General features: G+C 44.1%; 1 pseudogene; it reads right to left on the bottom strand.

Annotated features, from left to right (window-relative positions):
• Nucleotides 1-105,508: 105,508 nt before the first annotated feature.
• LOC141130234 (5S ribosomal RNA) lies at nt 105,509-105,624 on the bottom strand (annotated as a pseudogene).
• Between the last annotated feature and the right edge of the window lie 38,555 nt (nt 105,625-144,179).

Genomic DNA, 144,179 nt, shown 5'->3' with positions numbered 1-144,179 from the left:
GTTCAACAGAGGCATGTAATTACAATTCTTGATCTAATATTTCACAGCAGGGCCCATTTCTGCACCCACCAAGAGCGAGTGAGGACTTACAGTGTTGCGGCACCACCACCACCAAAGGCCCAATTTTTCTGCCCTTGTTCAACAGGGGCATGTAATTACAATTCTTGATCTAATATTTCACAGCAGGGCCCTGTGAGGGCTTACAGTCTTGTGGCCACAACAACACCTAAGGCCCAAATTTCTGCTGAGCATATAGGGCAGGCCCCTACTTTCAAACATCTAACTTACAAACTGAAGGAGACAACAGGAAGTGAGATGAAATCTACCCCTAGGAAGGGAAATTCTCTCCTGTAAGAGTTAATATGGGAAAAACATTTCTCCTTTCCACTGATGCTTTCCAATCCTTGTTCCACAAAAAACCCCAAATTTTCAAAAAACATTTGTCATTGGGACAAAATGTGAGGTGAAATCTTCTGAAGAGGAAAGACAGCAAAACAAATGTCACAGGGGTGATAACCCTTCCCTATGTTTTCCAAAAAGCTTAAAAAAGATTTTTTGGCTGGAGCTAAACACGTTAAAAATGTACCCGTTAAAAATTACAAACAGATTCTACTTAACAACAAACCTACAGTCCCTGTCTTGTTTGCAACGCCTGTATACTGCTGTTCAGAGTATATAGGGCCTGGTGGCCCCACACCTTTCCTTATTTTAATTTGGGTGCGGGGTTCCCCTTAATATCCATACAAGACCCAAAGGGCCTGGTAATGGTCTGGGGGATACCCATGCCGTTTGTCTCACTGATTTTCATCCATATTGCCAGGACCCGACATTACATTAAACCCGCAAGCAGTTTTAAATGAGATTTTTTCCTTTAAAAATGACATTTTGTGCAGGGACTGTTCTAAACACGGGAAACACGCGCCACTTTACAGGCATACTATAGACACACCCCAGGTACGATATTTAAAGGAATATTTTTTTTTACTTTAAGCATCATTAAAATCACTGCTCTCGAAAAAACGGCCGTTTTTAAAAGTTTTTTTTTGCATCGATACATGTCCCCTGGGGTAGGACCCGGGTCCCCAAACCCTTTTTAGGACAATACCATGCAAATTAGCCTTTAAAATGAGCACTTTTGATTTCGAACGTTCGAGTCCCATAGACGTCAATGGGGTTCTAACGTTCGTGCGAATTTTCGGTCCGTTCGCAGGTTCTGGTGCAAACCGAACCGGGGGGTGTTCGGCTCATCCCTATTGGTAATCTAAAGGAGTTTGAAAATGATAATTTTATCTGCATGGCCGGTTTAAATCCCAGCTCCATAATTGACCACCTCCCCATCCAGCCTCTATCCCACTTGGAGGTCCGCAGACCATTTTTAATTGAAGAAAATATTATGCATACCAAGAGTCTCTGATTTAGTAACATCACAGGTCCTCCTCTTATGTCCTACTGGTAAGTTCTAAATTTGCACAGAGCAGAGCCACATAATGACACATGGCACCACTCTGCTGAATTCTCCTATTATCCCAGAGCAGCTAGATGACATATCTTCAGGGAAGGGAGAAATAAACTCATAATACCCTGAGCTAACAGGAATTGGATTGAATGCTGCTGATGGTTATTTAACAAAGAAGTGCCAAAGAAGGGGATAATATGTAGTAGCATCACACCCCAGTGGCGGCTGGTGTTTTTTTTTTGGGGGGGGGGTGGAGGAGGCAAACAATGCACCCACAGCCACCCCCCCACCCACGCAACCCACTACCCCCCCCCCTTTGTGGTCTCAAGACCCGTTTCTTGATTGGTCGGAAGGAGAATCCGTGTGACAATAGTGAATATACAGCCTACCTTTTTTTGAAGCTTATTAGAGCCTCAGGCTCTAATCTTGTGCTTTAAAAAAAAAAACCCATTGGAATCTGGCACCATGCACGTATATTTGGGGGCCGGAAGCATGCATAGGAGGCGGCGGTGCCCTTGGACGGGCTGCCACTGCATTACCCCCATAGAGGATGCAGATGACTGAGTTCCCCACTCCTGCACAGCCAGGCAACAAGCATTTTTTCCCACACTTTATCCAGATACAAGGAACAGTCTTTGAGCTTGTTTTTTTTTTTTTTTTGTATTAGGGGTAATAACTTGAATGGGGGTAAGAATTATGGAATGCTCAACTTGACTTGCACAAAACCAGGGGCAACTTCCTTCCTATGTGCACGCTTCAGAACTGTCCTCTTTCCGAGCACTGATAAATGAATTATGCAAAAGTCCCTTACAGAATAGGAACTCTCAGTCCCTTAATAGTAGCACAAAGTGTTGTAAACTGCATTCTGAAGTACATCCACCTCCCCTGTATACACTGATCCCAGTTCGGGAGGAAATGCCAGTCCACCTGGCTGCTTCTTCACCAGTCTATCTGGCTGTCTCTCCACCAGCCCATCCAACTGCTCCAGAGATCTCCCAGTGCAAGGTTAAAGAAGATTTAAGCACAACGCTATCCATCTTCCAGAGAGACCTACTATGTGTGGCAGTCTCTCCCCTTGTCAGTCTCTGTCGGTGCTGTAGTACTCACACTGTTCTCCTTGCCACTTGCTGTTGTCAGGATCCTCCTGAGCCAGCCGGAGCCCTGGCCCGAGGTAGAGGCAGAGCAATCAGGGGTTCTCCTCAAGGGCCACTGACACTCCCCTCAGCACTCCATATCCATCTTCCACTCTCTCCGCGGCTGGCTCAACCACTTTGCCAGGCTCACTGCCTGGGAATTGGCCAAGCTCCCCTGAGTATGCAGATCAATCTTCCTGGCTTCTGTCCACTAACCTCTAGAAGTTTCTCCAAACTTCCAGACCCAGGGAGAGGCAACAGAGACATACCTGCATGAGTCATCCAGCCTAAACTCAAGTAAACCCTGACCAAGATTCCATGACTCATGCTTAACCATGAGCCAGACTATGTTTTGCCTACTCTCACATTAGTAGCACACTAGAGGGTTCTACAAGTATGTCAGCCAGATCTGCCATTTTAACTGTATCTAGAAGGTTTTGTTTTAATTTTTCATAAACTAGAGTTTGGATTTAAAGGACCCCTTCACCTAGAGCTAATAACATTGTTGATGTTGAATCAGATGTTTAAATCCAGCAGATGGCAGATGCATTGGAATTGATTTACTAAACTCAAATACATTGGGATTGATTTACCTAAGTCAAGTAGACTGACAAAAGAATTTTCCTCAGCGCTCAGTGAATGAAGTGAATCTCTGCTGACTTCCACCATCCAATCACGGGCAAGCAAAAAATTTAGTTTTTCTAATTTCCACAAAGTGAATTTTCACCTAATTCACTAAGATCTGGGGAAAATTTCCTTGCAAAGTGTAGCTTACCTTAACTACTTACACTTGGGGCAGTATTCACCACATGAAGAATGCTCGTAAAGCAAGGCCTAGTGTTGTATGATTATGATACTTACAAAAGTTTTGTTACTGTGTCCAAAACTGTATATCGACAAAAATTACTGTATATTCCTGAAATTCTTTATCAAGAAACTTTCACAGGGATCAGTACAGGCTTAAATAAACAAGTGATACTGCACTCCTGCTGATCAAGCTGATGTTGACTATTGGGAATGCGAAAAAACTAGAATGTTGCAAAAGAGGTGTGCTTCCTAACCACTTTAATCCTAGCATGTTTCACTCTCTTCACTTCCAGGTCATTTTTCACTTTTGACAAATGAGAAAACTCAAATCTATACGCCCCTCTCGAGTTTTCACCACTGCGCTCAAATGCCAGGCAAAGGGGTGCTAACCCCCTACAGAAGAAAACGTCCTAATGAAATTACTATAAAGCTGCCACTTTAAAAGTAAAATAAACTGTACAAACCTTTCTATTGTTTCCAAGAGGCCCTAAGCTTTTTTGGTCCTTGTGAATCAATAAAAGTGGCGCTAAATGACAGTATCTATACTGTCTAGTGTAAACTAAAGTGATCTAGTGCTGTAGCAAAGAATGTATATAAATAAATCATGAGTAAAAAACAATCATACAAAATCTCATCGGTGTACAAAAAATCGTGACAATCTCCATAAAAGTGTACCATACACACAGCAATTTATATTGCAAAATGATATTGAACGCGAGATATAGGTAATTTAGTCCATAAAGATTCCACAGACAGGACACCGTGAAGGAAATGTGCAGTATCTGGAAACAGTCCACCAATTCACTCAGTGAATTGGTGGACTAAATTACCTATATCTCACGTTCAATATCATTTTGCAATATAAATTGCTGTGTGTATGGTACACTTTTATGGAGATTGTCACGATTTTTTGTACACCGATGAGATTTTGTATGATTGTTTTTTACTCATGATTTATTTATATACATTCTTTGCTACAGCACTAGATCACTTTAGTTTACACTAGACAGTATAGATACTGTCATTTAGCGCCACTTTTATTGATTCACAAGGACCAAAAAAGCTTAGGGCCTCTTGGAAACAATAGAAAGGTTTGTACATTTTTCACTTTTACTGACATTCCTCAGTCATACAACACTGCACCCAAATAAATTGTATATTCTTTTGATACAAAAAGAGCTTAGTCTTGGTGCTGTATAATGGCCACCTTTTTATTTTTCTACTGTATGAAGGAAAAAAGACCCCCCCCCCAAAAAAAAAAAAAAAAAAAAAACCCACAAAACTTATTGTTTTAAAACATAATTAAAATGCCAGGACAGTATGAACCCCTAAATTGAGCCCATTTTGGACAGTGGACACCCCAAGTTGATCTGACTTTTGCCACAATTACCATGCCGTTATTGAGGGAGGTTATAACATGGTCCTTGGTAATGGTTCACTATATACATTAAATGTACAGGACATACACAGAGGGATAAGTAGCTGAAGGGGTTAATGTACAGGTCATCTACACTGGTGGATGAAGGGGTTAACATACAGATGTGCAGGATTGGTATTGGACAATATTTTTTACTTTTCGCTATAATAAATATCCCCCAATTTAAAAAAAAAACAAAATAAATTTCTTCATCAGTTTAGGCTGATATGTATTCTTCTACATATTTTTGGTAAAAAAATCGCAATAAGCGTAATTTGACTAGTTTGTGCAAAAATTATAGCATCTACAAAACTATGGGAAAGATTTATTGCATTTTTATGACATTTCTATTATTTATTTATTACTAGTAATTGCGGTGATCTGCAATTTTTTTATCGGTATTGCGACAGACAGATCGGACACTTTTGACACATTTTTGGGACCATTGACATTTATACAGTGATCAGTGCTATAAAAATGCACTGATTACTGCGTAAATGTCACTGGCAGGGAAGGGGTTAACACTAGAGGGCAATCAAGGGGTTAAATGTGTGCTCCCTCAGTATGTTCTAACTGCGGGGGGGATAGGACTGACTAGGGGAGGAGACATATCGTTGTTCCTACTTAGTAGGAACAAACGACATGTCTCCTCTGCCTTGACAGAACAGGGGTTTGTGTTTTTATACGTGATCGTGACCGCTGGCCACGTGCATAGGGTACACAGCTGTGCAGCGGGTGCACGCGCCCTCTGGCGGCTCTTAAGAGAAACCCGTATGGAGCTTCACGCATGGGTGCCATTCTGCCCCCGTAAAAAGACTTGAGCCGGTCGGGAACCGGTTAACAAAGACTGTTCCATTTTTTTCCTACTGTTTTTGTTTTGTCTTGTAATATTTGTTTATTACCTATATAAGTTTGAGAAAATAGGTTCTGCGTTTAGGTATCTATGCCTGAGGCAAAAATGTATTGATGGTGCGAGAAACTGAAAATGTAAATCGATTCCAGCTACAGATAACGCTTGTCTCTGTGTTTTCTTCAATATGATATCAAAGGTTACTTGTAGTAGAAATTGTAGTTTCCTGAATCTAATATAGTGATTGGTTTGAATTTAAAGGATGCATGCACTTTGTGAACTTAAATTTTTTCCCCAGCACTTATGTAATAATTCATACTTCCCTGTAATCACACTTCTCTAAGATCTTCACTGTGGGACCTGTCTTGTGCTGCATAGCCTCTGACCCAAAATCTCTTGAATTTTACACAGCCTACCCGCGGATGAGTAAGTTCGACTCAAACATCTGGTGTTCCCCATTTGCCGAATTTAGAACATTATGGAGCATTCGCTGGAAATTTGCGCACCTGCGGAACGTCCCTTAATGAACTGCGAGACCGTCAATGCACAGCGAGATCACAGTGCAGTGACGGCTGCTGATTGGCCAAAGCATGCACCTGACCTGCATGCTTTGGCCAATCACAGCGCGCTCTGCTGTTAGAGCCATGATTGGCCAAAGGCAGGGTGCCTTTGGCCAATCATGGCTCAGGGGGCTGAGCCCATGCCCCACATTAAATAAAGCTGCTTACATAGCGGCCGTACATAGTGTAATGAATGAGAGCAGCAAAATGACATTTGTAAAGGGGAAAAAATGCCTTTTAAAACTGCTCGTGGCTGTAATGCATTGCTGGTACCCGGCAATATACATGAAAATCATTGAAAAAAAAAGGCGTGAGTCCCCCCCCCCCCCCCCAGTCCATTACCAGGCCCTTCAGGTCTGGTATTAATATTAAGGGGAACCCCATGCAAAAATTTAAAAAAATGCCATGGGGGTCCCCCCAAAATCCATACTAGACCCTTATCCGAGCACGCAACCTCGCAGGCTGCAGGAAAAGGGGGGGCGAGAGAGCGGCCCACCCCCCCTCCTGAACCGTACCAGGCCACATGCCCTCAACATGGGGAGGGTGCTTTGAGGTCCCCCCAAAACACCTTGTCCCCATGTTGATGGGGACAAGGGCCCCTTTGTACTTTGTACCCCTACCCATTCACCAAAAAAAGTGTCAAAAAAGTAAAAATGACAGGAGACAGTTTTGGACAAGTCCTTAATTAAAAAATAAAAAGTGTCCCGATGGGGCGCAAGTCCCACCACTGGCGCAACCAATTCAAAAGCCTGCCAAGAAGACCGGCACATAATGGAAGATGTACAGCCCGAGGAATATCAGAGCCAGAGCCACGGATCAGTGTGAGAGCGAGTCTCCTCCCTTGCTCCGCCTATATCATAGAGTTGGGAGGAACTTTCTCACACAAGCTCCTGAGCTGAGGAGGCGGCAGGTGAGTGCAGACCGTGAAGCCTGTCTGTACTACCCTAGAGCCTGTCTTCTATATATCCTAGCTTCTCTGTATACACTAGCCTGTATTCTATATACCCTACGCTCTCTGTATAAACTAGCCTGCATGTATACACTAGCCTCACTGTATGTTACAATCCGCATCTGGTGGCAGGTAACGTGACAAGCTGCATCTGGTGTAAGGTAACGTGACAAGCTCTCTGGGGACCCTGATGTAAGGGGGAAGCTCTCTGGAGACCCTGATGTAAGGGAAGGCTCTCTGGGGACCCTGATGTAAGGAGGAGGCTTTTTGGGGACCCTGATATAAGGATTATATATAATGTAAAATATATGGGCACTAGCCTGAGTTCTTTTGTAGACCTAGCAACGCCCCTGCCCACAGCTAAGAAAGTTGGTATTCTCTTTTCCTCTGATCGGGGAAGTAAGAGATTTGATTTATAATGAATGGAAAAAAGTGGACAGGAAGCCATCACTTTCCAAAAGATTTGCGAAGATGTACCCATTTAAAGAAAAAGAAATTCAGTTATTGGAAGCAGCCCCACTTGTAGACGCTGCAGTCATGAGGCTAGCCAGACATGTCACGTTACCAATGGATGATGCTGTATCCTTTAAGATGCTCCAGAGAGGAAGATAGATACAGAATTAAAAAGAATTTACACTTTTGCAGGAGGTTCCTTCAGACCTTCCCTGGAATTCACATTGGTTGCTAAAGCAATTGGATTGTGGGCCAAGAGTGCAGAGGCAGAACTACTGGCAGGTGCTGTAAATCCTGCAGTACCAAAAATCTTGAGTATAATTAAGCAAGCAGGCGAGTTTGTAGGCAGGGTGCCTTCGGCCAATTATGGTCCACATCCCACACTATGTAAGGCTGCTTACACAGCAGCTGTACATAGTGTAATGAATGAGAGCAGAAAAATGACATCTCTAAAGTAAAAAATGTCACTTAAAACTGCTTGCGGCTGTAATGTATTGTCGGATCCTGGCAATATACATAAAAATCATTGAAAAAAAATGGCATGGGTCCACCCCCAGTCCATTATCAGGCCCTTTGGGTCCGGTATGGATAATAAGGGGAACAAAAAAAAATGGTGTGGGGGTCCCCCAAAATCCATACCAGACCCTTATCCGAGCACACAATCTGGCAGGCCACAGTAAAAGGAGTGGCGAGAGCCTCCCCCTCCTGAACCGTACCAGGCCACATGCCCTCAACATGGGGAGGGTGCTTTGGGAGGCGTCCCCGCATTTGGAGCCTTTTCATGATGGCAGCTGTTATATACCTGAGGGCCCCCTCTGACATCAAGTGATGTCACATGACATCAGAAAGGGGCGTGGTCTCCCAGTTACATCACCAGGTGGCCCCGCCCTTGCCTATATAACACCTGGCAAAGAAAAAAGATGGCTGTCGCGGGGACGCCTCCCATGGAGGCGGAATTTTTGCGTTTTTTTTTTCTCAGGAACATCGGACGCTGTGATTGAAGATGAATGGACACCGCAGGACACTTTTTTATTTTTTTATTTTTTAATAAAGGACTTGTCCAAAACTGTCTCCTGTCATTTTTACTTTTTTGACACTTATTTTGGTTATGGTTAATGGGGGGGCGGAATTTGGGGGCTCCCTTGTTAAAGAGGGCTTCCAGATTTCGATAAGACCCCCGCCTGCAGATCCCCACAACCACTGCCCTCGTCCCTAGCAACATGTTTGAGGGCATGTGACCTTTTTCGGGGACAGCCCCTTGTCATTTTTTTTACATTTTGGCATAGGGTTCTCCTTAAAATCCAAACCAGGCCTGAAGGGCCTGGTATGGATTTTGGGAGAGATCCACATGCCATTTTTTTTTAAATTTTGAAGCTGGGTCTCCCTTAATACTCATACCGGACCCAAAGGGCCTGGTAATGGACTGGGAGGAGGGTAACTCACACTGTTTTTTTCAATGATTTTTATCTATATTGCCAGGATCCGACAATACATTACAGCCGCAAGCCGTTTTGAAACTACATTTTTTCCTTTAGAAATGTCATTTTGCTGTGGTACTGTTATGAACATGGGAAAGATACACTACTTTACAGGCAGACTAAGGGGACCCCCCAGGGATGATATTTAAAGGAATATTTCATTTTTATTGTTTCACACTAAGCATTATTAACCTCCCTGGCGGTATGATTATTTCGGATTTTAGGTGCTGAAAGCGGTACAATTATTTTGCATGGAAATTTGGCGTTTTATATTGTAGACCTGTAATTCCTAACAATAACACACTTAAATCTGTCCACCAAGAGTGTAGTAGATATCCCGGGTATGATGAAGTTTGAAACTCAAAAACATAAATTATAATAAATATAAATAATTAAAAAAATAATAATATAAATAATAATAAAATACATTTCCCCACGATTCACTATCGCTCAATTCTGCAAGTGTTCTAATTTAAATCTATCTAAATGTAAAGGGACACTTTTTGGTTGCTATGGACAATCTCAAGTTTTCAGGCAGAAAGAAAAGTTTATATAATATACAGTAAAACTGCATGTAGGGCATTGGACAAAGCACTGGGGACAAAAGGGATGTGAAATAATTTCAAACAGTACTGTAGTCTGTAAGATTACAGTACGTGTTATGATTTTTACATTTTATTGAATTTGCCGCCAGGCTCCGCCCCCGTGCATCGCAATGCTCGCAGGGAACGGAGCCTGGCACAGAGAGGCTTCGGAGGAGGACAGAGCCCGCAGACACAGTGGGGGACATCGCAGGATCCTGGGGACAAGCTAAGTAACACTGCACCAGGATCCTGCAATGAAATCCCGAGGCTCAGGGTTACCGCTAATGGTGCTGAAATTGAACCCCGAGCCACACTTGGGAAAACCGTCAGGGAGGCTACCCACTTCCATACGGGGCCTATTCTGGCACTCCTCTCTTACGTGTAAAAATCATAATTTTTTTGCTAGAAAATTACTCAGAACCCCTAAACATTATATATTTTTTTAGCAGACACCCTAGGGAATAAAATGGCAGTCGTTGCAACTTTTTATGTCGCACAGTATTTGCACAGCAATTTTCAAACGCTTTTTTTTAAATTTCCTGAATTAAAAAATAAGAAAACAGTAAAGTTAGCCAAATTTTTGTGTATAATGTGAAATATGATGTCACACCTAGTAAATTGATACCCAATATGTAACGCTTTAAAATTGCACACACTCATGGAATGGTGCCAAACTTCAATACTTAAAAATCTCCATAGGCGATGCTTTAAATTTTTTTACAGGTTACCAGTTTAGAGTTACAGAGTAGGTCTAGTGCTAGAATTTTTCTCTTGCTCTAACGCATGCGGCGATACCTCACATGTGTGGTTTGAACAATGTTTACATATGTGGGCGGGACTTGCACATGCGTTCGCTTCTGTGCGCAAGCACACGGGGACGGAGGCGCTTTAAATTTTTTTTTTGTTTATTTTATTTTTTCATGTTTACACTTTCTTTAAAAAAATACATTTTTGATCACTTTTATTCCTATTACAAGGAATGTAAAAATCCCTTGTAATAGGAATAGTGCGTGACAGGTCCTCTTTATGGAGAGATATGGGGTCTATAAGACCCCACATCTCTCCTTCAGGCTGGAAAGCATTAACTCAAAAGAAAAAAAATTTAATGATCCCATGCCTTCCAGCTACGATCGCGGCTTTGTTTACAACCGCTGCCTGGACGTCATAACGTCGCGCCCGGGCCCCTGACAGTCATAGAGATGACTGGTGATGATCTGGTCACCAGAAATCTCTATGCTCATTATCCGGCAGCAGCGGATTCTTTCTCCGGTTCCCCGATGGCATGGGAGAGCCCGGAGAAGCACCGGAGGGCGGCGGGAGGGGGGATGTCCCCTCCCGTCGTCTGTAAGAACGATCAAGCGGCGTAACTGCCGCTATCATCATTTTTACGGTGCACAGAATCACCGGCTCTAAAAGATGATACCTGAATGATGCCTGTAGCTGTAGCCATCTTTCAGATTCCCCACTGAAAATCAAAGACGTCATATGACGTCCTTTGGCTGGAAGTGGTTAAAATCACTGCTGCTCAAAAAACAGCCGTTTTAAAAACTTTTTTTTTGCATTGTCCCCTGGGGCAGTGCCCGGGTCCCCATACACCTTTTATGGCAATAACTTGCATATAAGCCTTTAAAATTATCACTTTTGATTTTTCACATTCACGTACCATAGACTTTAACAGTGTTCGCACAAATCCCTTGTGATTTGTGGTGTGCTACATCCCATTTGTATATGCTGTCATGCTTGTGTCAGGAAAACGGAAAAGTGTAAACTTACCTAACGGTAATTTTCCTTTCCTGATACATAAGCATGACAGCATACAAAACCCTCCCTTGGGGCTTTGCATTGAATATTGTTATATGTTACTGCAGCAAAATGGCACGGCTGGGTGAAACGACATTACCTTACGTCGGGTTGCCTTTTGGCCACTAAGGCCGAGCACGCTCCAGCAGCATGTGCCCAGAGCTGATGCGAGTGCCTGACAGGCGCGATCGCTTGTGACAGAGCGAGAACCGGGGACAGGGCAAGAAACTCCTGGTTCTTTCAGGGGAGTAGAGACAGATCGTGTGTTCATACTAAGTATGAACACCGATCTCTCTCTCTCCTCCTAGACAGTCCTATCCCCCCTACAGTTAGAAAACACCTAGGGAACACAGTTAACCCCTTCCCTGACAGTGACATTTATACAGTAAACAGTGCATTTTTATAGTACTGATTGCTGTATAATTGTCAATGGTCCCAAAAATGTGTCAAAAGTGTCCAATTTGTCCACCGCAATATCGCAGTCCCAATAAAAATTGCAGATTGCTGCCATTACTAGTAAAAAAAAAATAATAATAAAAATGCCCTATTTTGTGGACGCTATAACTTTTGTGCAAACCAATCAATATACGCTTATTGCGATTTTTATTACCAAAAATATACAGAAGAAGAAGAATACAGAGAAGAATACATATTGGTATAAACTGAGGAAAAAATTTGCTTTTTTAAAAAAAATTGGGGATATTTATTATAGCAAAAAGTACAAAATACTGTGTTTTTTTTCAAAATTATCGCTCTTTTTTTGTTTATAGCATAAAAAATAAAAACCGCAGAGATAATCAAATACCACCAAAAAAAAGCTCTATTATTGGGAAAAAAAGGGTGTCAAATTTGTCTGGGTACAATGTCGCACGACCGTGCAATTGTCAGTTAAATCGACGCAGTGCCGTATCGCAAAAAAGGGCTTGGTCATTGAGCAGCCAAATCTTCCGGGGCTGAAGTGGTTAATGAACAAATGATATTCCTAATCAGATCCGCTTCAAAAGGATAAGTCAGACCAATTAGAAAAAGATAGATTAGATTATCTGCAAGAAAGGGAGTTCAGCTAGAGGAAGCCAGTACAGAACCACCATTATCCAAACATACGCCATCCCCACAAGGAATTTGGAGGGAGTAGGGCTGTATGAGCATTCATCCCAGAAGGGGAACAACTGATAAAAGGTGTAAAACATGCACCAAGGGTTAATAATAAACCACCCAATGATTTACATCATCCTGTTAGGCCTATAAATAATGGTAGCTAGTCATGTAATAGACCCAACCATAAGGCCAAGATGCATCAAAAACCCCTAAACAGGATGATAAATAGTAGCCTGATCTGGCTACTAGAACAACTCCCAATGTAGGAACTGGGCTTCTGTCACATACCAACACTTCCCGCCCCTCCAACCCGAATGCCTCACCACCCAATGTAATATCTACATCTATTAGCTCACATCATAGTGAGGAGGATACTACTTTTTTTACTCCAGGAGGCTGTGGGTGCCGAGATGCCCACAGCCTCATACAGAATTGCCCAAGGCACAAATTGCCCAAAAAAAAGTACACGGGATGAGGAAGATACATAAAAAGAGGGAGGAGATAACACTTCCCCCCAACATTATAAAAATCTACAATCTCTCCAGTTCAGTGTTCAATGAAGCTGAGTTGGACCTACCTTCAAACCCGCTTCCACTTTTTACCCACATTGGGTTAAAGGCAATCACATCCCTACTTTTTTTGAGGCGGTTTTTGGGGAATTCAAAGATCTATGTACCAAATAGAATAGAATAAGAGATTGAGCCAAAGTTAATGCACTATATAGTCCTATAGAAAGTGTAAAAAGCAATAATGAAACCATCATCAGACAAACCGATAAAGGAGGAGGGTTAGTCATCCAGGATAGGGACACATATCAGGCAGAAGCCTTCAGGCTTTTGGGAGATTGGGAGACATATGAAACACTCTCTGGTGACCCAAGTGTACAATATCAGAAAGAACTTAAAACGTTATTGGATTCAGCCCTGGGATATGAAGTACTAAAAAAAAACAAATATTTTTTATATACAAATTATCCAGCTACACCGTACTTTTACCATATCCCCAAAATCCATAAGGATAAAACAAATGCCTCTGGAGGGCCAATTATATGGAGGTATGGAGAGCCTCACAAGCAATCTAGGCTGTTACATTGACTATTTCCTACAGATGTAGTCCAAAATCTCCCTTCTTAAGGACTCCGGCCATATGATGGATATACTTTCCAATTATACGTGGCAAAAACAGTATAGATGGCTTACATTAGATGTAACATCTTTATATACTTCCATCAAGCATGAGTTTGGGCTAGCAGCCATACAACATTTTCTATGTAAAGATCAATTGTTCCATCACCAAAAAATTTGGTTCCTGTATGACAGCATTGAATTTTCCTCAACCAATTTCTCATGTTTGGGCAAACATAGGCAAATACAGGGGACCGCTATGAGAGCCAGGTTCGCACCCAGTTATGCCAACTTATTTATGGGCTATTGGGAACATTTTAAAATCTGGTCACATAACCCATATGGTGTGAAACTGGTCCTATATGCGAGGTATATTGATGATATTCTCATAATTTGGAATGGCACGGATGAGCAGCTAGAAGGGTTTCTTCATCATTGTCAGAACAATCAGTATGGCATTTGTTTTACCCATGTCTTGGATAGTCATAGCCTTATCGTTTTGGATTTGGAGTTGAGGTCAACGCATGATGGTTCTATTCTTTCTAAGATGCATTTTAAGCCCAGTGCAGGCAATACTTACCTACATGCCAATACTAATCACCATCCGTGCTGGATTAAGAATGTGGCTTTTGGGCAATTCTGTAGGTTGAAACATATCTGCACACTGAAACAGGACTAAATTGAACAGGGAACTATCCTTAAAAGGAAGTTTAAAGATTAAGTGTGATTCTCATATAGAAGATGCATATATTAAATACCTGCTCCTATATGAGAATATAATTACCACCAAAAGAAACACCAACAGTAACACTGTAGATGATTCCCATAAGGAGAACTATACTCAAGACACCTAGTGACATCAAGGCTGGAGATGTGATGTGACGTGCTCTGCGTGGGGGAGGGGTCTGGTGGTGGGGCGGTGGAAGGTGGAGGGCTGAGGTCTGAATAATGGCAGCTTCAGTGAAGGCACGGGGTGAGAGCCCGGGGCCAGCTGCCTAAAATCTACACCCGAGGCGGCGGGGGAGTGAGCCAGCAGTCATCTCTACACAGCGCCAAAGCGCACATTGGATAGTGTGTGAGATGGGACGGACGGCTGTTGAAGAAGTCGCTCGCCGCCGCGGCGTCTCCTGTCTCCCACATCCATATCCCGCTGCAGCTCGGCTTCGTCTCTTTCCCTGGGGCCCCCCGCACTCCCCTCCGATCTTTTCCCTCAGTCAACGAGGATGACTCACTGTGAAGGGAGTAAGAAACATCGGCGTCCCAGTTGCCTGAGCATCGGCTCAGTAAAGATCAGCTGTTGAAGACTTCCATGACACAGATGAGGCACTGAGAGAGCTGCACGCTCCACCCCTCCCCATTGAATACTGGCAATCCAAAGAGGTCTGCAGGACTAAGGTATGTTTCTCTGCCCTTAGGGGATGAATGTATTGAGAAGGCTGCCACCTTTTATATTAAAGGGACTGTGATTGTGTTCTACCTGGGTAAAGCCAAAAACCTAAAGGTGTAGGAGCCTGGGATAAATAACGGAACTGTATTTTTTTTTGTTCACAAACCGTTCAATTAAGAGACCGGAGGGAGAGTGGATACATCAGTAGTCCGGTGGTGTGACATAAATCCTAAAATAAGAGGAGGAAGAGCGGTTCTAGAAGTTTAAAGGGTTCCAAGTCAATCCCACCTTTAATGTGTAGACAACCTGTCGGACAGAGTTTTGAATCTGAAGGGGGCTCTAGGGGCGAATTGGTGGCCGGAAATTTTATGTTGAACCTGTTTTTCAGCTGAGGGGAGTGGAGGAGGGCGCTCTCTCCTTAAGTGCAAAAGCTTGTTTAGTTTGGGAGCAGGGAACATGAGAGGACGCTCTCAAAAGCAAGCAGAGCCCAGCAAGCCCAGGGACAGTTTGAACTCTAGCACAATTTAAAAATATTTAAAAAGCCCAGGACCTGATAATAAACAACAAGAAGTTAAAGATAAGAAAAAGACTGCAGCTAAGAACAAGGGTGTGCAAGGGGGATTCCCAACTCAGAGGCCCAAGCTGAGGTAGAACCAGGCCCAAGCATGGAAGCTGACCCTACCGCAGAAGCCCTTCCAACCAAATATGAGATACAGGATATGTTCATCAGGCTGGAAAACTCAATTAAAGCAGAAATCCTTAACGTCAGGACAGACCTGGGACATCTCTTAAAGCGAGTAGAAGATGCAGAGAGGGTGGTGGAACAAAAACAAGTAAAAACCCTACAGGGGGACCATTATGAGTTGAAGTTCAGATTGGAGGAGCAGGAAAACCAAAATAGGCGGCAGAATTTAAGGATTAGATCTATACCAGAACAGAGAGGGGAAGACTTGTCTATAGTGATGAAAGAACTCTTCAACCCACTTCTAGGAAGGAACCCAGGGAGGGATCTTAAAATCGACAGAGTCCATAGGATAAGAAAGCCCCCTAATATCAGAGAAGATGTGCCCAGGGACATCATAGTAAAGTTCCATCAATTTGAGGACAAAGCAAAGATCTGGATGAATTTAAGAGGGGCACAACCACTGAAATTTCGTAATCAGGAGGTTCAAATATTTTCGGATTTGTCGGCAGGAACTCTGGCGAGAAGGCGCCAATTAAAAACGTTGCTGGACTTACTGAAGGGAGCCAATTTGAAATATAGTTGGGGTTTCCCGCTGTCAATAAGTGTGACAAAGGAAGGCAGACATTTAAAATGAAACATATGGGGGATCTGCAGGTCTTTTGTAGGAACTTAGAGATCTCAGTTCCAGTTATTCCAGATAGGGTTATGCCCTGGTAAAAGGGTTAAAGATCAAAGCCAATACAAGTAAAGGGGGAGTGTTTGGGGGGGCGGTTCGGGGGGTTTGGGCTGTTGGGGGGGGATGGGGGGAGTCGGGTAAATGGAGTAAACAGGGGGATAGAAATCGGCCCTCCAAGGTCCCATCCATATTTTAGGGAACGGGGCCACTACAGCTGTCCACAACCAGTGTCCCACCCCGGAGCACGAGGGGAAACAGGTCGGGAATATGTTATTCTCGACACTGCATCCCAACGGCCAAATAGTGGCCGGGGAAGGGAGGGTGAGGGGGGTGGGGGAGCGGTGGGGGGATGGGGGAGGGGAGGGAGCAGGGTTGGGAAGGGGGAGGTGGGGGAGTGACGGGGGGAGGTGCCCTTGTAGGGGTGGCGGGGGGTGACGGGGGGGAGGTGCCCCTTCAGATGTATAACAACTAGTAAGGCGGATGGCGGCCGGGATAGAGGTTAGGTGTGTGTCCTACAATGTGAAAGGGTTAAATTCACCAGGGAAGAGGCGGAAAATTCTGAATGAATTACAGGGGTATGATGCAGATGTGGTCCTCCTGCAGGAGACCCATCTGGTGCAGGAGGAAAACATCAAGTTGAATTCAAAGAATTTCCCAGCCTGGGTATACTGTGATTCACCAACTAAAAGGGTGAAGGGAGTGGCTATCGGGTTCTCGAAACGGATCAAATTTACACTGATTGAGAAGCGGGTGGATGAAGAAGGTCGGTTTTTGTTTGTAAAAATTATCTTAGGGGACAGGAAATATACATTGGCTAATGTTTACTGCCCCGATAAAGTATCTCTCCTGGACCCTTATGAGTTTGAATGCATTTAAGGAGGGGGAAACAATTTTGGCGGGTGACTTTAATTTTTGTTTGGACCCGGCCCTGGAAAGGTCCTCTGGGACACAGGGAAGGGGTCACTGGTGAGATTAGGGAGGAAGCTGCATGATAGTCAGCTTATCGATGTCTGGCGGGTGCAGCACCCCAAAGTGAGGGACTATTCCTTCTTTTCCCCGGTCCACGGGACCTATTCAAGGCTGGATTACCTGATGGTCGACCATAGCCTGCTGGAGTGTATAGTAGAGTCAAAGATTGAGGCTATGACTCTATCAGACCATGCACCAATTTTTATGACGGTAAAGTTTAGGGGTCTTTCAAGGGTCCCGTTCTCTTGGAGGTTCAATGAGGTTCTTCTCATGATAGATACAGTTGTTGAGAAAATACAGAGGGAAATCGATGAGTTTTTTACCCACAATGAGTCGAGCGAGACAACGGGGGCGGTTTTATGGGAGGCCTTCAAGGCATACATAAGGGGGGTCATAATATCTATAAGCTCAGGCGAGAAGAGAGAAAGGAGGTTAAAGAAAGAAAGTCTTGTTGCTAAAATTTACCAGTTAGAACAATTCCATAAAGCTTCGCTGGGAAGAGATGAGGCTACATTCAAAGAACTGACATTAAAAAGAGAAGACCTCAGGGAGCTATTAGAAGAAGAGTTGGCGAAAACTAGGAATATACAGTTAAAAAGGTTCCACATGAAAGGTATTAAGGTGGGGAAACAGCTGGCGTCAGTCATCAAGAAAAAAAAAGACGAGAACTATATAGAGAAGATCAAAAATAGTAAAGGTGAAATGAGGTATACCACAAAAGAGATAGGAGAGGAATTCAGACAGTTTTGTGCATCGTTTTATTCGGTCAACAAGGAGGGAAAAAACAGGGGAAACAAGGTAGAGAAGACGAAGGAGTTCTTAAAAGGGGCAGGACTTCCTACACTGCTGGAAGTCGATACATTAGAGCTAGAGCGCCAGATAGCGGAAGAGGAGATCTACCAGGCACTAAAGTCTTCCCCCCCGGGCAAAAGCCCGGGGTCAGACGGCTTCACAAACACTTTTTACAAGAACTTTGGCAGTACTCTGGTCCCGCGGCTGTGCCAAATTTGGAATGGTCTAGGGAAGCAAGGAGATCTGTGTAGAGATGCCCTGCTGGCAGCAGTAACACTCATCCCAAAGGAGGGGAGAGACCGGACTCTGTGCTCAAGCTATAGGCTGATCGCGCTTTTAAACGCGGACACTAAGTTATATGCAAAGGTGTTGGCAACTAGGCTTAGAGAGAAAATGTCCTTTCTGGTCCACCCAGACCAGGTGGGATTTGTCCCTGGGAGGGAGGGAAGGGACAATGGGGTGAGGTCTCTCCTAATAATGGAGTCATTTAGAACGAGCGGGGTCCCCTGTCTACTCCTGTCAATTGACGCCGAAAAAGCGTTTGACAGGGTAGACTGGGGATTCATGTTTCATACACCTGAAGTTATGGGAATAGGGCCCATGATGCTAAATTGGATAAAAATTCTATATAATCAACCCGCAGCATTTGTAAAGGTTAATAATACCCCTTCAGCACAATTTGTTATGAAAAACAGGATGAGGCAGGGTTGCCCTCTGTCGCCCCTATTGTTTGTCCTGGCCCTTGAACCCCTCCTAGCTATGATCAGGAAAAATCCTGATATAAGCGGCTGCATAGTAGAGGAGGAAGAACACAAATTAGCCGCTTTTGCGGACGATGTGCTTTTTTATGTTTCTAATCATAGAGTTACGATACCAAACTTGTTGACCACCCTGAGGAAATATAGTGAGCTCTCAAATTTTAAAATAAATATAGAAAAGTCAGAAGCCTTAAAAATAAATATCAAAAAACTGGAAGCGCATAGACTGGGTGAAGTGTTCCACTTTCCATGGAAAGACAGTCTAAAGTACCTGGGGGTTAATTTACTATGCGATAGGACGAAGCTGTATAAGCAGAATTCCGCTATTAAATGAAATAAAAAGGGAAATAAATAGAATTAAACATTGCCCGTATCATGGTTGGGGCGAATCAATCTGGTGAAAATGGTGCTCGCACCAAAGGTTCTATATAAGATGCAGATGCTCCCGATCCCTCTTCCAGAAAAATTTTTCAGAGTGTTATCCAGTCTTATAAATAAATATGTCTGGGATAATAAAAAAACAAGGATTGCTCTAAAGATACTGAGGAGGGAAAAAGTAAGTGGAGGGCTGGCCCTCTCAGATTTTAGGTTGTATTATAAAGCAGTGATTTTAGCACGGGCACTGGATTGCTCGCATAGTAGTGGCACTAAAAGATGGGTTAGTTTAGAAAATAGGATGAGTAACACACAATTAAATCACTTGATTTGGAACCCTCCACACTCCTGGGGGCTGGGAAAGGATACACATTACATTCCTCACCTCACATTTAAAATTTGGGAACAGTTACACACAAATAACAAATGGGATTACAATTCCCCTTTAATATTCTTAAAAGAGAACTCACTCTTCCCTCCGGGGATGGAGAAAGTGGAGGGTAATTAGATATTAGATAGAGAGGCACAAGTAAGGGGTATCATTAAACGAGGAAAAATAATCACTTTTCACGAAATAGCAGCACAAGAGGGGGTTTGGATTTTTAACGGGTGGAGATACGGCCAGCTAGCACACTTTATTGCTAGCCTCCCTGGACCTTTAAGGGAGGAAGCAGAGTATAAACCGATAGAGAAACTTTTTCGTAAAGAATTAAAGAAGGGAAAAAATTTCAGAAATGTATAAAATTTTGGTGAAAGAATTGGGGAAGGAAGTACCTTAGTTTATCAGGAAATGGGGAGAGGAACTGGGAGCTTATGGTGATAATGAGGAAGTAAGGCGCATTCTAGAGGCGACACATGGAACGGCAGTCGACACAAAAACCAGAGAGAGCAACTATAAGTGTCTGACTAGGTGGTATATGACCCCGGTCAGAGTTAGTACATTTTCACCGGATAGGTCCCCGAACTGCTGGAGAGGCTGTGCTTCCCCAGGAACTATGGGGCACTTGTGGTGGGAATGCCCAAAAATAAAAATCTACTGGCAAGAAGTGATCAAAATTATTAAGGAAATAACAGGCAAGAAGATCCCCCTTGACCCCTGGGACTGTTTGTTCCATAGGTCGGAAGGGGGAATGAGAGGGTATAAAACTTCAATAGTCCTGGTATTATTAAATTCAGCGAAAAATATAATTCCAAAGAAATGGCAGGAACAAGAAGCGCCCAGGATAGGAGAGTGGGTGGCTAGAGTTAATGAAATATATTTCCTGGAGCGAGCTGAGGTAGGAGAGCATTTTGGAAGGGACCAGAATACACAAGGGGGTAAATGGGATTTTTGGACCAAATTTAGAAAATCTGAGTGTTATATTGAAGTAATAACATTGTAGGACGAGACCTAGAACACTAGAAATCGCCAAAACTTAAAGAGATGAGAGGGAAGCTGCAGGGGCCGGGGAGGGTGGGGGGGGAGGGGAGAGATCAATCCGGGGGGGAGTATATAGGATACAAGCGTTAGAGGTTTTGGAACATTTTGTAGTAATATCATAATGTATTCCCCCTATTTGTATGGGGTTGGTTGTTTCCCTTTTTACTCTTTTTTTTTTTCTTATTGGATGTTTTGTAGGAAATTGTGGAAAATTAAATAAAGATTAAAATGTCAAAAAAAAAAAAAGGAGAACTATACTCAAGATAAGCACCAGATACAGCAACAGGGCCTGGCACATGCAGCAGATTCTACGGAAGAATTGGGATAGCCTTAAAAAGGATCCAGTCCTTGGGAATCTGTTTCCTGACAGGCCCAGTTTTATTTATAGAAAACCTCCCAACTTGAGGAGTCTAGTTGCCCTGAGCAGAGTATCCAAACCCAAAAAAAGCATCTAATAGTAGATCCAATGAATGGTCTTCCTTCTTTGACCAAAAGGGCAATTTCAGATGTGGGGTCAGAAATTGTGGTACATGCTGCTTTATGTGGCGTCGTAAACAAGAGGTTTTGGGAACTGATGGCAGGCCACATCTGATTAAACAGTTTATCAATTGTGGCACCCCATTTGTCATTTATGGATCCTGTGCCCATGTTGCCAGCGTTATGTTGGTCGAACCACGCGTCCACTTATGTTCCCCAATTCAGTGCAATATCCTAAAAGAGAGGGACAAGTACTCTGTCCCATGTCACTTTAAAGAAAAACATGGAGCAGACCCCACAGGCATGAGAGTATTTGGTATCAAAGCTATTTCTGATGAATTTGATAGAGGGAGGAAAAACCACATGCTCTGTAAACGAGAAAGTTTTTGGATATTTTTTTATTTTTTGTTTTTTGATACTTGGTAGCCTTGCCCCGAAAGTGTTAAATGAAGATCTGGAGGTACACAATTTGGTACACTGATGGGTGCTCTATGGGACCTTTAGTCGGTGCACCATTTGTGTGAGTCTCTTTTCTCCCCCCCCCTCTTTTCTCCCTTCCTCTCCCAATCTAGATCATGACAACTGTAGAACACTAACGTATGATGTCATGTCTGGCTTCTTGGAACTCACGATCACAATAACTCATCCACCAATCAATTTTTATTAATAAAATTAATTCATAGTTGCCTCTTCTTTTGATAGTTTTTACTGAAAAAGTTTTACATAGACCGTTTTATACATTTATAAAAAAAGTCCTTCATTATTATTATTTTTTTATATATCATAGATATATTTATATACATATAAATATATAGGATATAGCTAATTTTGACACCTCTAGTAGGTAGGTGGTTTTACTTCTGCAAAGCACCTGGCATATTGTGTCTGTTTACAATATGTTCCCATTTACATAGGACTGTTTTTTTTGTGTGTGTGTGTGTACACTTTGTATGTATTTTCCTTGTGTGTTCCGATGGGTTCATGCTCCAGATCTCCATGGGATGACTATGCACTACTGGTCAGTGTGTGTCGTCCCCTTGTGGCTCCTGGAGCTCTCTTACGCTCTCTTTCCCCCTTGCGTGTTGTCGCAGCGCAGGTCACTGGAGACTGGCTGCACATGCGCGCTGACACTGGAGGTTGGTGTGCGCATTCTGGGTGTCCCCATGGTGGTAAGCATCCGGATGCGCCATCTATTGGTGTCACTGTCCCGGTTTCTGGCTGCCCCCTATGCACCGCTGGATGTAATCCGCATCAGTGGAAATGACGTTTCCGGCCTCCCTAGTGGAATCGCCGGATATTACATTGCCTTGCATCACCGGAAGTGACATTTGCGGGTCACAGGCCGGTGCTCTGGCACGCACAGGTCGATATTCTTCCGGGCATTTGGCTGGCGTGCGTTCTAACGGCCTGATGCACTGATGGCAGGACCTACACACACCTCTGGTTCCCCCAGTCTCTCCATTTTGGGCTCCCATTGAAATCATTCATATTTGTGGCCCCATATATACCCCACAGCCATTTACATCTGGCCTCAACTGAGTGAGAGTGAGTACTCACATATCGATGCATGATGGTTGGTGCTTTTAGAGATCTAAAGCAATAAAAAACATATCTGTGTTTTTTTTTTAAACTGGCCCTATCTCATTGTAGATAATATGCTACAATCTTTTTTACTTCTTATATGTATGTACATCAGGACATATACATGTGTAAATATGAGGATAAATCGGCAATGTATGCAGATGATGTGTGGTGGCTTACATTCCTAATGGGGAATGAATTGTTTTTCTGTAATCAATTATTGACCCTCCCTTTTGAGGGAGGGGCTTGGATCACATGAACTAATCCACTTGACCACAGCCACTTTAAAAACCATCTACCTACAGTCCAAATCCAGGTCTGGGGAAGAGGGCCACCCTCAAAACGCATCAGTCTACTTTGGACCTTTTCGTCCCACCCAAGTCTACTGGCCAGCAGATCCTGCTGGATGAGGCCAGTCACGGACTTTGCATTATCTGCTTGATTTTATCACTCATTTTTGTGTACATTATTTTATTTTTAATAAATTTAAGTGTTGCAAAGGTAATGCGCAAGGCTGGTGGTGCCCTCTGTCCTTGTTTTCTTTTAGAGTTATTTTTGGGTTCTCCCTGACCTGCTGAGAGTGGCAGCACAGCCGATGCAGTGGCATGATTTGTGAAGATTCTCTTCTTCAATTTACCCTACGGTAATCTTTCGAGTGCAGGAGCATTTGTTTCTTTTTGCTCCTGTAATTGGGCAGGGGGCGGAGCATACCCATTTGTATATGCTGTCATGCTTATGTGTCAGGAAAGGAAACCTCAGGTAAGTATGCAATTTTCTGTTTTATTAATCAGGCAAATAATTCACCAGTGAATCTTTTGATATTCTGACAAACAGTGTGGCTAGAGTTCTACTTTTTGTAAAGCATTATAAACATTGCTACCTGCTCTTTGTGTTTTCACCTGCATAAGTTTGCATTGATCATGCAGTTTCATGGTGTCATGTATTGCCCTGTATGCACAGCCTACAGTAGAGTAAAATCTTCATTTTCCAGTGTCAGAAGTAATTGTTTGTGTTCAAATATGAGGTATGCTGCATGGCACTGCACATATTAATACATGAGCTCTGTCTGTACTCTAATGCCCTGCACACACGAGCGGAAATTCTGCCAGCAAAAGTCTGATGAGAGCTTTTGGTCCGAAAATGCGACGTGTGTATGCTCCATCGGACTTTTGCTGGAGGAATTACAGCCAGCAAATGATTGAGAGCATGTTCTCAATTTTTCGGTCGGAAAAAGTTCCGATTGGAAATTCCGATCGTCTGTACCAATTCCAACATGCAAAATTCCTACGCATGCTCGGAAACAATTCGAGGCATGCTCGAAAGTAGGGTTGTCCCGATACCACTTTTTTAGGACCGAGTACAAGTACCGATACTTTTTTTCAAGTACTCGCCGATACCGATTACTGATACTTTTTTTTTAATGTCACGTGACAGTTTTTTTTTTTTGCTATTTTTTTTTGGGGGGGGGGGGGTGAACGTTGTATGTGTGTGTGTTTTTTTATTTTGTTTTTTTACAATTTTTATTTTTTACAATAATATTTTTTTATTCTTTAAAAAAAAACAAAAAAAAAAAAAACAATAATCAGCCCTTTTGGGGGGCTTTGGTGAGATATCAGGGATCTTAACAGACCCCTGATATCTCCCCCTTGAGACAGAGAAAGAGACAGAGGATAGAGATTCCCCAGTCCCTTTCTCTGCAGCGTCAGCTGCACTGAGAATGAATGGAGAGAAGACATCTGCTCCTCTCCATTCATAAACTGACACATTGTAATCACAGGAGATTACAATGTTTCAGTTATGTGAATGGACAGAGTCAGCTGACTCTATCCATACACAAAGGAAGGAGGAGGGGGACGGAGGAACTGAGGGGGAGAGCGGAGGGGACAGATAAGGAGAGAGGAACGGAGGGGACAGATAAGGAGAGAGGAACTGAGGAGGAGAACGGAGGGGGACAGATAAGGAGAGAGGAATGCAGGGGACAGCGGAGAGGCACAGAGGAACGGAGGGGGCATGGAGGAGGATGCAGTGACAGTCAGCTGTGAGCGATCACCGCTGTATGTCACTAAAGCTGGTGAAAGCCGCTGGGGGAGAATCTTGTAACTCCCCCACGCACCGATCACAGCTGTCTTCTAGGTATCGGGGGAAGCATCGGGAGCATTTGCCCGAGTACAAGTACTTGGGCAAATGCTCGGTATCGGGACAACCCTACTCGGAAGCATTGAACTTAATTTTCACGGCTCGTCGTAGTGTTGTACGTCACCGCGTTCTTGACGGTCGAAAGTTCAGCAAACTTTTGTGTGACCGTGTGTATGCAATCCAAGCATGAGCGGAATTTTGTCGGAAAAACCATCCAAGGTTTTTCTGACGGAAATTCCGCTCGTGTGTACGTGGCATTAGAACTAATATTTCTGTGAAGAAACTATATATCCCTCAATCCCTGGGTCTTTCTGGCTAATGCTCTGCAGGTGGAAGGTAAACAGTAATTAGATCTGACACAAATACAAACAGGCAGAGCAATTAACAGGGAGCTCACCATGCAGTGTTTCATACCATTTGCACTTCAACAATTACAAGGGAAGGCCAACAAATAGCTCAGGGAATGTAATTGCAAGCTCTCACGAGCAGGGCCCTCATAACCCCTTGTATTGAACTTTTATTGTAAAACATTGCGCAAACTGTTGGCACTATATAATAATAATCATTTTACAACTACACTAATACAATAATATTGGTAGAACAATGAAAACATTTGAAAGTGTACAATGTCTTTAAAGCAATTTCTTTTAAATAAAATTGAATGGAAAATGGCTATAGCAACCATTTTGATTTAGAAGTTACTCTAGGCAGTTTCTTTTCTTGTTTGATATATGTACATGTTAGCTTTATGCTAATTATGAAACTGAAAACATCACAGTGACAGCAATATATCTAAATTCTGACTGCAGACTGTCTGCCCTCTGTCTAATCCTCTTCCACCACACGACTCTTAGACTTAACTGCTGGCTTACAATTATTGTAAAGGACTGCTCTTGGCATATGCCCAAACCACTGACAATGAATATTTACATAAAACGCCTTGCATAGAAGAAATCACAGAATAAATACCTCTGTGTATAACTGTGGACATCCTGAATAACAACTAGGCTATAGGCCCATTTATGAGAAGGAAATAGATAATTATATAAGTATATCACTTTACATATTTTAATTGAAATTTCCTTTAACTACCCTCTGGTTTCTCTTTGGCTGTAAAAGTTCCATTCCATGGATCATATTAAACAAAGCTCAATATGAAGCCATATTTCAATTGGCAAAGCCATTTATGCAGTGGAGTTGCCATGGTAATGTCGATGACATCAAAGTTTCCTTCACCATTCAGTGGATGATGTTGATACAGAGCAAAATTAAACTCTGCACATACAGATGCCTGGAGGTGACTAAAGTATTACCCACCCATGACAGAGAGTAACTTGTATGTCTTTTAACCCACACTAGAAGCATATGTTATCTGATATATTGTTTCAGGCAATAAATATTTTTATTTAATATTAAAATATTAGCTGTCATATTAGAGTGGAGTAGAATCTGTGTCTTCTTAAGCTGAAATCTATGGGTCCCTTCCCCAATTCTGAACTCAAGTGTATACCGTTCCTACAAGTTCCATATTCTAATAAAAAATTGAAGCAAATATGCCACTATTTTTTCTTTATTTGTATGTGTATCTGGGTTTTCCAAAAGAGTATCAGGATATAAGAGATACAATAACCCAATATAATAATTCAATTTTGTGCAATAAAATTGTATTGAAAGTAAACCTATCTTGTCTTCATTTTATGATTTGCAATTTTCAGTACATTATGAGCATGCAGTATACTGTACCAAGTGGGTTTCACCTGGAATAAACTGCATGGTGTGCTATACTCTACATAATTATTCTAAACAACTAGATAACATGGGCTGTGCCAAAAAACAGGAAAAGTTGAATATCTGCCCCAACAAATTCAACTGCGTTTTTTACTATGTGCATTATGTCATATTATGCCTATTTGTCATATTTCAGTGAGCAGTCTGACTCATTTAGGGTACTCGTCCTGGTAATCATCCATCACTAATATTGCATCACCTTCTATTATCTAGATCAGAGGTGCTCAACCCCTGTCCCACGACCTCAAAGGAGAGAAGTGCATACTCTGAGATAGTGGGTTGGCAAGCCCAGATTGTGATCAATGGGTTGCCAACCCGCTATTCCAGAGCATCAGAGTGTATCGAGCTGGCACCAGCAGCAGAGGAAGCAGGCGACCACAGAGGGAGCAGGAGCCACATAAGCCGTTATTTCCTTGGTAGCGCTGGCTTCTGTCCCAGGTGGAGTGATACCAAGTGCGCTTTGCCTGAGACCTTTTTAGCAGCCTGCAGAGAGTGATGCCAGCAGAAGCTGGAAGAGAAAAAGGTCAGTGCATTAAACAACACATACACTGCACTTTTTCAATGGGCATGTTAACACACAGAAAAGGGTTAACAACTATTAGGCTGCTGTCACACTGATCTCTGGGTGCAGCGCAGTGCCCCTGAGGCTTTTCTGCAGGTTAGCTGCACTGAGTCAAAGACTTCTATAATATCTTTTTAAAAGCACACAAAAACTCCTGAATGCAGTGTAATAGTGAGAGTCCCTGTCTCTGGGAAAAGGGGGTTAAAAAGGGACACAAAATATGCATATTTGTGGATTGCAGAGCTACAGAGCATAGGTTTGAAAAGGAGAGGAGTGGCAGCTTTCTCCGGATCTTGCCATTTCCGGATGGGGCTGTGTAGTTTGGAGATCCATCAAAATCTTGGGTGGGACGGGATCTCCAACCCTGTGTCCGGGTCCTGTGGATAGCCATCAGGGTGTGTGCCCAGGTGCACACAGCCCATATAATGAGGGACTGGTAAGAAAAGGGAGGTGGAGTGTGAGCAGCTTGTTGCTGCTGTTTGAAGACGAACCTGTGTTTGGAGAGTGGTCTGCCCTGTGGGAGACTGTAGCCCGTGTAAGAGTTGAGAGTTGAGAGTTGGGAAGACTACAGAAGCCAGTGAGTCCAGGGGGCTGGAAAGAATCAACTCTGTTGAGAGCAAGCAGAGGAACTGCTGACAAGAGAGAGCCAGGTGGCTTGGTATGCTTTCATTTATGAGTGCTTAATAAAGTTAAAACCCCTGCATGGGATTTCTGGATAGATTTTTGTTTTTTCCCTTTAAAAAAACGTGGGCTACCAGGGCCTTAACTATAAATGCCTGTCTGATATGGACTCACTGCACAAAATGCATCTTTCCACTTGAGCTAAAAACCCCAATATCACAGCAGATATAATAGAAGTCTATGGCAAAGTGCAGCTAACCCACAGGAATGTAAGCTACAGCACATTAGTGTGAAAGTAGCCTTATAGGGGGCTCTAAACAGTAAGGGCTCATTTGCATTTGTGGTTTGGGAGCGGAAAAACCCCATACTTACATACAGACATTTTTTACCACACACCCGCAACCACTGGTATAAAGTTGACCCCGCCTCATGCTACAAGGGGCCCGTGCGGCCTTCCTGTCACATTCTGTTTTACACTTGGACAGGAGGGGTGGTGGGGGTAACATATACAGGAACTGATCCTTTCCATTTCATTTTCCTTCTGCAACTGCTGAAATAAACATAGAGTCCTTGTGACCAGTAAACAAAGTCAGTGTTCACACTAGTGTCATCCACTCTTTCTTTTTTCCATTGTGCTTAAACAGTGGGTAAACATCCAACGTTGATTGGTCCCACAGAGAATGGTGATCTTGATTGTTTAAAATCCTCATTATGTTATTCAAAATAAAAAATTTGAAATTCTGAACCATTTTATTTCATTGTGGCCCACGACCGGTTAACAATCACTCGTTTAAACAGTTTACACCTTATACGAAGTTAAATTAATATTCAGAAAATTTGCAATAGTTGTATGCCAATCAGTATACAGTTTTGAGTCAACATTCAAGTCAATAACCACTGAGCGTGTGTGTGTCTGTTGGTGGACAAGACAATTGGATATACACCATATTACCAAAAGTATTGGGGCACATGAACTTTCCTTTCAAATTATTTTATTGGTTTTTGCAGAGAAATACAGAGTACAATTGAGAGATTGTACGTCGTGCAACGACGTAGAGTATAACTAGAAGTAAAACAACAAAAATTTGCAAACAGGCATTATACATAAAAGTCAGCAGTTTGTCAATGGTTTGAGCGCGCTCAGATGGTCATGGGTATCTTATTTCGCTGTATTATGGTTGCATTACTTTGCAGTTAGGGCCTCTTCTCCCCTCGCAACACCCCTCTTGGGATCTCTTTGTGTTGCAAGGGGAGAGCGGCTCCCACGTGAACTTTGTTAGGTACAGAGAGTTTCCAGTTGTGATAAGGTGTTAAATTTCTATAGTATTCGAGATGTAACTCGCATGCCTAAGATATGGTAAACAGATTGCTCGGTCAAGAAGGTCTAGGGTTGAGTTTTGGGAGTCTGGGTTTGGGGTGCAGCATTAGTCCAGTTAGTCCAGGGAGACCATTGTTTACTGGCTTGTGTGACTCGACCATTGCTGGTAGCCACTATCATTTCGTAGCTGAAGTGTAGTGATACCAGGTCAATGGTTTGTGTTATGTTTGGTGGTATATCTGACTTCCAGTTCCGTGTTATATTGAGTCTGGAAGCCAAGAGAATATGAGTTATTGTGTGTCTGAGAGGTCCAGGTATGTTTTCTATGGTTAAATTTAGAAGCGCCAATTCTGGTGAGGGTGGGATAGGGCACTTTGTAATGTTGGCTATCAGAGCAAACGTGTCTAACCAGAATTTTCGGATGAGGGGGCATGTCCAGAAAATATGAATCATGTCTCCTCTAGATGCTTTGCATCTCCAGCAAGTCATGGGAGTGTGGGAGTGGAAGGTAGCTAACTTTACTGGGGTTAAGTACCAGCGGAGCGAGATTTTTTGGGTGAGTTCCCAGAGTGATGAACATTGGGTTACTTTGTAAGTGGACTTGAGAGCCATTTGCCATTGTGCGTCAGAGAAGGTACTGCTAAGATCTTTTTCCCATTGGTAATGGGGGATCAACTTAGTAAAGGATCTTTTCCCTTGTAGCAGGGTGTAGAAGTAGGATATACCTTTGGGCCTTGGAGTGGGGTTTGTGAGGAATTGCCAGGATTTTTGAGGGATGCTGTAATGGAGACGAGGAAGTTTACTTAGGCAGTGATGTATACGAAGGAATGTAAATCTTTCCCCATCTGGCAGGTTGTATTCTGTTTGTAGGTGGGAGAAGGATTTAATTTGGTTTCCTTGTAGTAGGAGGTGTATCGAGTGTATTCCATTGATGGACCAGTTGGAGAGTCTGAGGTCAGGTGATAAATGATGTAGTGACTCTAGGGGAATATGGAGGTGTGTGTTGGAGGGGGTGCATTCTGAGAGGGCGAGCATTTTTTCCCAGGCGTAGACTGAGGCCTTCATTGTCGGGGAGATGGAGGGTGAGACATACGAGCCCAGAGGGATACTCATTAACCAGTTTTTTAGGTTTGGGCGTACTAGTGAGGAGTTTTCTATCTGGGCCCAATGAGATTGAGTTGTGGGTTGGAACCACTCTGGGAGTTGCGCGAGTATGGCCGCTAGGTAGTAGTCTCTGAAATCTATGGATCCTGTGCCTCCCGCTAGTCTGTGTTTAATTAATTTGGCGTGTGCGCATCTGGGCTTTTTCCCGTTCCAAATAAATTTGGTAAAGAGTGATTGGAGAGACTTAAAGAACGAGGTGGGAATGGGGATTAGTAGTGTTCGGAAGTAGTATAATATTTGAGGTAAACATGTCATCTTGAAGGCTGCCAGCCTCCCCGACCATGAGAGCTCGTGCTTTGTGATTTGTTGTGAATCAGTTGTGATTTTGTGAAGGAGTGGGAGAAAGTTAGATGAGTATAAATTCTTTGTCGTTTTCGGGAGTTGGATTCCCAGGTATGTGATTTCTTTGTCTGCCCATGTGAAGGAGTATTGTGCTTGGAGTAAGTTCTTAGTGGTGGCATCTATATTGATGTCTAGAATGGAGGATTTGGATGTGTTTAATTTATAGTACGATACTTTACTAAACCAGTTTAATGTGGATTGTACTTCTGCTAGTGATGTTGTGGGATTAGTGAGTATTAAGATAACATCGTCCGCGAAGAGACTAATTTTATGGGTGACGGGACCTATTTGTATTCCGGATATTGCAGTGTTGGATCTAATGTGTTGTGCTAGAGGTTCCATTAATAAATTGAAGATGAGTGGGGACAGGGGGCATCCTTGACGCGTTCCATTTGTGATTGGGAATGGTTTTGAAAGCATACCTTCCGTGAATACTTGGGCCGAAGGGGTGGTATACATAGCTAGTATGGCTCTAAGGATGTGATCTCTGAAACCAAATTTCTGAAGGACCAATTCTAGGTAGGTCCAGTGAACCCTGTCGAACGCCTTCTCTGCATCCAAGGACAAGAGCAGAGAAGGCGTTCCGGTGGATTCTGCGTGGTGGATCAGGTTGATCATTCTTCTGGTGGCATCTGGTGCCTGTCTTCCTTTGGTGAATCCTGTCTGGTCTCTATGAATGAGGGTGGGTATAATATCTAAAAGGCGTGTGGCGATTGTCTTGGCGTAAATTTTCAGGTCAAGGTTGAGTAAGGATATTGGTCTAAAGTTTTTGGGGGAGTCTGGGTCTTTCCCTGGTTTGGGAATCGTAACTATTAGTGCATTCAAGTAATCATTCGGAAAATTGGAAGAGGAGGCAGCGTTATTAAATAGCTCAGTAATGTGTGGGACTATCTGTGGGGAATACTGTTTGTAGTATTCGGCTGTTAGGCCGTCAGGACCTGGGGCTTTCCCATTAGGTAGGGAATCAATTGATGTCTGAACTTCCTGCTCTGTAAAGGGCTTATTTAAATTATCTAGTTGAGTGCCTGTTAAGGTGGGTAATTGAATAGATTGGAGAAAATGGTTGATCTCAGCTGATGTTGGTTGCGGTGTGCTAGCATCACGTTTTAAGTTGTAAAGGTCGTTATAGTAATCGCTGAAAGCGTTAGCTATTTCCTGAGGATTGGACTGGGGGATATTCGTGTGGGGGTGGATAATCTGAGAGATTTTAGACTTGAGTCTTCTGCCTCTGAGTTTCAAAGCTAGATTTTTACCTGCCTTGTTGGAGGTGGCGTAGGAAGTGGCTTTTAACTTACGCTGGAGGTATTCAAATGAGTGGAGGAGCAAGGTTTTCAGTTCTTGCCGTAGATTCAATAATTGGATGGTTTGTGGGGGTTGGGGGTTGGCTTTATGTTGTTGTTCTAGGGAGGTGATTTGGGTTGTTAGTTCATCTAAACGCTGCGTCCTCTTTTTTTTGTGAAGGGAGCTCATTTTAATTAACATACCTCTAATATAGGCCTTGTGGGCACTCCATACCACCCCATGGTCAGACACTGTGCCTTTGTTTATAGAAAAAAATTCAGTGAGAAGGTTGGAGATTTCTGTTGTGTATTTTTCATTTTGTAGTATAAAATTGTTTGCTCGCCACAGGAATGTGTTGCGTTGTGGAGTGGAATCTGAGATTGTAATAGATATTGGGGCGTGGTCTGACCATGTTGTGGCGTGGATTTCAGATTTGCATATATTCTGAAGGAGCCACTTGTCTGTGACAAATAGATCAATTCGCGAATACGAATTATGCACGTGAGAATAGTAGGTATAGTCCTTTTCTGAGCCGTGGTGACATCGCCATACATCAAATAGTTCCTGTGAGGACAAAAGATTTTTCAGTGGCGATATACGCCTCTTCGCCGGAGACGTAGTGTCCATGGCGACATCAGGAGCAATATTGAAATCCCCACATAGGATTAGGTGTCCTTTTTTTATCTGCTTGATTAGACGTAGAACCTTATGAAGGAATTTCTTTTGGTTGGAGTTCGGTGCATAAATGTTGGAAAGGGTATAAAAGACTTTGTTGATGGAGCATACTAAAATTAAGTAGCGACCTTCAGGATCAATTAGCATCTGGGATAGTTGGAAGTCCACTGTGTCTTTTATTGCTATCATGACGCCTTTGGATTTGGTGGAGTGACAGGCATGGAAGATATGTGGGAACTGACGATTGGTGCATAGTGGAGAGTCTGATTTTATCAGATGTGTCTCTTGAATACACAAGATGTCGCTCTGTAGAGCATTGGCAGATTTCCAAAGAGAGTGGCGTTTGGCTGGATGGTTCAGGCCTTTAGCATTAAGCGATAATATGTTTAGTGGCATGGTGTTGGGAGGTGTAGGTAGGTTGGTGAGGGAAGTCACTTACAGTTAGACGACCTGGTTTACTTGCCGGAGGAGCTTGGTAACTGTAGCAGTTGGTGGATGGTGGTCTGTCGCTGGAGCCGGTAGAGGGAGGATAATAGAGCTGCAGATAGAGCAAAATGTTAATGACAGTTAACGATACAGTGCCAATGAGCAAACCACTGAAAAGGTAACTTTGCAAAAAGTGAAAAAAGAGACGTAGAGGAGGTGTATCACACCGCTTCAACCTCTAAATGGGGGTTTAAACAGTTAGTAACGAGAGGAGCTGAGTGATCAGTGGAACAATTCGTCTAACTCCAGGGGATGTGCTGTACCGTAGTTAGGCCTATTACGGTATTAATTGTGAAGCCACCTCAGCTGGGGTGGTGATCCATGCGGCTGCGGGCCTGAGATGTGCCGGTGCGAGTTGGTGGGCTCTTGGGGGGTTCCAGAATTATTCCCCAGTTGTGGAGGAGGTGTAGGCCTTTGTGCAGGTCATGTATGACGTGGGATTGCCCATTTCTAGTGACCAGGATAGTTGCTGGATACCGCCATTTGTATGGTATTCTGTGATTTTGAAGCCCTTTGGTTATTGGGTTTAGGTTTCTTCTTTGTTGGAGAGTATATTTGGATAGATCCGGGAAAAATTGAATTCCCGTGTATGGAGCAGGCAGTGGTGACTTATTTTTGACCCCCAGCAGGAGTTTTTCTTTGATATGGAAGAAGTGGACCCTCATCAAGACATCTCTGGGGATGGAGGCAGCTAGGTGGGATGGCTTGGCTATTCTGTGTATTCTGTCGATGATTATGTCCCTGGGGGATGCTTCTGGGACTATGACATGCATCATTTCTTTCGCATAGCGAGGTAGATCTGCAGGTAGTATGGATTCAGGGACTCCGCGCAGTTTGATGTTGTTCCTGCGAGATCTGTCCTCTAAATCGGCCAGCTTGGCGCGCATCCATGTCTGTTCTTCTCTCAGATCAGCACATACATCCATGACCTCATTCACTTTGGAAGTGCAGTCACTCATATCATTTTCAATGCATGTCACTCTGTCATCCATTGAGTGTATGTCTGAGGAGATTTTTGCAAACAGTGAGGAGAGATCTGTCATAAGGGAGGTCTGCAGTGAGAGCAGCATGTCCTTTAATGTGGTATCCATAACAGGCTGGCCTGAGGTGGGGAAAGCTGCCATGGATGAGTGTAGGGCCTGGTTGTTGAGAAGGGAGTTGAAAGCCTGGGCCTCAATTTGTGGGATGGGCGGCCGCTGCGGCGGCGCATCGAGCCTCATTTTAGCCTTAGCAGGGCTATTCATGAGGGTGTCACCCTCCGGGGGGTGAGGGGGTAAGGCTGGGGGGTCTGATGTAGCCGGATCTGCCAGGAATTCGTCCGGCAGATCCGTGTATGAGTCCCGCGGCGCGGCATGGCCGGCGCCATCTTGGATATCACTGACCTGCTCCGCCGGCTTGTAGGAGAATTCAGTGAGTTTTTTTGGTTGATATTCCGGGTTTCTCTTCCTAGATGTGCTGGCCATGGTCTCTGGTGTCTTGGAGGCTAGGATGGCACTGGATGAGCTTCTCTGTGCGGCCTGAGTGGTTGCTATATCTCCCCTGTGAGACGAGCTGTGGTATCAGGCGTCCATCTACAGCTCCGGTCGGCCACGCCCCCCCTGGGGCACATGAACTTTAATGGCATCCGAGTCTTAGTCCACAGGGTTCAATGTTGTGTTGGCCCACCTTTTGAAGCTATAACATCTTCAACTCTTCTGGGAAGGCTGTCCACAAGGTTTAGGAGTGTGTCTATGGGAATGTTTGACCATTCTTCCAGAAGTGCGTCTGTGAGGTCAGGCACTGATGTGGACGAGAAGGCCTGGCTCATCTTCTAATTCGTCTCAAAGGTGTTCTATCTAGTTGAGGTCAGGACTCTGTGCAGGCCAGTCAAGTTCCTCCACCCCAAACTTGCTCATCCATGTCTTTATGGACCTTGCTTTGTGCACTGGTCCAAATCATTTGGTGGAGGGGGAATTATGGTGTGGGGTTGTTTTTCAGGGGTTGGACTTGGCCACTTAGTTCCAGTGAAGGGAACTCTTAAGGTGTCAGCATGCCAAGACATTTTGGACAATTTCATGCTCCCGACTCTGTTGGAACAGTTTGGGGACGGCCCCTTCCTGTTCCAACATGACTGCGCACCAGTGCACAAAGCAAGGTCCATAAAAGACATGGATGAGTGAGTTGGAGGTGGAGGAACTTGACTGGCCTGCTCAGAGTCCTGACCTCAACCCGATAGAACACCTTTGGGATGAATTAGTGCGGAGACTGCAAGCCAGGCTCTCTCTTCTACATCAGTGCCTGACCTCACAAATGCGCTTCACACACCCCACATCAAACTCATCTTTCGAGAATATATTCTGCCATCTCAGGAGCTGGGCTTTGACCTTTTCTTTCCACTCAGGTGATAGTGTGGTGTTTTGTGGGTAAAACCGTTCTATGGAGATTCCATCCTTCTCTCCCCTCCCCAAATCAGATGGCGAGACTGGGGTGGCTGGATTTACTTGTCCTAACAACATTCGGGCTCGCAGTTTCAACGTCGAGGCCATAACATTCAGATGCTGACAAGGATCTTCCCATGACTATGTTGCAGAGCCCTAATTGAGATGACTTCTGGGATTACCTCCACTCCCGTGTCCTCTCCCTGGCGGTCAGCTTCAAGGACAACAAAAGGGCCCGGTTGTTCCCAATTGAGCTTGACTGGAGATTGTAGACACACCACCTCTCCAGGGTGTAGCATCTTCTCACTTCTGTCCAATAACCAAATCTTCCCCATTCCTTCAGCTGGGGCTCTCTGTTCTTCGACTAGCTGCTGATATACTTGTCTCAGCATAGGGTGTATGCCTTTGGTTGGAGTGTCAGACTTCAATACAAGTGAGCAGTCTGCTGACAAGTTCATTGTTCGTTCCTATTATCAGAGAACTTTTGTTGGCTCCTGATGGGCGAGGGCATACAACGGCTAAGGTATCAAAGGTTTCTGTTGGTATGTGTGTGATGGAAAAATCTGGACAGCCGCACTCCGGATTGGAAAAGTGAAAAATAAAATCCTCTTTATTGAAAAAGTAATAACATGATTAAAATCCGTACATGGCTTTGTTGGGTAAGTGAGTAAGCGCTCTATGGGAGCGTGAAACGCGTTAGCGGTTATGCTGCATTATCCCAACAAAGCCATGTACGGATTTTAATCATGTTATTACTTTTTCAATAAAGAGGATTTTATTTTTCACTTTTCCAATCCGGAGTGCGGCTGTCCAGATTTTTCCATCACACACATACCATTGGAATAGCAATTGCCGGCACCTGGGGCTCTTACAATCATCCACACAGCGGAGGACGGGAAGCTTGAACCTGGTCACCTAGAGCGGTGGTAACTATCTTGTTCATCTCAAAGGTTTCTGTTGGTTTGGTCACAGAGGGGTCAAAAGTCAACTTGACTGGTAAGTATCCATCATATGGGAAATTTTGGGTTCCAATACCCCATATCTCCAGTTCCTCCAATTTCTGCAGGTGTGTTTGTGGTGCTGGTCGTAAAAGTCTCTATAGAGTAGGGTAACTTGCGCCCCCGTGTCCAGAAGGTCCTTTGTACAGATGACTTCTACTTGAATTGACAGAATGGGAGAAGGTCCCACTAGTTTGTCAGGGAATCTACCCGAAGTAGGGTCGTTAGTTTGTCCTGTCGTCTGTATTTGCGCCCCCTTCTTGATGGGCTTTGGGTTTTGCTGGTGTCTCTGTTGGGCTCCAGAGGGCTGGTATGCACAGACTCTCCACGACTGGGCACTTGAGGTTGATGAGAGTGGTATGTCTGGTTGTTCAGAAACAGCAGTGAGGGCCCTCTGCGACAGTTTAGGCTTCCGCTGTGGCTTCCCTGGGTCTTTGCCTTTTGAACTAACTGCTGTAGGTGGGCACCCATTTGGCTTCTTCACCAGGGCCCTCTGAGGTTTCCTACCAGCTTTTTGAAACCAGCTGACATGTTTTAGCGGACTTGTGCACTTGTGTCGGTAATGACCCACTCCTTATCAATAAAAACAGACTAGTTGACTCATAGGCTTCTGTGCAGAAATGACTGTAGGGTTAGAAGTCTGCTTGGGCTCTGAGACATTCTCGTTAGCTGGTGGGATGATCCTGGCTGCTAGCAGCATCATCATCTCCATCATTTGCAACACCTGGGATCTAAAGAGCTCCATCTCTGTGTCTTCGCTAGTTGCACTAATCACTCTGACCTCAGTGACAGATTCAGGTTTCTTATTTTTCTCTCCAACAGAGCTTCTTCTTCTCGCACCATCCGGATTAATTCAAGGTACTTCAAAATTCCACAATCTCTTCGAGTTTTTTTTTTTTTTTTCAAATTTAATTTTTATTAAACACCAAGAGAGGGCAAATTGCAATTATGACAATAATAAACTTACAATTAAGTGAAGCTATACTTAATAAACATCAAATCACATTAAACCAAAGTGTACAAAGTATGAATACCTTATCCATAGGTAAACATCCTGTTTAAAATTGCAATTAGCTTACTCAGTAGTATCATATACCATCATAGAGATTAAAGCATAGTTTCAAACCAAGGTAACAGGATCGCCCAAACTTCATTTCCATTTTTCTGAGATAATGGTAGAGAAAGAGAGAAAGGACAGAATTGAGTCGAAAAGACCAAAGTAGGGAGGGAAAGGGGGGGTATAGGTACAGGAACGGTGATGTCTCAGGGTAATTGGTGCAGTCAATTACATGTATTGAGCATTGCAGTGCTATATGTACAACCAGAATACTCAAATGTCACTCATAGTATAAATGTAATAAAGTCCCCTTTAAATGTGGAAATAGGCAGGTTGATAGAAAAAAGGTCTCCTCTGCGGTGGTCTAGGTGCTCATAACAGTTCATATAGTGCAATGCAATCCCTGATTCCACCACCAGTTAGCCAAACCGCTCACCTCAGCAAATGGACACCTGAGCTAACAGATGGGTCAAGAAGGCATTTACTACTCTCAGTGAACATAGATGGGAACTTGCATGGGCCGACAGTCACATGATAATAGGAGACCACACTCAGTAGTTCTCAGTTGGTGATCATATTCACATGTAATATAAAAATGAATATATAGTGCACACTGTGTGGCTAAAACAATCACATTTATTGAAAGTCAGGTTCTCACATAAAAAGCACTACAACCCTAGTGCTGGGATAAAGGTGTATATGACATCATAAGATAACATCAAATAGAAAAGGTGGCTGAAGTGATGTCCAAAGGAACTCCCGCACGCGTATCGTCCGAATCTGGACTTCCTCAGCGGCAATAGAGTCCCAGACATCACATCTACATATATATATATATATATATATATATATATATATATATATATATATATATATATATATATATAGTGAGCCCCATATCTCGTTTTCCTGTGTGATAAATCCTCCCACAGGCACCATCCAATCGGCTCAGGCCACGTCAAGGGAATTACTTCCTGCTGATGTTCATGGGTAACTATAGCAACCTGGGCGTCGTCTACAACACCACACCCAGTCACGTGACCCTGCGTTCAGGGAGATGATTCCCATTCACATTATAGAAGCTGTGACGGCCGTGACATCACCGACGTCAGGACGCCCGGTCATGTGACCTTGTATTCCTATTTCCAGCTTAACGCTGGAACATGAATAAAACAAATAGAATGTGGGACATGCAATTCCCCACATAATTTGTAAAAAACTGCATCACTGCAGCCACCCTATGGTAACACTACAAGTGTATAGTCATCAGTCTATTACATATATTCCCAGTATAAGTGAGTAAACTAAACATAAACTGTATAAAAATCATTAGGATTATAAAAGGGGAAATTGGTAATTAGCGATCCGAAATGAAACAATTTAAGTCAAATTCGACATTGAGCCCCATGGGTACCCCCACACGGGTCTCATAGACCCAAAAAGACTCTCAACAGCTCAATTGTCGAATATAATTCCCCCCCCTCCAATGAGGGGGTCACTTTCTCAACCCCCCCAAAATTTTAATTTTGCGGGGCTACGAGCATAGAACAAATGCTAAAATGCTTGGAAACATTATGTGTGACTAAACCTTTTTTAATATTTGTCACATGTCTCCAATTCTAATATGCAGAAGTCTAGAATTATTTTTGGTACAACAGACAGTTCTACCTCCAAACCAGAGGAGTAGCGATGGGGGCTCGGTTTGCTCCCAGTGTTGCCAACTTGTTTATGGCACACTGGGAGGAAGATGCCATCTTCAAAAATACACCCCCAGAACTTGTCTGTTACCAAAGATATATTGACGATATCATTATGATTTGGACAGGCGACAGGTCCAACCTTGATTTATTTATGCAGAACTTGGACAGGAACAATAGGAATATTGTCCTGTCCTGGAATGTAAGTAGCGAACAGATTGTCTTCCTTGATTTGGATATCTCTATGGAAGGTAGTCGGTTTAAGTTGATGAATCACTTCAAACCGACTTATCGCAATTCGTTCATACCTATAGGAAGTTGCCACCACATTCAGTGGTTGTGCAATATTCCGAAGGGACAATTTGTAATCATCAGGTGAAATTGTTCACATGAAAGCGACTATATTTCACAATCACAGGTTTTGTCGGCCCGCTTTTACAAAAGGGTATGACAAATCCAGTACTGATACAGATATCGAAAGTGCAGATGCACATTATTGTCCAATAGTTCTAAAGTTCAACATGATACATCTGGGAATATTAAAATGGTTCTGGATTTCAATGTTCAATACAAACAATTCGAAAGGATTGTTCGTAAACATTGGCCTATTCTCAAACAGGATAAGGTACTTGGCCCAGCTCTCTCTGAACTTCCCCAGGTTGTTTATAAGAAGGCTCCTTTTTTGAGAGATAAATTGGCCCCTGGGGTCATTGATCCACCAATCTTGTTTGAGAATAGGATATTCAATATATTTACAGGATTTTATGCCTGTGGGCATTGTCCCCCATGCAAACAGGCTAAGGGTAAAGTCAAAAAACGCAAAGAGTTTGTCGCCACAGCAACTAAAAAAGTTTATCAAATTAAGGATTTTATCACATGTTCTACTTCAGGGGTAGTATACATGATGGAGTGCGAATGTGGCCTCCAATATATAGGGAGAACATCTAGACTTCTGCATATTAGAATTGGAGACATGTGACAAATATTAAAAAAGGTTTAGTCACACATAATGCTTCCAAGCATTTTAGATTGTTCCATGCTCGTAGCCCCGCAAAATTAAAATTTTTGGGGGTTGAGAAAGTGACCCCTCATTGGAGGGGGGGGGGGATTATATTCGACAATTGAGCCGTTGAGAGTCTTTTTGGGTCTATGAGACCCGTGTGGGGGTACCCATGGGGCTCAATGTCGAATTTGACTTAAATTGTTTCATTTCGGATCGCTAATTACCAATTTCCCCTTTTGTGATCCTAATGATTTTTTATACAGTTTATGTTTAGTTTACTCACTTATATTGGGAATATATGTAATAGACTGATGACTATACACTTGTAGTGTTACCATAGGGTGGCTGCAGTGATGCCGTTTTTTACAAATTATGTGAGGAATTGCATGTCCCACATTTATTTGTTTTATTCATTTACTTTTATTTATTATTTTTTTATCTTTTTATTGTGATTTTACATTTTATGCATATATCCCTCTTTCCCTTGTGGCCAGTGTCTGCTCTGATCTGTATATTACCCCCCAGTCTATGGTTTGGCTGGTATGCTTCTGACTCAAGCTGTCTCAGGATCGGTAGTGTGCATTTGCCTCGACATCTGTTTTACAGAGCAGTCCGTGGGAGGGCGGTCTCCAGATATGCATAATAATTATGGCAACGGTCTCAAGCGGAGGCTTGGCCATGGGGGGGGTGGGGTTTCCCTCTGTTTGTGTTCCAGCGTTAAGCTGAAAATAGGAATACAAGGTCACATGACCGGGCGTCCCGACGTCGGTGATGTCACGACCGTCACAGCTTCTATAATGTGAATGGGAATCATCTCCCTGAACGCAGGGTCACGTGACTGGGCGTCGTGTTGTAGACGACGCCCAGGTTGCTATAGTTACCCATGAACATCAGCAGGAAGTAATTCCCTTGACCTTGTAGTGGCCTGAGCCGATTGGACTGTGCCTGTGGGAGGATTTATCACACAGGAAAACGAGATATGGGGCTCACTATATATGTATGTATATATATATATCTATATATGTGATGTCTGGGACTCTATTGCCGCTGAGAAAGTCCATATTCGGACGATACGCGTGCGGGAGTTCCTTTGGACATCACTGCAGCCACCTTTTCTATTTGATGTTATCTTATGATGTCATATACACCTTTATCCCAGCACTATGGTTGTAGTGCTTTTTATGTGAGTACCTGACTTTCAATAAATGTGATTGTTTTAGCCACACAGTGTGCACTATATATTCATTTTTATATTACATGTGAATATGATCACCAACTGAGAACTACTGAGTGTGGTCTCCTATTATCGTGTGACTGTCGGCCCATGCAAGTTCCCATCTATGTCCAATGAGAGTAGTAAATGCCTTCTTGACCCATCTGCTAGCTCAGGTGTCCATTTTCTGAGGTGAGCGGTTTGGCTAACTGGTGGTGGAATCACGGATTGCATTGCACTATATGGACTGTTATGAGCACCTAGACCACCGCAGAGGAGACCTTTTTTCTATCAACCTGCCCATTTCCACATTTAAAGGGGACTTTATTACATTTATACTATGAGTGACATTTGAGTCTTCTGGTTGTACATATAGCGCTGCACTGCTCATTTATTTTGTATACTTTAAGGTTTTATATGTTTGCCTTCAGTGTTCAGCTGCTTTTACTTTACAGTTAGTATTTAGTATTTGCGCTGACTGAATTTTCATTTTCAATTACATGTATTGATTGAAAGACATATGTTCCACAGAGGGCCTTCCCTTCTTCCGAAGGGGTGAATAGGTTCCATAGGTTCCAGGTCTTTATGTAGCTTTCACGTTTATCTTGTGCTGTGAAAATTAAATCCTCCATCCTGTTTATATCCTCCACTTTCCGCAGCCAAGTCGCAGTGGTTGGGGGATGTTGCTGTTTCCAGTAAAGAGGAATACAGGCCTTAGCTGTGTTTAGTAACTGTCGTAGAATTGACTTTTGTATCTTTTAGCAGGTATACTTGATACATGTAATAGAAAGAAAGCTGGGTCATAAGGTATCTGGTATTCTGTGAATTTCTGAGTGACAGTACGAACGGCCATCCAGAAATCCTTCAGCTCAGGGCAGGACCAAAAGATATGTAAGATTGTCCCTCTGTCACCCTGGCATCGCCATCAACAATCTGAGGTGTCAGGGTAGAGTGTGTGTAGTCCAGTGGGTGTAAGGTACCGTCTGGTCAGTATTTTGAAATTAGTTTCTTGTATCTTAGTGCATAGAGAAGATTTGAGGGATAATCTGATACTTTTTGTTTTTGTGTTGATGTGAAAGTGCATTGTAGATCCATCTCCCATTTCTTTAGGCAGGGTAGATGTGGTTGTGGTTGTTCTGTAGGCGTGCTCAACAGTGAATATGTTTTGGAGAGGACCTGAGGTAGAGGATCAGTCCCAGAACAGTATTCCTCAAAGGTAGTTAACTGTCGGGTGAAGCTCTGAGGGTTGGGGATAGAGTGTAGGGAGTGATGTAATTGCGCTGCACTCGAAAAAGTAAGTTTATAGGGGCCAGAGGCATTCATCAATTCCATGATGGAAGGCCATTTCCCCTCACTTACAAATTTAAAGGCGTGTATGCAGTTCGAGTCTCGTAAAGACCTGAATGCCGTAGGTTGAAGGCCTGGTGAGAATTGGGGGTGTTCCAAAATCGGGGATAATGGTGAGTTTTTTGTCATAAGAGAGGTTAGTAGAGAGGCTCGGAGACTTTGTAGAAGTGTGGTCCCTATTAGTGGATAAGACTTAAGCTCCTGCAGAAGTGAGTCACAACACCAAAGAGCGCTCCCTAGCGGTATGTTAGTTGAGATTTGCTCCAACTGAACCCAGAGTTTGGTTACATAGTGTCTCCGCCAATCTATCACCCTGCCTAGATGGATTGCTTGGTAGTACTTTTGAGCATCGGTAGTGCCACTACCCCATATTGTTTTGACAGAGTCAGCTGGGTGCGATGAAGGCGGGGTTTTTGTGAGCCCATACAAAATGGGCGAAAAGTGCCTGGACTTGCTTAAAATAAGAGGGAGGTATTCTGATAGGTAGTGCTTGAAAGAGGTACAAGAATTTTGGTAAGATACACATTTTTAGAAGCTTGCATCTACCAAACCAGGAGTGCAGTTCTTTGTGCCAGTTGTCTAAAGGGGTACAAGTTTTGGCTAGTAGTGGTGGAAAGTTGAGGTCGTATATACGGGAAAGGTCCCTGATCCATCTTGATGCTTTCAAGGGTGTTGTCTTGATGGTTTGCTAGCAGAACAGGAAATCCCGGACGAGCCCCCACATGCAGCACCACCCCCGAAGGAGCCGCTTGGTGATTTTTGGATTCTCTGTTCTACGCCTCAACTCCAAGAATGGCCTCAGCCCCTCTGGCACACCTAGTTAGTTATAAAATTTCTGCAAACACTTTCAAGAATGCAAGTGAAGAAAGTACCTAAATCCTGGCTGTGGATTGATATCAGAAACAGACCGACACAACTGGTAGTGATAAATGAGCTGAATATATTATCACGGTTTAAAGCATATAGAAAATTTACAACACGTTTAAACCTTGCTGCAAATAATTAATATATTAGAAAAGATAACCTTCATTGCTTAGCAACTGTAGGTATAAGAAAGGCAGTAATCTATATGCCCTTAACACAGGCACTGAGAGGGAGGAGAGAAGACTTGTCAACTTCTCAGCTCCTTCTGGGCCATAAACACCTTTTGAGAGGCAAACACACAATGAAAAAAAGGGTTACACAAGTACAGTAAGTACAGTTCTGTAATGTTGCAGGTCCTGAGGTGAAGAATACTAGTGTCTTCTGCTAGCAAACGGTGGGGGCCTCGTTTTAAGAGTAGGTTTAAACAAGCTTGCATGGAGCAGTAATCCTCTAGAATGTTCCGTAGTGATTTAAAAGGGCAAACTACTAGAGATGGCAGCTCCAAACAAGCATCCCGTGACACTAAAAAGGGAAATTGGTGAGTGTTGGTGAGTATTGGTGAGCACGGCGGCCCTGTGTAGTGTGTGTTCAGGCGTTGAAAGAGATAGACAGAGAGACAGTGTCATTTGATTTAAGTTAGATAGATTAGGCAGGACAGTCAGTGAGGTAGCTGCACTTACAGTGTATTGTGTATATATATGTATCCCAGGTGTTGTATATATATATATATATATATATATATATATATATATATATATATACACTGTATTCAGTTTAGCTAGATCCGTTCCTGTTCTCTTTCTACTGACAGGCAGGCTTGTCTTGTTACAGTATTTACAGCTACCTGAAGAAAATTGCTGGTGTTCTTTTGATCCTATTAGTACCACAGTCAGGCAGCTAGACTATTTACAGTTAGTGTAGTGCGTCCTCCTCACAGTGTTCAGTTAAAGCTACAAGTTAGTTTAGTGTGACCTCTGCACAGTGTTCAGCTAAAACTACAAGCTAGTGTAGTGCGTCCTCCTCACAGTGTTCAGCTAAAACTACAAGTTAGTGTAGTGCGAGCTCTGCACAGTGTTTAGCTAAAGCTACCTGTAGAAGGTTGGTGGTGTTTTCCTGATCCTATCACTACTGCAGGCAGCTAAATAAGCTACAAGTTAGTGTAGTGCGTCCTCCTCACAGTGTTCACCTAAAACTACAAGTTAATGTAGTGCACAGTGTTCAGCTAAAGCTACAAGTTAGGGTAGTGCGTCCTCCTCACAGTGTTCAGCTAAAGCTACAAGTTAGTGTAGTGCGTCATCTGAACAGTGTTCAGCTAAAACTACAAGTTAGTGTAGTGCGACCTCTGCACGGTGTTCAGCTAAAGCTAAAAGTTAGTGTAGTGCGGCCTCTGAACAGTGTTAAGCTAAAGCTACAAGTTAGTGTAGTGCGTCCTCCTCACAGTGTTCAGCTAAAACTACAAGTTAGTGTAGTGCGACCTCTGCACAGTGTTCAGCTAAAGCTACCTGTAGAAGGTTGGTGGTGTTTTCCTGATCCTATCACTACAGCAGGCAGCTAAATAAGCTACAAGTTCGTTTTTTGCGAGCTCTGCACAGTGTTCAGCTAAAGCTACCTGTAGAAGGTTGGTGGTGTTTTCCTGATCCTATCACTACCGCAGGCAGCTAAATAAGCTACAAGTTCGTTTTTTGCGAGCTCTGCACAGTGTTCAGCTAAAGCTACCTGTAGAAGGTTGGTAGTGTTCTCACACTACAGGCAGGCAGTTGATTTTGCTAGCTGCAATATATATATATATATATATATATATATATATATATATATATATATATCCCAGCTTAGTGCAGCTACAGGCCATTAGTATGTCTGGAAGGCCAACAAGGAGAGGCAGACAGTCACAAGCCAATAAAAGAGGGCAAGCAGGCTCTGTGTCTAGAGGCAACAGTACTGGTCGTGGAGACGGTGCATCCTCATCAGCACGTGGCCGTGGGACACGCTTGGCCTTTTTTTCGGCAGCTGGCCATGTTGAGCCGCAACATGCGGAAGACTTGGTCGAGTGGATGACCAAGCCGTCCTCATCCTCTTCATCCTCTCTCACCCATGCTCAGGGTACTTTGTCTGGCAAAGCAGCTGCCAACGTGGCCTCTTCCCTCGGCTCAATGGCATCAGTGACTCCTTCCCTAGCCCCACCATGTCCTCCTGAGGAGTCCCTCAAACTGTTTGACCACAGTGTTGGGTACATGCTCCAGGAGGATGCCCAGCGTTTAGAAGGCTCTGATGATGATACTGAGCTAGATGAAGGCAGTAACGTGAGCATGGACAGAGGGGGTGCCCAAGAAGGACAGCAATCTGACAGTCATGCTCCCCCTGCTGCAGCATACTTCCAGGTTTGCTCCAGTGATGAGGAGGGAGGGGGTGATGAGGTCACTGACTCAACGTGGGTGCCTGATAGGAGAGAGGAGGAGGCACATCACCAATGAGACAGGATGCCCTCCAGGGGCCAGCCTAAGGGCAGCACACTGACTGCATCACACCCCAAAGCTCCGCATGTGCAGGACGCTGCTGTCTCTGTGCATTATTCCAAAAGTTCTTTGGTGTGGGCCTTTTTTGAGACGAGTGCATCAGATCGCACCGCTGCTATTTGCAACATATGTCTCAAGGGTATCTTGCGTGGCCAAAACATCTCCCGCTTGGGCACCACATGCTTGACCAGACATATGTTGACCTGCCATGCAGTTCATTGGCAAGCGTATCTAAAAGACCCACACCAAAGAACAAAGAGGACCTCTCCTTGCTCCTCATCAGCTGAGATCTCCAACGCCACTATACCTTCAGTCCTCTCTGAGACCTGCACTGAGAGGAATGAAGGTGTAGAATTAGGTGTGTCACAGCCAAGTACTTTTGGGCAATCTGCTTTGGATACACCGACGCCAGATTGTACCAGGCAAATTTCCCTGCCCCAGCTGCTGCACCGCCGAAAGAAGTTCGCTCCCAGCCATCCACATGCCCAGCGGTTGAATGCTAGCTTGGTAAAAATTGCTAGCACTTCAACTGCTGCCTTTTCAGTTGGTAAAATCTGCCCCCTTCCGTGAGTTTGTGGAATGTGCGGTTCCTCAGTGGCAGGTACCCAAACGCCACTTTTTCTCACGGAAGGCGATTCCGGCTCTCTACCGGCATGTGGAAGGCAATGTCCATGCCTCGCTGGACAGGGCGGTCAGCGGTAAGGTGCATATTACCGCTGACTCATGGTCCAGCAGGCATGGACAGGGACGTTACCTAAGTTTCACCGTGCATTGGGTGACTCTGCTGGCAGCTGGGAAGGATGCAGGACAAGGTGCAGTAGTGTTGGAGGTTGTTCCGCCACCACGCCTCCAAAATGCCACTACTAATGATTGTGACACACCTCTCTCCTCCACCCCCTCCTCTTCTTCTTCCTCCATGGCCTCTTCCTGTGCTTTGTCCTCGGAACCAGCGGTGCTCCGTAGCCGTTCAAGGGGCTACACAAGTATGCAGGCCAAAAGATGCCATGCGGTGCTTGAGCTGGTGTGCTTGGGGGACAGGAGCCACACTGGGGCAGAGGTTCTGTCAGCTCTGCAGGGGCAGGTTCAGAGGTGGTTGATGCCACGCCAACTTAAGGCAGGAATGGTGGTTTGCGACAATGGCACCAACCTCCTCTCTGCCCTCCGACAAGGACAAATGACCCATGTGCCTTGTTTGGCTCACGTCCTTATCTTGGTGGTGCAGCGGTTCTTGGGCTTACAGGATGTCCTGAGGCAGGCCAGGAAAGTCTGTGTGCATTTCCGCCGGTCATATAATGCCAGTGCTCGGCTGGCAGACCTCCAAAAGGAGTTTAACCTGCCCAAGAACCGCCTAATCTGTGACATGCCCACCAGGTGGAACTCAACATTGGCCATGCAGCAGCGGCTGCACGCGCAGCAGAGGGCCATCAATGAGTACCTGTGCGACTATGGCACTAGGACAGGGTCAGGGGAGCTTGTTTTTTTTCCACACGCCAGTGGGCCATGATCAGGGATGCATGCACTGTCCTGTCACAATTTGAGGAGGCCACGAGGATGGTGAGCAGTGACAGTGCATGCATCAGTGACAATGTCCCCCTTGGCCACCTGTTGGAGCACATGCTGCATGGAATAATGGACAGGGCACTTGAGGCAGAACAGAGGCAGGAAGAGGAGGACTTCCTTAGCTTTCAAGGCCCCCTTTATCCAGACAGTGTTCCTGCATGCCCGCCGATCACACAGGAAGAGGATGAGGAGGAGGAGGAGGTGGAGGATTATGTCAGTATGGAGGTGGAGCCTGGCACTCAGCATCAGCAGCAGTCTTTAAGGGATCAGTCTCAAGAAGCACATGGACTTGTACGTGGCTGGGAGGAGGTGGCTGCGGACCATGTCGTCCTTAGTGACCCAGAAGACTCCGGACCGAATGCCTCAGCAAACCTACGCTGCATGCCCTCCCTGATTCTGCAAAGCCTGCATAAGGATCCTCGTATTCGTGGTATCAAGCAGAAGGACCAATACTGGCTGGCAACCCTCCTTGGTCCACGTTACAAGGGTAAGGTTGCGGACCTTATCTTGCCGTCGCAGAGGGAGCAGAGGATGAAACATCTTTGGGAGGCCTTGCAGAAAGGTCTGTGCAATGCGTTCCCAGAGACTGGGAGGTTACAAAGTCCTGTTTCTGGACAACATGTTGCTGAGGCTCGGTCAGTCAAAGAAGGAGCGGTGGATAAGGTGGCCTTCTGACTGATGCGTTTTTTTAGTCCACAGCCCCAAGGTATGATCGGTTCCAGCAACCATCGCCAGCGTCTGTTTTACATGGTACAGGAATACCTAGGGGCAAGATCTGACTTGGACACCTTTCCCACTGAAAATCCTCTGGGTTACTGGGTCTTGAGGATGGATCACTGGCCAGAGCTTGCACAGTATGCAATTGAGCTACTGGCCTGTCCTGCATCCAGCGTTCTTTCGGAACGCACATTCAGTGCTGCTGGAGGCTTTGTAACCGATCACAGGGTGCGTCTGTCCACCGACTCGGTCGATCGACTGACCTTCATAAAAATGAATCAGTCTTGGATCACCACCAGCTACCAAGCACCTGATGCTGATGTAACCGAATAATTTTTTTTTAAATCTCAGATCCCTTCAAAGACTGCCTATGCTGATGCTGAGTGACTATCTTGAGTAATTATCCTCTTCCTCCTCAATGATCACGCTAATAGCTTGTAAGAACATTTTTGGTTCTGGGCACCGCCACCAGTGCCTAAGGCCCAATTTTTCAGCCCCTGTTTAACAGGGGCGTGTAATTACAATTTTTGATGCAATACTTTGCAGCAGGGCTTGTTCCTGCGTTCCAACTAGAGGATCTGTGAGGGGTTGCAGTGTTGTGGCACCAGCACCAGTGCCTAAGGCCCAATTTTTCAGCCCCTGTTCAACAGGGGCATGTAATTACAATTCTTGATCTAATATTTCACAGCAGGGCCCTGTGAGGGCTTACAGTGTTGTGGCCACAACAACACCTAAGGCCCAAATTTCTGCTGAGTATATAGGGCAGGCCCCTACTTTCAAACATCCAACTTACAAACAACTCCTACTTGCAAACAGAAGGAGACAACAGGAAGTGAGATGAAATCTACCCTTAGGAAGGGAAATTCTCCCCTGTAAAAGTTAATATGGGAAAAACATTTCCCCTTTCCACTGATGCTTTATCACCAATCCTTGTTTCAAAAAAAACCCAAATTTTCAAAAAACATTTGTCATTGGGACAAAAAGTGAGGTGAAATCTTTTGAAGAGGAGCACAGACAGCAAAACAAATGTCACAGGGGTGATAACCCTTCCCTATGTTTTCCAAAAAGCTTAAAATAGATTTTTTGGCTGGAGCTAAACACGTTAAAAATGTACCAGTTCAAAATTACAAACAGATTCTACTTAACAACAAACCTACAGTCCCTGTCTTGTTTGCACAGCCTGTATACTGCTGTTCAGAGTACAGAGCCTGTATACTGCTGTTTCCTTTTTTAATTTGGGTGCGGGGTTCCCCTTAATACCCATATAAGACCCAAAGGGCCTGGTAATGGACTGGGGGGTACCCATGCAGTTTGTCTCCCTGATTTTCATCCATATTGCCAGGACACGACATTACATTAAAGCCGCAAGCAGTTTCAAATTACTTTTTTTCCTTTAAAAATGACATTTTGTTCAGGGACTGTTCTAAGCACGGGAAACATGCGCCACTTTACAGGCATACTATAGACACCCCCCATGTACGATATTTAAAGGAATATTTCACTTTTTTTTTTTTACTTTAAACGCTTCAGCCCCGGAAGATTTTACCCCCTTCCTGACCAGAACGTTTTTTGCAATTCGGCACTGCGACGCTTTAACTGACAATTGCACAATCATGCGGCGTGGCTCCCAAACAAAATTGACGTCCTTTTTTTCCCACAAATAGAGATTTTTATTTTTTGCGCTATAAACAAAATAAGAGCGTCAATTTTGAAAATTTTTTACATTTTGCTATAATAAATATCCCCCAAAAATATATAAAAAACATTTTTTTTCCTCAGTTTAGGCCGATCGTATTCTTCTACATATTTTTGGTAAAAAAAAAAAATCGCAATAAGCCTTTATTGATTGGTTTGCGCAAAAGTTATAGTGTTTACTAAATAGGGGATAGTTTTATAGCATTTTTATTAATAATTTTTTGTTTTACTAGTAATGGTGGCAATCAGCGATTTTTATTGTGACTGCGACGTTATGGCGGACATGTCGGACATTTTTGACACATTTTTGGGACCATTGTCATTTATACAGCGATCAGTGCGATTAAAAATGCACTGATTACTGTGTAAATGACACTGGCAGTGAAGGGGTTAACCACTAGGGGGCGGGGAGGGGTTAAGTGTGTCCTAGGGAAGTGATTTCTAACTGTAGGGGGATGGGCTAGCAGTGTCATTACTCTGATCACAGCTCCCGATGACAGGGAGCTGTGATCAGTGACACTTGTCACTAGGCAGAACGGGGAGATGCTGTTTACATCAGCATCTCCCCATTCGTCCTCTCCGGCGGCGCACGCAATGGCACGGCGGGGAATTCAAATGGATGTACAGGTACACCCAATTGCCCAGCTGTGCCATTCTGCCGACGTACATCGGCGTGCACCGGTCGGGAACCGGTTAAGCATCATTAAAATCACTGCTCCCGAAAAAACGGACGTTTTTAAAAGTTTTTTTTTGCATTGATACATGTCCCCTGGGGCAGGACCCGGGTCCCCAAACCCTTTTTAGGACAATACCATGCAAATTAGCCTTTAAAATGAGCACTTTTGATTTTGAACGTTCGAGTCCCATAGACGTCAATGGGGTTCTAACGTTCGTGCGAATTTTCAGTCCGTTCGCAGGTTCTGGTGCGAACCGAATCGGGGGGTGTTCGGCTCATCCCTACCCACCACCAAACTGGTCATGCTGAACAATGTTACAGGCAGCATAATGTTCTCCATGGCTTCTTCAGACCCTTTCACGTGTGTCACATGTGCTCAGGGTGAACCTGCTCTCATCTTTGAAACGCACAAGGCGCCTGTGGAGGACCTGCCAATTCTGGTGTTCAATTGCGAAATGCCAATTGAGCTCCACGGTGCAGTGAGCACAGGGCCCACTAAAGGATGTCGGGCCCTCAGGCCACCCTTATGAAGTCTGTTTCTGTTTGGTCAGAGACATTCACACCAGTGGCCCACTGGAGGTCATTTTGTAGGGCTCTGGCAGTGCTCATCCTGTTCTTCCTTGCACAAAAGGAGCAGATACCAGTCCTGCTGATGGGTTAAGGACTTTATACGTCCCTGTCCAGCACTCCTAGAGTAACTGCCTGTGTCCTGGAATATCCTCCATGCTCTTGAGACCTGTAAAACCATTCCTGTTTTGGAGGTCGTCTCATTGTTGCCTTCCTTATATAGTGCACATGTTGTTAATTTCCTTAACACCAAAAGCAGCTGAAACTGATTAACAACCCCCTCTGCTACTTAACTGACCAGATCAATATACCAGGAGTTTAATTGACTTGATGCTATACTCTGATTAAAAAGTGTTTCTTTAATTCTTTTGAGCAGTGTATAAATATGACTGTTTTTTCCCCCACATTTTTAAAGAATTTAAACTGTTCTCACTGAGCAGTAGAAATGAGAAGATATTTTAAAAATCACTGCCAATCCTGCAATTAAATAAGTGGTTTGCCACTTTTACAAGGTTAAATATTTCTAAAAAACTACGAGAACCCCCTGTCGGGGCTTTAAAGCAGCCAATAAGATGCAGTATGGATAATTGAAAAAATTGATTTTATCAGTACAAAAAATATAAATAACGTATTATAAAATTGCTAAATGAATTCTGACTGTTTGAGTCAGGACATGAACTGGATATAGCATAAAATTGTAGCGAACTATGCCTGTGATCAGAAACAATGCAAAATACAATGTATTATAGGGAAACCACAGTTTCCTCAAATGTTGAATCCTTAAAATTGATAACAACAGACAATGCCTGTGAATAGGAGCAATATACAATACAGTATATGTAGGACAACGAAAGTTGTATGTATAAATGCTGACGCGTTTCGACCCTTGCTGGGTCTTCTTCAGAGGATGGTTGTCCACTGTGAAAAAGTCAACATATATCAAACATAACATCAGATTTAACAATAACAAGCCTATACATATACCATGCAACATATCTGCATAGGTTATATAATTACCTATCACAGGGTTCCTGGCGATTTGGAGTGTTTAAGGTAATGCGATTCCTCCTATGTTCCCTTGTTTCCCCCGTGTCAGGCCAACTCCCCAGGGAACGGGGGGTGGGCCAAATATGTCTTGCGAGGGATCACGCCTGTATGCCCCCCATACAGGAGGGGGAGAGAGAGAGAAAGGGACAGCGGACGGCCTGAACTGCACCCAAATGAGTTCACGTTAGTACTAAAAACAAGGTGAAAGACGAGGGGTCAGTTAGTTCTTCCACATAGCTGGTTAGTGGACAACCATCCTCTGAAGAAGACCCAGCAAGGGTCGAAACGCGTCAGCATTTATACATACAACTTTCATTGTCCTACATATACTGTATTGTATATTGCTCCTATTCACAGGCATTGTTGTTATCAATTTTAAGGATTCAACATTTGAGGAAACTGTGGTTGCCCTATAATACATTGTATTTTGCATTGTTTCTGATCACAGGCATAGTTCGCTACAATTTTATGCTATATCCAGTTCATGTCCTGACTCAAACAGTCAGAATTCATTTAGCAATTTTATAATACGTTATTTATATTTTTTGCACTAATAAAATCAATTTTTTCAATTATCCATACTGCATCTTATTGGCTGCTTTAAAGCCCCGACAGGGGGTTCTCGTAGTTTTTTATCCATTTTATGGGGTGTGCAGCCCATTTGTCTACACTCATGTGAGTGTCTTTCGTTGCAGGTTAAATATTTCTTTTTTTCATGGAAAAGCAGAGAATGATGATCCCTGCTGTGTTCCCACACGCATTTTACCTATTTACCTGAGCATACATCTAGAAATGTGTTCAGTTATAAATATAACTGAGGAAAAGAGCAGCATCTAGTTTTCCATTGTACATTGGCAACATCAGTATCTTGGACTGGACAGAAAGGCTGGCAAAGATAAAGAATAGAAAGAGTTAGAAATATACAAATATAAAAATCTTTCTTTTCTTTACAGCACCACAGGATGGCATGAACTTCCAACATCCGTATCTTACTAGAACACCCAACAATGAAGAAAAATAAAATAAATATTATTACTTTCTGTCCAATGATGATATCATTCAGTGAAAACAAACAAAAAGAAACATGCCATAACCAAAAAGCATTGAGGATGTTTGGCGCTTTATGTGTATGACTGTCCACATCTGGAAAAAAACAAAAGGCAAAGGCATGCAGATGCAAATGGCACTGTATAAATATTTATAGTAGATATAAATCCTAACTGGAAAACATTTATGCTAGCCATACACTATACGAAAAATCGTTCAAACCCATTTTCGAAAAAAGCGAACATTCAGCCGTGAGAGCAAATGATAGTGCCATCATGTAATGACCGATAAATCATTCAATGGACATAAATGAATCAGTTTTTTGTTCATTTTTTCACATGTACCCAGTGTAAACAGTTTGGACGGGAACCAAACTTTTCCTTCGTTTTTTTCGTCTCAAAAACATCCCAACCGATTACCGAGTTGTGCACAATAACTGGCCGAAAAACGAACTAAATGATCGACTTTCGGACAATTTTTCGTATAGTGTATGGCCAGCATAAGTTTTCTAAAGCACTGTGGACCATAAACAATTGTCATTTGTTTCATAAAATACAGTATTCATGATTTTTTTCATCTTAGTGTTGCTGATCTCATCCAGGCCATTTCTGTTTACATGCACTTGCAAGACAGTTGTCACCCCCAACACGACTTGCCTAAAAAAAGGCCTGCACAATAGAATCACCAGCCACTCTTCTTTGAAAGCTGTAGATTTAAAAATATTGGAAACAATTTTTAAAATTAACAATAATAAAGCTTGTATTAGAGTTTAGCAATTGTTTATAGATCTCCTTTAAGGGCCTTTGCAGCTGTAAATAGCCATTAGCAGTCAATATAATTAAGAAATAGAAATTAATAATGTGATAATAATGAAAGTGAAAATGATGGGCTAATACATTTCTTGCACTCCTACATTTGCCACACGTTCAGGCAGCCAAAAACACCAAAGACAATGGTCCACATTGTACATTGTCATAAACAAAATTCCATAAAACAGTATATTTGTGTAATATTTGGTAAAACCCAGTGGTTTATACCAGTAGATAAAGGATATCAGCAATAATTGGATTTTTGTATTTATTGTAATATCCATTTCTTGGAGTTCATTGAAGGACACAGTATTTCAGAAACTGCTGAGTTATATTACTACCTACAGGAGGATTTGCACACTGGCAAACAAAAGACAGTGACTAGCCCTTTAAAACCCCTCCTACACCTAGCATGTGTTTGTGCAAAAACAGTACCGGGAATATGATCATATACACTGGGGGGGACCTGTGTCCTTCAATAGTTCCAGGCAAGTAAAAATAATAGAATCCATTTTATTTTGCATTCATTGAAGGACACAGGAATGCAGAGAATGTTGGGACATCCTACAGCAGTCCAATTAAAGGGTGTGCAACAGCAACAAAACACCAACAAGTCCACAAATAAACAACATAACTGGGGATTGCCTGCAGCTCCAAGAGTCACCTGAAAGGCCTTATGTCCAAAGCTGGCAGCAGAGGCCTGAACATCTACTTGGCAAAACTTGGACAAAATATGAATTCTAAAAGGAAGCAGTTGCAAGGCACAGCATTGACTACATCCAAAAAATGGAGGCAGATTTCCTTCTGAAAAACAAGAGCCATACAGAGTAATAAAAGAAGGATGTTTTGGTTAAAGAAAGAAGTTCTGGGCCTCTATACAACCTTGCCCTAATGTGAGATCAAAAGGGGTTTTTTTTCAGGATAAGACCACCAGCCCCACAGAGGTGCAGAAAAAAATCATATTTAAATCCCATGGGAAAAATTGGGGAGTGTTACAGGGGAGCCACATGAGAGACACCCTGTAGAAAAAAGTTTAATCAAAGAATGGGAAGCTAGCATTCTGTGGAACAAGACTGCAAGTACTGATATCTGATCCTTGACTGTACTCAAGGCCAAATGCAGATCCAGGCCAACTTGCAGAAAGGCCAAGATTGGTAGATGGTAGACTTTGTGAGTAGTATAATTCCTAGTCTTCAGGTTGGAAGACATAAACAGAGAAGGAAGATGAGTGTGGAATTCTAGATTGTAGCCTTGGAAGCCAAATCCAACCCCCATTCATCTAAAATGTCTGCAGTCTAAATGTCCACAAAAGCAAACAGATGTTTTCAAAGTGGTGGTGCCCCACTAGAAAAAGTTTACTGAGAGTATGGGGAAACACAGAGTGCCAGACTGGGGCTCGAATTTGGAGGTCAAGGCCTGGGAACAATGAAAAGGACTCTTTTTGGCCATTTCTTACAGGACATAAGACATGAGACCTCTAAAAACCTGCAATAATTTAGGGCTGCAGGCATGAGCTCAAGACACTCTATAAGCAAGGGATCAGATTGAATAGTACCAGTTCCCTTTTAATGGCCTTAGACAAAATAAGTGTTTGGCAAGGCTATTGTCATGGTCGGGGCAGGTTACAAAGCATGGCATGCCAGGAAAGAAATGGTTTTGGAAAGGGTATTCAATCACATATCTTTGGGGATTTAAACACAGGTATACCTTCCACAAAGAAAGTCAAAGGTTTGTTAAGAAGGGATACTGCCAGATCCACACAGGGGGGAGTCTACTTTTTAACAAAGTTCTCTTCACACATCTCCTATACTGGCACAGAGTTGCCAACCATATAGGAGAAGTGAACAGCTTGTCAGGGTCCCTCCAGTCTCTATAGAGCATGACTGTAAACAGTAGGTGCAGCAGAAAATTTCTATTGGTCTTAAGGACCCTAAAGGAACTTAGGCTGGGGACAGAACTGGTAGAAGTTGCAGGATGATCCTTCAGATTCATAGTGATACGAAAGGCCTAATATGAGCTCAGACAGTCTCTTCAAGTTTGGGAGTAATGACAGTGGCCTGTGACTCCTCAGGTGTAGCATCATCCATTAAGCATCAGAGTCTCGGCAGCTGAAGGCTCAGAGGCCACAAATGGCATGAGCAGATTAGATAAGGATTCTGCTAGGGAAGTCATGGAAGCGTGCTTATGGCCTCTGCAGTAAGAGTCAGCAATCAAAGTTGCAATTTGGCCTATAAAATCCTGCATGACTGTAGTGAAATCCTCCAGCGATAGAGCTGAGAAGGGGGCCACAAATGATGATGCTATAAATGCTAGAGAGGATGGCATAGACTAAAGCAGAGGGCAATAATACAGGCTGTCAGTGTATAGCCCCTAAATAGTTGCACTGCAGAAAGTACCACAACTGTTATTGGATCGTGAGATTATGGCATCCAGTACAGCAGGAATTTTCCCCATGTGTCTAGGATCTGATATATTGCACGGTAAGACAATGAAGAGGTATGGACTCCAGAGAGAGAGATATAATTTTGCCCCTGTACAAATCATTAGAAAGACCTCATCTGGAATATGCAATTCAGTTTTGGGCACCAGTTCTCAAAAAGGATATCGGGGAACTGGAAAAAGCTCAGAGAAATGCAACCAATTTGTTAAGAGGCATGGGGGGGCTCAGCTATGAGGAAAGATTAGAGGAACTGAATTTATTCACTCTTGAGAAGAGGAGATTAAGGGGGGATATGATCACCATGTATAAATATATAAGGGGTGCATATAGTGAACTTGGTGTTGAGTTATTCACTTTACAGTCAACACTGAGGACAAGGGGGCACTCTTTATGTCTAGAGAAAAAGATATTTAATCTCCAAATACAATAAAGTTTCTTCACAGTAATGCCCCGTACACACGGTCTGATTTAACGATGGAAAATGTTCGATGGGAGCTTGTTGTTGGAAATTCCAACCGTGTGTAGGCTCCATTGGACATTTTCCATCGGAATTTCCATCACACAAAATTTGAGATCTGGATCTCAAATTTTCTGACAACAAAATCCATTCTCGTAAATTCCAATCGTGTGTACACAATTCCGACGCACAAAGTTCCCACGCATGCTCTCAATCAAGTACGAGACGGAAACACTAGTTCTGGTAAAACTAGCGTTTGTAATGGAGATAGCACATTCGTCACGCTGAAAATTTTAAAGTCTTTTAATACAGTGCATTCTCTTCTTCTTTATAATGCTAGAATAATGAAGTTGTTTTGCTGCTGATATTCACACAGGAGTTCTGACAAACTGATTTCTTAAGTATTTTTCGTGATCTCAAGAAAAATTTTTGTTTTTTTAATCCAGGTCTCCTATTTTTATTTTGTTTTTTTATAGTGATCTCCATAATTTTTTCTTTCGTTTTGTGTCAAGTTATCACAACACCATTATTATCTTGTATTTTTTAACCTCAAAGAGGTTGGTGTTGGTGTCCCTTGTTAATTTGACATTGTATTTTTGAAATGTACCTGCCTACTCACAAACTGTCCTTTTTGAAGTAAAAGACATAGGCAAGTATTTGTGAAAAATAAAAAGCCATTTATTCTGGATCATAACAAAATAAAGAGGAAGGCAACGCTGGAGAAACTGGTGAAATTTGCGAAGCTTTTGTACCTTAGGGCAGACATCAATTATTTTACAGTCAAAATTGGTGGCCTTATAATAGTGAGTACAATCCGGTCCAGGACTACAAGAGATCAGGAACAGCAGCAGATGACATATCTGTCCCCAGGCTGTGGTCTTACAACAGCCTGCATCTTTTGTCAGACCGGACTGAACCCAGGCCATCACTTTCTTGTCTTCCTTCCACGCGTGCTTCCAGGCTGTGGCTCTCGTGTTGTAGTTGTGGTAGGAAGTGGAGGAGGTGGAAGACCATGGTTGAACTCACAAACGTGGCTTTGGCTTGTGAGTTCGCCCCTCAACCCCTTATTTAGGGCTTGTAAACTAACTTCCTCACATAAGAGTCGTTGGCCCTTCTCCATTTCCTGCATTTTGCAGGCTGCCATGTAGGCATAGTCCTCTTGAATATTGGGGGGGTTCTGAGGGCCACAGTAGCCTTCCGAAATAGGCCAAGTGCTGCCTCCTCCAGGTTACTCCTCTTCCTGGGCCTTTTTTTTTGGAAGGCGGAGGGGAGGGACCTGGGATTCGGGCAGGCTACTGGGCCCGGCCACCTCCTGGCTGCCACTTACCCCCGCCACCTCCTGGCTGCCACTTTCCACAGCTTCCTCCTGGCTGAGATTTTCCTGTGTCTGAAAAAGGGACATAGTTTTAGTTTTTGGTTCATCAATCACACACAATTTTCAGCTCATGACTGTTGAATGTTAATAAATAGAAAAGACTATCATTCTGACCCCAGTATTTTTCATTCTTGTCCCAATCATTTGTGGCCACTACTGTCTACTGATATGTAAAACACTTTGTAAAGTCAGAAATTACTGATCAATAATAACATCTAGTTAACATCATTAATTATTTGACAAGAAATATGTTGAACATGCTATACCTGGCTCAAGCTGGGCTCCTCCACATCTTCCTGGCTGGAAGGCCCAGGTTGGACGTCAGAAGCCACAGCTGAGGTGGAAGGAAGCCTTGAAGGAAGACTGGAGTGTGCTGGCCTGGGTTCAGTCTGGCTTTCCAGTAAATGCAGTCTATCATAGTTCCACAGCCTGGGTACATAAAGGTCATCTGCTGCAGTTCCTAATCTCTTGGAATCCTGGACCTTCTTGTGCTCCCTATTATAAGTGCTCCTCATGCCACCAATTAGGGCCTTCAAATAGGGGATGTCTGCCGTGGGGATCACCGGCTTCACAAATGCCAGCAATTGATCCAGTGCTGCCTTCCTCTTTGATTGTTAGAAAAGGGGTGGTTTACCTGCCACAGACAGGGCGGCTCCCTGTACATATCAATGAATATGGGGATAAAGTCTTGATCATTTAATAGATCCATTTTCTCTGCAAGACACAAGACAAACCCTAATGTCAGGCTAAACTTTAATCTTGTCCCAATATAGGCCTCAATCTTTAGGCAGTATAGGCCACTGATGCACCAAGTTAAAATTGTAACTTCGTTCAAACGATTGGCGCTTCCGATACACCTTCCTCCTCTCACAGATCGTACTATATACACTGCGCACGTGTGAAACTCCGCCCACCCCTGATGTTCTTTCTAGTCTATTGCCCGCCCCTTCTCTTTAGGCGCAGTGGGAGAGCACATGGCGGAGAAAGAGCAAGTGCATGCAGAGGAGAGCAGCAACGATGAAAGCCCGGAGCCACGAACGTCCCGATCCCGGAGGAGATTTAAGGCCTCAAATATGTCCTTTATAGAGATGGTGGACATCTTGAAGAGGGCCGACTATGATGGGAAGCATGGACCTTACCCAAACCCAAATGTGAGAAAGGCCAAGATGATGACTAAAGTTATGAAAAGTTTGCACAGGAATTTTGGGGTAGGACGATCCAAGGATCAATTGAGGAAATGCTAGTCAGACCTGAAATTGAGGGAGCACGATCAGTACAGAAAGATCAAGACAGTTCTTCAAAAAAGTAAGTAGTTGTTGTGTATTCCTATTATTATTATTATTATTATTATTTACATGCTGCTCCATGTGCTTTTCTTTACTGTTGTACAGTTTAAAATGGCACCTTTCAGGATCGTGGGCAAAGTAATCATTCATAGTAAACATTGCTTGTTTGCCCACTAATATGATGTTTTTGGCAGATACAGGTTAACTACATTTGTTCAGGCCTATTTGTATTAAAAGAAGTTTAGTACATTGTTATCTTGATGGGTTTGTACTAGAATGAAATGCAAACTTGATTCAGTGAAAGGAGAGGACACTCAGCAGCTGTTTACACATCTGGACGCAGAAGCACTAGTGTGGGACACCAGAACAAACTTTTTAGGGTGTCCCACACAGGTGCTCCAGTGGATACTAGGGGTGTCTCTATGTGTGAAAATTGTACAAAAAATGTAAGTATTCCAGCTTTAGAAAGGGAAAAAAAAAATGTCTTTAGCTTGGAACTCTGCCAAAAAAGACAATTGTACGACACTTCCAAGCAATGTTTCATATTACTATTTCTAGCCTCAAATATCTGTGTGCTAAGTATATCTTTTTTTTTATTCACATAGGGAAGAAAATGCTCAGGACATCTGAGGACAGCAGGGACCCCCCACCTCTGAAAGAAAAGCAAATCCTCACAACACAACCAGAAGATGTGGAAGAAGGAGAGGTTTATGAAGTGAGCAAAATAGTGACCACAACAGATGAGCGCCTGAGACCACAGCTTCAGGTAATAGATGTATGCCTGCATATTTATAATACATGGTGTGTTTTTTAATTTTAGGTGATGTGGATGTTGTGGAAGAAGATTCGCATTTCACAAGTGCAAGTGCACACGTCCTCATCGGGGAGATCATGGTGTGCAATCGTGATTTACAAAAGATCAAGGAAAACATCAATGATATTGAAAAAAGACTCAAAAACATCATTGATGTTTTAGCACGATTCTAAAAAAACACCTAAAGTCTTCATTTTTTTGCTATTTTTCTCCAATTTTTTAAGTATCTTGAAAGCCAAATTTTGAAGATGCACACAGTGTGTCAACATGTGCTATCTGCCATCACGGGATATCAATGTACGCGTTTGGTGGGTGAAACCCCTTCCTCGCAACTAAAGTAGATGAGAGGAAGGGGTTGCACCCCCGAAACACGTCCATTGATCCTCATGTTGACATTAGGCATTGGATCAGGAGGGAAATCCCCATTTTGACTCTCAATTTGTGTGCATCTTCAAAATTTGGCTTTCACTCAGGTGACATCACCCCCATCTGATGAAGACAGGATCAACACAGTTTGGACATACTAATGTCTGATCTTGCCTTCATTTTTTCAAAGTTGAACTTTGTAAGTTCCTGAGTTGGGTATTGTTTAATGCCCATTTAAACATGCCTATTTAACACAAAAAGGCTATTTGTACTGTCTATACCAAAAATGTTATTCCTAAAATATGTTGGTTTGTTCAAAAACCCTTTTCTAACACATATGTGAATGTGCACAGAGTAAAAATTTTAAGACTCAACAATGTGTGGCTTCTTCTTTCAATGCTCAATAGCAGTTTTTGGAGTAAGTTTTTGTTTACAGTGACAATGGGGGTTATTTCCTAAAGGCAAATTCACTTTGCACTACAAGTGCACTTTCAAGTGCACTTGTAGTGCAAAGTGGATTTTCCTTTATTAAATAACTCCCACAGTGCTTTATAATTTGCCACTATCATGCCATTTTCCTGACTCTGCAAAATTCATTCATGGTGCTGAAAATTATGTATATTTTTAACTGTAATGCATTACATACATTAACAACAAAAACAAGTTGTGTGTGTGTGTAGCAGACTCACAACACAATAACAGTTTGCTGAAGAAGAGATTGTCACCACATATATCAAATAAATTACGTTTGCACTATTGAAGAAAAAAAAAGCCCATTGGAGAACCTAGGAGACAGCTAAAAGAAACACAAGCAGTAAATCAAAGGAAATATTATTTCAGTTTAAATAAAAAAACGTATTTTTAAAATGTTTATTAAACATTTTCTGGCATATCAATGGCCCCCCTACCCGCAAAGTACTCCATATATTTTATGCGTACCTCGCGTGCGCTTTGGGGGGCAAGCACTGAAAAACAGATACAAACCCACAAGCACAAACTGAAGCGCAGTAACGATCGGAAAAGCATGAGGCTGGAAATGCACGAATCGTCTCTCACCAAACTTCTAACACGAGATTAGAAGAAGGAGCCCAAAGGGTGGCGCACTTGGTATTGAACTTCCCTTTCGTAGTATCGTTGTACGTGTTGTACGTCTCCACGTTCTTGACGTTCGGAATTTGCAACAAGATTTGTGTGACCGTGTGTATGCAAGACAAGTTTGATCCAACATCCATCAGAAAAAAACATGGATTTTGTTGTCGGAATGTCCGATCATGTGTACGGGGCATACGAGCTGTGAAAATGTGGAATAGACTCCCTCCAGAGGTGGTTCTGGCCAGCTCAGTAGATTGCTTCAAGAAAGGCCTGGATTCTTTCCTAAATGTACATAATATACAGTAACTGGGTACTAACATTTATAGGTAAAGTTGATCCAGGGAAAATCCGATTGCCTCTCTGGGATCAGGAAGGAATTTTTTCCCCTGCTGTAGCAAATTGGACCTGGCTTTCCTGGGTTTTTTTTTCGCCTTCCTCTGGATCAACTGTGGGTATATGGGATTGTATGATATTTTTTATTTTATTATGGTTTTTTTTTTATGGTTGAACTAGATGGACTTGTCTCTTTTTTCAACCTGAGTAACTATATACAGACAAGCTCAAGCAGCTTGTACAGGAAATTTGATCAAAGGATGAAGGCAAACTAGATTGAGGAAAATATAGCTAGTAAAAAGGTTAGACTTTTCGAAGTAGAGCAGAAAAAAAGATGCCCATCCTCCTGAACACTAGCAAAAAACTAAGATAGTAGGAGGGGTTATACTGGGCTAGCCACAATTTTTTGTTTGCCAGTGTTTAAATACTCCTGTAGCTGGCAGTATTACTCTTTTTGGTAGTAAAATTACAAGAAACTTATAGACATTGTTTATCACTTCGTGATTTATTGCCAAAATCGACAATCTGTTGCCATAGAAGAGCATGAGTGACAGTGAAGCTGAAACGATGGAAGACTGGTACAGAGGACGATTAGAGGGCATGCAGAAAAGCATGGGAAGTCTAACCCAGACAGTAAGGATAACTTGCCACAAATTTGTGTTAGTGTAGAATTGCAAGTCTTGTTAACTTGCTGCACATTTTTACTGGCAAGTTGTACACTTGCAAAGCACTTGAAGCACAATTTCTAGATGACACTTTTCCAATTTGTAGCAAATTTGCGTGGCAAGTTTCTAGCAAGAGCAAAGTAGCTGTGGTCAGTCTACAGCAGAGGTAGGCAACCTTTGAGATATGGAGCTCTACCTGGACAACACTGAAGAGATCAAAGATCACCGGGGTGCAGCCGCCCTACCTTTTTTTAAAGAAATTTCCTAGCAAGCCCCCCAATTAAAGGGCAAAGACGGCATGAAGAAAACCTAGAAAAATCGACTAAAATTAATGTCACTTTAAAAATATAAACTTAGCCTACCTTTAATAGATAGCTGCAGTGAGAAACTCACCATTCACTTTCATTCATTTTTTTCATGCCTGGGGAGTTTCATCTCCACAAATCTGATGGCAGAGTTCATCATGAAAACATCTGGTACTGCAGGCTGATTTTCTTGACTAGTTTTAGGCCTGGCTATCTGCTCTGATTTCTAGCCAGTGTAAGTAGTAGGTCGAGCAGCATACAGAGGTCAGTAGGATGCATGGCAGTGTACAGGGGTCAATAGTATGTAGAGCAGTGTACAGAGGTCAGTAGTATGTAGGGCAGCATACAGAGGCCAGTAGTATGTAGGGCAGCAGAGGCCAGTAGTATGTGAGGCAGCGTACAGAGGTCAGTAATAGGTAGGGCAGCGTATAGAGGTCAGTAGGATGTAGGGCAGCGTATAGAGGTCAGTAGGATGTAGGGCATGGTACAGAAGTCAGTAGGATGTAGGGCAGTGTACAGAAGTCAGTAGTAGGTAGGGTGGTGTACAGAGGTCAGTAGTAGGTAGAACAATGTACAGAAGTCAGTAGAAGGTAGGACAGCATACAGAGGTCAGTAGTATGTAGGGCGGTGTACAGAGGTCAGTAGTATGTAAGGCGGTGTACAGAGGTCAGTAGTAGGTAGAGCAATGTACAGAGATCAGTGGTAGGTAGTACTGGGGTCAGCAGGACAAGGTATAGGGGGGTCAGGAGGGCAAGGTATAGGGGGTCAGGGGGGCACGGTGCAGGAGAGCACAGTACTGGAAGGTCAGGAGGGTACAGTACAGTGGGATCAGGACAGCTTGGCATGGTGCTGGGGCATTGGAAGGGCTGGAGTGTCAGGAGGGCATCAGGGGGCTGGGTGTCAGGAGGGCATCAAGGGGCTGGGTGTCAGGAGGGCCTCAGGGGGCTCGGCGTCAGGTGCATGCGCACAGAGCACAGGAGAAGACAGGGCGGCGACACTGGGACGTGTTTGCAAGCTACCTGTCAACTGTCAGCGATCAACAGGTTGCCGACCTCCAGTCTACAGCAAGAGCTCTACAAGTCACAGTGACCCCTGTGGTGGGATGACTATTGCACAACATAACTGAACCAGAACTTGCAGCAGACTTGCAATGGGGACTTGCTGCAATTGTGCAACAAACTTGTGAAGCCTGACAAGTCTAGCAATAGTTTAGCAATTCATTTTCAAACTTGTAGCTCAAGTGCTTGCTATCTGGGAAGGTACACCATAAAATTAAAATGGCAAATTGTTTTCGAGCAAACCAAACAAAGGTTGTGGCTATCAGCACTGAATAAACTGTCATGATCCAGGAGTCCTATTTTACATGTATTGTTCTTTAATCTATACAGATTGCTTAGTCGTGGACTTGGCAATCTTTGGGTGCATGAACATATTGACAAACATACCTGCCTGATCTTCCTTGTTCCAATATATGGGTACAGTTTTCTTTAATACACTGCACCTCAATGCATCAGTACATCACATTTGCAAAGTTGCTGGGATTTCCAATAAGAAAGCCTAGCACTTCCAGCAAGATTAATGGCAGCCTCTATATACCTGACTAAACCAGATGGTCATACTTGTCCACAGCCTATTGCATTAGGGTGTGCAGCCCAAAGTTTAAACACACATGCCTTTCTCTGCAGCCTCAGCTGCACGGGACATTGAATGAATGGGAAGTGTTCTGTGCTGAGCGGCTTCCTGTTCATTCACAAGCTGAAGCATAGTAAACACAGTTTGCTATGCTTCTGTTATGCATGAACACAGTGAGTGAGTTCACTGTGTTCATTTAGAAAAGGAAGGTGCTGGTAAATTACATATTTACTAGCCTCTTCCCCCACTCCCCATCCTGAAACATCCCCTGCAGCAGCTGGGGGGAAGAGGAGAGGAAGGAAGCCAGCATCACTGTGTGGCAGGGGGACAACACGGAGGAAGCCCAGGAAGTAGGGGAATCAGCACCGCGTGTAGTGATTAGGGTGTGCCCTGGCACACCCTCTGCGCACTCCTATGCGGATGGTCTTTGTCCTGCTAGGAAAGGGAGAGAGGGGACAGTATCCCTCCTCTGAGTTAGTCTGAGTTAGACTTTTGTTACCACATCTCTCTTACTATATAGCTCTTTTTCATGGCATAGCTTTAAAAAAAAAAAAAAAAAAAAAAAAAAAAGGTTGTGAAATGTGGTGCTCCAACTTGGAGGTTTTAAACTGTGCGCTGCAAGTTGTAAATATGAAATAATAATATCATTTAATATTTACCTGATTAAAAATAAAAAATAATTAAAAAATTTGATTATGCTTTTGATCATTTGTAATATATACATGAAAATAACACATTTAAATATAAACACTGGGTCTACATTTTTTCCATACCTAAAATGAAAAAAATGTACATTGTATCGACATCCTAAAACTCTATAAAAACTTGAAGTTACAAGCACTTTTTAGATTCAGTTGACTCTCTGTAAACTTCTTTTTTTTACAATAACAGTAAGCAAAGGGGTTATACAAAGTAACTTCTGCCTTAGAGGAAGGTAAGATCCAAACAGATGTTAAACCATCTGTTCACGAACATTTTTGCGTACACGCATTCCTACATTTTTCTTTTTTTATCTAACCCCATACACAGGTAACTCCAACCTCTATTTCTCCTCATTTCTGCATGGTTCAGCTCTCTATAGCTCTAGTTATATAGCAATTGACCTTTAGTTGAATTAATGATGCTTTCAGCAGCTGTCTACAGTTCAGTGTTATAGGACCAAAATCTCTTAATTTAAACCTGATAATGTAAGTATGAGCTACAGAACTAAAAAGGCTTTGACCGTACATTGCAAGAGAAACCTGGTTTATGTATACCAACTCATTCCCTCTTAGCTAACACTCAAGTAGTAACAGAAGCCTATAAGTAGTAACAGAGGCCTAGACAGAGGCCTATGTAGCCCCAGTTCAAGGCCTTTCCTGAAATATAGCTGCATGGGCCATGCTGTCACTGCAGGTACGCATACTACAGTAGTTCATATGTAGTCACTGCTGCGGCTGTTCTCATCACCTGGGCTACCAGTAGGGTTGCCACCTGTCCGGTTTTTGAATGGTGTGTACGGGCTTACATCTGCCCCAGACCCGGACACATCATTCACACTGGAGTGCACCAAGAGTGACATGATGTCTCCCCCCCTTCCTGATGGCAGCCTGGTTCAGCAGAGTGTCAATGAATCAAAGCTCCTCCCTCCTCCTCCGCTCTGTATACACGGAGAGGAGAGGAGAGGAGAGGAGAGGAGAGGAGAGGAGAGGAGAGGAGAGGAGAGGAGAGGAGAGGAGAGGAGAGGAGAGGAGAGGAGAGGGAGGAGGGACGCCCTGATCGAGGTCTGTACTAAGTTTTTATTATGCTCCGTAGATGGAGGAGGGAAGGGGAGAGAGTGGCTGGGAAAAAGGACAACTTTAAAAATATGTGAAGTGATCAAGGGGTTAGGAGGATATGTGCTGGGGGGGCTTTGGCAGGGGGGAAGACATGCTAGAAGAGGTGTGGGTTGGATTTGAAATCTGACAACCTCTCCTAGCACTATCTCACTTCCTTCCCAAAACACCCTCCAGCACATATCTAACCACCGTAGCACATATCCAACCCCCGCAGCACATATTCAACCCTCACAGAACATATGCAACCCCCCCAGCACATATCCTTGTGAGCTCTAGCCTTCTCCCCTCCCAAAGCGTCCCCCCAGCACACATCCAGCCCCCCCGTAAGCACTAGCCCTCTCCCCTCAGCACATATCTAACACCCCCCACCCCCTGCTAGCACTAGCCCTCTTCCCAGGACATATCTGACCCCTGCATTTTGTACATTAAATATTTCTGACCCCTGCATTCCGTGCATAGAACTCAAAATTCAGCCATGCACACTATGCGCCACATTACTACTCTCTTTCAGGCCACCAAAAGTGTCCCAGGTCTTTTACAATCTTATAGTGTATACCCCACCCCCCAAAAAAAATGCCACCGCTAAAGTGTTCTGGTTTGGCTTGAAGAAAAGGTGGCAACCCTAGCTACCAGTGAGGAGAGACAGAACACTTGCCATTTGCAGGATGTATGCATCCACATAAAAGCTGGAAAAGCCTCGCCCATCACCTGGGTAAATCAGAGGAAGGGGAAACTGAGCTGCTGTGCATCCTGGGACAATAAGAACCTGCTGAGAGGAATTTAGACTTGTGGGGGATGTATTGCTCAACTCCCCCAGCACATATCTATCTACCCCCCAGCACACATCTAACCCCCGCAGCACATATCCAACCCCCCTGTAAGCACTAGCCCTCCCCCCCCAAAGACTCCCCTCAGCATATATCTAACTCCTCCACCCCCCTGCTAGCACTAGCCCACTCCCCAGGACCTATCTGACCCCTGCATTTTGTACATTAAATATTTCTGACCCCTGCATTCCGTGCATAGCACTCAAAAATTAAGCCATTCGCACTATTTGCCACGGTGCTCTATGCGCCACATTACTACTCTCTTTCAGGCCACCAAAAGTGTTCCGGGGCTTTTACAATCATATAAGCGTATACCCCCCCCCCCAAAAAAAAAAAAAAAAAGTCACCACTAAAGTGTTTGGGTTTGGCTTGAAGAAAAGGTGGCAACCCTAGCTACCAGTGAGGAGAGTCAGAACCCTTGCCATTTGCAGGATGTATGCATCCACATAAAAGCTGGAAAAGCCTCGCCCATCATCTGGGTAAATCAGAGGAGCTGCTGTGCATCCTGGGATAATAAGAACCTGCTGGTAGGAACTGAGACTTGTGGGGGATGTATTCCTCAGACAGACTATTTGACAGCCTGTTTGTCAGATTGGCAATGGGGCTACAGATCTCAGCATGGCCGGGGCTCCGTGGAGAGGAAAAGGAAGGTCTGTTCCTGGGCTTAAAGGGAGATGTAGTGAGGACATTGTGGAAGCCAGACTGTGCAGCAGGCTGTTAGCAAAATGTTTGACACTGCATCAGGGACGCAGAGAAGCAGAGTATCGAACATCTCCTGACACATGAGAACACCACTTTCGCCGACTGATGCCACTGCCTAATCATTGGGAAGAATGCCACTGTTGCTGACTGGTGTTGCCGCCTGATCATTGGGGAGAATGCCACTGGTGCTGCCACCTGATTGATGGCGAGAGCATCACTGCCGTTAACTTCACTGAGCTTCCAACAGAGAATGGAAGGAGACAATTTATCAACCAAGGAGTTGGTGAGAGGCTGCTATCCAAACCCTATCAATCCTTCAGCAATGTCAACATTATTGTTTTTTTGCAGTAAACCGATGGTCTATTAAAGAGGAACAGTACTTTTTGTCTGAGAAAAACAGTGCAGAAGCCTATACCCAGGTTTGGATGAATATTATTTGAGTGCTCCAATGCCGGATGTGGGCCCCAAAGTACTGGCCAGTAGGAAAAGAGTGTGACAGAGACCAAACTATTATCTTAGCATTGCCCTTAGATAGGACCTCCCTAAGAATCAGGTTTAGGGGTCACGCTCTGATCCTATTTTGGTGCTCTTTTACTTATCTGTTCGAGGGGTTTTTGCAGTTTCTATTTCTTGGGTTATTGTATTATTATACATATCAGGAATTTCAAAACTATGACCCTCCAGCTGTTGCGGAACTACACGTCCTAAGAGGCATTGTAAAACTCTGACATTCACAGACATGACTAAGCATGATGGGAATTGTAGTTCCTGAACAACTGGAGGGCCAAAGTTTGGAGACGCCTAATATATATCATCACTATTCATTAGAACACGACTTACACTCCATCGCTTTCAGAGTGGTTCACACATCTCCAAAAAAATCGTGGATATGGCAAACGATTCCCCATCCAAATTCACAGCCACTTGGGCCAACTGGTTTTACTATTGCACCACTGAGCAATACAAAAGTCAGATCAACCCCCAGGTCTAACCAGCAAATGGGCGAGCGATCTATTTGCCCCATGCGCAACATTCATCTAAAAAGGAAGGTAGATCTGAACAACCCCTCTCCCCCCCACCAGAGAGCTCTCATGACAGACTACACATCTTCCCTCTCTACCTTCAACATGTCCTCCACCCCTCATCTTCTCCTTCCTATTACATTGATATCTATTAACCTAAAGGGTCACCTTCATCCCTTACAGATTTAACCCTAGTTAGGAGGGTTTCATTGGCCATTGTATAAAACTTCCTATTTCCTTTTTTTTCCCTCAATCAACCCTCCTAACCCAACCAAATGCATTTTATGCTTATTCCAGAATACCCTTTCCTCCCCCCCTTGGACCCCCCCTTTTTTTCCCTCTCTTCTATCTTTGAAATACTCTCTTTATTACTTACTGGTTTGGGTTTAACCAATTATTTGAAGTTCATTATCATTTGCTTGATACGTGCAGCCTTCTTTGATGCTGGGCACTGATAGCCCCTAGACAGGCTAACTGTTTGTACTTGTTACATTTATACAACTGTTTGTTGCAGCACATTGATTGTATAACAATATATTTGACATATTTTACTTTTTGTACTGTATGTTTGAAAATTCTATTCTCAATATATCTTGTTTGGGAAAAAAAATCCCCTCTTCACTCTAGGTGTGTCGGAGAGTGTTGTGCTGCTTACAGAGTCGTTGGCTATGGGAGCAGGGGACCCGAGAAAACAGCAGCTCTTGGGGTAAGCACTACACCTAGAAGTAGTAACAGAGGCCTTGCAGGTTGTGTCTCAGAACAAATTTGCCTACTGATCTAAAACTGTTAAAATCAGTTAACAAATGCAGAATTAAATATATGTAAAACAAAATTCCCCTTGCCCTTATGATGAAAATGTGAATGAATATGCAGACCTCATATACTGACAGAGAGAACATGCAACTGGTGCAATAGAGGCCGCCCGCTTGGACTTCATATGCAAAAAAGAGTATAAAGGTATATAAAAAAGGCAACCATGTGCCACTTTTATTGAAATACAAAAAGATAAGTTTTACCATCAGAAAACAATCATTTGTTAAAATTTATGCAAAGTACACCAATTGAATTCATTGTACATAGATAGACATATATATCAAACCCAAGGCTAATAATCAAGGCACTGCCAAAATCAAGCTGAGGTCAGTCCATGGAGATTTGTAGCATACATCCCAATATGTTTTGGAAATTTTTATTGGTACATATTTTCCTTCATCAGGGAAGATTTACTTTGGGTGACTTTATCTTTATCTGCAACATAAATATGATACATAATATATGTGCAGTAATACATAGAAGCAATATAGAAGCATATAGTCCACGTTGGCTGGAAGAGCTCAAAAAGACCAGCAGACATGCAGCTGCGCAATCTAGAGCCAGCCAATGCTTCACACACACAAGAGACTCCCTGGTATATGACCAGCAAAGGACTTGATCTGAAAAACCATGGGTAGATAAAACAGGAAAATTTTGTTACAGATCTCAGATATTGATATTATATCTTCTCATGGCCCTGGCCTGCCAGTGGCTAAGCAGTGTTTGCAAATAGCAGCAAACCATCCTCCTCATCCCTGTGTGCCATCCCTTGGCACAAATTCAGCCACACAGCTTGACTGATACCCAGCAAGAGATAAATACCTGAGGTGGACATTCTCTGCTATGCATATGTGAAAGGAGTTAAGTATTGAGGAGATACATCATTGTACGTTTATCCTAGGTGATTGTGGGCTGGCCAGAAATAAGTATAACTATCTGCATCTGAGGTATGAAAATTCATCTACACTTCTCATCAAGAGTGAAAAGGTGAGGTTTTTTTTCCTGGTATATTGTACTTTAAGGCTAAGTTCGCAAAGCAATGTAGAGCTGCCTAAAAGATTTACTGCTCTGGCTTCTGTTTCCAGCTGCGGTAGGAGACAGTTCAGTGCACGATTCAGCGCATCACACAGCTCCCTTTTTTTGTACAAACTTTATTTGAAGTGTACAAAATGTATGGTGTGCTGTGATACAAGATAAGATTTTAGTGCAGCCCTAGGCTGTGTTGCAGTGTAAGGCTACTTTCACACTGAGGTGCTTTACAGGGGTTTTATCGCTAAAAACAGCACCTGCAAATCGCCTTTTCTGTCACTCCAGTGTGAAAGCCCGAGTGGTTTCACACTGGAACAGTGCGCTTGAGGGACATTAAAAAAAGTCCTGCAAGCAGCATCTTTGGGGCACTTTAGGAGCGGTGCATACACCACTCCTAAAGCGCCCCTGCCCATTGAAATCAATGGACAGCGTCGCCGAAGCGCCTGCAAAGTGCTTCAGCAGCGGAGATTTGTGGGCACTATTAACCCCTTCATTGGCTGCTAGTGGGGGTTAAAAGCACCCCGCTAGTGGCCAAAAAGTGCCGCTAAAAATAGCGGCGCTCTCACCGCCCCAGTGTGAAAGTGCCCTAAATGGAACACATGGAGACAATTGTTTTCTGTGGTGGATATTTACTAAACCTGGTGCACACAGAATCTAGTGCAGCTGAGCATAGTCGCCATTCAGCTTCCAGGTTTTATTGTCAAAGCTTAATTGAACAAGCTGAAGTTAGAAGCTGGTTGGTACTATGGACAGCTGCACCAGATTCTGAGTGCACCAGTTTTAGTAAATGTACCTTTCTGTGTCCTTGCAGTGACAGAAGCTTTACAATACAGTAAAATGTCTGTGTGAATCAGCGCTCAAGCCTAAGCATGCAAAGTAGACATGACTCCTCTCCTTATGTAAATTATGGGGGAGCTTATGTACAAGGATTCTAGTGTGGAAATTGTGCAAATACTTGTACAGAATCATACCTCCCAACTTTTTAAGATGGGAATGAGGGACACCTATCAGGAAAAGTATGCAGGAGCAGGAATAGGACACCCCCCCCCCCTTAAAGGAGAATTGTACAAAAAAAAAACAAGATTGGTTAAACCCACAAGTGCTTTTTTTACCACTACTATTCCTTTATATTGGCTTTTGGTATTTACAAATGCAGCAATTTAGAAATCAGATGAAAGGTTTAGCTTCGGAAAACACTTTTTGATAGCTAAAAAGTGCATTTTATATACAGCTATATAGATCAGACCAAAATGGGGGACAATTGAGGAGCAATGAGGGACATTATTCCAAATCAGGAACAGTCTCTCAAAATCAGGGACAGTTGGGAGCTAGTAGCATGTAGAATGCTGCAGTGCTTTCTATTAAAGCTGAACTCCACCTACGACCCTAATTGCACAGTTACATTGGACCAGCTTAGACCATTGTAAGTAAGCATATCTGATACCTGAAGGACCACTGTGAAGCTGGAAATCACTGTAGTAGTTGGCACTGTTACAGAGATCATCCACTATCTTCCAGGTCCTGTGCCGAGTGTCTGCAAGGGGATCTCTTGCTTAGCACCACTGCCGATCACAAAACTCTTGTATTAATACAGGTTTCCTTTAAACCTGGAAAAATAAGAGAAATTCTAAGACTGCCATTCATGACCTTCTTCTGAAAATGCTAGATGCTTGGCTGTCTGTCTTCAACACTTTGAGAAGTGGAAGAAGCATGCATATCAAGAAAGAAATCCTGACCTGTATACTAGCATTAGGTATGTTGTTTAGAAAGTACCAAAGCCATTGGATCAGCACAGTAGCTAGTTTATTGGCATTTTCAGAGCTCAAATAATACACTGCAGTTCCAAAAGCAGCAATCCTATCAATGACTCCAATGCTGTCCTGGTGACAACAGTTTAGCCCGGGTTCACACTATAACGGGCTGCTGATCACACAGGAGCGCTGTGCATCCCTGTTCCCCGTTTCAGGGCCGATTCTATGCCTGAATTCGGCCATGAAACGGAGCCAAAGACGCACAGCGTTTGTGTGCAGTGCTCTCTGCAGCCGCCCCGGAGATATGTGAACCGGCTCCATAGGGAGCCAGTCACATTCTCCTGCTATGCGAATTAGATGCGAAGAAATGCACATCTAATTCGCATAGGTGTGAACCCGTGCTTAAAGTGGAACTAAACCCCCCTATCCTTTACAGCCAAATAAGTGGCCATCTTAGCCTCTGTTGGATCTGCAGCTGCCATGGTGCTGCACATGTGATCAGCTATGACACCAGCCTTATGATTGCTTAATAGTTTAGTTGATAGTCAATATAAGCACTCGTGAAACTGAGACTGTTATCTTTCATGGTGTGTCTTGAATGCATCGGTTTTAGGAAACCGGTAAATTTGTGGGTTTGGTTCTGCTTTATTCAGAAAGTTAGTGAGAGGAACTCTCCAACAGCACAAAAAGCAAATAGGTTTTTTTTTTTTTTATGTCAGTAAGCCCAGGTTCACACTGCCAGCGATTTCAGCATGACTTGCATGTGACTTCTTTAACAGAAGTCAATGCAAGTCATACCAAAGTTGGACCAAAAGTAGTGCAGGAACCTTTTTCTAAGTCGGAGCAGCTCAAGTCGCACCGATTAGAACAGTTCCATTTCACAGAATGGGGTCCAACTTCCGATGCTACAAGTGCTCCAAAGACAGAGCGATTGTTGCATCAGTGTGAACTGGGCCTGAAGTAAACTGCTAAAATTGCTGTCAGCTTTGTACTGTTGTTTCTGTTGCAGACTTTCCGCTTTTCTTTTTAAACAGCCTGACCAGCACTACCAGCCCATAGTAAATATAGTAAGATGTTTGGCCATTTCAGGCAGCACATAAATCCAAAATAAATAAAATAGCAAGCACTCAGTAATATAATAAAAACAGGGGTGTTCGTAGCATATATTTGCAAATCTATGTGTAAGCCACAGTGCGCCATGAAGGTCCCTCTGCACAGCATTATTCCTAGCTCTGGTTTAACAAAGCACACATCCTCAGACACACACCAATATATAGATTAAAGGCAGGTGTACCTGAAGATAACCAATTCCTTCTTAAAGATGCAGACACACACCAGAAGTACAGCAGAAGGCAGTCCCAGCAATCAATAAAAGATTTATGTATATGTGTATAAGAGCCCAAATACACAAAACCATTCTGCACTCAATCACACAAGCTCCTGCCATGTTCAATAGTAAGAAAAAAGTTCATCTGTAACTCTGGTTAGGTAAAACGGATCCTGCAACTCTGGGTAAATAATATGGATTTGTATCTCCCAGCAAATAAATGACTAGCTTAAAGCAAGGTATATGTTTCCAGGACATTTGCCAGCCAGTCTGCAAGCAAATTAAACACTGTGTCTGAGTGTCTGGGGAATGGGTGGCATGAATGTTTTGGTGCTACTGGTAAAAGTCACAGCCAAAATAATTAACATGCACTATCCTGCCTGGCACTACCACTCATAGTAACTATAAAATTATTAACCATTGACGATCGGCATGTTAAAGCTGCGTTTACACCAGTGCCATTTCAAATGTGACCTCAATCACACAGAATCACATGACAATGGAAATTACATTTATTTTTAATGGTGCCCATTCACATAAATGCAACATGCCTGCAATGCGATTTTGAAAAGGTCCCCACACTACTTTGGTGTGTCTGCAATATGATTTTGGCCCATAGACTTTAATGGAGTAGCAACAAAAATGCATATACATGCAGGCAGGGATGAATCAATGGTTGCTAAGGAGCTGGCACCTGCTGGCATCCTAACAACCAGTGACTTATCCCTGCTGTCATGGGGGGGATTCCTGCTGACAGCAGAATGTAAACATAAGAGCTGAGAAAAAACATTTAAAAAAAAAAAAAAAACAGCGTGCTGGTTCCCCCACTCCGCCAATCCATTCTAGGCCCTTCAGGTCTGGTATAGTTTTTGGAAGGGACCTTGCGGCAAACATTTTAAAAAAATTGGGTGAGGTCCCCCCAAAATTCATACTAGACCCTTAAACAAACATGAAGCCTGGCAGGCCAGGAAAGGAGGGGAAGAGCGTACTCCCCCCACCCCATGCCATACCAGGCAACATGCCCTCAACATGGGGGGTTATTTGGGGGGGGCTAACCCCCATCAAAGCAACTTATGCCCATGTTGATGAGGTCAAGGGTCTGTTCCCCACCACCCTGGCCTGTGGTAGTGGGGGTGCGGGGATGACTCATCGGATTCTGGAAGTCCTCTTTAACAAGCTGGCCCCCAGATCCATTCCCCATGTGAATTACCAAAATGTCAAATGTAAATAAAAATGCAAGACAGTTTTTGACAAGTGGCCCCAACTCCTTATGATGTCATTGACCAAATATGGACAATGGCGTCACTGGGTGACCCCATCCCATTGTTTTTGTAGGTGGCAGGGGGAAGCATTAGCAAGTGCAGCTAGGTGGCATTTTTTATTTTTTTTTTTGTGCGGGTTGGTGGCTGTCATTCATTGTAATTGACGTGAACCTATATCGCTGGACGATATGATTGACTATGGATGTACATCAGGTGACTTTTTTTTAATAAAGGACTTGTCAAAAACTGCTGTGTATAATATTTAGTCTTTGTAAAAGCACAGTGTCTACAAACTATTGTATATCTCAAATTTATAAACCCTGATTTTCTGACTGCCTATCCCATTTTGTGAGGCCCTAGAGTTTTACTCAAAAAATTCTGTGCTGAAACCACGAAAAAATAAATATAATTCCCCTTTACTGACATATACACTAAAACCACCACTGCATAAAAATAAAAAATATAAATAACCCCTCAAAAAATATTATATGATATTCAATAATCTTCAAATAAGTATAATCGCACTTACGTGAAACATATTAAATATGCAAACACTAGTGTCAAGCAGTGCAAAATGAATACATAGATCTACAATGATTTAACATACAAAACCTCATACCACAATAAAAATGCTAAAGAATGTGCAATAATCAACTTCCCTTGAATCATGTGCAGCATGTGATAATCAAGTCCACCACAATACCAAGTGCAATAAATCTACTCATCAGTGACATGAAAGAATCTAGCTCCTTTGTGTTGTTCAAATGATCTCTTCATGAACCACAACAATCAGCAATTCACTCACCCTATAAGGGTACGTTCATACTGAACGCGGGTTTGAAATCATGCAAGATCAGCTGAGCTTGCATGATTTCAAACCTGCATTTCAGTGTGAGTTCGAGGGCAATTTAAAGACATCTGTGCAGGTTCATGCACAGATGTCTATTGAATTTGCCCCCGAAGTCACCAAAAATGGTGTGGAAACTACTTTTGGAAATTGGTGCGGCGCCTCAAAGCCGGCGTTGCACCTATTGGGACAGTGCCATTGCCGGCAATAGGCTGTGATTTGACATGTCAAATCGTGCCAATGTGAACGGGGGCAAAGGGCTCTTTCATGCAGGCATTGAAAATAGGTGGTTGGGTCGTGTTTTTAATGCTTTCCGAACACCCATCAATGCCACTCAAAATTGTTACAATAGGGAGCAGATGGAGGGTTTCACACTGCAGCTTTAGCATTGTCACACTGCAGCTTTAGCATAGTCAAAAATAACATTGCCTACAGAGTTTGTCAGGCATTGACGCTTTGCAACTGCCTCCATTCACTTCTATTGAAAAGCACTACAACCATACCTTAAATGCACTGTAAACGCGCCTACTGTGCGTGTACAGTGCAATTGCAGTGCGGTTCCCACCTTAGCCTTGTAAAAAAAAAAACCACACAGGGCGTTTGAGAAGTGTTGCTTGACACAACATGATTGCCTGTACAACACATCCTAAATCAGTGATGGCGAACCTTGGCACCCCAGGTGTTTTGGAACTACATTTCCCATGATGCTCATGCACTCTTCATTGTAGTGGAGAAACATGGGAAATGTAGTTCCAAAACATCTGGGGTGCCAAGGTTCGCCATCACTGTTCTAAATGCTCATTAACGCTATGTTAACCACTTAAGCCCCTGGACCTTTTGGCTGCCTAAAGAACAGAGGACTTTTTACAATTTGGCACTGCGCTGCTTTAACTAGTAATTGCGCGGTCATGCAATGTTGTACCCAAACAAAATTTGTGTCCTTTTTTCCTACAAATAGAGCTTTCTTTTGATGGTATTTTGATGGTGATTTTTATTTTTTGTGATATAAAGGGAAAAAGACAGAAAATTTTGAAAAAAATTATATTTTTCTACAATAAACTCAATTTTAGTCTTACATTTAGGCCAAAATGTATTCAGCCACATGTCTTTGGTAAAAAAAAATGTCAACAAGTGTATTTATTTATTGGTTTGCGCAAAAGTTATAGCGTCTACAAACTAATGTACATTTTCTGGAATTTACACAGCTTTTAGTTTATGACTGCCTATCTCATTTCTTGAGGTGCTAAAATGGCAGGGCAGTACACCCCCCCCCCCCCAATGACCCCATTTTGGAAAGTAGATACCCCAAGGAAATTGCTGAGAAGCATGTTGAGCCCATTGAATATTTAATTTTTTTGTCCCAAGTGATTGAATAATGACAAAAAAAAAAATTTTTTACAAAAAGTTGTCACTAAATGATATATTGCTCAAACATGCCATGGGCATATGTGGAATTACACCCCAAAATACATTCTGCTGCCTCTCCTGAGTATGGGGATGCCACATGTGTGGGACTTTTTGGGAGCCTAGCCACGTATGGAGCCCCGAAAACCAAGCACCACCTTCAGGATTTCTAAGGGCGTAAATTTTTGATTACACTCCTCACTACCTATCACAGTTTTGAAGGCCATAAAATGCCAAGATGGCACAAACCCCCCCCCCCAAATGACCCCATTTTGGAAAGTAGACACCCCAAGCTATTTGCTGAGAGGCATGTTGAATCCATGGAATATTTTATATTTTGCCACAAGTTGTGGGAAAATGACAAACTTTTTTTTTTGCACAAAGTTGTCACTAAATGATATATTGCTCACACATGCCATGGGCATATGTGGAATTACACCCCAAAATACATTCTGCTGCTTCTCCTGAGTATGGGGGTACCACATGTGTGGGACTTTTTGGGAGCCTAGCTGCATACGGGGCCCCAAAAACCAATCACCGCCTTCAGGATTTCTAAGGGCGTAAATATGGTACGCTCAAGATGACGTCCCATAGACGAATCGCGTAGAGCGGGACTATACAGCGTCATTGCATCACTTCCGGTTTCGAGCCGTGAAGCGCAGATCGCTCCAGTTTCCTGTTTTTAAATACTGTTTTCGCTTTTAATGATTTTTAATAAATGTAAGTACCCATCAGTATTATTAATAAATGTTTGTATATTTGTACGGTAACACACTATGGAGTCTCTTTCCTCTCTACATGTGGGCAACATCTAAGAGGTTAACAGTGAGGAGACCACTTACATCACAGACAAGGAGGCACTTGAAGAACACAGGACAGGAAGTTTCCGCCCACTCCACAGGCTGCACAGTGGCTCATACTGTGAAGGTGAAATACCTCCTTGTGGGGTGAATAATAGCGGTGAGTGCGTTTCTTATGGGGCACTGTTTTCCAAGAAGCACAGAACAATTTGAAGGAGCACATTGTCACTTTATTGGACTTTTTTATACACCAGGGTTTAAGGACAGTATATGCATATTTCTGAACCCAGTTTCACAGCAACAATATACACCAGTCATATATGTTGGATTTTTTTGCACAGAAATGTCACTTTGAATTGCAGGTTTTGCACAGGATTGTGTTTTCGTTTGAACATAACAATATGCATTATATATAAGCGGTTTACACAGTAGGATTTTTTTGTGGATTTTTGTAAATATACAAATATTTATTTTCTGCACTTTTATTGTCACTTTTTGCACTAAATGCACCCGTGACACACACCCCTCAAGTATTTAGAGGTTGTAGGCCACCTCTTAATAATAGCAGCGCCATACCTATCCCCTCTTTTTCACATATAATGCCCAAATGTTTGATGAAATAAAAAAGATGATCTTAGGCCGAGTACATGGATACCAAACACGACATGTTTTAAAATTGCACACAAACATGCAGTGGCGACAAACTACATACATTTTTAAAAGCCTTTACAGGTTACCAATTTAGGTTTACAGAGGAGGTCTACTGCTAAAATTACTGCCCTTGATCAGACCTTCATGGTGATACCTCACATGCATGGTGCAATTGCTGTTTACATTTGACGCCAGACTGAGCTTGTGTTCACCTTTGCGTGAGAGCAGGGGGGGACAGGGTGCTTTATTTTTTTGCTTTTTTATCTTATTTTTAAACTGTTCCTTTCATTTTTTTTTAATAATTTTTATTGTTATCTCAGGGAATGTAAATATCCCCTATGATAGCAATAGGTAGTGACAGGTACTCTTTTTTGAAAAAATTGGGGTCTATTAGACCCTAGATTTTGCCTCTGCCCTCAAAGCATCTGACCACACCAAGATCGGCGTGATAAAATGCTTTCCCAATTTCCCAATGGCGCTGTTTACATCCGGCAAAATCTAAGTCATGAAATGCTCGTAGCTTCTGGTTTCTTAGGCCATAGAGATGATTGGAACCATTCTGATCAGCTCTATGATCAGCTGGCGGGAGCACTGTCTGCATTCTCAGGTTCCATGTTGGGACAGGAGAGCCAGAGAAAACCATGGAAGATGGTGGGAGGGGGGGACATTCCCTCCCACTGCTTGTAAAAGCAGTGTAGAGGTTAATTAGCTGCTAGTATTGCTTCTACATGAAAGCCGACCGCTGGCTGAAAGAATGATACCAAGATGATACCTAAACCCGCAGGCATCATTCTGGTATAACCACTCAAAGTCCAGCAACATACCAGTACATTGCTGGTCCTTGTTGGGCTGAACAAAAAAAAGAGATTGATCGGTGGGTATGCCCACCATTAGAATACCTCCCTTAATCCACCCACTTCTAATGATGGGCATACATGCACCATTTTCTTTTTAACTGTGGTGGTGAAATCGCCTCCTACAGCGCTGGAGTCACGGCTTTATGTATCGTGGGAGCAAACACTGTTGCTGTCAAGATAAATAAATCAGTGCTGCAGCTGAATGGCCTAAAAAATATAGGCCGAAGCATGGGGGCATTCGCCCCAAAAGTTAGGAGCAAATCGCTCCTCCATCCCTGCTGCCCCCATGCTTCGGCATATATGGTCTTTTTTTTTAACTGTGGTGGTGAAATCACCTCCTACAGCGCTGGAGTCAAGGCTTTATGTATCATGGGAACAAATGCTGTTGCTGTCAAGATAAATAAATCCGCGTTGCAACTGAATGGCGTACCTGCTAAGCAAATGATGGTTAACAATAAAACAAAGTAACATTACAGTATAGCAGTTAGACATACCATACCTGCAAAGCAAATACAAATAAAACATAGTAAAAAATAAAACATTTTTTAACGCAATCTGTGCCTAAAATATATATATATATGCCGAAGCATGGGGGCATCCGGCCGCAAAAGTTAGAAGCAAATCGCTCCTCCACCCCTGCTGTCCCCATGCTTCGGCATATATGCTTTTTTTTTTAACTGTGGTGGTGAAATCACCTCCTACAGCACTGGAGTCACAGCTTTATGTATCGTGGGAGCAAATGCTGTTGCTGTCAAGATAAATAAATCCGTGCTGCAGCTGAATGGCGTACCTGAAAACAAAAAATTGGTTAACAATAAAACACAGTAAAGTATAAAAAAATTACATATCTGAAAAGCAAACATGATAAAACATAATAACAATAAAACATTGCAGAATAGAATACAGTAAAAAAGAGCAGAACAATAGAGAGAGAATAGAGAGAAAGAGAACAATAAAACGACAACTATTTTTGTTTTTTTTATTTTATTTTTTTTGTGTTTTTTTGTTTTTACACTTTTTTTTGTAACTGTAATGCCCTGTACACACGGTCGGATTTTCCGACAGAAAATGTGTGATAGGACCTTGTTGTCGGAAATTCTGACCATGTGTAGGCTCCATCACACATTTTCCATCGGATTTTCCGACACACAAAGTTTGAGAGCAGGATATAAAATTTTCCGACAACAAAATCCGTTGTCGGAAATTCCGATCGTGTGTACACAAATCCGACAGACAAAGTGCCACGCATGCTCAGAATAAATAAAGAGATGAAAGCTATTGGCCACTGCCTCGTTTATAGTCCCAACCTACGTGTTTTACGTCACCGCGTTTAGAACGATCGGATTTTCCAACAACTTTGTGTGACCGTGTGTATGCAAGACAAGTTTGAGTCAACATTCGTCGGAAAAAATCCTAGGATTTCGTTGTCGGAATGTCCGAACAAAGTCCGACCGTGTGTACAGGGCATAACTGTTCCAGGTTCGGGTCTCTCAAAATGCGATGGCATCTTGGGAGACCCTGTGAAAGTGTGTCCTAGTCTGTGCAGTGCTGTACCCTATGCTAATACTCAACTAGTGTATGGTAGCGTTCAAAACATTCACCAATGCAAAGACCAGGATTATCAGGACAGGAGGGACAATAATAGCGGGTGCCACGCCTATATCCGCGCTTGCTGCAGACACGACATCTACTTTGGGGGGCTCGTTGGGTAGGGGTACTCGGGAGGACATACAGAAAATGCTTCTCATGCAGCCGTCTTACTTCATTTGGATTGGGAAGGTGAGGTGGAGCACCGTCTGGAAACAGAAGGGCTCTGACGATCTCTTCCTGGAATTTAAGGAAGGATCCAGTCCGTCCTGAAGCTCTAGCACATGAGCGTTCAGCAAAGCCAGTTGAAATAAATAAACAGACACTTTTTTGTACCAGCATCTGGCCTTACGGGCAATTAGGTACAGCGCCAACAACTGGTCTTTGAGGTCCACCCCTCCCATATTTTGGTTATATTCGTGGACACAGAGGGGTTTCTCCACAACACCAGTCGTCGTAGGAATTTGGACCGTCGTGTCTGCATAAAGGGAGGTGAGAACGAAAACATTCTTATTATCCCTTCACTTCACAGCGAGCAAATGATTACACTTGAAGCAGGCTCTCTCCCCCAGCCTAATACGGGAACCTACAAGCCGCTGGGGAAAGCCCCGGCGATTAGGTCGCACGGTGTCACATGCTCCAATATGATAATCAAACAAGTGACTAAAAAGTGGCACGCTCGTGTAATAATTGTCCACATACAAATGGTACCCCTTTCCGAATAAGGGTGACACCAAGTCGGCGGCTCTACATGACTATCTTTTCCCTCATAAACCATAAAACTACATGTATAGCCTGTGTCCCTGTCACAGAGCTTATACATCCTGACCCCGTATCTGGCACGCTTGCTGGGAAGATACTGTTTGAAAGACAAGCAGCCAGAAAACTTAATCAGGGACTCATCAATGCAGACAACTTGATGGGGAGTAAACAAGTCTGCAAAACGTTGGTTGAAGTGGTTTACGAGGGACCAAATTTTGTAGGGCCGATCGTATCCAGTGGGACCACGAGGAGAACAGAGTTCATTGTTGTTGAAATGCATGAACTGCTCGTATCGTGCCCTGGTCATGGAGGCAGAGAACACGGGCATATGGTAAATCGGGTCAGTGGCCCAATATGACCGCAGAGTACTAATTTTAACTATGCCCATGTCGAGGGATAGGCCCAGAAAGGTCTTAAATTCGGAAACCGTAATTGGTTTCCAATCTCTGGCAAGGGAGGACTGGGGATTAGCGGCGATGTATTGACCAGCATACAAATTACTTTGGTCCACAATAGATCTATAGAGATCTTCGGTGAAAAACAGCGACTAAAAATCAAGTGACTTAAAATCAACTGTTTCCACCTGAATGCTGGGTTGGCCAGTGAATGGGGAAAGTACGGGTGCTGCAGAAGTGGTGGGTTCCCAATTCGGATTGGCGAATGCAGCAGGAAGGGCACTGGTTTGACTATGACCAGGGTGTACTAGGCCGCTGGTGCTTGCCAGTTCACCAGAAGGAGGAGCGGCATTAGTACTTCTTTGCTCCATACGAGAGCCCTGCGGTTCTTGCATCTCAACAGCAGAAGAAGATCGGGGTCTGGTACGCCTTGGCAGGGACCACAACTCCGTCGTCAGAGCTATCTGTCATGGAGCAGCTGTCGTCTACAGGATTGTATTCTGTGCCTGAATCTGACAGATGAGTGACTTCCTCTTCACTATCTGTCATGCTCAGAAATGTGTAGGCCTCTTCACTAGTGTACCTTCGATTTGCCATTTTGGGCTCTAAATTTACTGGTACACTAGTGAGACTCACAGGTAAAAAAGCTCCTGACTGTTAGCGACCGATTCAAACGCTAACAAAAAAACTGTTAGCGATCGCAGGGATCAGGCCTGGTTCTGCGTACGCTGCAGTTATGTGTGTTGTGTTTTGTAAGTGACAGTGATTGATTGATACTGGACTTGGGTGGGCTGGGCAGAGGGGCAAAACGCAGGTGCTAGCAGGTATCTGGGCTGATCCCGCTAACAATGCGTTTTTGGGAACCCTAAACTGCTGGGGACGCTAGTATAGATCTGATCAGATCAGATATTGATCCGTTCAGATACTATACCACTAAGGGAGGTGTATGCTGCTTGCGTGGGTGTTAGCGGTACTGGCACTAATCTGACACTGCCTGGGGTGAAGCAGACCCTAACTGACCCTAAAACCTAACTGGTATCACCCACCCAGCCATCAGGGGTTAAACCTTTATTGGGTAGTAAACGGCGGGTATAAAAAACAAACTAACTAATCAGCGTCATCCCTAACACTTATACAGTGATCACTGGTGAAAGGGTTAACTAGGGGGCAATCAGGGGGTTAAAACCTTTATTAGGTAGTATATGGGGGTACCTGACGCTATAAAAAGCTCACAGTGAACCTAAATACTTACCCGGCTAACTAGCGTCACCTGTGACACTAATATGGCGATCAGAAAAAAGATTGCTTAGTGACACTGGCGACTTAGAACGAAAGGGTTATCTGGGGGGTGATCAAGGGTTTAAACCTTTATTGGGGGGGTTAGGGGGGTACCCTAGACCTAAAGGGGCCTACCACTAACTGCCCTAACACTTATAACAGTCACAAATTACACCAATGCAGTAAACAGTAAAAAAATAAAAACTGCTATTGGTGTCACTGTGACAGGGGGTGATCAGGGGAGGGTTTTATGTGCCTATGTGTGCTAGTGTAGTGTCAGTGTAGTGTTGGTGCAGACTCACAGTAGATGTCTTCTCTCCTCGGAAGCCGGAACGAAAAGGCTCCACGAGGAGAGATGACATCACTTCCCCTGTTTCTGTTTACATTACAGAAGCAGAGGAAGCTTCTCATTTGCCAGGAGCAATCATGAGGGAGAGGCCATGAATCAGTGGCCTCCCCCTCAGGATGGATCGCTCCTGGAACGATGCCAACCTCCTCGGGCACCGGGGGGGGCGCGATCCCACCCCCTGCCCGTGGGAGGGGAGTAACGTACCTATACGTTACTCTGCCTGCCCGTGCCATTCTGCCGCAGTATAGCTGCGTGAGGTGGTCGGCAAGTGGTCATTGCACTTTTAGCCTGCTTTAAAATTGAATGCAAGTGTAAAAGAGCTATATGTTTGATCTCTGAGGCCGGGTTCACACTGCTACGACATGACAGTCGTACGACTGTGGATCCCACTTGGTCCTGCGACTTGATGTCCAACATGCGTCCAACTTCAATGAACAGGGATCTGATGCCTGATGAAGGAGCATGTATGCTCCAAATGCGCGCACCTCCCACTCCACCCTGACCCAGAAGTGACGTCAGCGGCCAGTTCAGTGTGTACCCGAGTGTCCAGGAATCACTGGGAGCCACCAGCACTGCCGAAACCAATGGCTTTACACACCTACACCGCAACACATCCCCCCAAAGAGCGAATGAACTGTTCCTCTACCACAAGCGTTATTACACCTGCAACAGTTGCCTAATTTATGTTTGTCAATAAACGGGTTACATTACTGCACTTAGATGGGGCTGCTCTCTTCCTTTGTTTTTATGCACTTGCAGAGTTTCTTATAGCTCTTCCTAGAGCCAGCAACCGTCAAGTAGCAGATTTTTTTATCACCAGAGATTTTTTCCACCATTGATGGACTTTATTGCTATCTTTGGCCAAGCTCTTGAGTATGCCCTTTTCATCCAGTGTTCTGAGTGCCAATATTTTGTGTTCCTTTATGAAGGAGTACCAGAGCAGACTCTTCATCAGCCGGGGACTGTGAAATGTTGGGAAAGCTTCAGGAGAGAACTCATCCAAGATGTACAGCGAGTAGGCAAGTGACAATCCACATCTGGTGGCAGGCGACGGTGGCAAGTGGCAATGCACATCTGGTGGCAGGTGACGGTGGCAAGTGACAATCCACATCTGGTGGCAGGTGACACTGGCAAGTGACAATCCACATCTGGTGGCAGACGATGTGGCAAGTGACAATCTGGTGGCAGGCGACGGTGGCAAGTGACAATCCACATTTGGTGGCAGGCGATGATGGCAAGTGACAATCTACATCTGGTGGCAGGCGATATGGCAAGTGACAATCTGGTGGTAGGCGACAGTGGCAAGTGACAATCTGCATCTTGTGGCAGGCGACGTGGCAAGTGCCAATCTACACATCTGGTGGCAGGAGATGTGGCAAATGACAAGCTATATCTGAAGGCAGGCAACGTGGCAAGTGGCACACTGCATCTGGTGGCAGGCAAGTGACATGCTCAGGGCTCCCACTGATTCTGCTTTATGGTGAGTTGAACTATTTTATTTTATATTAAAATATAATAATAGAAATAATGCGCTTCACTCATCCTGACACCATATAAACCATGGTGTTATGATGATTGAAGTGCTAACAACAGCCCACCAGCCATTTCCCCGACAAATTGCCTGCGAAAAACGCATAAACCCCTCCCCCCAGGCCTTGGCACAATTTTCTTCCACAATAGCCGATCCCCGGTGCCAAAAAGGATGGTGACCACTGCTTTACAGCACTGACCTTCTTAAAGTTCTATGTGTCACTACCTCATCTAGATTTTTCATGTATGAAGAAAGTTCATATATGATATACAGGTAAATGCTACATTATATATATATTTCTTGTAAAAGTTTTGCAGTTTGTCTCATCCAATCCGCCCCTTTCTGAAGATTATTAATGAATGCAACTGTATTTTAGGTTTTGCCTTCCTTTCTTTCATCCGGTTTTATTCCACAATGGTCTTTTTTTTTCTGATCTCAACATATACTGTACCATCTATGTTTATTAATTCTGTCGTGTACTATCTCTACCCTAATCCTGTTTATATCATACATGTTCTCAGTTTTATTTCTTCCATTCCCACTACTGCATTATTACAATAGATATGTATCATTTTGTTTTTAACATACACTGCATTTTCTAATATCACATATGCCTATACGCTAGCTACTACCTACAGACCTTCCGAATAAGCTCCACTATATGATACAAAATGCTCTGCTTCTGAAAATCTCCCAACATTTCTCATTAAAATCACTTGGACGTAGTCATTGAACGTTTGGAAAGGTTTTGCTTAAATGTCAAAGCAATTTAAACCAAGTCAGAATGGTAGAAAGAGGTAGGGATTTTGTACTCTATGAAGTGGCTTATTTTAGAGGGAAGGTTCCATATAAATTGCTTGTCATCGTATATATACTCTAAATTACCACATTTTGAGAAACATTACATAAACACATAACAGCATTATTCATCGTAGGTTTAATTTAACAGAACCCTTCTTGTTTCCTTTGAATTTGTACCTTCAGTTCACTAATGTTGTAATCGCATTCCATAAATTCTCTACCTTTTTCAGTCTACTCTGCAGGTATCTTTGTATGTTTCCATACTAACATTATGCAGAGTATTTTACTGTATTTGTAATTTAAACTGAAATATTTTAAGTTTATGGAACAAAAATACAGTGCAATAACAGTTACATATTCTGAGGCAAACTTGTAAAATAGAATAATTTAAAAAAAAAAGAAAGATCACAACCTGATGCCCGCTTAACAAACGTTATGTGTACTTTACTTTACTTTCAATTTGTTTTATCACTTTGAACACATATGCCCCGTACACACGATCGGACATTGATCAGACATTCCGACAACAAAATCCATGGATTTTTTCTGACGGATGTTGGCTCAAACTTGTTTTGTCTACACACGGTCGCACAAAGTTGTCGGAATTTTCGAACACCAAGAACGCGGTCACGTACGACGAGACTATAAAAGGGCAGTTCAGAACCAAGCGCGGCACCCTTTGAGCTCCTTTTGTTAATCTCGTGTTAGTAAAAGTTTGGTGAGAGACGATTCGCTCTTTTTCAGACTCGTGGTTTTCAGATCGTTTGTGCTTGTGGGTTTGTATCTGCTCTTCAGTGCGTGCAGCGAGTTACCCTTGACTTTGTCATTGTGTTCTTGTTCGTTCGTTACTGATTTTCAGGTCGCTCTTTACAGGCCTTGCTGTTCTTCAGTGTGTTCTGTTACTTCGTTCTGAGCAGCCGACCGTTTTCTAGCCATGTTGCGTGTACGTACTCCTCGTAGAGTTTGTGCTGTGCGGGGGTTTAGTGTTGGGGTTCTTACTTTGATACAAGCCCAGTCCATGAACAGGGTGGGGAGGAGTTCATGGACCAAGAATTGGTTGCTCCAGCGTGACCAGTTCTGTCACATGCCACATGCCTGTCACATGATCCGTGAGAATAATCCTGATGATTTCAGTAACTCTCTCAGGATGACGGACCCCGTATTTCACCGTTTGTTGGCTTTGCTGACCCCCTATATCAGCAGGCAGGATACCTGCATGAGGCAAGCCATCACTCCAGAGCAGAGGCTAGTCGCCACCCTGCGGTACTTGGCGACGGGGAGAAGCCTGCAGGACCTTAAGTTCTCAACAGGCATCTCCCCCCAGGCTCTGGGGATCATTATTCCAGAGACCTGTTCTGCCATCATTCAGGTCCTGCAGAAGGAGTATATTAAGGTAAGATTTTTATCCTTTAACATCACATTTTATTGTGTATATAATGTCTGATAATATAATGTATTTCTTTCCTCATTCCCTAATTACCATGATTGTAATATGCTGTGAATGCCCCCTTTGTCCTCATGCATGCTGTAATTTTTTCATATTTTTTTTTTTTGTCCTTCAAAAATATTTGCCTTCACTTACCTCCCTAGCATGCTCTCCTGGCCCTATATTCACCTAGTGTAGTCACTTAACAATGTATTTTGTCAGCTCCATATTAGTGCTTTACCCTAAATACCCCCTAAAATGTTTAACCACTTGAGCCCCGGACCATTATGCTGCCTAAGGACCAGAGGTATTTTTCCAATTTGGCACTGTGTCGCTTTAACTGCTAATTGCGCGGTCATGCAATGCTGTACCCAAACAAAATTTGCGTCCTTTTCTTCCCACAAATAGAGCTTTCTTTTGATGGTATTTGATCATCTCTGCGGTTTTTATTTTTTGCGCTATAAACGGAAAAAGACCGAAAATTTTGAAAAAAATGATATTTTCTACTTTTTGTTATAAAAAAAATCCAATAAACTCAATTTTAGTCATACATTTAGGTCAAAATGTATTCGGCCACATGTCTTTGGTAAAAACAAATGTCAATAAGCGTATATTTATTGGTTTGCGCAAAAGTTATAGCGTCTACAAACTAGGGTACATTTTCTGGAATTTACACAGCTTTTAGTTTATGACTGCCTATGTCATTTCTTGAGGTGCTAAAATGGCAGGGCAGTACAAACCCCCCCCAAATGACCCCATTTTGGAAAGTAGACACCCCAAGGAAATTGCTGAGAGGCATGTTGAACCCATTGAATATTTATTTTTTTTGTCCCAAGTGATTGAATAATGACAATGACAGGGGTGCTTTTTTTTTTTTTTTTTTGCTTTTTTATCTTATCTTTAAACTGTTCCTTTCATTTTTTTTTTTTTTTTTTTTTTTAATCATTTTTATTGTTATCCCGGGGAATGCAAATATCCCCTATGATAGCAATAGGTAGTGACAGGTACTTTTTTTTGAAAAAATTGGGGTCTATTAGACCCTAGATCTCTCCTCTGCCCTCAAAGCATCTGACCACACCAAGATCGGTGTGATAAAATGCTTTCCCAATTTCCCAATGGCGCTGTTTACATCCAGCGAAATCTAAGTCATGAAATGCTCGTAGCTTCCGGTTTCTTAGGCCATAGAGATGTTTGGAGCCACTCTAGTCTCTGATCAGCTCTATGGTCAGCTGGCTGAATCACCGGCTGCATTCTCAGGTTCCCTGTTGAGACAGGAGAGCCAGAGAAATACACGGAAGACGGTGGGGGGGGGCATTCCCTCCCACAGCTTGTAAAAGCAGTCTAGAGGCTAATTAGCTGCTAGGATTGCTTTTACATGAAAGCCGATCGCTGGCTGAAAAGAATGATACCAAGATGATACCTAAACCTGCAGGCAACATTCTGGTATAACCACTCAAAGTCGTGAATGGTGTACCTGAAGACAAAAAAATGGTTAACAATAAAACACAGTAAGCAGTAAAGTATAAAAAATTGCATACCTGAAAAGCAAACATGATAAAACATAATAACAATAAAACATTGCAGAATAGAATACAGTAAAAAAGAGCAGAACAATAGAGAGAGAGAATAGAGAGAGAGAGAGAGAGAGAACAATAAAACGACAACTATTTTTTTTTTATTTTATATATATTTTTTTTTTTTTTACACTTTTTTTGTAACTAACTTTTATAACTGTAACCGGTTCCAGGTTCGGGTCTCTCAAAATGCGATGGCATCTTGGGAGACCCTGTGAAAGTGCACCTAGTCTGTGCAATGCTGTACCCTACGCTAATACTCAACTAATGAATGGTAGCGTTCAAAACATTCACCAATGCAAAGACCAGGATTGTCAGGACAGGAGGGACAATAATAGTGGGTGTCACGCCTATATCCGTGCTTGCTGCAGACACGACATCTTTTTTGGGGGGGTTCGTTGGGTAGGGGTACTCGGGAGGACATAAAGAAAATGCCTCTCATGCAGCTGACTGCATTTGGTTGGGGATGTGAATGGGGGAAGTACGGGTGCTGCAGAAGCGGTGGGTTCCCAATTAGGATTGGCGAATGCAGCAGGAAGGGCACTATGGGCACGACGGGCCTGTGTTTGTCTTTTTGGTGGCAGCGGGACACTACTTGTACTTGCCACCTCACCAGCTTGAACTGAACTTATGGGACTCGCCACGTCACCAAGTGTTACTGCAGTGCTGGTTTGACTACGACCGGGGTGTACTAGGCCGCTGGTGCTTGCCAGTTCACCAAAACCCTACCAAAAAAACTGTTAGCGATCGCAGGGATCAGGCCAGATTGATCGATACTGCACTTGGGTGGACTGGGCTGGGCCGGGCGAGGGGCAAAACGCAGGTGCTAGCAGGTATCTGGGCTGATCCCGCTAACACTGCGTTTTTGGGAACCCTAAACTGCTGGGGACGCTTGTATAGATCTGATCGGATCAGATATTGATCCGTTCAGATACTATACCACTAAGGGAGGTGTACGATGCGTGCGTGGGTGTTAGCGGTACTGGCGCTAACCTGACGCTGCCTGGGGCTGGTGCTTGCCAGTTCACCAAAATGCTACCAAAAAACTGTTAGCGATCGCAGGGATCAGGCCTGACTCTGCGAACGCTGCAGTTATGTGTTTAGTGTTTTGTAAGTGACAGTGATCGATCGATACTGCACTTGGGTGGGCTGGGCCGGGCGGAGGGGCAAAACGCAGGTGCTAGCAGGTATCTGGGCTGATCCCGCTAACACTGCGTTTTTGGGAATCCTAAACTGCTGGGGACGCTAGTATAGATCTGATCGGATCAGATATTGATCCGTTCAGATACTATACCACTAAGGGAGGCCTATGCTGCGTGCGTGTTAGCGGTACTGGCGCTAATCTGATGCTGCCTGGGGCGACGCATATCACCGCCAGGCGATCAGGGGGCTAAACCTTTATTCGGTAATAAACGGCGGGTGCCCTGACACTATAAAAAATGAACTAACCAGCGTCACCCGTAACACTTATACGGTGATCAGTGGTGAAAGGGTTAACTAGGGGGCAATCAAGGGGTTAAAACCCTTATTAGGTAGTATATGGGGGTCCCTGTCGCTATAAAATGCTGACGGCGAACCTAAATATTTACCTCCCTAACTAGCGTCACCAGTGACACTAATACAGCGATCAGAAAAATGATCGCTTAGCGACACTGGTGACGGGGGGTGATCAAGGGGTTAAAACTTTATTAGCGGGGGTTAGGGGGGTACCCTAGACCTAAAGGGTTCTAACCCTAACTGTCCTAACACAGTAACTGTCACAAACTGACACCAATGCAGTAATCAGAAAAAAAAAAAAACTGCTTGGTGTCAGTTTGTGACAGGGGGGATGATTGGGGGGTGATCGGGGGGGCGATCGGGGGGGGATCGGGGGTGTTTTGTGTGCCTGGCATGTTCTACTGTGTGTGTAGTGTTTGTGCACTCACAGTGATGTCTTCTCTCCTCGGCGCCGGAACGGAAAATACTGAGCCGAGGAGAGATGACATCATTTCCTTTGCTGCTGTTTAGCATACAGCAGCAAAGGAATGTTCCCATTGGCCGGCGGCGATTGCGAGGGGGGGACCACGAACGGATGGCCTTCCCCTCACCTCCGATCGCTGGGGGACAAAAGAGAACCGCCTCGGGCACCGGGGGGGTCCGATCATACCCCCCACACGCGGAAGGCAAATCACGTATATGTACGTGATTTTGCCTGCCCGTGCCGCCTTACCGACGTACATCGGTGTGAGGTGGTCCTTAAGTGGTTAAAATTGTGATTTGTGCTTTAAATTCAGGCAGAGTGCCAGAGTTTTTTTTTTTTTAGGTCCCAAAATCATTTGGAATCCTCCCTCCCCCCAACTGCTAACTCAGCTGATACCAATCCTCTATCTGTTGACTTTGCCAAACCCATACACACTATTATACCCACCTCTTTTGTGGTCAGATTTATGGATGAATTCCCCAATGCATGTAGTGCAAGTGCCTGCCTGAATACTTTCAAATGGTACTTTTTTAAGTTTCTGTATCCTATTATTATCTTGATAGGTAATAGCAGAATGTAAAAATGTGCTAAAATGTGTACAGTGTGTCTTTATCTCTTTGTATTATGACACTTCTTACCTGTCCAGTGGGCTGCCAATAGTGTAAGTAAGGAGGGGCTGGCCAAAGTAATACACATTATTTAGGCATTAATCTCTCAATGAAGTGAAGAGGGTTACCTGTCCAAAACATCTCCCCCCCCCATAAAATTGATAAAATGGCCCATGGGGGGGGGGGGAATCTGATAGGTGGACCTTATACCTTTGTCTTTAAATACTCCCTAAAATAAATGTAATACTGATGTTGGCCAAGAATGTTTGTGTCTAATCTGCTTTCCATATTTATGTGCAAAATGAATAATTTTTATTTCTTATTTGACTCCAGTTTCCTTCCAACCCACAGGAATGGCAGACTGTGGCCTTCCACTTTGCCCAGCGGTGGGACTTTCCTAACTGCAGAGGGGCAATAGATGGGAAACACGTCCACATCGTCCCACCACCCAACTCGGGGTCATACTATTACAACTACAAGGGGTTCAATAGTATTGTAAGTAGCCGACACCACCGCCCACACGGAGTTCTACAGGCATCTCCAGAATGGCAGCTTGGACTTGCCACCTCCAGAAGACAATGCGGAAGGACTCCCATTCGTCTTCGTTGCAGATGAAGCGTTTGTGCTGGGGGACCATCTTATGCAGCCATTCCCTATGAGGACCCTCACCCCGGACCAGAGGATTTTTAATTACCGGCTGGCCAGAAGAGTGGTGGAGAACACGTTTGGAATAATGGTCAGCCGGTTCTGCCTATTTCTTACACCCATACACATGGCGGAGTATAAACTTAATCACATCATACTGGCTTGCCGTGTTCTCCGCAACTTTTTAAGGAGAAATTCTGTAAACTATGCTGGCTCAGTTGGGCCTGAAGCCGGAGTTATTAATCTTCATGAACCAACCCTGACGGCGCTTGAAGCTGGCCGTCCTGGCTTGCCCCCCTGAGTGCCTGTGAGGTCCATCTAAGATACATGGAATACTTTGCGGGTGGGGGGCATCAATATGCCAGACAATGTCTGAGACATTTTTTAAATAAAAAAAAAATTTTAACTACTAAAATATTTGCTGACATTTACTGCTTGTGTTTTAGCTGACCCTGACTGAAATTTGGGGAGTCCTGAAAATGGCATGATTGTGTAACATTAGAAAGCACTGTTGGGTGTTATTTACTAAAGGCAAAGACACTTTGCACTACAAGTGCACTTGAGACTGCACTGAAACTGCACTTGTAGTGCAAATTGGATTTGCCCTTAGTAAATAACCCCCATTGTCACAGAAAACAATTTTACCACACCAAAAGTTTAGGAGCATTGAAAGAAGAAGCCACACATTGTTGATTATCAATCTTTTTAATACAAGCACAATCACATGTGCATTTATAAAAGGTTTTTAAAAGAAACCAACATGTTTGTTGTATAACAATTTTTTTGGTCACATTAATAAAAGTAGAAAAGGTAAAACAGGCATGTTTAAAACCAACAAGAAATACACAAATCTGGAACTTACAAAGTTCAACTTTGTTAGAAATTGAAGGCAATATCAGACATGAGTATTTATAAACTGTGTTTGATATTGCTTTCAGATGGGGTGAAGTCACCCCTGGAAAAGCCAAATTTTGAAGATGCACACAAATTGCCGAATGTCAACATGTGCTAGCTGCCATCAAGGGGGATCAAGGGACGTGTTTTGGGGGTGCAACCCCTACCTCTCAGCTACTTTATTATTGAGGAAGGGGTTGCACCCCCAAAATGCCTACATTGATCTCCCGTGATGGCAGATAGCACATGTTGACACACTGTGTGCATCTTCAAAATTTGGCTTTTCGAGAATATGTCAAAAAATTAGAAAAATATTTTCGGTTAAAAAAGCACAACTAAGTAAGGGATTTTGAGGGGTTTTAAACTCTCCCTAAAACACCAATGATGTTCTTCATTTTGTTTTGAATATCATTGATGTTTTGCTTGATGTTTTCCAAGTCCCTATTACACCCCATGATCTCCCCGATCAGGATCTGGGCACTTTCACTGGTGAAATTACCTTGATCCACAACATCACGATCACCTAAAAATATAGAAAAAAACCCACCATGTATTATAAATATGCCGGCATCCATCTCTTACCTGAGCCTGTGGTCGCAGACACTCACCTGTTGTGACTGTTTCGATTACCTCTCCTTCCTCCTCCTCCTGTTGGCTTTGGGGGATTTCCATTTCCTCATGAGGTGGGGGGTCTGTTGTGTCCTCCGAGTCTTTTCTCCCCTATATAAAAAAAAAAATAAGTATACTTAGCACACAGATATTTGATGGCAGAAATAGTAATATGAAACATTGCTTGGAAGTGGGGTACAATTGTCTGTTTTGGCAGAGCTCCAAGATGAAGAAATATTTATTAACTTTGTAAAGCTTGAATACTTGCCTGTTTTGTACAAGCTTCACAGATGGAGTCACCACTATAGTATCCACTGGAACACCTGTGTGGGCCCCTAAAAAAGAGTGTTCTTGTATCCCACACTAGTGCCCCTGTGTCCAGATGTTTAAACAGCTGCTGAGTGTCCTTTCCTTACACAGAATCTAGTTTGCATTTCATTCTAGTTCCAAACCCATCTAGACACCAAAATTTATTTAACAGAAGTATGCCTGAAAAAATGTATTGAACTGCATCTGGACAAAACATGGTGTTTTATTGGCCGAACGAACAATGTTTCCTACAAACGAATAATGTGTCCATGAGCATGAAAGTTGACATTTTAAACTACAACAGTAAAGAAAAGCACATGGAGCAGCACGAACGTAATAAAAATAAAGAATAGGAACACAAGACAACAACTTACTTTTTTGCAGCACTCTCCTGATCCTTCTATACTGATCGTGCTCCCTTAATTTGAGGTCCGACCATCTTGGATTGCCGTGCCCCAAAATTCTTCTGCAGACTCTTCACAACTTTCGCCATGATCTTGGCCTTTCTGACATTGGGGTTGGGGTAAGGTCCATACTTCCCGTCATAGTCAGCCCTCTTCAGGATGTCCAACATCTCCCCAAAGGACATATTTGAGGCCTTAAATCATCTCCTCTGGGATCGGGGCGTTTCTGGCTTTCCTCCTCCTCCTCGTTGCTTTAATTAGCGCGCACCTGCTCTGTTTCCACCATGTGCTCTTCCCCCACTGCGCCGAACGAGAAGGGGCGGGGAATAGACTAGAAAGAACGTCAGGGGCGGGCGGAGTTTCACGCATGCGCAGTGTATATAAAGCGTAACACACGTGCGCAGTACGTATGATCTGTGAGCGGAGGAAAGAGTATTGGAAGCGCCGATCGTGATAATGAAGGTAACAATTAAACTTGGGCCTATACTGCTTAGAAATTGAGTCCTATATTGGGACAAGATTAAGAGACTTTAGCCTGACATTAGGGTTTGTCTTGTGTTGTGTCTTGCAGAGAAATGGATATATTGAAGGATCAGGACTTTATCCCCATATTTATTGATATGTACAGGGAGCTGCCCTGTCTGTGGCAGGTAAACCACCCCGATTATAAGAACCAAACAAAGTGGAAGGCAGCGCTGGATAATTTGCTGCAATTTATGAAGCCGTGATCCCCGCGGCAGACATCACCTATTTGAAGATCCTAATTGGTGGCATGAGGAGCACTTACCTAAGGGAGCACAAGAAGGTCCAGGATTCCGTGAGATCAGGAGCCTCAGATGACATTTATGTCCCCAGGCTGTAGTACTATGACAGACTGCAATTTCTGGCAGGTCAGACTGAACCCAGGCCAGCACTCTCCATGTGTATAGGGATCGTCTGCGCTGTCCCAGAATCATGCCTTGTTTCGCTTGCTATTGATAGCTGATGTGGCTGTCCGTGATCTGGCCGCACTGCTGGTTCCCAGCACTCCAAGAAGGCTGAGACGGAGATCAGCGATGCACCATACACATAGATGTCACTTCCGGGTACAGGGTCAGTGGGAGATGCACGGGTTCAGAGCATGCATGCTCATTCCTCAGGCTCTGCTGAATGCCATCTTTGAATTGGGTTTATATAAGCCACATTAGCAAGAATACCGAGTGGCTAACAAAGCGGGTAACCATGGGAACATATAGACACAGGAGCACAGTACGATACCAAGAACTAAAAGCAATACTATTATACAATTAAACATAAATAAAAATAAAACTAATAATAAAATTGATGGATTAATAGATTGATAGATTAATAAGCTACAATACTTACAACCAACAACCAGTAAAGTCCTTGATATAAAATTATAAATCTATAAAAAAAGTTAAAACGGTTTTAGAAATTTTTTTTTTAGAAATGCTATAATACATGTATATTGATTTATACACTCAAGAAGGGACACCCATATATGACCAAAATACATAATTAATACAATGAAATAATTAGAACGGATTGAGAGATTGTGTTATTGTGATGAAAAATATATATATATTGTTTGTTTCTAAAAATATTAATAGTTATTGCAAAAATGTATACTTTGTTGCTAATTAATAAAGATTATGAATAATATATGATTAATCAATAAAAATAAATATAATTTTTATTAAAGGTGTATATATTATTTATTTGTTTATAGAGAGATTGTGATTATGAATTCAACAATAGTGTCAATAGTGTAGAAGGGTGTGAGGGGGAAGAAACTGTAGTGGCCCAAAATGTAGAACAAATAAAATTATAAAAATATTGATTTCAATGCCTTCATTAAGGCCCCCAGGTGATAAGCTGTCTAAAGTATAGATCCAGTAGTTTTCTCTCTCGCATAACTGTTTATAACGTTCAGCTTTGGGGAAATGATTGGGGATGACCTCTATAACCCAAACACCTAACCCTGAAGATGACTGCTTGTGAAACTCCTTGAAATGCCTCGGGACACTATGTTTGTCGAAACCCTTTTCGACAAAATGCTCACCAAACCTTTTATGAAGGGTACGTATAGTGTGACCTACATACAGCAGGCTGCATGGACAGGTCAAACAGTACACTACGTACTCTGATGAACGTGTAAAGGTGTCCGGTATGGTGTACTGCTTTCCTTTAAATGTAAAATCTTTTTGCCTATGTGTCACGTGCTTACATGTGAGACATAGCGTTTTTTTACATTGATACATCCCCTTAATATTGAAAAATGTTAGGGGGAGCACTAGCAATGGGACGTGGTGGTTTTATTTTACTCGGAGCTATTTGGGCTTTAATATTTTTTGCTCTTCTATATGTGACTAGAGGTCAGTCAGTTAGTGTGGATTTTAGATGAGGATCCTCACTCAATATAGACCAGTGTTTTGAGAGGATCCTTTCCATCTTCCTAAATTGGGTATGGAACTGTGTGACAAACCGCACTGGTTGTGAACTGTCCTCTGTTTTAGCCTTTCTATCACTCCTTACATCTGTGTGGAGATAATGTTGAAAGGCATCTTCAACAATATCATCAGGATAGCCTTTTTCCCAAAATTTGGTCTTGAGTAGCTGGCCATGAATGTTTTACTCCTGTGTACGGGTACAGTTATGTTTAAGACGGCAGAACTGACTCCTCGGGATGTTATTCACCCAACGCGGGTGGTGACAACTCTTGTACTGCAAGTAATGCCTTGTACACATGATCAGACATCGATCGGACATTCAGACAACAAAATGCATCAGATTTTTTCCAACGGATGTTGGCTCAAACTTGTCTTACATACACACGGTCGCACAAAGTTGTCAGAAAATCCGATTGCTCTGAACGCGGTGACGTAAAACACGTATGTCGGGACTATAAATGGGGCAGTAGCCAATAGCTTTTGTCTCTTAATTTATTCTGAGCATGCGGGGCACTTTGTGCGTCTGATTTGTGTACACACGATCGGAATTTAAATGTACGGATTTTGTTGTCAGAAAATTTTATATCCCGCTCTCAAACTTTATGTGTCGGAAATTCCGACAGAAAAAGTCCGATGGAGCCCACACACGATCGGAATTTCCGACAACGCAATCCGATCTCACTTTTTTCGTCAGGAAATCCGACCGCGTGTACAGGGCATAAGAGTTGCCTGAGGTGGGTTTGGTGTAGTTCTGTGCACAAATGATATTATCATGATGGAACAGTTCCAGGTCCAAAAACGCAAGCTTGTTATCATCAGATACTGAAGTAAATGACAAACCCATGGTGTTGGTATTGCAATGTTGTAAGAATGCAGGGATAGAGGATAATGGAACCATCACAAATGATGACCACGTCATTGATGTAATGTCCACAAAGCACTAGGTGGGAGGCATAAGGGTTGTTCTGACAGATATGTAGATGTTCCCAATAACCCATGGTGAGATTCACATAGCTGGGGGCAAAATTTGCCCCATAGCTGTGCCCCCATAGCTGATCCAAAATAGTTGTGTGTGACACAATATTTCAAGATTTCTGAAAGGAAATGTGTCTTGCGGGGATTGAGTTATGGGTCCTCATTGAGGTAGTATTGTATAGCCTGTAACCCAACATTATGCGAAATAGAGGTGTAGAGGGAAACTACATCTAACGAGAGCCAGCGATAGGAGGGCTCCCAACTGTATTGTTGTAACATATTTATTAGTTGGATACTATCCCTAATGTAGGAGGGAAGAATATGTACTATGGGCTGCAGGAAGTGATCAATGTATATAGAAAAATATAACGCTTTCCATAGCCGCAACAATAGGTCCTCCAGGCGGGTTGACTTGTTCCTTTTTAGGGAGGAGATAAAAATAAGGCCTTTTATAAAAATCACGTTTGAGGAATGCTACTTTTGATGTGGTGATGAGACCCTCAGCTGCAGCCCTATTGATCAGGTTGTGGGCTTCCTTTGAAAAAATAGGTAATGGGTCATTAGTGAGTTTGCGATATGTGGAGCTGTCTGAAAGGAACCTTCGGGATTTTAACTGATATTCTAATCAGGAAATAATCACTTGTTTGTGAGTGCTTCATTAATAATTTTAATCCATTAAACGTCATATTGCTACACTTAGAAGACGCTGCTTTTTGTTTTATTTTATGTTCCAGAGTACCTTCTAGCTGTAATAGCTGGCAGCCTTCTTAAGACAGTATATTCAATATCCTCACATGGACACTTTGTTTATGGACTTGATCTATTGCCCTTTCCAGTAATCCCATCCCCACCTCTGTCTATATTGCATAGCTTTATCCAGAGTGCGCCAAATGAACCCATTGTTTGGCTGTTTACATCTACACATGAGGAGAAACACTGCTGTGCATGTCCCGTGATATGAGATATGTACATTATGCAAGTTACGGGTCTGCACTGAAGGAGGGGTCTGCACTGAAAAAGGGGTGTCTGCGCTGAAGGATGGTCTGCACTAAGAGGGGGTCTGTACTGAAGGGGGGTCTGCAATGAAGAAGGGACCTGTACTGAAGGAGGGGTCTGTACTGAAGGGGGGTCTGCACTGAAGGGGAGGGGGCCTGTGCTGAGGGAGGAGGGTATCTATACTGAGGTAGGGGGTCTGTACTGATGAGAGGGGTCTGTACTGAGGGAGGGGGTGTCTATACTGAGGTAGGGGGTTCTGTACTGATGAAAGGGGTCTGTACTGAGGGAGGTGGGTCTATACTGATGAGAGGGGTCTGTACTGAGGGAGGGGGGTCTATACTGATGAGAGGGGTCTGTACTGAGGAAGGGGGGTCTATACTGAGGGAAAGGGGTCTATACTAAGGAAGGGAGGTCTATACTGACAGAGAGGGGTCTATACTGATGGAGAGGCGTATGTACTGAGGGGGGTTATACTACATGAGGGGGGTCTGTACTTTGTGGGGGGTCTATACTTAGTGGAGGGGGATCTGTACTGAGGGGGGACTATAGTTGGTGGGGGGGACACCATGTTTTTCAGCATCGGGTGACACCAAACCTAGTGACGCCACTGGAAATAGAGGGTCGTTTCCATGAGCAAGCAATTGTAAGCTCAGTAGCCAATAGCATAAAGAAGATCAGTCTTTAGGTTGAGCAGGGGAACTTTATGTATAATTTAACCCAACCTTCTTAACCCCTTCGCACCGATGTAACACATACATATATGAGGCCCCACTGGACTGGGCTTTTTTCATATATGCATATCTTGCTTTGTGCTGGGAGCATGCCGCACAGTGCATTCCCAGCACACAAAAAAGCTATCAAACAGAATATGTTCAAACTGGGACTGCAAGCCACCTTTTCTAGTATTGTTTTTACTAAAGCTGAACTCCAGGTACATACAGTATAAAGAACACAAATAAAAGCAGCACTGCACACATTATTACATCATAAACGTATGCATCAGTGTAAGTATTTATTTATGACCTGTTATCAGCCTCTTGCAATCCACTGCTGCAATGCACTGCTGGCTTGGAATTAATAATTTATTCCACATACCTCATCATATAGTTGTAAATGATCTTTAACTTATGAATCTCAGATGGTCAGCGCCCTCCTATTCCTTCTGTGTTGAACTGTGTTGTAATTGTACTGTCTCCCTTTATATATATATATATATATATATATATATATATATATATATATATATATATATATTTTGGCGCTAAATAAATTCTGTATTATAATAATAATAAAAAAAATTGTTAGAGAGTGGAAAGAGTTAGATGCTTGGTCAGGTTTAGATTGCTGTCTGTGTCCCTATTGGGGAAATGACTCCTTGCCAATCATCTTCCAGGTTTTACTGTCAAAGGTTGATTGAACAAGCTGAAGTTAGCAGGTGATTGGTTATTATGCGCAGCTGCACCAGATTCTGTGTGGTCCAGTTTTAGTAACACCCCCCCCCCCCCCCCCATCTGTACTTTTCAGATAAAACACAACCAGACAGCACAAGTACATCTAAAATAAGCAGCCAGAATCTCCTGCGATGTCCTCTGGCAGCAGATTATACTAGTTGTTAAAGACACTCTCCAGCAGCAAAGATGCTTTAAACAGGCAGCTAACTTCATACTCTACTGCTTCTGGATATACCCTCCAGCAGGGCAGTGTATAACCTTTCTGGCTCCTGAGACACAGGCTCACTCTTAAGCCAGCCATACATGGATTTAAATTTGGCTGGTTTAGCAGGGACTGGCCGAATGTTGATCAATGGATGGGCAGATTGGTTGTAGACAAGATGATCTATCAATCACATTGTGTACAAGCAGCCTCTTGGAAAAAATTTCTCCCGATAAGCTATAGCCGGAGGTTCTGATCAGTATATTCTGACAGCAGGGAAGTCCCTCCACTGGCAGAATAGAATAGCTTAGCAGGAGGGATTCCTCCATCCACATCGAGTGCCTACATCAAATGACTCATCTATGGCTAGTCTTATTTTCACCTTCTCCCAGGCAGTAGGCTTGGGAGGCAGAAACCTCCAACACAGCCTCTATTCCTGGCAGTAGACCAGGAGCCAAATATTTATATCCTTCCCAGCATGCACCACTAGCAATAAAACTTCTAGCGATTGGCCAAGGAGATAAATATTCATAACCCAGTACTAATATATCTTCTTGCTCTAATGCCAGGGATCGTAGGCGTGTGCACAGGGTGTGCCGGTCATGCCTGGGCACACCCTAATACAGGGGTCAGCAACCCGTCAGTCACGGAAAGGTGACAGGTAGACCACGATCCTTCCTTGCAGACCCCCGGAACCGTGGACAGGAGGAGAGGTAAGGGCGACATTTACTGGACCTGATCTGAATTAAAATAAGAAACTACTGACACTGCCCACTGCCCTAATGAAACCAATCTCTGCCCTACTGATACTGTCCGCTGCCCTGACACCGTTCACTGCTCTATTGACTGACACCATCCACTGTTCTACTGACACTAACCTCTGCCCTACTGACACATCCACTGCTCTACTGACTGACACCATCCACTATCCTACTGACAAGGTCCACTGGTCTACTGACTGACTCCATCCACTGTAATACTGACAAGGTCCACTGCTCTACTGACTGACACCATCCACTGTCCTACTGACAATGTCCACCGCTCTACTGACTGATACCATCCACTGCCCTACTGTCACTGTCCTCTGCTCTATTGACTGACACTCTCTAGTTTTAAGGTAGACTAAATTTTTATTTTTACAATGAGATTTGTTTTATTATCTGTTTATAAGAGAAGTGTGGAAGCACTTCTCTTTCATTTAGAAACTGCAGGCAGGGAGATAATGTGCCAGTGGGCAAATTAGAAAGATCTCCTCTTTGACAAGTAGAGTTCCGCAAGGCTTTACAACCAATTAGGACACCCAGCAGAAGGTCACGTGACCAAGTGACTAGATACCTAATTGGTTGGAAAGCCAGTATTTCTGCAAAGAGAGGTAAGAAAATGATGATGGAGTGTGAATCCCAGATCCTTTACCTATATTTGCCCTTCCAAGTTGTTCCAACATGTATATAAATTCATGCAGATGCAGTGCAGGTATTGTCACTGCAATAACTGACCTTTTTTACTTGCCTAGCCTTTAGATTGTCACAAACGGGGTTTATTCACTAAACCGGCGATTATGGACAATTGTCCATGTATTTGCAAAAAATTGATCAATTGTGAAAAAAAATGCTCCAGTTGATGTATTTTTCCTGCTGGGCTGTTTTCATAATGTTCTACTTAGTGAATAAAGTCAAACTATAAAAATAAGTTGCAAAAAAAAAAAAAAAAAAGAAAAGAAAAAATACTCAGCAATCAGTATCAGTAAAGTGGCATCAGGTTCTGAAATGTTCAGCATGGGGGTGGGGGAAAATCAGTAAAAAAAATAGGATTTTTATAACCGCTTACCTGTAAAATCCTTTTCTTTTGAAGTACATCATGGAACACAGAGCCATAGTAATTACTATGTGGGTTATAGTCCACCTTCAGGTGCTGGACATTGGCACACCCTAAACAGCAAGTTGCCTCCCCTATATAACCCATACCAGTAGCATCTAATTTTTGTAGCAAAGCAATACATGTGTATACTAGAAAGAGGGGCGGGACCTCTATGTCCCATGATGTACTTCAAAAGAAAAGAATTTTACAGGTAAGCTGCTATAAAAATCCTATTTTCTTTAATTGTACATCACGGGACACAGAGCCATAGTAATCACTATGTGGGATTTGTCCCAGAGCAATGCCAACTGAGGGGAGGGAGACACAACAAAAGTAGGGCACCATGAGATCAGAGGACTTATACTGCTGCCTGCAGTACACTGCGCCCAAAGGCGACATCCTCATGTCTTTTTACATCCACCTGATAGAATCTGGTAAATGTATGGATTGAAGACCAAGTTACGACCTTGCAGATTTGAGCCATGGAGGCTTGGTGATGCACTGCCCACGAAGCACTAACAGCCCTAGAGGAGTGCGTTTTGATTTGAGAGGGTGGAAACTACCTCTTTAAATAATAAGCTAGAACGATTACTTGTCGAGTCCATTTAGCATAGTAGATTTCCATGCTGCCTGTCCTCTTTTAGGACCTTCAGGCAATCCGAACAAAACATCTGTTTTTCCGAATCTGAGCAGTCGTCTTTAAGTAGACTGCTCTCACCCAATCAAGAGAATTTAGTGATTTTTCTTCCATAGAACAGGGTTCTGGAAAAAATTGAAAAAAATATCCTGGTTTAGATAAAAACCTGATACTACCTTTGGTAAAAAGTTAGGATGAGGACGCAATACTACCTTATCCTTGTGAACAATAATAATATGGCTCTTTACAAGAAAAAGCAGCCAATTCTGATACCCTTCTTGCAGCAGATGTGGTTACCAGAAAAAATAGTTTCCTTGTCAAAAAAGGACCAACGGAATATGTCGTATCGGTCCAAAAAAGGGCTGTTTTGTAAAGCCGCCAAAACTAAATTCAAGTCCCAAGGGTTCAGGGGTGACCTAACCGGGGATTAAGCCGTGTTACCCGCTGAATAAAGTTACGAACCAAAGAAAGCGAAGCAAGTGGCCGTTGAAATAATACCGATAAGGCCTAGACCTGTCCTTAGAAGCACTCAAGGCCAGCTTTATTTCTCACCCAATCTGCAGAAAGTCAAGGATTCTACCTTTGACCTATTTCCTGGGGTGCAACCCCTGGTTTCACACCAGGAGACATATGCTTCCCAGACTCCATAATATATAATTATGGAGGCCGGCTCCCTTGCATTAACCAAGCTGGAAACCACTGAACCTGACAGCCCACGTTTCTTCAGAGTGTGGGTCTCAATAGCCAAACCGTTAAATTTAGAGTTTGTAAAGTAGGATGGAATACTGGACCTTGCGAAAGAAGGTCTGGCCGTGGCGGTAGGGTCCATGGGTCTCCTACTGTCATCTTTACGATCCCTGCATACCAAGATTTCCTGGGCCCCGCTGGGGGCCACAAGAATCACTGACTTCCCTTCCTGCTTGATCCTGCAGAGAAGTCGTGGACGCAGGCAGAATAGGAGGGAATGCATAAATCAGTGAGAACCGATTCCACAGGAATAGCAAGGCATCTGTTCCGCATTCTAGCGGATCTTTTGTTTTTGACACAAAGTTGTCGATTTCTTTGTTGAACCTGGACGTAAACAGATTTATGTCTGGGATCCCCCCTTCTTTGACATATTGACAGGAAGATATCGAGGTGAAGGAACCATTCTCCTGGGAACAACTGCTGGCGACTCAAGTAATCCGCCTGCCCCGATAGGCAAAGTACATTGTTTTCTGCCCAAGATAGGCTATGATTCACCTTTCTCTGGGCCACACAATTTCTTGTTCCCCCTTGGTGATTAATATAAGCCATTGCTGTGGCATAGACGGATTGAATCCTGGCAGGACAATACCATAAACTGAACATTCAGGCCCTCAGAACCAAGTGCTCAGCCTGAATTTCTAGAATGATAATGGGCAAGGCCATTTCTGATCTGGGCCACTTCTGTGGTGACTGAAGGAAGGATTTTCTCCTTTGCAGATTTTTGGATATTAACCATAAACTGAGGTGTTGGCGTACCCAGCCTACAGCACGTGGTATTTCCAGGTGGTCAATCCGGGTACTAACCAGGCCCGACCCTGCTTAGCCTCCAAGATCATATGAGATCGGGTGCTTTCAGGGTGATGTGGCCGTAAGCTTTGGAGTCAGACACATTGGGAATCTAAAGCTTGAACCCTTTGTTCCAAGCCGATAGGATACTGTTTTGCAGCAGTCTCGAATAAAACTGAGCATAAAGAATGGCCTCGAATGAAGCCACCATCTTTCCCAACAACCTCATGCAAAGTTGAATAGAAGAATTCATCTTGCTTCAACCACATAAATCAGTTCCTTTATGGCGCTGATCTTTGCCTGGAGCAAGAATATCCCTTTTCTGGATGTATCTGTGGTCAGACCCAAGTATTTTAGCCTTTTTCATGGATTTAGAGAAGATTTCTCCTAGGTTGAGAATCCAACCTAGATATTCCAGGTAGTTGAATGTGGTGACCATACTTTGGTCTAAGCGAGCTACCGACTGGACTATCAAGAACAGATAGTCCAGGTAAACCATAACCCATTATACCTTGGGCCCTTATTCTGACTAGAAGAGGGTCAGAACCTTTGTAAATACTCAAGGTGCAGTAGCTAGACCAGAAAGCAGAGCTACACACTGAAAATGAAGATTTTCCACCTTGAAAAGTAGATATTACTAGTGAGCAATGAAAGAGCGAGGCATATGGAGGTATACATATTTGACGTCGATTGATGCCAGAAGTTCTCCTCCTTGTAGGATGGAAATAACTGATTGGATTGACTCCATGCGAAAAAAGAGTGGTTATACTCAGGAATTAAATTTAAACTTTTCAGATCCAGAATGTCCATTTGGATTAAACCAAACCCCAACCTCTGCTCTTACATGGGGGCCACCATGATCACTTTTTGCCAAAAGATGGTCCAATGCTTGAGACTAGGGATGAGCTTCATGTTCGAGTCGAACCCATGTTCGACTCAAACATTGTCTGTTTGTCCAGTTTGCCGAATTGCAAATGGCATGGGCCGTTCGCGCCAAATTTGTGTGGCGCGTCACGGCCCATAATTCACTGCGACATCGCAGTGCATTGCTAGCTGATGATTGGCCAAGCATGCAGTATGACCCGCATGCTTGGCCAATCACAGTGCTGTCTGTAGAGAGAGCTGTAACTGGCCAAAGCCAGGGTGGCTTTGGCCAATTATGGCTCAGGGGGTTTAGTACATGCCCTGCACTATATAAGGCCGCCTTCACGGCGGCCCTGTGTAGTGTGTTCCGGCGTTGAGAGACAGAGACAGAGAGACAGTGTCATTTGATTTAAGTTAGATAGATTAGGCAGGACAGTCAGTCAGTTAGCTGCACTTACAGTGTATTGTGTATATATATATGCATCCCAGGTGTTGTGTGTGTGTGTGTGTGTATATATATATATATATATATATATATATATATATATATATATATATATATACACTGTATTCAGTTTAGCTAGATCCGTTCCTGTTATTATCTTCCTACTGACAGGCAGGCTTGTGTTGTTACAGTATTTACAGCTACCTGAAGAAAATTGCTGGTGATCTTCTGATCCTATTAGTACCACAGTCAGGCAGCTAGACTATTTACAGTTAGTTTAGTGTGACCTCTGCACAGTGTTCAGCTAAAGCTACACGTTAGTGTAGTGCGACCTCTGCACAGTGTTCAGCTAAAGCTACAAGTTAGTGTAGTGCGTCCTCTGAACAGTGTTCAGCTAAAGCTACAAGTTCGTGTAGTGCACAGTGTTCAGCTAAAGCTACAAGTTAGTGTAGTGCGACCTCTGCACAGTGTTCAGCTAAAGCTACAAGTTAGTGTAAAATGAAAGTGACTGGGTGACCCTCGATGTGATACGGCACCTCATCCCAATAAGTTGAAAAATCGAACTGAGAGGAGGAAGTACAGGGATTATAGCGGTGCCAGAACATACACGTTACACTTGAGTAAAAACCAAAAGTATTTTATTAACAAAAAATTCTTAAAAGGTCGACATAGGATTCACAAGAACAAGGTGTGCATCATAACTAATGTATTTAAAAACAGTTGTGTAGCGAAAAATTTTTTTACGAAACTTGGCCTAAGGAGCGTAGCGGCCAGTTCCGTAGGTAGATATTTAGATGTCCAACATGTTTCGCCAGTGATGGCTTCCTCAGGGACAGATGTTTGATACCTATAGCGCTACAATTCAATCTATGGGAGAAAATTAACAATCAGGCAAAATTCTATAATCAAAGTTTAAACAAAAATGCATGTAATATAGGTGGATACTTAAATATGTTTGCGGGCTGTCAGACAAGAACCAACTGCATCCACCCAAAGTGAACCCACACATGCCCCACGCACACAAGATGCCAGGTGGACCTCTCCTCCCCCAGACCTCCACAGCCAGACCCCCATAAGATGGTAAATGTGTACCTGTAGGTCACCAGGGACAGGCGCAGGGCACCCGCAGCAAGGCCTCAAGAGCAGACTACCGTGGATAGCTGCAGGGGGCAGATAGAAGGACCTGACAGAGAATATCTCTAGAGAAAAATTATGTTTTTAAAAAATGACATTTGTAGTGGGCTCTGGACAAACCTATAAGGGGCCCACTGGGACTCACATAGTCTCACCTATACTTACAGTAATTAAATGAACAGATAATATGCAGGACACCGATAAACGATTAGTTAAGGGTATTATGGGTACCATAGATCATAAAATGGGTATAGCACTCTGAAAAAAATCAAGAAAAATTGATATATGAGACAATCTCATAAAAGTAGGTAAATACAACCAGCTAAATCTATAGGTAAATGATATAGACTGTATATATACTCAAAATTGTAAATCACTTGCACTTACCATTGGGCATAGTGCAATGAATAGAGCCGATGGCTGGTATGAAAGTCACAGCTGGTTGTAACACCCAATGTATCATGCTAAGAATTAGAAACGAAGCATGGAGTTAGTGAAAACAGACTGTAAAAAAGAGAGAAGGACTGGGCATTGCAGAGTGAAGTTAGAGAATAAATGTGCCTACCGAGCCGAAAAGCAGATACCGAAGCGGTGTCCTGTAAATCCCTGGTGAGTGTTCAGGCCAGGGATGCTGGCGTTCTTATGCCCCCCCACACACGTGCGGCGTCTGACGTCACCGCACATGTGAGCGGACAAAATAAAGCCATTGCGCATGTGCAACTCGCAGCTGCCTCCGGGCCTACAAGGTCCAGGAGGCATAGCGGTAGTGTCCATAGTAACGTGTGTAAACACGTTACTGACACAGCGCTGTATTGGACGGCCAAACATAGCAGCCCAATACATGGAAGATGTTATGATCCGAGGATCACCAGTGAGCAAAGGCTACCAATGGGCAGAGGGGATACCAATGCCCTTGGGTGTCCATACAGCTGAAGTAAATCCGCGACATGAGGCTATAGCACCAGATGGATCCCGCGCCCTACATGGGAAACCACAGGGGCCACAGGGCAGGGAATACCCAAAGGGTCCTGCAGGGGGAAAGGGAGGGGGGGGGGAGAGAGACCAGGCACAAAATAGCACGTCCGGCCATATGGGGACACGATGGGAAAGATGAAGATGAGTGGGAGCAAGCCTGGGATCAAATTAAGGCCCCAAAGGAACGCCTGCACACTTAGGCATGTAAATAAAGGAAAAGGAAAGAAGGAAAAAACAATGAAAGGAGGGGGGGCAGGAAGCCAGGCGTGTGCCCACATACTCTGATCCGACAGCTCGCAAAGCTACTTACACTGTTGTTACAGCATATAGTGTAGCAACTAAAAGATATAATGAAATATTGAAAAATTATCTACATATATATTACAAAGAAGAGGAAAGTTAAAGAGAAAAGTTATTCATTTAATGAAGCCTCTAGATCCTGTGTCCAATATTGTACATCAAGGAATAGCGAGCTATGTAGAATTAAACTAAGTCCAGTACAGACCAAGACGGACTCCTGAGTTGGGGAAGGGCGAGCAAGCGGGAGGAGCAAAGCAAATCAGCAGGTATATGTAATATAGTCAGGGTTAATAAAGTACTTATGACAAGCCATAATAGAGGCTAAATTAGAGAAATGACTTAAAGCTGATATATTCGTTAAGCCCTGGGTATTTGGTGGCTTCTAAAGTATGTATCCATTTTGTCTCCAATTGGAGTAATTTTTGATCTATATCACCTCCTCTGGCACGTGCAGGGATATGTTCCAAGGCTGTAAATCCCATGACATGGGGATCAAAGTTGTGAAAGTCTGCGATGTGTCGGTTAATTGAGGTGGAAGTTTTGCGTTTATATAGGGGTTTAATGTGATCACGAATCCGTACGCAAAATGGGCGTTTGGTTTTTCCGACATAGTAGCTGCCACACATACAAGTGGCCAGATATACAATTTTATGAATTTGGCCATTTGGAAGCGGGGTTTCACGTGTATCATAGATAAAATCGCATATATCACAGTTGCCACAAGGAAATGTACCAAAGGCTGGTAAAGTAGAGTCAGATTTGGGTGCATGATGACTAGCAGTGATTTTATCTCGTAAAGATGGAGAACGACGGTAAGTAATCTGAGGTTGAGATTTGATGTATTTTTTGATGGTATTGTCCGCAGTGAGGAGAGGCCAGAACTTATTTAAAATGTCCCTGACCTCTTTGTGATGTTTGAGAAAATTCAGTTATAACGCGGACGGGCTAGAATTCATCCGCGCTTTTGTTAGAGTATATTAGTTTTGTCCTATCCAGTTTTTTCACTTTGTTGAAAGCCTGTTTCAACAATTTGTGACTGTATCCTCTAATTTTTAGTCTCTCATAGAGATCCCGGGAGGCCGCAAAAAAGTCCTTTTCATGCGTGCAATTGCGTTTATTACGTAAATATTGGCTGTATGGAATACTGTTTAATAATGGTTTCGGATGAGCACTTTTGGCATGTAGAATAGTATTTCCCGAAGTCTCCTTACAGTAAAGACATGAGGAAAGATTACCATCCCGATCCAGTTGTATTTCCAGATCCAGAAAGGTAATCCTCCTCTGGCTACAATCCATCGTGAACTTAAGGTTGTATGAGTTTACAGCCAGTGTTTCTATAAATTTAGAGAGATGTTCCCGAGTACCAGACCAGAAAAAGATGACATCATCGATATACCTGTGCCACGACACCACATGGCACAGGTAATCAGCAAGGTCAGAGTTGGTAGGCACATTTATTCTCTAACTTCACTCTGCAATGCCCAATCCCTCTCTCTTTTTTACAGTCTGTTTTCACTAACTCCATGCTTCGTTTCTAATTCTTAGCATGATACATTGGGTGTTACAACCAGCTGTGACTTTCATACCAGCCATCGGCTCTATTCATTGCACTATGCCCAATGGTAAGTGCAAGTGATTTACAATTTTGAGTATATATACAGTCTATATCATTTACCTATAGATTTAGCTGGTTGTATTTACCTACTTTTATGAGATTGTCTCATATATCAATTTTTCTTGATTTTTTTCAGAGTGCTATACCCATTTTATAATACCCTTAACTATTCGTTTATCGGAGTCCTGCATATTATCTGTTCATTTAATTACTGTAAGTATAGGTGAGACTATGTGAGTCCCAGTGGGCCCCTTATAGGTTTGTCCAGAGCCCACTACAAATGTCATTTTTTAAAAACATAATATATATTTTTTTCTCTAGAGATATTCTCTGTCAGGTCCTTCTATCTGCCCCCTGCAGCTATCCACGGTAGTCTGCGCTTGAGGACTTGCTGTGGGTGCCCTGCGCCTGTCCCTGGTGACCTACAGGTACACATTTACCATCTTATGGGGGTCTGGCTGTGGAGGTCTGGGGGAGGAGAGGTCCACCTGGCATCTTGTGTGCGTGGGGCATGTGTGGGTTCATTTTGGGTGGATGCAGTTGGTTCTTGTCTGACAGCCCGCAAACATATTTAAGTATCCACCTATATTACATGCATTTTCGTTTAAACTTTGATTATAGAATTTTGCCTGATTGTTAATTTTCTCCCATAGATTGAATTGTAGCACTATAGGTATCAAACATTTGTCCCTGAGGAAGCCATCACTGGCGAAACATGTCGGACATCAAAATACCTACCTACGGAACTGGCCGCTACGCTCCTTAGGCCAAGTTTCGTAAAAAAAATTTCGCTACACAACTGTTTTTAAATACATTAGATATGATGCACACCTTGTTCTTGTGAATCCTATGTCGACCTTTTAAGAATTTTTTGTTAATAAAATACTTTTGGTTTTTACTCAAGTGAAACGTGTATGTTCTGGCACCGCTATAATCCCTGTACTTCCTCCTCTCAGTTCGATTTTACAAGTTAGTGTAGTGCGTCCTCCTCACAGTGTTCAGCTAAAGCTACAAGTTAGTGTAGTGTGTCCTCCTAACAGTGTTCAGCTAAAGCTACAAGTTAGCGTAGTGCGACCTCTGCACTGTGTTCAGCTAAAGCTACAAGTTAGTGTAGTGCGTCCTCTGAACAGTGTTCAGCTAAAGCTACAAGTTAGTGTAGTGCACAGTATTCAGCTAAAGCTACAAGTTAGTGTAGTGCGTCCTCCTCAAAGTGTTCAGCTAAAGCTACAAGTTAGTGTAGTGTGACCTCTGCACAGTGTTCAGCTAAAGCTACAAGTTGGTGTAGTGCGTCCTCCTCACAGTGTTCAGCTACAGCTACAAGTTAGTGTAGTGCGACCTCTGCACAGTGTTCAGTTAAAGCTACAAGTTAGTGTAGTGCGACCTCTGCACAGTGTTCAGCTAAAGCTACCTGTAGAAGGTTGGTGGTGTTTTCCTGATCCTATCACTACCGCAGGCAGCTACATTATTTACACGTTAGTGTAGTGCGTCCTCTCCACAGTGTTCAGCTAAAGCTATCTGTAGAAGGTTGGTGGTGTTTTCCTGATCCTATCACTACGTAGTGCCTCCTCTGCACAGTGTTCAGCTAAAGCTATCTGTAGAAGGTTGGTGTTGTCCTGATCCTATCACTACGGCAGGCAGCTACATTATTTACACGTTAGTGTAGTGCGACCTCTGCACAGTGTTCAGCTAAAGCTACCTGTAGAAGGTTGGTGGTGTTTTTCTGATCCTATCACTACCGCAGGCAGCTACATTATTTTAACGTTATTGTAGTGCGTCCTCTGCACAGTGTTCAGCTAAAGCTATCTGTAGAAAGTTGGTGGTGTTTTCCTGATCCTATCACTACCACAGGCAGCTAAATTATTTACACGTTAGTGTAGTGCAACCTCTGCACAGTGTTCAGCTAAAGCTACCTGTAGAAGGTTGGTGGTGTTTTCCTGATCCTATCACTACCGCAGGCAGCTACATTATTTTAACGTTAGTGTAGTGCGTCCTCTGCACAGTGTTCATCTAAAGCTATCTGTAGAAGGTTGGTGGTGTTTTCCTGATCCTATTACTACCGCAGGCAGCTACATTATTTTAACGTTGGTGTAGTGCGTCCTTTCCACAGTGTTCAGCTAAAGCTATCTGTAGAAGGTTGGTGGTGTTTTCCTGATCCTATCACTACGTAGTGCGTCCTCTGCACAGTGTTCAGCTAAAGCTATCTGTAGAAGGTTGGTGGTGTTGTCCTGATCCTATCACTACGGCAGGCAGCTACATTATTTACACGTTAGTGTAGTGCGACCTCTGCACAGTGTTCAGTTAAAGCTACAAGTTAGTGTAGTGCGTCCTCTGAACAGTGTTCAGCTAAAGCTACCTGTAGAAGATTGGTGGTGTTCTCATACTACAGGCAGGCAGTTGATTTTGCTAGCTGCAGTATCAGAGTATATGTATATATATATATATATTTATATATATATATATTTATATATATATATATATATATATATATATATATATATATATATATATATATATATACCAGCTTAGTGCAGCTACATCTCACTGCAGGCCATTAGTATTCTGGAAGGCCAACAAGGAGAGGCAGACAGTCACAAGCCAATAAAAGAGGGCAAGCAGACTCTGTGTCTAGAGGCAACAGTGCTGGTCGTGGAGACGGTGCATCCTCATCAGCACGTGGCCATGGGACATGCTTGGCCTTTTTTTTCGGCAGCTGGCCGCGTTGAGCCACAACATGTGGAAGACTTGGTCGAGTGGATGACCAAGCCGTCCACTTCCCCCTCATCCTCTCTCACCCATGCTCAGGGTACTGGCAAAGCAGCTGCCAACGTGGCCTCTTCCCTCGACTCAATGGCATCAGTGACTCTTTCCCTAGCCCCACCATGTCCTCATGAGGAGTCTCTCGAACTGTTTGACCACAGTGTTGGGTACATGCTCCAGGAGAATGCCCAGCGTTTAGAAGGCTCTGATGATGATATTGAGCTAGATGAAGGCAGTAATGTGAGCACGGACAGAGGGGGTGCCCAAGAAGGACAGCAATCTGGAAGTCATGCTCCCACTGCTGCAGCATACTGCCTGTTTGCTCCAGTGATGAGGAGGGAGGGGATGATGAGGTCACTGACTCAACGTGGGTGCCTGATAGGAGAGAGGAGGAGGCACATCACCAATGAGGCAGGATGCCCTCCAGGGGCAAGCCTAAGGGCAGCACACTGACTGCATCACACCACAAAGCTCCGCATGTGCAGGGCGCTGCTGTCTCTGTGCGTTATTCCAAAAGTTCTTTGGTGTGGGCATTTTTTGAGACGAGTGCATCAGATCGCACCACTGCTATTTGCAACATATGTCTCAAGCGTATCTCGCGTGGCCAAAACATCTCCCGCTTGGGCACCACATGCTTGACCAGACATATGTTGACCTGCCATGCAGTTCGCTGGCAAGCGTATCTAAAGGACCCACACCAAAGAACAAAGAGGACCTCTCCTTGCTCCTCATCAGCTGAGATCTCCAACCCCACTATACCTTCAGTCCTCTCTGAGACTTGCACTGAGAGGAATGAAGGTGTAGAATTAGGTGTGTCACAGCCAAGTACTTGTGGGCAATCTGCTTTTGGTACACCGATGTCAGATTGTACCAGGCAAATTTCCCTGCCCCAGCTGCTGCACCGCCGAAAGAAGTTCGCTCCCAGCCATCCACATGCCCAGCGGTTGAATGCTAGCTTGGCAAAATTGCTAGCACTTCAACTGCTACCTTTTCAGTTGGTAGACTCTGCCCCCTTTGTGGAATGTGCGGTTCCTCAGTGGCAGGTACCCAAACACCACTTTTTCTCACGGAAGACGATTCCGGCTCTCTACCGGCATATGTAAGGCAATGTCCATGCCTCGCTGGACAGGGCGGTCAGCGGTAAGGTGCATATTACCGCTGACTCATGGTCCAGCAGGCATGGACAGGGATGTTACCTAAGGTTCACCGCGCATTGGGTGACTCTGCTGGCAGCTGGGAAGGATGCAGGACAAGGTGCAGTAGTGTTGGAGGTTGTTCCGCCACCACGCCTCCAAAATGCCACTACAAATGATTCTGACACACCTCTCTCCTCCACCCGCTCCTCTTCTTCTTCCTCCATGGCCTCTTCCTGTGCTTTGTCCTCGGAACCAGCGGTGCTCCGTAGGCGTTCAAGGGGCTACTCAAGTATGCAGGCCAAAAGTGCCTTGCGGTGCTTGAGCTGGTGTGCTTGGGGGACAGGAGCCACACTGGGGCAGAGGTTCTGTCAGCTCTGCAGGGGCAGGTTCAGAGGTGGTTGACGCCACGCCAACTTAAGGCAGGAATGGTGGTTTGCGACAATGGCACCAACCTCCTCTCCGCCCTCTGACAGGGACAAATGACCCATGTGCCCTGTTTGGCTCACATCCTGAACTTGGTGGTTCAGCGGGTCTTGGGCAGGTACCCGGGCTTACAGGATGTCCTGAGGCAGGCCAGGAAAGTTTGTGTGTATTTCAGCCGGTCATATAATGCCAGTGCTCGGCTGGCAGACCTCCAAAAGGAATTTAACCTGCCCAAGAACCGCCTAATCTGTGACATGCCCACCAGGTGGAACTCAATGTTGGCCATGCTGCAGCGGCTGCACATGCAGCAGAGGGCCATCAATGAGTACCTGTGCGACTATGGCACCAGGACAGGGTCAGGGAGCTTGTTTTTTTTCCCCACGCCAGTGGGCCATGATCAGAGATGCATGCACTGTCCTGTCACCATTTGAGGAGGCCACGAGGATGGTGAGCAGTGACAGTGCATGCATCAGTGACACTGTCCCCCTTGTCCACCTGTTGGAGCACACACTGCGTGGAATAATAGACAGGGCACTTGAGGCAGAACAGAGGCAGGAAAAGGAGGACTTTCTTAGCTCTCAAGGCCCCCTTTATCCAGACAGTGTTCCTGCATGCCCGCCGATCACACAGGAAGAGGACGAGGAGGAGGATTGTGTCAGTATGGAGGTGGAGCCTGGCATTCAGCATCAGCAGCAGTCTTTAAGGGATCATTTACAGACCCAAGAAACACATGGACTTGTACGTGGCTGGGAGGAGGGGGCTGCGGATCATGTCGTCCTTAGGGACCCAGAGGACTCCGGACCGATTGCCTCAGCAAACCTACGCTGTATGGCCTCCCTGATCCTGCAAAGCCTGCAGAAGGATCCTCGTATTCGTGGTATCAAGGAGAAGGAACAATACTGGCTGGCAACCCTCCTTGATCCACGTTACAAGGGTAAGGCTGCAGACCTTATCTTGCCATCACAGAGGAGGCAGAGGATGAAACATCTTCGGAAGGCCTTGCAGAAAGGTCTGTGCAACGCGTTCCCAGAGACTGTGAGGTTACAAACTCCTGTTTCTGGACAACGTGTTGCTGAGGCTTCGATCAGTCAAAGAAGGAGTGGTGGAGAAGGTGGCCGTCTGACCGATGAGTTCAGACAATTTTTTTGTCTGCAGCCCCAAGGTATGATTGGTTCCAGCAACCATCGCCAGCGTCTGTTTTACATGGTGCTGGAATACCTAGGGGCAAGATCTGACTTGGACACCTTTCCCACCAAAAATCCTCTGGGTTACTGGGTCTTGAGGATGGATCACTGGCCAGAGCTTGCATAATATGCAATTGAGCTACTGGCCTGTCCTGCATCCAGCGTTCTTTCGGAACGCACATTCAGTGCTGCTGGAGGCTTTGTAATCGATCACAGGGTGCGTCTGTCCACCGACTCGGACGATCGACTGACCTTCATAAAAATGAATCAGTCTTGGATCACCACCAGCTACCAAGCACCTGATGCTGATGTAACCGAATAAATTTTTTTGAAATGTCAGATCCCTTCAAAGACTGCCTATGCTGATGCTGAATGACTATCCTGTTATACTGAGTAATTATCCTCTTCCTCAATGATCATGATGATAGCTTGTGAGAACATTTTTGGTTCTGGGCGCCACCAGTCCCGCCACCAGTGCCTAAGGCCCAATTTTTCAGCCCCTGTTTAACAGGGGTGTGTAATTACAATTTTTCATGCAATTCTTTGCAGCAGGGCTAGTTCTTGCGCTCCAACTAGAGTATCTGTGAGGGGTTGCAGTGTTGTGGCACCAGCACCAGTGCCTAAGGCCCAATTTTTCACCCCCTGTTTAACAGGGGCATGTAATTACAATCTTTGATGCAATTCTTTGCAGCAGGGCTAGTTCCTGCGCTCCAACTAGAGTATCTGTGAGGGGTTGCAGTGTTGTGGCACCAGCACCAGTGCCTAAGGCCCAATTTTTCAGCCCCTGTTTAACAGGGGCGTGTAATTACAATTTTTGATGCAATTCTTTGCAGCAGGGCTAGTTCCTGCGCTCCAACTAGAGTATCTGTGAGGGGTTGCGGTGTTGTGGCACCAGTGCCTAAGGCCCAATTTTTCAGCCCCTGTTTAACAGGGGCATGTAATTACAATTTTTGATGCAATTCTTTGCAGCAGGGCTAGTTCCTGCGCCCACCAAGAGTATCTGTGAGGACTTACAGTGTTGTGGCACCAGCACCACCACCACCACCAAAGGCTCAATTTTTCTGCCCCTGTTCAACAGGGGCATGTAATTACAATTCTTGATCTAATATTTCACAGCAGGGCCCTGTGAGGTCTTACAGTGTTGTGGCCACAACAACACCTAAGGCCCAAATTTCTGCTGAGTATATAGGGCAGGCCCCTACTTTCAAACATCCAACTTACAAACGACTCCTACTTGCAAATGGAAGGAGACAACAGGAAGTGAGATGAAATCTACCCCTAGGAAGGGAAATTCTCTCCTGTAAGAGTTAATATGGGAAATTCTTTTCTCCTTTCCACTGATGCTTTATCACCAATCCTTGTTTCACAAAAAACCCAAAATTTTCAAAAAACATTTGTCATTGGGACAAAAGTGAGGTCAAATCTTCTGAAGAGGAGCACAGACAGCAAAACAAATGTCACAGGGGTGATAACCCTTCCCTAGGTTTTCCAAAAAGCTTAAAATAGATTTTTTGGCTGGAGCTAAACACATTAAAAATGTACCAGTTCAAAATTACAAACAGATTCTACTTAACAACAAACCTACAGTCCCTGTCTTGTTTGCACCGCCTGTATACTGCTGTTCAGAGTATATAGGGACTGGGGGCCCCACACCTTTCCTTTTTTTAATTTGGGTGCGGGGTTCCCCTTAATATCCATACAAGACCCAAAGGGCCTGGTAATGGACTTGGGGGTACCCATGCCATTTGTCTCACTGATTTTCATCCATATTGCCAGTAGGGATGAGCCGAACACCCCCCGGTTCGGTTCGCACCAGAACCCGCGAACGGACCGAAAGTTCGCACGAACGTTAGAACCCCATTGACGTCTATGGGACTCGAACGTTCGAAATCAAAAGTGCTCATTTTAAAGGCTAATTTGCATGGTATTGTCCTAAAAAGGGTTTGGGGACCCGGGTCCTACCCCAGGGGACATGTATCAATGCAAAAAAAACTTTTAAAAACGGCCGTTTTTTTCGGGAGCAGTGATTTTAATGATGCTTAAAGTAAAAAAAAAAAAGTAAAATATTCCTTTAAATATCGTACCTGGGGGGTGTCTATAGTATGCCTGTAAAGTGACGCGTGTTTCCCATGTTTAGAACAGTCCCTGCACCAAATGTCATTTTTAAAGGAAAAAATCTCATTTAAAACTGCTTGCGGGTTTAATGTCATGTCGGGTCATGGCAATATGGATGAAAATCAGTGAGACAAACGGCATGGGTACCCCCCAGTCCATTACCAGGCCCTTTGGGTCTTGTATGGATATTAAGGGGAACCCCGCACCCAAATTAAAATAAGGAAAGGTGTGGGGCCACCAGGCCCTATATACTCTGAACAGCAGTATACAGGCGGTGCAAACAAGACAGGGACTGTAGGTTTGTTGTTAAGTAGAATCTGTTTGTAATTTTGAACATTTTTAACGTGTTTAGCTCCAGCCAAAAAATCTTTTCTAAGCTTTTTGGAAAACATAGGGAAGGGTTATCACCCCTGTGACATTTGTTTTGCTGTCTTTCCTCCTCTTCAGAAGATTTCACCTCACTTTTTTGTCCCAATGAAAAATGTTTTTTGAAAATTTGGGTTTTTTTGTGGAACAAGGATTGGAAAGCATCAGTGGAAAGGAGAAATTGTTTTCCCATATTAACTCTTACAGGAGAGAATTTCCCTTCCTAGGGGTAGATTTCATCTCACTTCCTGTTGTCTCCTTCCGTTTGCAAGTAGGAGTCGTTTGTAAGTTAGATGTTTGAAAGTAGGGTCCTGCCCTATATACTCAGCAGAAATTTGGGCCTTAGGTGTTGCTGTGGCCACAACACTGTAAGCCCTCACAGGGCCCTGCTGTGAAATATTAGATCAAGAATTGTAATTACATGCCCCTGTTGAACAGGAGCTGAAAAATTAGGCCTTAGGCACTGGTGCTGGTGCCACAACACTGCAACCCCTCACAGACACTCTAGTTGGAACGCAGGAACGAGCCCTGCTGCAAAGTATTGCTTCAAAAATTGTAATTACACGCCCCTGTTAGACAGGGGCAGAAAAATTGGGCCTTAGGCACTGGTGCTGGTGCCACAACACTGCAACCCCTCACAGACACTCTAGTTGGAACGCAGGAACGAGCCCTGCTGCAAAGTATTGCATCAAAAATTGTAATTACACGCCCCTGTTAGACAGGGGCAGAAAAATTGGGCCTTAGGCACTGGTGCTGGTGCCACAACACTGCAACCCCTCACAGACACTCTAGTTGGAACGCAGGAACAAGCCCTGCTGCAAAGTATTGCATCAAAAATTGTAATTACACGCCCCTGTTAGACAGGGGCAGAAAAATTGGGCCTTAGGCACTGGTGCTGGTGCCACAACACTGCAACCCCTCACAGACACTCTAGTTGGAATGCAGGAACGAGCCCTGCTGCAAAGTATTACATCAAAAATTGTAATTACACGCCCCTGTTAAACAGGGGCTGAAAAATTGTGCCTTAGGCACTGGTGGTGGCGCCCAGAACCAAAAATGTTCTTACAAGCTATCAGCGTGATGATTGAGGAGGAAGAGGATAATTACTCAGGGATAGTCACTCAGCATCAGCATAGGCAGTCTTTGAAGGGATCTGAGATTTCAAAAAAAATTATTCGGTTACATCAGCATCAGGTGCTTGGTAGCTGGTGGTGATCCAAGACTCATTCATTTTTATGAAGGTCAGCCGATCGACCGAGTCGGTGGACAGACGCACCCTGTGATCGGTTACCACGCCTCCAGCAGCACTGAATGTGCGTTCCGAAAGAACGCTGGATGCAGGACAGGCCAGTAGCTCAATTGCATACTGTGCAAGCTCTGATCCATCCTCAAGACCCAGTAACCCAGAGGATTTTCGGTGGGAAAGGTGTCCAAGTCTGATCTTGCCCCTAGGTATTCCTGCACCATGTAAAACAGACGCTGGCGATGGTTGCTGGAACCGATCATACCTTGGGGCTGCGGACCAAAAAATTGTCTGAACGCATCGGTCAGACGGCCACCTTCTCCACCGCTCCTTCTTTGACTGACCGAAGCCTCAGCAACACGTTGTCCAGAAACAGGAGTTTGTAACCTCCCAGTCTCTGGGAACGCGTTGCACAGACCTTTCTGCAAGGCCTCCCGAAGATGTTTCATCCTCTGCTCCCTCTGCGATGGCAAGATAAGGTCCGCAACCTTACCCTTGTAACGTGGATCAAGGAGGGTTGCCAGCCAGTATTGGTCCTTCTCCTTGATACCACGAATACGAGGATCCTTACGCAGGCTTTGCAGGATCAGGGAGGCCATGCAGCGTAGGTTTGCTGAGGCATTCGGTCCGGAGTCCTCTGGGTCACTAAGAATGACATGGTCCGCAGCCACCTCCTCCCAGCCACGTACAAGTCCATGTGTTTCTTGGGACTGATCCCTTAAAGACTGCTGCTGATGCTGAGTGCCAGGCTCCACCTCCATACTGACACAATCTTCCTCCTCCTCCTCTTCCTCCTCGTCCTCTTCCTGTGTGATCGGCGGGCACGCAGGAACACTGTCTGGATAAAGGGGGCCTTGAGAGCTAAGGAAGTCCTCCTCTTCCTGCCTCTGTTCTGCCTCAAGTGCCCTGTCCATTATTCCACGCAGCGTGTGCTCCAACAGGTGGACAAGGGGGACAGTGTCACTGATGCATGCACTGTCACTGCTCACCATCCTCGTGGCCTCCTCGAATGGTGACAGGACAGTGCATGCATCCCTGATCATGGCCCACTGGCGTGGGGAAAAAAAAACAAGCTCCCCTGACCCTGTCCTGGTGCCATAGTCGCACAGGTACTCATTGATGGCCCTCTGCTGCGTGTGCAGCCGCTGCAGCATGGCCAACGTTGAGTTCCACCTGGTGGGCATGTCACAGATTAGGCGGTTCTTGGGCAGGTTAAACTCCTTTTGGAGGTCCGTCAGCCGAGCACTGGCATTATATGACCGGCGGAAATGCACACAGACTTTCCTGGCCTGCCTCAGGACATCCTGTAAGCCCGGGTACCTGCCCAAGAACCGCTGCACCACCAAGTTAAGGACGTGAGCCAAACAGGGCACATGGGTCATTTGTCCCTGTCGGAGGGCAGAGAGGAGGTTGGTGCCATTGTCGCAAACCACCATTCCTGCCTTAAGTTGGCGTGGCGTCAACCACCTCTGAACCTGCCCCTGCAGAGCTGACAGAACCTCTGCCCCAGTGTGGCTCCTGTCCCCCAAGCACACCAGCTCAAGCACCGCATGGCATCTTTTGGCCTGCGTACTTGCGTAGCCCCTTGAACGCCTACGGAGCACCGCTGGTTCCGAGGAAGAGGCCATGGAGGAAGAAGAAGAGGAGGGGGTGGAGGAGAGAGGTGTGTCACAATCAGCATTTTGGAGGCGTGGTGGCGGAACAACCTCCAACACTACTGCACCTTGTCCTGCATCCTTCCCAGCTGCCAGCAGAGTCACCCAATGCGCCGTGAAACTTAGGTAACGTCCCTGTCCATGCCTGCTGGACCATGAGTCAGCGGTAATATGCACCTTACCGCTGACCGCCCTGTCCAGCGAGGCATGGACATTGCCTTCCACATGCCGGTAGAGAGCCGGAATCGCCTTCCGTGAGAAAAAGTGGCGTTTGGGTACCTGCCACTGAGGAACCGCACATTCCACAAACTCACGGAAGGGGGCAGAGTCTACCAACTGAAAAGGCAGCAGTTGAAGTGCTAGCAATTTTGCCAAGCTAGCATTCAACCGCTGGGCATGTGGATGGCTGGGAGCAAACTTCTTTCGGCGGTGCAGCAGCTGGGGCAGGGAAATTTGCCTGGTACAATCTGACGTCGGTGTACCAAAAGCAGATTGCCCACAAGTACTTGGCTGTGACACACCTAATTCTACACCTTCATTCCTCTCACTGCAGGTCTCAGAGAGGACTGAAGGTCTAGTGGGGTTGGAAATCTCAGCTGATGAGGAGCAAGGAGAGATCCTCTTTGTTCTTTGGTGTGGGTCTTTTAGATACGCTTGCCAACGAACTGCATGGCAGGTCCACATATGTCTGGTCAAGCATGTGGTACCCAAGCGGGAGATGTTTTGGCCACGCGAGATACGCTTGAGACATATGTTGCAAATAGCAGCGGTGCGATCTGATGCACTCGTCTCAAAAAAGGCCCACACCAAAGAACTTTTTGAATAACGCGCAGAGACTGCAGCGCCCTGCACATGTGGAGCTTTGGGGTGTGATGCAGTCAATGTGCTGCCCTTAGGCTGGCCCCTGGAGGGCATCCTGCCTCGTTGGTGATGTGCCGCCGCCTCCTCCTCCTCCTCCTCCTCCTCCTCCTCTCTCCTATCAGGCACCCACATTGAGTCAGTGACCTCATCATCCCCTCCCTCCTCATCACTGGAGCAAACCTGGCAGTATGCTGCAGCAGGGGGAGCATGACTGCCAGATTGCTGTCCTTCTTGGGCACCCCCTCTGTCCGTGCTCATGTTACTGCCTTCATCGAGCTCAGTATCGTCATCAGAGCCTTCCAAACGCTGGGCATCCTCCTGGAGCATGTACCCAACACTGTGGTCAAACAGTTCGAGGGAATCCTCATGAGGACATGGTGGAGCTAGGGAAGGAGTCACTGATGACATTGAGCTGAGGGAAGAGGCCGCTGCTTTGCCAGACAAAGCACCCTGGGCATGGGTGAGAGAGGATGAGGAGGATGAGGACGGCTTGGTCATCCACTCGACCAAGTCTTCCGCATGTTGCGGCTCAACACGGCCAGCTGCCGAAAAAAAGGCCAAGCATGTCCCATGGCCACGTGCTGATGAGGATGCACCGTCTCCACGATCAGCACTAGACACAGAGCCTGCTTGCCCTCTCTTATTGGCTTGTGACTGTCTGCCTCTCCTTCTTGGCCTTCCAGACATACTAATGGCCTGTAGCTGCACTAAGCTGGGATAGAACACCTGTAATTTTCTTCAAGTAGCTTTATATACTGTAACCAGACAAGCCTGCCTGTCAGTAGGAAGATAACTGGAACGGATCTAGCTGAACACTGTGAGCAGGACGCACTGTACTAAATGTAAATAGTCTAGCTGCCTGACCGTGGTACTAATAGGATCAAATAGAACACCTGTAATTTTCTTCAGGTAGCTTTATATACTGTAACCAGACAAGCCTGCCTGTCAGTAGGAAGATAACAGGAACGGATCTAGCTGAACACTGTGAGCAGGACGCACTGTACTAAATGTAAATAGTCTAGCTGCCTGACCGTGGTACTAATAGGATCAAATAGAACACCTGTAATTTTCTTCAGGTAGCTTTATATACTGTAACCAGACAAGCCTGCCTGTCAGTAGGAATTTAACAGGAACGGATCTAGCTGAACACTGTGAGCAGGACGCACTGCACTAAATGTAAATAGTCTAGAAGATAACAGGAACGGATCTAGCTGAACACTGTGAGCAGGACGCACTGCACTAAATGTAAATAGTCTAGAAGATAACAGGAACGGATCTAGCTGAACACTGTGAGCAGGACGCACTGCACTAAATGTAAATAGTCTAGAAGATAACAGGAACGGATCTAGCTGAACACTGTGAGCAGGACGCACTGCACTAAATGTAAATAGTCTAGAAGATAACAGGAACGGATCTAGCTGAACACTGTGAGCAGGACGCACTGCACTAAATGTAAATAGCAGGAACGGATCTAGCTGAACACTGTGAGCAGGACGCACTGCACTAAATGTAAATAGTCTAGAAGATAACAGGAACGGATCTAGCTGAACACTGTGAGCAGGACGCAATGCACTAAATGTAAATAGCAGGAACGGATCTAGCTGAACACTGTGAGCAGGACGCACTGCACTAAATGTAAATAGTCTAGACGATAACAGGAACGGATCTAGCTGAACACTGTGAGCAGGACGCACTGCACTAAATGTAAATAGCAGGAACGGATCTAGCTGAACACTGTGAGCAGGACGCACTGCACTAAATGTAAATAGCAGGAACGGATCTAGCTGAACACTGTGAGCAGGACGCACTGCACTAAATGTAAATAGCAGGAACGGATCTAGCTGAACACTGTGAGCAGGACGCACTGCACTAAATGTAAATAGCAGGAACGGATCTAGCTGAACACTGTGAGCAGGACGCACTGCACTAAATGTAAATTGCAGGAACGGATCTAGCTGAACACTGTGAGCAGGACGCACTGCACTAAATGTAAATAGTCTAGAAGATAACAGGAACGGATCTAGCTGAACACTGTGAGCAGGACGCACTGCACTAAATGTAAATAGCAGGAACGGATCTAGCTGAACACTGTGAGCAGGACGCACTGCACTAAATGTAAATAGCAGGAACGGATCTAGCTGAACACTGTGAGCAGGACGCACTGCACTAAATGTAAATAGCAGGAACGGATCTAGCTGAACACTGTGAGCAGGACGCACTGCACTAAATGTAAATAACAGGAACGGATCTAGCTGAACACTGTGAGCAGGACGCACTGCACTAAATGTAAATAGCAGGAACGGATCTAGCTGAACACTGTGAGCAGGACGCACTGCACTAAATGTAAATAGCAGGAACGGATCTAGCTGAACACTGTGAGCAGGACGCACTGCACTAAATGTAAATTGCAGGAACGGATCTAGCTGAACACTGTGAGCAGGACGCACTACACTAAATGTAAATAGTCTAGAAGATAACAGGAACGGATCTAGCTGAACACTGTGAGCAGGACGCACTGCACTAAATGTAAATAGCAGGAACGGATCTAGCTGAACACTGTGAGCAGGACGCACTGCATTAAATGTAAATAGTCTAGATAGAAGATAACAGGAACGGATCTAGCTAAACTGAATACAGTGTATATATATATATGCAACACCTGGGATGCATATATATACACAATACACTGTAAGTGCAGCTAACTGACTGACTGTTCTGCCTAATCTATCTAACTCAAATCAAATGACACTGTCTCTCTCTCTCTCTATCTCTCAGCACACCGGAACACACACTACACAGGGCCGCCGTGCAGGCGGCCTTATATAGTGTGGGGTGTGTACTAAATCCCCTGAGCCATAATTGGCCAAAGCCACCCTGGCTTTGGCCAATTACAGCTCTCTCTACTGACGGCGCTGTGATTGGCCAAGCATGCGGGTCATAGTGCATGCTTGGCCAATCATCAGCCAGCAATGCACTGCGATGCCGCAGTGAATTATGGGCCGTGACGCGCCACACGAATTTAGCGCGAACGGCCCATAACGTTCGCAATTCGGCGAACGATCGAACAGCCGATGTTCGAGTCGAACATGGGTTCGACTCGAACACGAAGCTCATCCCTAATTGCCAGGACCCGACATTACATTAAAGCCGCAAGCAGTTTTAAATTACCTTTTTTCCTTTAAAAATGACATTTTGTGCAGGGACTGTTCTAAGCATGGGAAACACGCGCCACTTTGCAGGCATACTATAGACACCCACCAGGTACGATATTTAAAGGAATATTTCACTTTTTTTTTTTTTACTTTAAGCATCAATAAAATCACTGCTCCCGAAAAAACTGCAGTTTTTAAAAGTTTTTTTTTGCATTGATAAATGTCCTCTGGGGCAGGACCTGGGTCCCCAAACCCTTTTTAGGACAATACCATACAAATTATCTTTAAAATGAGCACTTTGATTTTGAACACTCGAGTCCCATAGACGTCAATAGGGTTCTAAAGTTTGTGCGAATTTTCAGTCCGTTCGCAGGTTCTGGTGCGAACCAAACCGGGGGGTGTTCGGTTCATCCCTACTTGAGACAAAGACTTCTTTTTATCCGAATCCTTAGGAACGTTTGATCTGAGAAAACGAGGAGATGGGAACTCTTGGAACTCCAGTTTGTACCTTGGAGCTATTGAGGAAGTCCCCCATTCGTCTTGACACTCTTACTGTTAGATCCTTGATAACTGCAAAAGAATTCCCCCTATTGAGCGAGCAGGGGGCGTCTCCTCATAAGGAGGCTTCAGAATCTTGTAGGTTTCCTCCCCCAAGACCTCTTTTGTCCCTGGGGTTATCTTTTGAACCTGACGGTGGAAGCCGTCGTGACTGCCTGGAGGCTGATGCCCCTGGCACAGAAGAAGGAGCTTTAAAACGAAAATACATTTACTCCTTTTCTTAAATGGCAAAAGGGGTACTTTATTCACTAGAATTTCTTTGGATGTATTATCCAAAACATCCCCAAATAGCTGTTTTACCGCAAAAAGGAAGACTGGCCAGGAGCTTCTCCATGGTGCTTAGCGAAGGGCGCAAGGCCAGATGGATAGAATCTCTCATAGCAACTATTGCAAACATAAAGCTGCCAGATCCTGGGCCTGCTGAGCAGGATAACTTTGAACACCTGTTTAAACTGGTCTCTCAACGATTAAGCAATTACTGTCAGCGCAGGCTGAGACACTCAATCTGCCAGAGAAAAAAGTGGTTTTTTTTAAATAGAAATTCCAACTTTTTATCCGTTGGATCCCTAAGCATTTGAGTATAGTCTGCCAGACAAGTCAAACTCTTATTCACAGAGGATATAGCAGCATTAATTGCTGATATACCCTACTTAGTGAATTTCCTCCACCGTAGGATAAAGTGTGAAAACTTTTTAGGAGGGACAATAATGCTTATCTGGGTGATCCTCTCAGATACAAAAAAGCTTTTCCAACAATGAATGGACAGGAAAAGGTATGCACTGCTTGAGGAGGCTTTAGCAAACCCAAACACTCAGTTAAGGGTACATAAATGTGGAGCAGATTTTTCAGCAAGCTAAGCTCCGCCGCCACCTCGCATTGTGCCTCCCTCCTTTCTCTTTCAAAAATTGAGTTTTCCCGCGCAAGCACGGGCCTCCGACCTGCCGGGATCGGCTTGCGAGTGAGTGAGGGAGGGATGGCGTGGAGGAGACCTGGAAGCCGCCGCCGAGTAGGGGTGGTGAATTCATGTTTCGTTCTCCCTTATACTCAGCCTCATGAACAGGGGAAGAGTTCAGCCCACGTGGGGGTGTCTGGAGGAAGCAAAACCTCCCAAACTTACCGGAGGTCTGCCTGCTAGACGGAGGAAAAAAAAAGTCTGCTGCTTCTGTGACACAGCGTGATCTCTGTGCAAAGCATGAGAAGGTAGGTGCTCCATACAGCCCCCAGTGGTGACACTTAGACATGACAACATTTACTTTAAAGGAGACATTTCATAAGAAAATTTAAAAGTTCCTTAGAAAACGCCACTTACCTTTCCCGCCGCAGGGTTTTCTGTGGTAAAACCAACAGACCCAATCTTCACCCTTCACGGTGGGTTCCGTTAACAAACCTTCAGGAACCGGGGACCCTCGGGGAATCCACAATCCTGAACCTGTAATAGCACCCCGCCAACTTTATGGCCTTAATACGACTAGTGGAATGGCCTCTATGGTGGGTAATTGAAATAACAGGAATTGTATAAATGTACCATCATCCAGAAATCAATAATCAGAAGGGTTGGAAGCCAGATCCCCAGTCAGGCGACCAAAATTGGGGGCATATTGGACTATTCCGGTACGATAAACAGGGATAATAATTTGAAGTATATGAAGACAGTGATAAAAATTAAAATTGTTTTTATTGATGCAGAAGACACAACAATGGTAATAAAATAGAACATAATAAAAGTACAAGTATATCACCAGTAGGATCATTGGTATACAGTACAACACAAAATCTCAGATATCATATTCCTCGACTAGTTTCGCGGACATAAACCGCTTCGTCAGGAGGGAATCTGGAGATGATTTTGGACTAAACAGTCTGAACCTAACAAATAGAAGATGTACAATGAAATTACCAAAATACATAATAGATATAATAGTAATCTAGCATCAACATTCACAAAAGGGTAATGCAAAGTTCTGGGGGGAAGGGGAGCGAGTCTGCTTACCCAGGTCCCAACAGGTCCCAGGCGCGTGGCCCCACCGCCCTAAGATGATCTCCCACGGCGAACTGGGGGAGCTAACAAAATGACGGGGGTAATAAACATAAAATAAATATTATCAGGGGGTAAGGTAACCTAAATTACCACGCAAAAAAAGTGAAACATAGAGTGATGGGGGTGATACTGAAAAGGTAGTGATGAGGGGAGTGGCTCGTGGGGGATATGAAAATAAACATGAAGTGAACTTCAGTGTACAAGGGTAAAAGGGATTCGGTGTGTGACCAATAGGGTAAGAATGGGTGATGAAAGGCCGAAAGGCATAGTGGTGTATAAGATGTGAAAGTGGGAAGGTAAGAAAGGAAAGGATACGAAACCAAGGAGGGAAGAGAGGGAGGGGGATGGGGCTGGGGACGGAGGGGAAGGAAGGGGAGGTAAGGGAAAGTAGGGAAGGCCGGGGGGGGAAAGGGGGGGGGGGAGGAGGGGAAGGGGGGAGGGGGGGGGGGAGGGTGATGGAGGGAAAAGGGGAGAGGGGGGGTAGAGAAGGAGGGATGGAAGGAAGGGAATGTCTTCTGCATCAATAAAAACAATTTTAATTTTTATCACTGTCTTCATATACTTCAAATTATTATCCCTGTTTATCGTACCGGAATAGTCCAATATGCCCCCAATTTTGGTCGCCTGACTGGGGATCTGGCTTCCAACCCTTCTGTTTATGGCCTTAATACCAAAAGTACTGGATTCCGGGGTCCAGCTCTCTAAAAAGAGAAGCGTTTACAAGCAAAACCTCGGGCCCGGGCACCATTCAATTTGGCCTAAAAGACACTTTGAATGGATCCGGCTGCATAGCTAGCCTCAGCAAGGATTGCTCCAGTGGAGCTCAGCACAGCACATCTTCACTCGTGGCCAACACCTTAGACACTGGCGAAAAAACTGAGATGCTCCCGGTTATGGGAGGGGTTATATAGGGGAGGCAACTTCCTGCTTAGGGTGTGCCAGTGTCCAGCACCTGAAGGTGGACTATAACCCACATAGTGACTACTATGGCTCTGTGTCCTGTGATGTAATAATAAGTTGCAAAAAAAAAAAAAAAAAAGAAAAGAAAAGAAAAAATACTCAGCAATCACTATCAGTAAAGTGGCATCAGTTTCTGAAATGTTCAGCATTGCCTTAGGAATGGGGGTGGGGGAAAATCAGTAAAAAACAATGCTAATTGTGCATGGGCAATAAGGCTGGTTTCAGATGGGCGTTCCTTTCAGGTCCATCTGTCAGTTTTGCAGGCCGACTTGATCGGACCAGCCATTGTTCTCTATGGAGCGTCTCATGTCAGTAAACACATGTCTGGCACCTGCCGGCATCCGATCTGGCAGATTGGATCGGATGACAGACGTAAAGCAGAGCGGATACAGACCTGTCATCAGCCTGCTCTTCGGGGATCAGCAGAGATTTCCCCCACAGAGCAGGCAGATGCACTTTCTGCCCCATGTGAAAGGGGCCTAAGGGGCATAAAATGTTTGTTTACATTTATTTATAAGAGTGTGTGTGTGTCTGTGTGTAATATATACACACACACACGCATGTGTGTTTGAACTTTGGACTGCATACCTATGCCAGGGACACTCCCCAACAACAGGCAAAAGCAAATAAAAAACTGAACTTAACTACTTTAGCACCGTAAAAATTTACCCACTTTCTGACCGGGCCATTTTTTGCGATACAGCACTGCATCGCTTTAACTGACAATTGTGTGGACGTGCGACCCTGTACCGAAACAAAATTGACGGCCTTTTTTTCCCACAAATAGAGCTTTCTTTTGGTGGTATTTGGTTACCTCTGCCGTTTTTATTTTTTGTGCTATAAACAAAAAAATATTTTTTAATTTTTGCCATAATAAATACCCCCCAAAAATATATCAAAAAACTAATTTTTTCATCAGTTTAGGCCAATATGTATTCTTTTACATATTTTTGGTAAAAACAAAAATTGCAATAATCATATATTGGTTTGCGCAAAAGTTATAGCGTCTACAAAATAAGGGATAGATTTATGGCATTTTTATTTATTTTTTACTAGTAATAGCACGCACGAGCATGAAATGCATTGAAAGTGAGGCTTAACACACATGATACAGGATCTCAGGAGCTCTTCACTTCCATTGTACCAGCTGAGACGCACGCCAGGCTTTTCAATTCACTCACTAGTGATGGACCAGCCCCTGCCTTTCTTTCCTAGCTGTGCTACATCTTGCTGTACTTACACAAGATTTGTAAGTAGTTTTAAGCTATTAAAGACTATATTACACTATGCCTTTCTGTGGCTCATTTGTGGTGGAGCCATATTTCACAGATTAAGTTGAAGGGAGCTGAGGATATGTATTCAAGATTATATCTGATTGAAGATCCTACTATTTCATGCCATTTATGATTGGATTGAGATCCGGGCTAATTTCTGGAAGCAGTTGGATAAAACTGTGTGTGGCTTGAAGGAATCTAGCCAGTGGAGGAAGGAATTCTTTGATTTATATGCCTGGGGGTCACTTTGTGGCCAAAGATATCTGGTGAGCACATTCATTTGTCACTTCGGGTGAAGCACTCTTTTTCAAGATTTGAAGCACATTGCACTTTAGGAGGCACGGTGTTGAAGTTTACATAAAAAAACCTGATTTAATACACTGCTACATATTTTAATATTTTGTCTTGTTTTTGGACTTTTGACACATACATATGTTTGAATTGATGACATGATTTAATATGCACTATATCTACTGATTGTTTTTACTCATTTTGTATTTATATATGGTCTATTTGCGCCCTCAATCACTATATCTTATGTTTTATTAGTTATTACTAAGTTTTTGGTGCTGCATTAGAATAGTTGATATTATCTTATTTGGTGCCATTTCTCAAAAAAAAAAATTCACTAAAATATGTATCCCTATCTTTTTAAAAGCTCAAAAGAATACATTGTTGGTACTATAATCTCCCCCCATATCTCCCCTGCATGCTGAAGAGACTGCAGGAAAACTGGTACTTTTCTACATGCTTGGTGTGCCTGCCCGAAGATATCCAAATTCTGGAAATATGTTCTTTCTTTCATTTCTAAAGTGACACAGACCCCCATTAACCCTGACCCTGCTATGGCACTACTGTTGCTAAATTATGAGTAGTGGCCTACTGAACACAGGTCCTTTATTATTCATTACATAAACAGTGCCAGGAGATCTATAGTGGCAGTCTGGAAAGAGAAGGACCCCCTGAGCGCATGTCCTTTGTGCATAACCTGAATATGCAAACACAGTTTGCATGAATGTTTGAGTTAACCTCCCTGGCGGTATGATTATTTCAGATTTTAGGTGCTGAAAGCGGTACCATTATTTTTGCATGGAAATGTAGCGTTTTATATTGTAGGCCTGTAATTCTTAGGAATAACTCACTGAAATCTGTCCAAACAAGAGTCTAGTAGACATCCTGGGTATGATAAAGTTTGAAACACAAAATCATAAATTATAATATAATAAATAACTATAAATAATAACAAATAATAATATAATAGTAATAATACTTTTTATTCAATACATTTTAGTAAATAATATAAATCAAAAACACTGACATTTTTTTTGGCCAAACAAGTGCAATATTAGTAGTCATATTGCTTTAGTAAACATCTCGGGTATGGTAAATTTTAAAACAGGGTACAGCACAAAGTCCGACGTCACAGTCAGGACAGTAGAACCGGGTTTCTTTTCTGACTTTCCTTCCTGTGTCTTCACGTTTAGAGCAGCAAACCACACACATCCTTGTGGGTGCTGCCTTTTTTTCCGTTGGTGGAATGTGGTCCATAAAGTCAGACGTTCCGGGTTCACAACACCAGCAGCACGACGTCCAGATCTATTTACAGTGGTTGGTGTTTGGTGCTTCAGAAATATGAGTTCTGCAACTTTCCAAAACGAAGTCTGCATGAATCACAGGCCTGTCACTCTTTTTTTTTAGAAGAATGAAAGCGTTCCACAGGCACTGTTCAAGAAGATGCCTGAAGATTTTTTTGTAATATTTTTTTTGTTGCTTTCTCATAGCAGGATAAAAAGTCATGGCCTGGTCAGCTCTGTCAACACCTCCCATTGTGTTGTTGTAGTCCATTACGACTTGAGGTTTCATAACGTCTTTTCCAAGTTTTGTATGTACCATGAGAGTAGAGGTGTTGTGAATGGTACTCATTAGGCACACATCTTTTTTATCTCGCCATCTTAGTGCCATCATTTTGCCTTTTTGCCAGGCAACTATTTCTCCTGCCTTGAGCTTTTTATTGGCAAAGGTTGGCGGCATGTCACGACGGTTAGCTCTAACAGTCCCGTATGCATCCGTCTTGTGTTGTAGAAGGAACTCATAGAGTTCTGGAGAAGTATAAAAATTATCTGTGGTTACACAGTACCCCTGATTCAACAATGGCTCAATCAAAGTGAGAACAGAAGCGGTTGCCATTCCATATTGACTGAATCTGTCGTTGAATTTGGTCCCTTTCCCGATGTAAAGGACCGAATTCCATATATAACCAGTGCTGGCTTCACAGAGCATGAATGATTTTATGCCGAATCGCGCTCTCTTAGATGCCATGTACTGTATCCAGCTAAGTCTTCCTTTGTAGGCCATAAGACTTTCTTCGACACTGACGTCTCTGTCTGGTACATAGGTCTGCTGGAAATTTTTCTGAATAATTTGATATAAGTCCCACATTTTTTTCAGTTTTGGAGCTGGATGAGAAGTCTCATCAAATTCGTCATTATTTTGAAAATGCAGATATTTCATTATGAGAGAAAATTTGTATTCCGACATGATGGTGCCAAAAAAAGGAGTGGCTAATATTTTGTTGGTTGTCCAGTACCATTTCTGCAGGGGTTTCCCCACCACTCCCTAGAGAATAATTAGGCCCAGAAACTTCCAGATGTCCTCCTTGGTCACTGGTTCCCATTTTCTGCTCCTTGAAAACCTCTGCGGTATAGCAGCTTGTTGTTCCTGGTACCGATTGGTCTCTGTAACAATTCTTCCTATGACCTCATCAGTCAAAAAGAGTTGGAGGTATCCCAAGGGGCTGTCATCTTCAACCTCCACTTTGATACCAGGCGCTCCGGTAAACGGGAATCTTGGGGGTGCTGTGTGCTCCGTACCGCAATCAATCGAGCACCAAGTCCGCACATCGCTGGGCAAAGTCGCAGGATCATCGCTGAAATCGCTTTCCGTGCCTGATGACGAACTTCCCCATGATTCGCTATCACTCACTTCTGCAAGCGATTCTGTCTCGCTGTCGCTGTTTTCCAGCAGGTCATATGTCGCTTTTGAGGTTGAAGCGCGCTTTTTGGATGCCATGGTCGCTCTGCAGTTTCCAGACACAAAGTACAGTAAAACTGCAGGCAGGGGCACTGGACAAAGCACTGGGGGGCAATCTGAGGTCAATTTTATTATATTTAGTAATGTAATCCAATAGGATTACAATGTATCAGTGTGTTATATACTATTTGAATTTGCCGCCGGTTCCACCCCTGCGTCGCTACGCTCGCAGGGAACGGAAGCCAGGGCACACAGAGCACACAGTGCATCAGGCGGAAGATCCGGCCGCCGAACACAGTGTGAGAACATCGCGGGATCCCGGAGACAAGGTGAGTCGCGTCTTCCAGGATCCAGCGATGGCTCGGGGTTACCGCTTTTGGTACTAAAATCTCACCCGAGCCAGACTCGGGAATACTGCCAGGGGGGTTAAAAATAGTAGAGATGTCACTATGCGTCCACGCTTGTTTTCCAATAGGTATCAGAATTCAAGCAATTTTTCTTGACTTTGATCTAAAGAACTTGAAGTAAGCCAAGTCTTCTTGAACCATACATGTCCTAAGATTTGCATATGCCTTTTCCGTTTGTTTGTTTCCCCCTACCCCTTATCTCTGTTCTAGAGCAGCGTTTCTCAACTCCAGTCCTCAAGGCGCCCCAACAGGTCATGTTTTCAGGCTCTCCATTATTTTGCACAGGTGATTTGATCAGTTTCACTGCCTTAGTAATTACCACAGCCGTTCCATCTGAGGGAAATCCTGAAAACATGACCTGTTGGGGCGCCTTGAGGACTGGAGTTGAGAAACACTGTTCTAGAGTATGTGTGCTGCATTTCATAGGCATTGGCTTATTGGCATGTTGAATGGCAATGTACTTTTACTTTCTACTGACAGTTTCTGCTAAAAAAATAAATAAACATAAGGAAAAAAAAATACCAATTCATGACAAAAAGACAAAGGCTAGAGGCAGTTAGAGGGATGAGGCAAGCTATTTTACTCTGACAGGGGTGTTTATAAAAGTAAGCTTTGACCTATTGATGTAAAATTTTTACCCCAAAAGATAAAAAAAGAAAGATTGTTGCTGTAATAAAAAATGTTAGCTGTCAGTTAGATTCAATTTGTTAATCAAGTCCATCTAAATCTGCTAGTCTAACACTACCCTCTCCCCCCTGGTTGACAATGCTGCTGTCCAATGTTGTCTGCTCTACCACTTCATCCAGAATATAGACGCCCTAAGACATCCCTAGTGCTAGTACACAAAATCTGTACCTTTTTTCAGCTCTGTGTCTTGACTGTTGTATAACAGATGTGATTTTCCCAATTACCTGAACCCCAACCTTTTAACCTTATTCTAAACAATTAGGACCAGACCAAAGGTTGGAATTCTAAAAGGCCATAGCAGCCTACTTTATTAACAAATATATATCTTCAAATAAAATTAAGAACATACTAAAAAAACATCTGTTATTCAAAATTCCTCATCTATCTAGCGTTGGTCTTTGCAGGAGATTCATAAACATCTGTAACATAACTATATTGCACTGCAGCCCTCCTCTTAATGTAATAATAGGCCTCAAGTCGACAAGCTGGCTCAGAGACAAACAATGACTGCAGTGCCCCCATTAACACTTCCCGTCTAACCTCCGTTAGCCGGAAACCACAATCAGGACCCATATCAACGAGAGTTCCCAAAATCCTCCTTGTGCCATATCTTCCTTCCCCTGCAAAGATCAAACGCCCGCCACAGCACCCAAAGGTAACACCCTTACCCTTGGGTGCCCCTCCTCACCCGAAGAGCTCTCTGGATACCGTCTTGCAAGCCCAAAGTCCACAGATCAATACCCACATCGTTTAAATGAACACCATCTCTCCTCAGGTACCTCCAAGTCTTGAACTCTAATGCCCTGTACACACGGTCGGACATTGATCGGACATTCCGACAACAAAATCCTAGGATTTTTTCAGACGGATGTTGGCTCAAACTTGTCTTGCATGTACACGGTCACACAAAGTTGTCGGAAAATCCGATCATTCTGAACGCGGTGACGTAAAACATGTACGTTGGGACTATAAACGGGGCAGTAGCCAATAGCTTTCATCTCTTTATTTATTCTGAGCATGCGTGGCACTTTGTGCGTCGGATTTGTGTACACACGATCAGAAATTCCGACAGCGGATTTTGTTGTCGGAAAATTTTATAGCCTGCTCTTAAACTTTGTGTGTCGGAAAATCCGATGGAAAATGTGTGATGGAGCCTACACAAGGTCCTATCACACATTTTCTGTCGGAAAATCCGACCGTGTGTACGGGGCATAACTCCATATGCCTAATGGCCAAACCCCCCATTCTTAACCATGAACTTACTTATTTCCCGATTAATCTTCCTCCGTGCCCTATTAACACCTTCCACCGACCTGGCCATCCTCCATGTTGTCCGAGCCACCATGTCCGACCAGACGATGACCATCTTTGGAAAATCCTGCCTCAATCGCCAAACATCAAATTTGATGTCCCGCAAGATGTCTACCATAGATCTTACCCCCAATTCATTGCCCCCTAAATGCAAAACTAAGACATCTGGTGCCCTGTCCCTATGCGCGTAGCGGTGAATCTCAGAATACAACCTACTCCACATCATGCCCGGGGCTCCAAACCACTTGATGCAGGCCTCCTGCCTAGTAAAACCCAACTGCTTACCTTCATATCTCATATCTCCCCTCCTGGCCCCCCAGCACACAAAGGAATGGCCCATTATCCAAACCAGCCCTGTCTCCGAACCTGTAATTAGAAGATAACAAAAACAATACCATGACCTCCAAATATACTGAAATCTATCCATGCAAACTGAAACTTTTTTTTTATGACTCAAAACATTTTACAAACCCACCACTAGGTGGAGCCTAACATATATCTGGAACCTACGCGATTCCCATCGCCCAATGCGTTTAACCGCCGCTGCACCAACCTCCCTTTTCCCGTTTGATCAGTCTTTGATCTCCGGAAAATAACAACAAACCTTCACCTTCACACCTCACCTCTTGATTCCCAATCCCCCCTGGATACTTTCGTGGACGGACTAACCAACTCCCCTATCCGAAATGCCCCAAAAAATGCTAGCAAAAATGCCGCCTTGAACATGGTAAACTCATAGTCAGAAGAACAACCCCCCCCCAACTGCGTTATCATGCCCATTAAAATCTCAAAAGTTATCGGTCTCCTGGCGTCCGTACGAACCACCGATCGCCGATAACCTTTTAGCGCCTGCCTTACCCAAAAATCCTTGGTGAAGTCAGGTTGGCCTTGCAATTTAAACAGGAACGCTAAACCCGCTAACTTCTTATGTAATGCCGATGCTGACACTCCCTCCTCCATTAACCTAGCAATATAATACAAAACCAGGAGACCCACTGTACCACCAACCGACTCTTCCCCTACCTCTTGCACAAATTCCAGCTACTCCCGCCATACTCTAGAGTATGCTGCCCACGTCGCCTCACTTACCGATTTTCTGATCCATCCAGCGACGAGGCCAACGCTATCCCCCACAACCAATCGGGACAAGGCACCCCCTGCTGCTCCGCATCCGGTGCCAACTCTCGGAACCTGTCCCACTGGAAGCGAGACAATGCATCAGCGATAGCATTCTCGACACACGGGAGGTGTACTGCATGAATGAAGGCATTCAGTTGTAAACAGCACAAAACCAAGTGTTGCAATAACCTAATAACTGGTGGAGAAGATGCAGTAATCCTATTGATCACCTGCACCACACCCAAATTGTCCCCATGAAAGCGCACCTTCCGGTCCTTAAACGCTGCACCCCACAATTCCACCGCCAGCACCACCGGAAACAGTTCCAGCAGCACTAAGTTCGTTGTAAAACCCGCTTCAATCCATGCCTGTGGCCATGGACCTGCGCTCCACTGACCCTGAAAGAATGCCCCATAACCCATGGAACCGGCCGCATCCGTAAACAGTTCGATGCCAAAATTACTAACCGGTCCTGACATCCTTAGAAACCTTCCGTTAAAGGACTCCAAGAAGGTATGCCATACCCTCAAGTCTGCCCTATGCTCCTGTCCCAATCGTACGTAGTGTCTGGGGGACTTAATGCCAGCTGTACTTGCCGCCAGCCTGTGGCAGAATACCCTCCCCATTGGCAAAATTCGACATGCAAAATTCAGCTTACCCAATAGCGATTGCAGCCCCCGAAGCTGAACTTTGCGCAGTTCAATCATACCTGCAATTTCCATTTTGAGATCCGCCAACTTATCCTCTGGTAACCTGCATTCCATAGCCACCGAGTCCAGGACAATGCCCAGGAAGACAATGACCGTACTAGGTCCCTCAGTCTTCTCGGGTGCCAATGAAATGCGGAACCTATCTGCGATGTGTTCCAATGTTGCCAGGCGCACCGCGCAGATTCTGGAAGAAGCTGGTCCTATGCACAGAAAATCATCCAAATAATGAATGACCCAATTCATGCCTGACACATCCCACACCACCCATTCAACGAAAGAGCTGAATTGCTCAAATAACGCGCAAGATATGGAGCAGCCCATCGGCAAGCATTGGTCAACGTAAAATTGGTAATTCCAATGGCATCCCAGCAACCGGAAACTATCCGGGTGAACCGGCAATAGCCGGAAAGCTGACTCCACATCCGCTTTAGCCATCAATGCTCCCTTGCCATAACGCCGCACCCACCCCACCGCAGCATCAAACGATGTGTAAGACACCGAGCAAGCTGCTGGATCAATTGAGTCATCCACCGATCCTCCTTTCGGAAAAGACAGGTGATGAATGAGCCTAAACTTGTTATGCTCCTTCTTGGGCACCACCCCCAACGGGGATACAACCAAATCCGCAAAAAGCGGTGATGTAAATGGGCACCCCATTCTCCCAAAGCAACCTCCTTCTGTAGTTTCTCAGAAACTACCTCCGGATGTTGCATGGCTGACCTCAAATTGGGGGGAACAGGGGGAATGATCCCCAAAGTACACGGAATCCTAAAACCCACCGTAAACCCTGACTTTAAGAACTGCGCCACCTTCCTATCCGGATACCTACCGAGAAACGGCTGCATTCTGTCCACCATCACTGGGGTCCTCCCTCTTGTTTCCAGCCTCCCCAGCGCAACCTTTTCCCTGTTTAAAACATCTGGACGCCGGATGAGACCCTGCACATCCGGAACACTCGTGTTTGTATCGGCACATAGCTCCAAATTTACAGGTCCCTGTGTTGTACTGCCAACAAACCCCTTTTTTGTTTCCGGCCGATTGTCCCTGGGCCGAAGGTCCACCGCCCCCCTCCCAAAAAAACTGGTTAGGCGCCCTTGCTGACGTCATCAGGCGCATCCACAGGCTGATGTCCTTATGGTCCCATCTTAGCTCCGGCCGTACCGCTCTCCGTTGACGAAACTGCTCATCATACCATAGCCATCCTGTACCACCGTAGACTCTGTATGCCTCCCCTATCGCGTCCTGGTAACAGAAGAGCGCCGAACAACGTTCAGGGCTCTTCTCCCCTATGACACTAGCCATGATTGCAAACGCTTGCAACCAGTTAGAAAATGTCCTGGGGATCAACCGTTACCTCCGTTTTTCTTCATCCTTCTTTTTTGAATCGTCCGGTTTAACCCTATCCAGGTTAAACTTCTCTAACGGTAGCAAGGAAAATATTTCGACGTACTCACCTTTTCACAGTTTCTCACGCACCTCCTGTTTCAGGTGAGCTCCCAACGGTCCTTCATAACACACATAAACTTCACATTTTGCAGCATCACCCAACCTGATGATGTCCTGCCTCCCCTCAGCCCCTTTTGCCGTCCCTTGCGGGGAACTACTCGCCATTGTCACCACAGCAGGCACCGGGACTGCACTCACAGACGCCAGCACCCCTGAGCTCCCCCCAGCTGTACTGGCTTCAACAGCACCCCCAACCGGTGACGCCCATGCCGACGTTGGCCCAGCAGCGCCACTTTCTGCATTTTCAAACTTTGCTACCAATTCTTTTATCCCCACCAAAAAGCCCAATAAACCCACCGCCCCACTAGATGTGAGCACACTCCCCGCATTTTTTTCCATCCCAACTAAACTCCCATCCACCACATCAGAGACAGACCCTCCCTCATTAGGTATGGATAAAGGCAACTTACCTGGCTGCACAGGTGTGGACCCATCAGCCAACCGTCTGTTCTCCTCCAACCGCACACTCTCAGCAAGTGGAACCGTCTCCTCTTCCGACCCGGAGTGTTCTCCTGGGGACCGCAGCACCATTACTGCCTCCTCTTCAGATGAAAGCCCACCAGGCGAAACCGCCCTGGTTGCCGCTAGAGCTGCCGACATCCGTCCCTGCCTCTGCGCAGCATGGCCTGTTACCAATTTTTGGACAGCCTTGCGAGGACCAGTGTAGGCCCCCTCAGTCCCGCCGGCCTCCGCTCTCCCAGGCGCCAATCCTGACCGCCTCCTACGATCGCTCCTCATCCGGTCCCCTGCTGCAGTATTGGAAAGCCCGGGCACCGCTGCCATTGCCCTCTGCGCTGTGTGTCCTGTCTCCTGTGACGCCATCTTCCTCTGCGCTGCATATCCTGTCTCCTGTGACTGTCTTCTGGGGACGGGGGAGGGGCCCGCACTCACACTTTCCCTGCGCCTTGTAGGCCGCGCGTTCGCCATAGGGCCCTGGTGCAGTGAGCTAATCGATCCCCCCTGTTGTCCTGTAACACTAACCGGACTCGCCCTGTCCACTAATGCCGCACGCTTCGCCGCCGGACCCGACAGGGTCCCAGCGGCATCACTACCCCCCGCCCTCCGCTGCGGTCCCGCATGGCGGTCCGGGGAGAACCGCTCCGGGGGTCTGGATCTCTGTCCCCACGTACCTGTTAAAGGCTCAGAGCCTTGTAACACAGTCCCGAACTTGTCCTGTAGCCATGAAGCCCCCCGCACCGCCGCCTCCTCCCTAAGCTGGGCCAAGATCCTCTCCACATCAGCCATGCTGCCTGCTAACTGAACTTTCCCCCACGCTTGTGATGACTCATCGGGGCAGGGACTTCATTTAACAACTCTGTGACCCCTCCCCCTCGGCACCAAGCATTCCACCCCCTACATCTCCCTGTTAACCCTGTCATGTCAGCCCTACGCCTATGTGCTTCTTACATTGCTCCAGGCTTTTCTTTCCTTTACAGCTCCTAGCTGTTCCGTCTCTCACAGACTCCCTCTCTGACTCGGGCCACCTCTGACCCCCGGGTGAGACCCTGTCTCTCTGCTTTTTTCTCTCAGACTTGGGTCTCTGGCTGGGGGCACCTCTGACCCCTGGGTAAGACCCTGTCTCTCAGATTCTTGGCCTGTCCTTTCGTGGACAGCACGGTGCAAACGTGCACCTCTTGTCTCCCTTACAATCACTGACCCCTTCGGGAGGATGAGGCACTAACCTCTAATCCTCATACTACTAAAAGAACAAAACACCTACCACACTAACAGGTAGCTTCTTCCTTATAACATATTTGGGACAACCTGATGGGTACCATAAACAGATGATCTGCCACAGCTAGCAGAACAAGGTTAATATTATACTCCATATAGTAACCAGCTGATGCACAGTAAAAGTATATCTGATCTTAGTTCTGTGTACACTGTTTAGGACTAGGGATGGGCTTTATGTTCCGGTCGAACATGAGTTCGACTCGAACATTGGCTGTTCGCCCGTTCGCCGAATAGCAAACAATTTGGGGTGTTCGCGGCAAATTCGAAAACAGTGGAACACCCTTTAAAAGTCTATGGGAGAAATCAAAAGTACAAATTTTAAAGGCTTATATGCAAGTTATTGTCATAAAAAGTGTTTGGGGACCTGGGTCCTGCCCCAGGGGACATGTATCAGTGCAAAAAAAAGTTTTAAAAACGGACGTTTTTTCGGGAGCAGTGTTTTTAATAAAGCTTAAAGTGAAACAATAAAAGTGAAATATTCCTTTAATTTTTGTACCGGGGGGGGGGGGGGGGTGACTATAGTATGCCTGTAAAGTGGCGCTTTTTTCCCGTGTTTAGAATAGTCTGATAGTAAAATGACATTTCTAAAGGAAAAAAGAGTCAGGAAGTAATAGCGGCTATAGTGAATTGTCGGCTATAGTGAATTGTCTATGGGAAAAATCAAAAGTGCTAATTTTAAGGGTTAATATGCAAGTTATTGTCATAAAAAGTATTTGGGGACCTGGGTCCTGCCACAGGGGACATGTATCAGTGTAAAAAAAAAGTTTTAAAAACGGCCGTTTTTTTTGGGAGCAGTGATTTTAATAAAACTTAAAGTGATTAAAGAATACTGGAAATCTGGCTTGGAGCCATGGTGAGAACACGTTCTTATATTGTGACAGAAGCATCAGGTAGGGGTCTACATTTACCTTGGGATGCTCTCTTATTTTTGCTGAGGGCACTTAGAAACCCTGTTTGTCTAGAAAAGGGTGCCAGGCAGGAGCCTGCTTCAAAGTCTTTCAAACCTTGGGGATGTTATGCTGACCTAAGATAATACTTTGCGAAGACAGCTTTCATAACTTCTATCCACATTCTATTCACAGCTTATAGGAACAGATCCCTAATATTTACACCAGTACCTATGCTGTCCCTGGATTCTGGACCCCAGAAACATTTTTCTGTTCTATTCTGAATAGCTACTATGTTCCTGTTAAAAGGTTCCGCTGCTGCAGGTGCCCTAGTAACCCTCAAATATGGCCAGCCATCTCTCTGATGCCTAATCCCTTGAATACATTCTTCATGGCCATCATATTAGATTCTAGACACGACCACACAAAGGCATTCAGGCGTTAATTGTCCTCACTAGGCCAGCCATTCAGCATGCTTTATGGCAGCATAATAGACAGTTCATATGGTGGAGGAGCGCTTATATATATATATATATATATATATATATATATATATATATATATATATATATATATATATACACTCACACATCAGTTTATGTTAAATAAATATTTTTGCAGCGACTGTAAAATTAAATTTTCATATAAAACGTCATCTTAGGTAATTGCATGGTATGTATAAAGCATAATATATTTTTACATACTTTTAAAAACAGAACATGTTTTAATGTATTTTTTTATACACAGTATGTACTGCACACTGGGAATGTGTCATGGATGGTATATTTTGCTGTTTGGGTTGTAGTGCCTGAAATGGTTGAGCCACCTGCAAAGGAGACTTGAGAAGCAACAGAAAGGAATCAGCACAGGTCTGTAAGGCAGTGTGGAGAGGTTCACATCTGTGAAATTGTGTGGACTATTTGGAGACTGAGACTTTGCTTTACTGAGCTGCTGCGGCTTGTCTTGCATACGGAAACCCCAGTGTGGTCTTCATTATACCAGAACTATGGTCTTTTTGCCTTTTATATTGCTGAGGAATGCTATTTTTGTATGCTTGGTTGGAGACACCAATAAAAGCTATTTTACCTTTTTACAACAGTTAGCTGGTAATCTCGGGCCTTCCATAGGACAGTTGGAGCTCTGATGCTGCAATCCTATGACATTTAAATGGCCAGCGCCTATTTTTGCATGTCCTGGGTCAGACCAAAACAAACACTGGAAACCTCTGAAGGAGTCATGGAGGAGGTTGTGAGATCCCTGGTACAGGCCCAAGAGCAAGCTAACCACTGCCATGAGGAAGCTCAGGCATGCCAGCAGCAATCCATCACGGAAGCTAACCGTCATTATGAGGAAGCCATTCAGATGCAACTAAAGACTCAGCCACAGGCCACTGCAAAGCAAACCACCACCATGAAGAGACCTTGGCTCTCTTGCTACAGGCTCAGAAGGCCCAGGCAGCACAGCTGGAAGTTCAAAAGAAGTCTGTCCAGGCCCATTTGGATGTGCTAGTGGATCGCCTGAAGGGGGTTGTTGCTGCTAGCAACCCAGTGACAGTGAGTGCTAGCCATTTTCTACAAAAGCTCATGCCCTGGGATGACATGGAAGCCTTCCTGACCACATTTGAATGTACAGCCGAGAGAAAAGAGGGGGCCTCAGGACCAATGGGCCAGCCTCATCACCACATTCCTGTCATGAGAACTACAGAAGGCCTACTTGGCAACTGATGCCAAGAATTTTGAAGAGTTACCCCGCCTTGGGGCAACTTGGCTGTCCGGGCACACTAGATGCATTGCTGGAGATACTGTGCCGGCCAATCCTCACAGTCCCAAATTCAAGACCTGTTGCAGCTGCAGATTAAGTGGCAGCAACCTTAAAAACGTGGGGAACCACAGATTGTGGAAAGGGTTGTCATGGATTGTTTAAAAATTAAATTTTCATATAAAACGTCATCTTAGGTAATTGCATGGTATGTATAAAGCATAATATATTTTTACATACTTTTAAAAACAGAACATGTTTTAATGTATTTTTTTATACACGGTATGTACTGCACACTGGGAATGTGTCATGGATGGTATATTTTGCTGTTTGGGTTGTAGTCCCTGAAATGGTTGAGCCACCTGCAAAGGAGACTTGAGAAGCAACAGAAAGGAATCAGCACAGGTCTGTAAGGCAGTGTGGAGAGGTTCACATCTGT

The sequence above is a fragment of the Aquarana catesbeiana genome, linkage group LG02, assembly GCF_042186555.1.
Source record: "Aquarana catesbeiana isolate 2022-GZ linkage group LG02, ASM4218655v1, whole genome shotgun sequence".
Lineage (NCBI taxonomy): Eukaryota > Metazoa > Chordata > Amphibia > Anura > Ranidae > Aquarana > Aquarana catesbeiana.
The sequence above is the reverse complement of the archived record's forward strand: the minus strand, read 5'-3'. Positions and strand labels throughout refer to the sequence as shown.